At 40.3% G+C, this 143297-nt stretch overlaps 4 protein-coding genes and 1 long non-coding RNA gene across 8 annotated transcripts; 4 read left to right on the top strand and 1 right to left on the bottom strand.

Annotated features, from left to right (window-relative positions):
- Positions 1-9259: 9259 nt before the first annotated feature.
- Positions 9260-33641, top strand: RANBP3L (RAN binding protein 3 like). The gene is made up of 15 exons (XM_062612953.1): positions 9260-9627; positions 18231-18289; positions 18556-18592; positions 19414-19491; positions 20561-20635; positions 21815-21886; positions 22504-22628; positions 23027-23130; positions 27124-27208; positions 28261-28360; positions 28805-28935; positions 29947-30067; positions 30656-30798; positions 31495-31681; positions 32845-33641. Exons 1-15 carry the CDS (start codon positions 9384-9386, stop codon positions 32919-32921), a joined length of 1638 nt encoding a protein of 545 aa, XP_062468937.1. The 5' UTR covers positions 9260-9383; the 3' UTR covers positions 32922-33641.
- A 14455-nt stretch (positions 33642-48096) lies between these two features.
- Positions 48097-73707, top strand: NADK2 (NAD kinase 2, mitochondrial). 3 transcript variants are annotated; one of them, XM_062612937.1, is made up of 12 exons: positions 48097-48497; positions 57104-57192; positions 57288-57376; positions 58786-58867; positions 60184-60267; positions 62688-62824; positions 63610-63688; positions 66045-66140; positions 68237-68292; positions 68372-68425; positions 68877-69000; positions 70927-73707. In XM_062612937.1, exons 1-12 carry the CDS (start codon positions 48192-48194, stop codon positions 71063-71065), a joined length of 1335 nt encoding a protein of 444 aa, XP_062468921.1. In that variant the 5' UTR covers positions 48097-48191; the 3' UTR covers positions 71066-73707. The 3 variants fall into 3 exon arrangements, with proteins under 3 accessions (XP_062468921.1, XP_062468919.1, XP_062468922.1); XM_062612935.1 differs by having other exon boundaries at positions 65997-66140; XM_062612938.1 differs by lacking the exon at positions 68372-68425 and having other exon boundaries at positions 65997-66140.
- Positions 48511-49518, top strand: LOC134160690 (uncharacterized). Its single transcript, XR_009963658.1, has 2 exons — positions 48511-48789; positions 48870-49518. It is a non-coding gene; the product is annotated as an uncharacterized LOC134160690 (long non-coding RNA).
- Positions 73708-75936: 2229 nt separating the features above from the next.
- SKP2 (S-phase kinase associated protein 2) lies at positions 75937-86549 on the bottom strand. The gene is made up of 10 exons (XM_062612853.1): positions 86039-86549; positions 85636-85902; positions 83863-83974; positions 83443-83586; positions 82717-82851; positions 81096-81194; positions 79435-79562; positions 78333-78384; positions 77535-77642; positions 75937-76505 (listed from the first exon to the last, which is right to left on the bottom strand). The coding sequence occupies exons 1-10, from the start codon at positions 86547-86549 to the stop codon at positions 76292-76294; spliced, it is 1770 nt and encodes a 589-aa protein (XP_062468837.1). The 3' UTR covers positions 75937-76291.
- Positions 86550-86869: 320 nt separating this feature from the next.
- LMBRD2 (LMBR1 domain containing 2) lies at positions 86870-126130 on the top strand. Of its 2 annotated transcripts, none has more exons than XM_062612951.1 (18): positions 86870-87070; positions 94969-95198; positions 95626-95705; positions 97596-97691; positions 98445-98612; positions 99519-99729; positions 102565-102639; positions 102967-103080; positions 104234-104417; positions 108395-108576; positions 109335-109468; positions 109647-109752; positions 110483-110580; positions 112287-112390; positions 113502-113548; positions 115411-115513; positions 117156-117285; positions 125637-126130. In XM_062612951.1, the coding sequence occupies exons 2-18, from the start codon at positions 95025-95027 to the stop codon at positions 125920-125922; spliced, it is 2292 nt and encodes a 763-aa protein (XP_062468935.1). In that variant the 5' UTR covers positions 86870-87070; positions 94969-95024; the 3' UTR covers positions 125923-126130. The 2 variants fall into 2 exon arrangements, with proteins under 2 accessions (XP_062468935.1, XP_062468936.1); XM_062612952.1 differs by lacking the exon at positions 125637-126130 and adding an exon at positions 119368-125466.
- The last annotated feature ends 17167 nt before the right edge of the window (positions 126131-143297 follow it).

Raw genomic sequence — 143297 nt, 5'->3', positions numbered from 1 at the left:
AAACCTTAGAGGAGCTTATTAAGAAGATGGAAACAGACTCTTTCCTGAGGTGCAAGAGAACAAAACAGAGTGGTCATAAATTGAAAGAGGGAGGATCTTAGTGCACATAAAGAAAAAAGAACAAGTTGTCCAAAGAAGTTTTGGAATCTCTATTCACAGAGGTTTTCAAGACTCCACTGAACAAACGCCTGAGCAATCTGGTCTGATCCTAGTGATTCCAGTGTCCACTCTGATTTGAGCAGGACACTGGACTAAATGATTCCCTGAGGTCCTATCTAATCTGAATTATTCTGTTATTCCATGATTTTGATGTGTCATTTTTGACACAGAAAAACAAATTAAGAAATCCAAGCCAATGATCTAAAACCTGAGAAAAACCCAAACTTGTATTGACACATATATATATATATAGTTCCAGTTCTTTAGTGCAAAATACATTCTATAAATAGATTCAGTACTGCCTCTATTGCTTTCACAAATAAGTACACAGGAAGCACTGCACATGCATATTCACACAGATGTACATCTGTTGAAGAGGTACTCTTTTAATAAAGTGCTTTCCCCAAATCTTATCTAGTACTAGTAATAATAATGCATTTTATTTTTACAGTGTCTTCCATTTGTGGACTTCAAGGTATTTGGGGGATACTATAACAAATAGAGTTAATTCTGAACTGGCTGGTGTCTTTCAGTCTTTAATGAGTTTGATTTGGCAGCTCTGGGCATAAAAAATGAATGCATAAGTCCTGAATGAGCAGTATGCCTGGGAAGTCAGTTCATTTTCCTGAGCTGCTGGTTGGTAGAACACCACATGGCCCCAGACTGTTAAAAATACCCTTGTTTTGCACTGCATGTTTGTTCTGGAATACTATAGAGAAATTTAAGTAGCAATTTACTCCCAAATACATCCATCTCTATTTTCAACAGTCTTCACCAAGCTTTGTACCTCCTCCTAATCCCTTGTCAGACAGCTGTGCTGAATGCAGCAGGGCTCAGTGCCTTTTCCTTTTTTGCTTTTCCTTCTGTGTGGTTCTGCCCAAGTTAGGAGCTAGATCTCACTTACCAGCCCTGAGGCTGCTGTAAACATCCAGCCAGTACCTCTCTTCATGTGAGTAAGCAGTAACTGGAGGTGGCAGGCACATGAGCTCCATCACCATTTTCATGTCTCCTTCCCATTCCCATTCCCTAGCTCTAGCTGTCTTTGCCTTTGGGGCAGGTGAAAGGAGAACATGCTGTGAGTACTCTCAGCATAACAGGCATGTACTCAGTTACCTCACTGAGCTCCCCTTTTTTCAGCTGCTTTACTGAACAGACAGGCCAGAAATTCTGGCACACAGGCCCCTCTCAACTACAGCATTGGAACTGGTCTGAGAAAAGAAGGGGTTAAAAATCAATAAAATGCACTGCTGCACTAGGCCAAACTGAGGCTGTAAATTCTCTGTTAGGGGAAATTAGTAAAGGACAATGAGTAAAGTACTAAGAAAACTGCTTTTTAATCATTTATTCCTTGAAACTAGATGTCAGCTGTTATGAAAATCTCATGTCCATTCTTTTGTTGTTAGCTGTGGAGAACAGAAATGTCACAGCTGCAGGTGCGTTATAGACAGTATCCGTTCAGGGTGGGGGCAAGGTGACCGATAGTGCGATAAGAATGATACCCCCTCCTAAAATTGTAGTAAGTGGAGACTGCTCAGAGCAGGGGTTAGGTGCCTTTTGGTCAAGTGATTAATATATCTGAAAATTAAAATGAATGCATTATGCTTGCTTTAGTCATGTTAAATAAGGAACTCTCAGAGGTTATCTTTGGAGAAATAGGAGTCATGTGAGGGTACCATGCCGAAATTCACAAAATCTGTGCTATCCTTGGCCATTCTGTTTAATGAGAGAAACAGCTCTGCAGGGGAGAGTGCCAGACTTGCCAATGACAGCAGGACGCATGCAGGCATTTTCAGGACTTTGACTGAACGATAATTGCAAACACTTGGTTTTGTTTGTTACAACTGAGTGTTCAAAAAATTTCAGTTGTATAATTAGATTATAAAGTCTTTGGTCTACAATACATAGTTACTTTGTCTATTAAAGGACTTTGCACCATTTGGAGGCTTGAAGAAATGAGGAATTTATCTTGTGACCTAGCTAAGACAGTAACACGGCTCACTTCTCTGCTTTTCACTTTTACCTGTCTTAGTCCAAACTGAATTTCATCACGATGTGATAAAAAACTACTTATGGAGAAGCTAACGGTTGGTTAATTTAAATTTTCATAGATGAATTGTCAAAAGAGCAGGATATGTGCACTTTACGATTTACAAACATATTTTGCCTTTTATTTACTTTTAGTTCACAGTTTCAGATATGTTCTGCACTCATGGTGTATTAAAGATTTTATTATCCGAAGGAGTTCTACAAGAAAAATTAATACAGTATTAACACAATGATATGAGAAGGGAGATGCTGCGCTAGATGACAGCATCCTGTCTTCAGCACTGGCCAGGAATGGATGCTGAAGCTGAGAACAGGACAAGCCGATATGATGCTTCCTCATAATACTCTCTGCTTCATCAGCAGTTGTATTTAGGGACATGTAATGATCCCAAAGATTTCTATTAAATTTGTCATAGGGGGTCATAGGGATTAATTTCAAACATCTATATCTGTTGACTGTCAGCCAGTGCAGATGGTTTCACTACAGACTTCCTGTTGCTGTCAAGGCTGGTGCTTTCTGCAGGCTGACCTTAGTGTGCTCAACAGTTACACGGCTGAGGCATAAAACATGTACGTTTTATTTCAAAGACATCCCTAGAGAGTAATAATTCATAACACAGATTAAGAATCATGTGTTCTTTGTGACCATCCAAACCCACTGATTTTGGAACGACTTCCACCACTGACACAAAATTGGCTGCAGGTTCCATGTCAGTCCAATGGGCAATGCCAGGGAAGGTGTAGCAGTGATGCTCTGCCTCCTTTCTCTACCCCTGCTATTACATTTGGCAGGAAGAAGGACCTTGGCCCTTAGCAATTTTTTTTATGACAAAAATCAGTAGAAGAAATAAAGCATTCTTCTGCTATGGTGAAATGAGACATTCAGAGTCAGTGTGAAACTGATGAGCAGGCAGTGTGCGCTTGCAGCCCAGAAAGCCAACCGTATCTGGGCTGCATCAAAAGGAGCGTGACCAGCAGGTCGAAGGAGGTGATCCTGCCCCTTTACTTTGCTCTTGTGAGACCTCACCTGGAGTATTGTGTGCAGTTCTGGTGTCCTCAACATAAAAAGGACATGGAACTGTTGGAACAAGTCCAGAGGAGGACCATGAGGATGATCAGGGGACTGGAGCACCTCCGATATGAAGACAGGCTGAGGAAGTTGGGGCCGTTCAGCCTGGAGAAGAGAAGGCTGCGTGGAGACCTCATAGCAGCCTTCCAGTATCTGAAGGGGGCCTATAGGGATGCTGAGGAGGGACTCTTCACTAGGGACTGTAGTGACAGGACAAGGGGTGACGGGTTAAAACTTAAACAGGGGAAGTTTAGATTGGATATAAGGAGGAAATTCTTTCCTGTTAGGGTGGTGAGGCACTGGAATGGGTTGCCCAGGAGGGTGTGAATGCTCCATCCCTGGCAGTGTTCAAGACCAGGTTGGACGAGGCCTTGGGTGATATGGTTTAGTGTGAGGTGTCCCTGCCCATGGCAGGGGGGTTGGAACTAGATGATCTTAAGGTCCTTTCCAACTCTAACTATTCTATGATTCTATTCTATGATTCTATGAAACATGGAGATAGACAACACCTGCACTTTCAAACAAAAATTAGGTGTTTGAAAGACTTGGCCAAATCGAGTATTACTGAGTAAAGAAGAAAAGATACGGCATGATGAAGAATTAGTTACAACTCTTCACATTGTGAAAAGCATCAAAGCATAATTCACATCAAACCAATGGAAACAATTCACAAATAAAACCAACATGAAATTGAAATACTCAGAGCTTGTTTAGCTTGGTTTGGGAGGAACTGGAATATTTCTCATCACATTTGTTTTTATAATTTTATGGTTGCATGTTTGTCATTTTTGTGATTCTAAGGAAGAAACTTAAAACATTAAATTTGTTGGGCAATTTTCTAAACTACTACAGAGTTTGTGATACTTTACATTTTGAAATATGCTGGGCTTTTGGGGATCACTGCCTGTGGATATATAAACCAAAATGCTGACGATGAAATGTAATGCTGTGTAAATCTTGCCTCTTGTGCAGTTTTACAACATTTCAAACTCACCTAAGTTCAACTAATGCATTCTAATATTTGTAATTGTTTTGAAGAAGTGAGGGCCAAAAGTTCAACCAAGCTGCAGCAATGCATAATTTCTAAATTAAGCTGGTGAAATGGAAGTTAGAAAAATGTCCGTAAATTCAGCCACTAAATTGTTCAGCTTTTCCAGAACTAAATATAAAAATTTAATGTGATCCAACATATATCATATATGAAGAAAACATTCTCTCAACTTGGAACAGAAATCTGAGACCACGATCCACCTCATCCAAGTTTTTCAAATGTTCTCGTATACTAGGTCTTTAGATGACAGATCAAGCTCATGTTTGGTATAAACACATTTAATGTCACACATGTTTAAACTCAGACCTCTATTTTACTTGGCATAGTCAGTGTTTAAATACACTTTTACAGTATTTTACATGGGGCTTACAATAATAAGTTGCAGTAGGGAAGGTTGATTACATGCTGGTCACAAGAGAACCCAAAACAAGCCTAAGAGGAACAGAATGTTCAGAACTATTCGGTTAGTCTCAGTACCACTCCTGCAAGTTGTTGCTGTCCTTTCATGACCTTGATAGATCTTTGAATGTGAAGGGGCATCAGTCCCCTATTTTAAGAGTACAAATAGTTTTCTACACCAGTTTTTTAAAAGACAAAAATTTTAATGTCAAATTGCAAGGTCCTAATTGTAACAACTGCAACTCAAGCTGAATTCAGAAGCTTGATAAAAACTAGGAAAGATGCCCTTAAAATAACTGCACTGAAGGTAAATTAGTTCACCAGTCTTTACCAGAATTGACCTTCTAAAACTGGCCCGTAGGATTAAGATTTTCAATTCCACCAAGTTAGCAATTCAGCTTATAGCACCTTTCTTTTTAAGCTGTGCTAGCCACATCAGACACGAACAGAAAAGCGCTCAGCACCTTCTGACTTGTCTTTATTCACCATATTATTCAGATTTTTCACCAAAAGCATAAGAATCTTGATCTTGTAGTAGACACAGTACACAGTAAGTTTATATAGTACAGTATGCATATATGCAAAACACAACTAAAACCTCTAAGTACCTAGAAATCTGTAGATCACTATGTATGAATACACAAAAGAAAATGTATTCTGAGACTTATAGAATGGTTTAGGTTGGAAAAGTCCTTAAAGCTCATCCAGTTCCAACCCCCTGCTACAGGCAGGGACACCTTCCACCAGACCAGGTTGCTCAAAGACCTGTCCAGCCTGGCCTTGAGCACTGCCAGGGATGGAGCAGCTACAGCTTCTCTGGGCAACCTGTGCATGTCTCATCACCCTCACAGTACAGAATTTCTTCCTAATGTCTAACCTAAATCTTCCCTCTTTCAGCTGAAAACCATTCCCCCTTGTCCTGTCCCTACAGGCCCTTGTAAAATGTCCTTCTCTTGATGTCCTATAGGCCCACTTTAGGTATTGGAAGGCTGTTACACGGTCTCCCTAGAGAGAAGACCTTCTCTTCTCCAGGCTGAACAAGCCCAACTCTCTCATGATGATCAGAGAGCATGAGCTCTCTGATCATCTTTGTGGCATTCCTCTAAGACTCACTTCATGGTCCCCCCTCTTATGCTGGGGCCCCAGAGCTGGATGCAGTACTGCAGGTGGAGTCTCACAAAAGCAGAGCAGTGGGGCAGAATCACCTCCCTAGATCTGCTGGTTACTCTTCTTTTGATGCACCCCAGCCCAGGGTTTCTGGGCTGTGGGTGCACACTGAAGCTCGCTCATGCTGAGCTTCTCATCAATCAACACCCCCAAGTCCTTCTCCTCAGGGCTGCTCTAAATCCAGTCTCCACCCAGCCTGTAACTATGTTTGGGATTGCTCTGACCCAGCTGTAGGACCTTGTACTTAGCCTTGTGAAACGTCATGAGGTTCTCACTGGCCCACCTCTCAAGTGTATCAAGGTCCCTCTGGGTAGCCTCCCTTCTCTCCAGTGTGTCTACCGCACCATGTGAGGATGGAGGCACAGACCCAGAGGTAGAGTGCAGGCTGGATCATTTATTGAAAAGATTACACGATATTTATATGCTGCCAAGCACATCTGCGTTTGCCTTGCGGTTACATCAGGTGAAAGGTCTATCTGATTTTCTTACTGACATCCTCTTTCCAGTTCCAACGTCCTTGTTCCTTGCCAGTTCCAACGTCTTCCAAGTACCAGTCAGGGACAGGTCACTCTTAATTGCCAGCAGTAGTTTCTCCTTCCCATGGTCTCTGACAGCTTTGATACATTCCAGCCCCCACAGCACCACACAGCTTGGTGTCATCGGCGAACTTGCTGAGGGTGCATCAACCCCACTGTCCATGTCTCCGACAAAGTTGTTAAAACCATGCAGATCCCAATACCGACCCCTGAGAAACACCAGCTGTCACTGATCTCGAGTTGGACATCAAGCCTTTGACCACAACTCTTTGAGAGTGACTATCCATCCAGTTCCATATCCACCAAGCGATCTATCTATGCCTTTGCAGTTTAGAAACAAGGATGTCATGTGGGACAGTGTCAAATGCTTTGCACAAGTCCAGGCAGACAGCATCAGTTGGTCTTCCCTTACCCACTGGTGTTGCAACCCTTCCATAGAAGGCCACTAAATTTGTCAGGCATGATTTTCTCTTAGTGAAGCCATGATTGCTGTCACCAAACAGGTGTTTTCAAGCCTAAAGTTAGCCCACAACTAGATATTCTTGGGATCAGACCAAACATTAACATGACTCAAAACTTACCTAAGAAACAGGGAAAGGAAGTAAAAATAAATCATTAGTTTTATTGAGCAGAGATGAAAAACAGACTTCATATTAAGGCCTCCAATGTAGATGAATTGGAAAGGTGCCAACAATCTAGCAGCATTTGCAAGTTAATTATTTAAGTCATTCAGTTGAGAGAAGGCATTAAAGAAGTTGAGAAGTCTTACACTCTATTAAATGAATACTCACTAAAATGGCAAATACTGCAACTAATGACATAATACTAATGACAAATTACAGTCTTGCAGAAAAAAAAAGGAAAAAATCCATTATAAATACATTTTATGGGATTCTAAATTAACTCTCTGGTAATCTCAAAAATGGAATTGGGCATTACCCCAACCAGTGTGATAACAGCTCTGTTCAGTGGGCAATATGACTGAAAATGACTGAGGTTTTAGGAAATACGTGGAAGAGAATGAAAAATAATTCTGAAGAGATCAAGCATAGCTCTGGGCCACTGCGCTTTCCACAAGCTTGACTGTGGGCATCTTCAGTCCAAAGAAGAGTGTTCTGGAATTTGAGGCTCAAGAGCTGCAACAAAGCAGGAGGAATTCTCACGGGAATAATGAATGAAAAGTTTTGAACCGTTTGCCTCAGAAGATTAACAGAATATGTGATAAAACAATGAAATGGTGTTCAGCAGTCTGAATAGGACTGCTGCCCATACCAGTAATAAGACATTATTCAACAGAAAATTTGCAAAAACAGTTCTTCATGCAATAGTGACCGTGGAACTTTCTGACATAATGTACCCATGAAGTCAAGGGTTTAGAAAGGTTTAGACAGAGGCTGTACATTTAATTGGAGTTCACAAAAATACCTGGTACTAACAGTTAAGGCTGAGGGTACCACACCTTGAATACCATGTTCAGTTTTGGGCCATCACTACAAGAAAGACATTGAGACGTTGCAGAATGTCCAGAGAAGGGCAACAAAGCTGGTCTAAAGAACAAGCTTTACGAGGAATGGCTGAAGGAACTGGGGTTGTTTAGCCTGAAGGTAAGGAGGCTCAGGGGAGACCTTATCGCTCTCTACAGCTACCTGAAAGGAGGTTCTTCTTCCCAGTAACAAGTGATAGGATAAGAGTTAATGGCCTCAAGCTGCACTATGGGAGGTTTAGACTGGATATTAGGAAAAAAATATCCATGGAAAAGGTTGTCAAGCACTGGAACAGGCTGCCCAGCGCAGTGGTGGAGTCGCCATCCCTGGAGGTGTTTAAAGATGTGATGTGGCACTTAGGGACATGGTGGACTTGGCAGTGTTGGGTTAACAGTTGGACTCAATGATCTTAAGGGTCTTTTCCAACCAAAATGATTCTATGGTCCTTCTGTAGCAGGAGTAAAACAGCACACTTCAGGGTTTATGCTAACACTAACTGGGGCTCTAATGAGTGAAAACTGCTGCATGCTCTTGGACTTCTTGCATCTTTTTTTTTTATGTGAAACATCTGAGACTGGCTGTGTGAAGAAACCAGATTCGACTAGACATATGGTTCTGATGAAATTTTAATAAAATCCCACCCTTTTGTCATGAACTATTAGGGTTAGAGGCAGTTTAGCGCCAGGCCTGTAATGTAATGGCCTGACATTGCTCCCACTTGAAGTGAGGAATTTGGGACTGTTACCATTTAAGTGAACAGCAGGAGGCACGGGCTGGGCTGTATAAACTCGCCGCTCAGTGCATCTCAAGGAGGGGATGTTAACACCTTTTTTTTTTTTTTTTTGCTGACAGTGCATTTGTTTCATGTCAGCCCTGGAATGAGCTTAGCGGTTGCCTGCCTCCCTTTTGTCTGTTTGGTCTGCTTTGCGCAGCCCGAAAAATCAACACCGAGCACAGTATCAAAGGAGACATCTGCCAAGCGAAATGTACACTTCCTTTAGAGGGGAAAGCACAAGTTCTTCAGGGAGAAATCCCGGTCAGGGAGCAGCACGGTCCGGTTGAGGGGCTGCCCCTCCATGACCGCCCCTCAGAGCCACGGCCCCCGGTGCCGGGGCCTGCGGCGTGGCCCCTCGGCCCCCGCCGGTCGGGAGCGGGCCCCCCCCCCCGCGCTCCCTCAGGCGGTAACACCGCGCCCGCCCCCTGATGTCAGTCCGCGGCCTCTTCATGTCCCCTCCCCGCGGCCGCCCCGTCAAGGGCTCGCCCCGCGCTGTCAGCGCAGCTCGGGCGGTGCGGCCTCAGTCACCTCCGGCGGTGGCTGCGAGGGGCCGTCCGGTGAGGGGCGCGGGCCTGAGCGCGGTGGCCGAGGGAGCAGCAAGACTAAATCCAGTTCTAGCCCCACCTACGGCTTTTATATCTACATACATGATCACATATCTGTATAGGTAAATGTGCTTCTAAGGATCGATCCCACAATGAGAAATCAGCCAGTTCCCGCCTGCGAAGGGAACGCTGTACGCACAGATCTGCGGCACGCCTGTGCCGGCTGTGACTTCTCAGTCGAATCAAGGCACGGTACGAAGGCAGACCGTGACTTCTCCAAAAGAAGAGACCTGCCCGGTAACCCCTGGGCTGTGCACCAAACTGCGCGCCTGCAAGGACAGCCCGGCCCCAGGCTCTGCCCTGGCGAGCTAGAGCCCAAGGACGAGTGCTGTACGGGTAGGTTTTGTGGGCGAGTATCTTCCACATGTGTCCTGCGTCTTTGCAGGGAGGTTTCTGGGGAATGGAATAAACACAAAGAGTGTACCCGGTTGGTAACAGCATTGTGGTGATGCAAAACGAGAGCTTGGCTGGCTGCTGTTTCTCCATTGCAAGTTTTTAGTGGTAATCTATCAGGATTATCCAGTTTGTATTTTAGTTGAGGGAAAGACACTACCACATAGTGTATGTTTGGGGTTTTACTTGTAGAGCACCCCAAGGTAGGCTGCCTGTGTTTCAAAGAGTGTTGACTCCTCTGCCCTTCAAACTTCTGCAGCTTTCCAAAACGCTGACTAGGGGTGGGAACAGCACTCGCTTTCCTGGCCGTACCTGGGATCAGTGCTCGCTTTCCTGGGCATTACTGCTCTCTGCACCTGGGCACTAAGAGCAGTCCAGCTCCTCAGAGAGGTACCTGATGAAGGAGGTGGACAGCAAGATTTATCATCTTGGTAGTGAGGAGGAACAGGAATTAGAGTAGCTTACATGAATTTGTAATAGCAACATTTTTAAAGAGGATGTAAAAAGAAACAGTGCTAATTTTAAAGACATTTTGCAGATGACGCCATTTTTTACCACACAGGTTGATGAATGAACCTGAAACAGCAAAAGGATGTATGTGCTTTCAAGGTCTAAACCTGATGCAGTGGCTGATACAGCTTAATTAGCTTGGGCTAATTTGTCAGTTAACCAGCCTTTCAGTTTGTGCTTGGTGTTGAGCACACATAATCCCATTTATTTACATACCTAAATCTAAGGATGTGGAAGTGTTGTTGGATCACAGTTCAATTTCTGCACAAAAATCCTGAGTGTTACTTCTATGCTACTTTGCAGGGATTTATTAAATTTAGTGTTGGTACAGTGCCCTGAAAAGGGAAAAGCTTTATATACCCATGAGTTGTATTGCCCTTGCATTGGGTATTGGGTATTACAAGCTTTTACAATAGATTAAAAATGCTGAGCACTGCAGTGCTGGAAGTTTCAGTGTTTATAAAATAATTTTTGGTTACATACTTTGGCGCAGTCCCACTGGTCTGGTGACACAGTTACTTCTGGCGTTGCTTCACTGCTAGAATTACATTGTAGTGATGAGACTCCCAAAATATTTCCTTCACTCTCATGTTTGAAATAAAGCCAACTGTTAGAAATGCTGGGATAGTTTTTTTGTTGTTGTTGTTTCAACGCTTGTTTATGTGTTGCCCATATAGAGACAAAAGCTGTGCTCTGCAGAGTTGAACGGGTGTGACATATGCTGTATGTATAAACGCTTTTGCAGGCTGTCAGCTGAGTTTCCATATCTGAAAAAAAGTGTATTAATTTGTAAATCTCATAAGGCATGCTCTAACCCCACAGTGGGAGCTGTGTAGATGGAATTGCTTGGGTAAAAGAATCCTTTCCACAGTGGTAAGAAAACTGTATTTGTAATCTGTTAGCATTGAGAACAATAATTGATGCCTTAAAAATTTAGGGCCTGATTCTGCACAACTGTGCCTGAATGAAGAATCCTTGCTGTCATAACTGGTGTCACTGATGACAGTGAAATTATTTATGTGGGTTATGAACTATATATGAAACAAAGAAAGTGCAAGATAGGAGTCTTAACCCAGGTTCTCAGCTGCTCAGCACTTCTACAGACCTCTTACTGAGGATCAGCAGTGCAAAATATTAAAAGCTTTTTCTGTACATCTTAAAGTTGGTCAATTTTATTAAGTTGGGTGCCTGAAGTACTGTTCTGGGACATCCCCATTTTGTTTGTGTCATCTTACTTAAGTTTTGGCAGAGGAAAGCCTGGGTTATGTCATGAGGTCACTGGAGACCTGAGATGTTGGCTGGCAGCCTCACTGCTCTCTTGCTTGACTGTGGACTGACTCTATTTCATGTTGCAAAGTTCAGTGAGTATTTATAAAACAGAAACCATGGTTCTACTGCAGGTTTAGCAAACCCTGTTCTAAGCCAGGAGGGTTTTACTGTTTTTTCGCTTCCTTATAGATGAAAATGGTCTATCTCTGGAAACACTGACAGCTGTATTTTTGTATCAAAAGCCAGAAATAATATTTAAACATGAGGCCCAGCTTGGATAGCAAAGTATTTTTGTTAATTTACTATGTTTTTTCATTATTTCTGTTTCTCTACTTCCTGTTACTGCAGTTTTATTACCTGAAATGTAAGTAGTTTTCTGTGGTTTTGCAGCATAACAAAAATTGGTTATATTCCTACATAATTTAACTCTGATGCTCTTTGAGGTAACATGTTAATGGACAGATCTTCAGCTAACATATTCAGAATGATTCCTATTTATTTTAATGGAACTATACGAATTTCTGGATCCGTATCTTCCACTTACATGGTAGTTCATTGGTGCATTCTTTTTCTTCATGTACACTGCCATAAAATGCCAGGCACAATATTTTGTCTTAGTGTGGGTTTTTTTGTAAGTAATAGCTGTAAACAACATATATTCATAAATGGCAGAGGCAAAGCTCTCCCTTTTTTTCTCAGTATTTCAGTAATGCAAAACTAGCTGTGGGGATGTAGCAACTAAAGTCACAGTAAATCTACTCAGCATCTTCCCCAGTTATGTTCCCATTGAGCTAATTTGCATGTGAAATAAACAAAATGGCAATGTTTGTTACATGTAAGAGTTTGTTGTTTTTGCTTAACTTTATTTGGTTTGAGTTCTGTGACTGCAACAGCAGTCTTAAGTTGTAATATCAAAATGCAGAGGTGTTTCTGCTTTTATTTTTGCAAATTATAGCAGTAATAGATAAAGCTAGTGAAATTCATGCTATAGCCCATCAAAGGGACCCAGAGTAGGGGCTGTGGTTAGTTCATCACACATTGTGTCCGCTGCTCCTTCTTCAGTGGTGGACACCTCACACTCTTCCCTGGCTGCAGTGTGGGGTCCCTCCCTGAGGAGACAGTATTCCATGGACTTCTCCAGTGTGAATCCTTCCCACAAACTGCTCCAGTGTGGGTCCCTTCCATGGGGTGTGTCCTTCAGGAACAGGCTGCTCTAGCGTGGTCTCCTCTCTCCATGGGGCCACAGGTCCTGCCAGCAGCCTGCTCCAGCACAGGCTGCCCAGAGGGTCACAGCCTCCTTTGGGCATCCCCCAGCTCCACCATGGAGCTCCGCGGGCTGCAGGTGGAGAACTGCTTCACCATGGACCTCTATGGGATGCAGGGGCATGGCCTGCCTCACCGTGGTCTACACTATGGGCTGCAGGGGTATCTCTGCTCTGGTGCCTGGAGTGTCTCTTGCCCTCCTTCTGCTCTGACCTTGGTGACTGCAGAGCTGTTTCTATCACATATTCCCACTCCTGTTTCCAGCTGCAATTGCTGTTTTTAGTTTTTTTTTAGTGTCATCCCCCCACCTTTATAAACATGTTCTCCCAGAGGTGCCACCACTGTCACTCATGGGCTCGGTCTTGGCCAGTGTCATGTCATCTTGGAGCTGGCTGGTGCTGGCTCTGTTGGCCATAGGGGAAGCTTCTGGCACCTTCTCACAGAAGCCACACCTCTAGCCCCGCTCTACCAGAGCCTTGCCCTGAAAAGCCAATACAAATGTGGAAAGTAAAAATTGTCGTTTCTGTGTTAGAATTAAAAGTTTTCTGATGAGGTGCAAATGGGATTGCTACAAAACCCCAAAATGTACAAATTGATATTTTAATTTAAGGAATTTTGAGAAAAATGTATTTTTTACAACAGGTTTTGTTGTCAGGGTTACATCTTTGTTTGTGCTTATGTACTACTGGGTGGAGGTTTTTTTCCAGGTTTTTTGTGGAGGGTCCAGTTTTGTAGGTAAGCCAATTTGAAATAGCTGATTGCAGGATTGGTAGTTACTTGTAAAGAGCTATACAAATAATACATAAAGCTGTTGGAATAGTAGAAGCTCAGGCAAGATCCAGTGGGTTGGCATTAGGCCTTCATAGAAATTCTCAGTATGCGATTGTTGAAAGAAACAACACAGACATGTGAGTGCTGCCACCTCACTGTTCAGTGGAACTCAATTGAAAAATAGAATAAAACACACGTATTGGCGACTCTGGTGAAATATTTGAAAACACATTTTTTCATACGGCTTTCAGTTAAGCCTAATTTTAAAATCTAATACAAAGCCAAAGGGAGAGCACCACGTAACATGTTTATATTTTATAAGGTATTAGGTTAATTTACTGGAAAAGTATTTACATCTTTCCTCAACACTGACTGGCTAGTCCGTGAGGAAGGTATTGTCTAGTCACTGAGCAGGAATTAGAAGATCTGGGTGATGTTGCATACCTCTGACACCACAGAGAGCCTAATTCCATAAATGTCCACTCAGTTTTGTGATTGGCTAAAGAGGATCACTAACCAATGAAAGCGACCTGAACAGGACACAAATTTGAATGAGAAAATCTGTTTCTGTTATTCCTTTCTAGGATGGAACCCATTACTAAGACTGCAGGAGAAAAATATGATTCATGTAAAAGAACTGTAATTGCTGTCAAATTCTGGTGCCTGCATTTTAGCACTTTAATGCATATATAAAGTCAGTTTGATTTTTAGATTTGGTGCACATTCAGAACTTTCACTGGAGGCAGTCACCCTGAGTGATACAAAACCTCCTACTGTTGTTTTTTAAAGATGTAGGTTCCTAACTTTAGGTACAAAATGGGAAAGTGTTTGGCATGAATAGGAATTAAAATGTTTTCAGACCTCTGGCAAGTTTGGTGATAGTGACGATGCAATGGAATTTATTTTCTTTTGAATCTGAAAATGCAAAAATTAACTGTATAAAATTCAGAATTAAAAAAAACTTGTTGAGATCACAGATTCCTATATTAACTTCTTAAACATTTGAGGGGGTTTTGCTTCGCTTTGTGAGGAATAGAGGCACAGCACTGTCAGCCACATTTGGCATAGGACTTCAGGCGTAAGACTGCCTGAAAATTTGGAGAGAGATTTGGGCTCATACCCTCTCTACTGTGTCCTTAGCCCTCAGAGGTTAAAGATACTTACATTTCCTCTGGGCAAGATGGAGCAATAATAGGAACCCTAATATTTTCAAAAACACCAGAGTCCCACTTGTTTTTTAATGTTTGGGAAACTTGTACAACTTTTTAAAAAGCAGTGGCCATGAAGAGTGGAATATCACAGGAAAGGCTGAAGGACCCATGCACCTCATGGACAATGCTGGCTTTTGGGACACAGAGCTGGGAAAAAACATTTTACATTCGCTCTGGCATGTCATTTGGACTAGTGCTTCCTAGGCTTAGGCAGCAGCCAGCAATTACTTTTCCCAAAACCCATCTCTTACTTTCTTTCAAAAAGAGCTTTGTAAACGCAGTTTCCATCTGGCATACGAACAACTGTAACTTGCCAGTAGCCTGCATATACAGTGCTAGGCAGAGCGGTGCGGCAGGGACGCCTGCCCCGGGTGAGCAGAGCAGGCGGCAGGCCTGAGACCTGGGTGCCTTCCATGTTGTGGTTTGGTTGCACTTCTGCACAGGATAGGAGGCTGTGCAGATAAGGTCTCAAACAAGGGAACTGAACTTTTCTCATGTGTCTTCTGGGCAAGGGCTTGTTTTGAACTCCGAATGCAGCAGACTTTAGGCCAAGATTCTAACTCAGCAGCTTCAGGAGAACTGTAGTGCGGAAAAGCCCAATCTGTGGTGATTATTCATGGGCAGGCAGGCAGGTTCTAAGCCTGGAGTCTTGGCTGAGGCTGGTGGATTATTCCAGTCCCTGCAGCCCGATGCAGCCCATTTGGCAGGTTTTTTCTGGTAACTTTTCCAACAGCCTCTTTCATCCACAAGTACCAAGCTGCTGACGGCTGGAGCAGCCCAGTCCTAACCAGGAACTAGCCAGCCTACGTCTGTCTGTGTCCTGTTGGCAGTGAGCAGGACGGGTGGCTTCAGCACCCAGCCTTGGCTGCTGCTGCCCCTTCCCTGGGACAGTCAGGTTCTGCCTGGGTGCCCCCTGCGTTTCCCTGTGCACAAACATCCACCCTGGCAGCCGCAGCCTTAGTGCAGGAACCAAAGGAGAAAAATGCAAAGTTGCTCATCAGTGTTAAAATCGGCACATAAACATGATTGTGGTAACTCCTTGATGGCCTTGTTGCACTCACAGGTAATTATGAATTGCTTTTTCTGCGGGGATCAGCTGCAGATATTTTGTTGAAGAGCTGAGAAGTTTAAAATGTAATTGGAAATGGGTGCACAGGAAACATTAGTTAACACAAATATATTTGTAAAAACTGTGTTGTGAATGGGCTGATCTAGGAGTGAAGATCTTGCTGATGAGCTGTATGGAATACTTTTCAGGAGTTACAAAAAGGGTTTCTTGATTCTTGTGGAAGCAATAGAGAACCATAAAAATTATAAATAACTGTGGCACCATCAGCGACCTCTTGACATATTTTAGAGACAGCTTTGGCTCAAAAGTGGTTGATATGATATACCTTTTATATTTACTGCAGTATCAAAATACTCATCTTTTTAAGGTACTGTTATGCCCTAGCTTTACATCTTTCTGTTGGTAATCAGCCACTTATGCATTTTTTTTTTTTCAGGAACTTTTGGGATTTAAACTATTACTGGAATTTTGTTGTTTAAATCGTAGCAAACTTTCCTAATTCCTTCAAATTCCCTCCAGCCTTTTAGCTCCAGCAAAAGTTAACTTTGTGATAGAAAGTCAGTTCCTTTTTCACAGCAATTCAGTCATTGCTAATTCCTGCTTTGGAGTAGTAAATGTACCTTTAAAAATATTGCTAGCTTCTGAGTTTGGAGAGGTACTGTGGAGACCATGAAGCTTTCTGTAGTCATGCTTTAATTCTTGTATTTTTCTTCATTCAATAAGAATACAAGTCGGTGGTGGTTTTCTTTTTTTCTTTTTCTTTTCATCTTTTTTCTTTTTCTTTTTTTGAGGAGACAGGAAAAAGAAACCCATTATATTGAATAAATCACACTGCAGTGAAATGCTATTTTTTATATGTGCCACTTCCCCCTAGTGAATAGAAGTGGAATTGCTCCATCTCATGCCATGCCATGGACCCCAGCTTCAACCGGTTTATGGAAACTTTCTTCAACTTTCAGTGACAGAGAAGTATCTTTCTTTGCAGTTACACAACGTGAACTTTTTTCTGCTTTTTCTATTGAGGACAAACCAGATCTTCATTGCAAAGCCTGCCATGTTTGCTAAATTCAGTCCTTTGCCACACATAATGCCCAAGTAAATACACAATTACTTCAACAACAGCAAAACTATATTAGTTATTACTGCCATGTCTGTATATCACTGTGATTGAGCAATGCTTCCTGCCCATTTACATAAGTGCAGCGTTTATTTTAACAATATTTGCCTTGATAGTTTCATATATGTATATTTAGTAATTTTAACTCCTCCATGATAGGTTTATGTTTATTTTATCAAGCTTTATGTAATTGATACCAGTGCTAAAGTGGTTTAGTCATAAATAGCTATGCAAAACAAGATAAAAATGTCGATCCATATATTTTCACTTAGATGGTTTGTTACCTGAGCTGGTAACAGGAAGCCAGTGTTATAAAAATGGTGTGCACATGATAAATGCTCTGTCAAATGTCAATTAGCAAGATATCAAATGTGGGATTTCTCTGGCCAAAAGCCAAGCATATAGCTCAGTAGTCACCCTAGTCTGCCCTTATCACCCATGGAGATCAAGCTAGCATGAGGTGAATCCTGTATGTAGTAGTCTAAAAAAATCTATTTGTATCTGCTTCTTTGCTTTTTAATTGTGTCATTTATTGGTATAATGAATGTGTCATTAATTGCTGGTATTGGTAAAAACAACTTCTTTTACACTGACAGCCAAAGTTGTCCATTATAGTTGTACAGGCTTGTGAAGGTCTCATTCTTCGCAAAGTAAGTTTTCCAAAGAAGCAGTGTAAGATGTAGAAATAGTGAACCCTAAATCAGCATAAAATCTGATGTCAGGAAACTGTGTGCTGAAATATGTTTCATAAAAAAAAACCACAAACAAAATATGGATCCAGAGTTGGTTTTAGGCATAGCTAAGAAATGCAAAAGTATCCCTGAAGATAGGATTTGTACTGTAGAACTTGATATGTTAATATATCATACACATTTTAACTGACATGAGGCATTCACCTACCTGAAGCCTAAAGAATGGGAAGTGTGAACACATCTGAGAGGCTGAGTGTAACGCACTTCCTTGCTTTCCTTTTGGGATAATTTTGCATTTCATGTCCTTGCACTTTTCTGAGAACTAAAGCTGCAGGTCACCCCTCTTCTTAAAGGATAGCAGATATTGTTTGTAAAGGTTAAAAGTACTTTTTTTTCTTTTTAACTAAAAGTAATGTAAAAAAACATGAGGCCAGATACTGTGGCATCTAGTTAGGCAAAAATCATACTGGGATTTGAAGACTGCAGCTTTTCTTGTATTTATGTGCTGTACATTACTCCAAGTTTATATTTTCATCCTTTGTAACAAAAGGATAAAGTCCTGTTTGGTTTTGCCTCAGCACTTAGAAGACTGTGGTTGAGAAATGATATTACAGAATTGCTAACAAGAATGATCCCTTTTCCAGAGAGATTGGTGGTTGCCCAGCCAACATTTGTTTTTGAAAGGAAGGACCGTCCTTTGAAGGTAAAAAACTTTTTTTTTTTTCATAATTGATAAAAAATGATGAGAAATGAGTATTCTGTAGACAATGATCCTAGCAGTAATAAAAGATTTTAGCCCAGGTTAAGACTTGTAATAAATGATTTCAGGATGGAGTAAGGAAGAGTCGAAATAAGAAACAAGGCTGCTTTTAATGCATATACACTGGATTGATGTACTTTGTGTCCTAGTCTAGAAAATGGCTGTTCTGTTCTCCTTGACCTTTCCACACTTATTTTTGTTTTTTCCAGCGGCCTGCAGAAGACCCAGTTTGCAAAGCTGAAAATGGTAATAACCACCTTATTGAAACAGTATAGTACACTGGGTTATTCATAGGTCTGACTGTTGCTGGTGAAATAAGTGTTTGGACCCTTACTTTGTATGAGTAAGGACAAATCTCTGTTAGTAGATGAAGACTATGTGGGTTCTAGAGCCATCTACTACGTCCCAATATACATGGTTAGATATAAGGAAGAAGTTCTTTACTATGAGGGTGGTGAGGCACCGGAATGGGTTGCCTAAGGAAATTGTGAATGCTTCATCCCTGGCAATGTTCCAGGCCAGGCTGGACAGAGTCTTGAGTGACATGGTTTAGCTTGTGGTGTCCATGCCCATGGCGGGGGGGTTGGAATTAGATGATCTTTCCAACCCTAACTGTTCTATGATTCTATGTTGTACGTCCTGCCTTACCTCAAGAATTCTTCCATTTTAACCCTTATAGTTACAAGAAAGCCAAACTCCAGAAGCCCTGAAAAGTGGCCAGGTGTATTAATCAGCTCTATGAGCTCCTAGCTGCCCTTTTCTATTTGTTTAGGCTACATTATAATGTAATTTCTCCTTCTTACGTCTTCTGAACCTATGGGCTACAAACTGATTCTCAGTGCTTGATTTAGGTTCCCTGAACTTAGGAAAAAAGAAGAGTCCCTGGGGCTTTGTGCCTGGTGTTGACAGATTCCAAAGCCCTCTTGCTCTTAGGTACTGCCTTAAAGCTGTTCCTATAAGTTATTCCTAGAATTTACTGTATTCAAGTTTTAATTCCATATCATAACATTACGCTGAAATTTCCTGCCAGTCTGTCCCTGCAGAACATTGTATTTACTTTTCTCTAGATTTCATTAGTTGTTCCAGAAAACGCACAAGATCATCATCTTTTACTCACCAGAAGTCTGACTCTCAGTTTAACACAGGTATGATGTTTAGCTTCAGTCATGTTCTAATTACTATAGTTTGTGTTCTCATCTGGTAAAGAAGATAAGTAATTTTCCTGTCTAAGAAACATTTCTGCACTGTAGGAATACTGCAAGTCATGAAAACTTAAAACACTGACACTAATTTTCTGGTAATTTCAAATAAATTCCCTTTTAAATAAAAATATATTAATTTTCTATGCTTACATGGTATTACATAAAGTAGTGAAAAACCTGTATATTTTATATTGTTTCCTTGGATTACTAGCACAGTCAAGGAAGGAGGAGGGCTGGAAAGAAATGAGATTTTCTGGTTTGTGGAAGAGATCAATGTTCCCTAGGCAACCCCTGAAAATCTGAAGCAGTTTCCAGAAGGGCCCCTCCTTCCATCCAGCCAACAGCTGACCTGAAAGACCTTTTAAGGACTGTGTATTACTTCCATATGAAATGCACACAGTTCATTGAGGCTACTGAGCAGGACTCATTTGGTATTTACAGTGTTTATTTAACATATGGATGGAACCAGAAAGTTACTTCTGAATTTAGGCATTAATATGTGTACACTGTGTTTTGTTTTATGTAGTCCTGTGACACATCTGATTGTAGGTACAAAAAATTAAGATAAGCTAAGCCTGGTTTACTCTGAGAATTATACCAAGATCATAAATAAAAAATCACAGATATGGTAGAAATTTTAAGGTGTGCCTCTACCAGAAAATAAAACAGGGTGCAGGAAGAAGCATGAGTGTTTGACCTCTTGGTTGTCCACACTGCTTATCTGATAGCTCACTTCCTGGTTCTGTTTTGAACCTCTGTAACTGGTGGTCTCCAACTGTTAAGAGGGTGGACTAGCTGTGAGCAGATTGCCTGGGCCAGGCTGTGCCGCTTGGCCTCAGAGACCTCTCCAGTTCAGCAGTATGCACATAACCTAACAGTCTACTTCAGAAAGCTGGTAACTAGCAGTAATTATTCTACTGCCAATGGCGGCATAACATTAAATTGGCTAACCTTACAATTAATACTTTTTTTTCTCCAAACAAATGATAATTTCAGTCTCTCACCCTTTCAGATTCACCTTGCACTCAGAAAAGAGGGAGATCATGTTCCTTCACCATACTTCATACCTTCCCTCCTTCCCAGCCAGGTAATTAAAAATAAAAAAAAGTAAGAAAATAAACTAATTAACTAAGTAAATAAATAAAACAGGTAAAATAATGAGCTGTACAGAAATGCTTTTTCTGCATTTCTTTTCTTGCTTTTTTTTTCTGCACAGAACTGAAATGCATTGTACTAGGCTGGTATTTTGACAGGAGAAAGAAATGCAAGTTTCACAAAAGGGACTGGCAGTTCATTAGAAGAAATGTTTTTTCATTTGGTGTTAAGGAATCTTGCAGTGTTAGGGAGGAATCTTTGAATAATTTGCAAATGTGCATTTATACAGTGTACAAATTCAAGTACAAATTATACTTGAAAAAAACAGGATGGAGCTGAAGTAATTATGTGAGTTAGTTTGCTTGCAATTTAATAATTATGGTTCCTATAGGAATATAATTTTCTGTCCTAGGAGCCTGTCTTCCACCCAGCCAGTAACTCTGGGAGTATTCTCCGGCTTAACATTAACAAGAACAATGGAGTGCTCGTGAATCCTTGTCTCTTGCCAGAGACAGGTGCTTTATGGACACTGACATAAAGGATTTCTAAATAATCTTAAGGGGCCGCAACATTGTTATAGGAACAAACCATAATCTGTTTGCAATGAAAAAGAAGTAATTGTGTGTGGAGTATTAGTTCTGTTGTTTTACAGGACATAGTACATGATTACCATCACTTTCTGGCTGGTGTTTGGTATCTTTATTAAAACAGTGAAAGCACCAGTAGTACAATGCCATCATTATGGCAAATTATGAAAGCTTTTTTACCAGAACAGGGGGGTACACTTATTTACTCCCATGTTCTTGAGCCTCATTTACACACCTAAAAATCGGCTAAGATTGGACCAGATAGGATTGCCATTTCAAGTGGATTTTGCAAGGCAGCAACATCTGGTTTTCAAAGCTGAAGAAGGATTTTATGAGTTTAAAACATCTATTAGTATCCAAAAGATTTCTGTCTCTGACATAGCCAGAAAATCCATGGTACTTTTGGTGCTGAAGTCTACCCACGTGTAAAATGAAGACACTAACAGTTATCTCAGTGATTGTGTTTAGATTGATGGAATATTGCTCAGGTACTACCAAAATAGGGAGGGGTTTTACAGAAGCATGAACTATTAATAGAAGTTTATTGTTACTCTTTATTAAAGTTTAAATTCCTTGTTCTGTAGTAAAGAATAACATATTCATGACCTCAGCTCTTCTTCAAAGAAACACTGATCTGATCAGCAGTACAAAACAAGGTAACTGTCATTGCAGTATTTTTTCACTGTAGTTCCAAAGAGACATTCTTAACAGATATAAAAAACCATAAAAATGACACCTTTTTCTCTCTATGGTTACATAAGTTATTTGTTTGACAGTATAGATACTCTGTAAGCTCTGTTATGAGCTTCTGCTCTGACTAGTTAATTCCTGAGTAGAGTGAACATAACTTTGAATAATGAAATTCCACATTTCTACCTGAATAACTGCACTCCAGGAGAAGGCAATAAAGAACCTTCTTGGCGTCTGCAGGTGCAGGGCTAAATTTGAAATACCAGAAGACAGATCTAACATAGAGCAGTAAATATAAATGTAAAGAAATATTTAAAGTACAACTTACAAATATAAGTGTATTTATATATATAACAAAATACCTTTTATTCTCATAGGATAAAGGGGCTGCTGTCACTTCAGAGTTGTGTATTTTAGCAGGGATTACAATTTTACAATTTTTCAGAATATGTAGCAAGTAAACAACAATAAATGTTATTTAAATATGCTTTGATTCTTTAGTTAAAGAGGCAAAACACATAGGTATGAATTAAGTGTGAAAAAAAGTCTTTGTTTAAATATTTTGTCTTTTGTGTTTTGCAAGGATCCTTATCACAAAGTCAGTTGCAAAATGTCATTAGACCTGCCATTTTACAACCCCCACAAGCCCTGACCTGTCCTGGAAGTCCTGTAGTATCTCTTGTGACTGAGAAGGAAGCACTTATTAAGGTAAAAAGGAAAAGTAACTATTCCACTGCATGATTTTCAAGAAAGTTCCTATATCAATTGCAGTGGAATTGCTGGATCACTGACGTGGTGTGAACTGTTAAACTCATTCTCACTGTGTTTGAAAAAACATCTCTGTGGGCTGTCTCAACTTTCAGGTATCAGGGTTCTGTGGGCAAATCAGCTTTGGGGGTCTTTTGGATTTTGTTTATTTAGAGCATAGTATTTTAGCATTTTGATTAAGGGTACTGGCTTAGTGCACAGCTGTAGGCAGCTCTGCCAACTACCACATGACATCACAAACATCACATATACCTCAGTAACTCTGGACTTCTAGCAGATATGTTTATAGCAGAAAATTACCTTAGTCTAATTAATCCATGTAGTTTAATTATTCCTAGGTATCTGAAGACAGCTCCTACTCTTCAGCTGAGAATTCAGTAAGTTCCAAAACAGCAGCAGGATCATCTATTACTGTGAGCCTTTCTAGCTCTACAACAACACCGTAAGCTTTTATTTATTATATTTCTACACCATTTCATCAGTCGGTCTATGGCATGCCTTTCTGTTCAACATATCTAACATGATACTAAGCCCATGCAATCTACACCCACACAGTGCTCACTGGTGCTTGTGTGGTGCCAGGATTTGTAGGTGCTGACATGAGCTCCATATGCCGTAAGAAATGGACTCTGCCAGGAGTTAATCTCTGTGGGCTATTTTGTTTCCCACTAGCAACCCCTAGGCCAGAAACTATTTTGGTTTGCCATCTCATGCAGCTTTGGCAGTTCAAAATCTGTTATGGTTTTGAATGTTTACATTCGTCTTTGTGTCCTTTTGGAGAACTCCCTTCTGACTGCATAGCTGCTGAATCTCATAAACAGATGCAGAGAGACTCAGGAATTAGCACAATATATCGGACATATTAGGATATAGGAGCTTAGGACATAGGAGATATGAAGAAAACCATACAGGACTGATTTGGAAGACAAGGTGAATGCTACACCTGATGCTCTGCTTGTGCCCACACCAGACTGTCTGGCGTGAACAGCTAGCTAGAGTGATTGTGGTAGGGTGCAGTCTTTGGGCAGACATGGGTTCACCAGCATGGACTTCAGAATTTCTGCATGAGGAAGCTGACTTCCTTGGACTTCCTCTATGTATGACTGAAAGAGCTCATACTAGTGCAAAAGTGGGCTATTACCTCTCTCTGAAGACCTGCTTATGAGAATGTTAGGTCTGTGGTTAGCCAGCTTAGCATCAGCAAGTTATTGTGTGGATATTAATACTGCTTGCTGATGGTTGACAAGGGTTATTTACCTGGAAATTGTGAGCATCAGGAATACACCTGATAAGTCAGTTATGATGAGGGAATGACATTTCATAATTGCTAGGGCCACATATAACACATTTGCCGTTCTCCCAAGAGTTAACTGCAGAGGAGTCTGCTTCAGCCTTCTTCATCTATGGCCCATCTTCTGCACCCACCATTTGGGATTCACAGTGCCAGGGTTCTGAGGAGGTAAGGGATTTTTAGATTCATAACTTGGATTCTTCAGAATATCAGAGGGCAGATGCTCACTGTGATTTCAGAAGAGCCAGCCTGTCCTTTTCTGTCACAACTAATGCTGTAATGATGCCTTGTGAGAATAACTTGGAGCCACAAACATGCTGGATTTTTAGCTGATTCAGAATTATGGCAATGCACGTTGAAAAGGTGAGGGAAGATGGTACTGACCTCAAAATCAATTGGTATCAACACTCCAAGTCTATTTACCTTCTCTCACCTGTATAATATCTAGGAAAAGATAGCTGAGAGGCTTTTTCCTGTGGAGTAGATGGACAGAGACATGCAATTCAGTGTTCTGGTGTCAACAAGTTACAAGACTTAAAAGTGCTTATGGTATTTCTTTTCCTTCTTTAAAAAAGAAATTACTAATCTGCAATTGTGGTAAATGTTGGTTTATTTGAGAGGGTAAATCTAATTTAAATACAACTAGGTGCTTATGGCTCTGATGGGATTGCAGGGGGGTCATCTTCTACTGATCAGATTCTTCTGATCTGTACTAAGTGCCTGAGGCTTTAAGATACTTCAGTAAAATCTTTTTTGGCATAGACATTTCTTACAGATAACCTGACAGCAGATATTTGAACACACAACTTTACTAACTCCATGTACATGCTAAATAGTGTTGAACATTGCAGCCAGGCCTGCTTATTGCTAAGAAAAGAACTTTTAGGTGTGTCTTTAATTATTAATCAAGGTGTAACTATTGATGTTTATTTACAAAATAAAATGCAGACAGACTTAATAGCAAGATTGCTGCTGCATGCAAATGTCCCTCTTACTTTTCCTTCCTCTTCCACCTCTTCTCTATGTGATACAGTTCTGTAGAGAGATGAATGGAAGTGGTTTGTTACCCCTCTGCAGTTGCTGCAGCTGTTTGTATCCCAGGAAACCACCAGTAGTTCCATTTCCTGAACAGACTGTAGTAAATTGAAAATGAGAAATTTGCTGTTTCTTGATTCTGATTAAAACCAAGGAGTTTGTGTTGTAAGTGACAGAAATGTAATGCTGTGAAAATGCAGGCTTCTGGCCATGTATTCAGCTTTGCCACAAGGATTTGCTTAGAAAACTGCAAGGGTTCAAGGCCAGCATTGGACTTAGGAGCTACTCAGACCCTTCCAGACACTTTGAAAAGGACAGTACCTGGCTCCCTTTCCTTAGAACCTTTCCAGTATCTTACACACATTTCTCCTACTCCCATTATTCCTTGTTAGTGGTCATTCCCTGAATTCAGTGCCTCTGTTTTTCATCTCCATGGCAATGTCATCACTCACACATTCTGTTCTTACCCTGGAGCAACACAAGGGTGTTGAAGTTTTAATAGCATTCTAAGGCTGGCACTTCCAGTTAGCCCTCTTAAAAGAAAGATCCTGCACTGACTACTTTTTTGTTACATTTTTGAAAATAATAAATCCATTTCCCATGTTATTCGTTTCAAACAAGGCTCTAGTTCCTGGTTTTTATCTCTTCTGGAGTGTTGTCCTTACTGAGTTACTACGGGAGTGGCCTAGAGGTAGCAGATGAAATTTTAGGATGGAAAACAATCACAATTCCGTGAATTTTAGTGGAAAGTTTTCGTAAGGAATAAGAAACTTATTAAACACACATTCCCTGTCCATAGCCCCAGACACGTATGGAAGTCTTCAAGGTTGAAAAGAGATGGATTCTCTGATTTCTCTTTCTTATTTGCTCTTAGCTTTAGCAACACATCAAGCATGAGAATGTTAAGGAATATTTTTTTCCTTACATGTAAAATGGAGATAGCTTATACTTGGAAAATGCTTCATGCTATATGAAGAGGTGTAGTTGTGAACACAGAACCAAAGTTTTAGAAGCAATCATCAAAGTTCTGGCCACAAACCCAGCTTATTAATAGGAGCATCCTCTGCATGACATACGTGCTGGTAAGCCCTCCGAAGGGTGATAAATGATCTGGAAGAGCAGATAAGTGGTGCTGAGTTATGCAGTTTGTGACAAAACATCAGATCATCCTCCTGCCAAGTCATCCTTCTGGAAACAGAAATAGACAAGAACTTGGATGTTTTTGCCTTTGCCAGCAAGATATGCATTAATTAAGCTCTACAGAAAGTATGAACAACCTCTAAGCCTTTTGTTAAAGAAGAAAACCAAACTGGCGTCAGGAACAACTGGATAACCAAGGGAATTATGGACCAGTCTGTCTTGCCGTGAAGGAATCCTGTAAGGTTGGCATCAGCCCACCTTAACAAGCGTGTCAAGGTCCCTTTGGATGGCATTCCTTCCCTCCAGCATATCAACTGAACCACACAGCTTGGTGTCATTGGCAAACTTGCTGAGGGCACACTCAATCCCACTGTCCATGTCAATGACAAAGATGTTGAACAGGACCGGTCCCAACACTGATCCCTGAGGGACACCACTCATTACTGGTCTCCAGCTGGACACTGAGCCATTGACCACAGCTCTTTTTGTTCAGCCATCCAGCCAGTTCTTTATCCACCAAGTGGTCCACCTATCAAACTGATGTCTCTTCAATTTAGAGACAAGGATGTCATGTGGGACAGTGTCAAACGCTTTGCACAAGTCCAGGTAGATGACATCAACTGCTCTACCCCTGTCCATCAGTTCCGTAGCCCCATCATAGAAGGCCACCAAATCAGTCAGGCAGGATTTCCCCTTAGTGAAGCCATGCTGGCTGTCACCAACCACCTTGTTGTTTTTCATGTGCCTTAGCATGCCTTCCAGGAGAATCTGCTCCAAGATTTTGCCAGGCACAAAAGTGAGACTGACTGGTCTGAAGGATTTCTTGAAGAATTAAGTTTCTGATTATTTAAGTGGTGGTTTTTTGTTTAATGCAAGGTGTGCTAAGGCAAATGCATGAACTTACTTAAACATTTTACAAATTTTTAAACACTTCTATATCACATTCTTACATTATTTTTTTTTCCACAGAATTCAGTTGTTTGAAGACAGAAATGTACAAAACATCAGCAATTCTGATTTTGTGTTTGGAGAAAACATGGTTGAGAGAATTTTGGTAAGATCTGTAATTGCTGGCAGATGTTTTATGAAGGTTAATGTATTTATAATTATTTTCAGATAGGAATTCTTTTTAGCTCCTCATGTTCTTTTAGAGATGTGAGTAATTATGATTCAAATGGCTGTTGAGGAGAAAATCTCTAAATATTTGGAGAAGGAGGGTTAGGCATCCGTATCTTCCCCATTCAAGATAAGTATTCTAATTACTAACTCGTACCAGTATGCACTTTTTCTCTTTTGCTCATTTTTTGATCTGAAAAGGTTTTTTTTTTGTATTCCACGTAAAGTGTGACAGCTGCAAGATAAAAGAATGTGGTCCCCATCACTCTAGTGGTTTTCATCATAACCGTTAAGAGGTGGGAGAAATAAGTATGCTGGATAGTGTCCATGCTGAACTAAATTGTGCATGCTGTGAGACAGCTTAACGGATCAAGTCCTGAAGGAAATTCAGACAAAAAGGTGGTTGACAAGCTAAGGAGGACTGCACCACTCAAAATGGAACTGATACTCATTTTCTAGCAGAAGTAGAATGAAAACAATATGCATATCTGCCAGTGAAAAAGCTTGGCCACCATAGGTCTCAGTTATGACTTATGACCAGGATTTAGCTACAAGGTAGGTGTTGAGCCACTGAGCATTGTAGGGAACCAGAAGCATTTATTTAGACATGCCTAAGAAATTTTATGTTCAAAAACTGAAGGTCATGGAAATTTTTAATTCCCCTGCTGTTAAGTTTGTATGTTTAAACTATTCTCCTAGGGTTTAAGAGGTTAAACCAGAAATTAGCTGGTACGTAAACATCTAAGTCCTTCAGTGGATTTAAATCTTAATCCGGGATCCATACAAAGAGGTCATTCTTCTCAGTGGAAAAATTATATACTCATGATAATAAAATTCAGTCTCTTCCAGTAGAGACTGAAAATGTATCATCTGGGTCAGTTTTTACTCTGAAGATACTACAATTGCTGAATGATTCAGTGTTCTGTTTGATATGAAGTAAAATTGCCATTTTATTTAAATGGGAATTCTTATTTCCCCTGGGTTTTTTAGAGTCCTGAGAAGCATCCAAAGGTGTATAACAAAGCCAGTTCATACAAAGGGGAAGTAACATCCACGCACACAGAACCTTGTCACATCAGTCCACAAACAAGTAAGCAAACAAGTACAGTTAGCTTTATTATGTTTCACTGCATTTTAGAGGATATAAAATAAGTGCTGGTAAATAATTTTAATCTACTCTAAGTACTCAGGTCAATAGCATGCTTGCAGTTTGTGCCAAAAGCTGTGTTCAGAAAGCAGCTATAGTTTGGTTTATGACATTTGAACTGGACTAACTTCAGAATGAATCATCTAAGTTACTCAGGAAAGGTTAGGGTTTTACAGATTGTTACTATTTATTACAGATTGTTACTGTTTATTATTTGAAAATGCAGTGAACTTTGTGAATACCTTTTGGACTGATTTTTAACTTGATTTTAAGCTGCTTGTATTTTGTGACTGCTCAGGTAGATAAATTACTTTGACACAACTGAAGGCACAGGCCATCATGTGTGCTAGTTTTATTGTCCTGGGTTTCCTTTTTTTTTCCCTACAGAAACATCTCTGTTGAAGAATGCAACACTAATTGAATCAGCAGCTGCTTGTATTTCCAAGCCAGTGGAGAAAATTCTGTTAGCTAAAATTGAAGTTATAACTGGAGAAGAAGCAGAACACAATGTATTACAGGTGTGTATTTCACAAAGACTAGATGGTGAGCAGTTTTGTTGTTGAAAAGAACATTGAGATCCATTACAGATCGCAGCAAGCTGTAAATAACTTCAATTTATATTTTGAATTTTCACTTTTTAAAGATATGTCTCTGCTAACCAATTATTCTGTAAGTCGGTATTTTCTGTTTCGAATTATATCTGTTCATTTTGTAGTCCTTTTCAGTGACTGCTTCAGGATTTTATTCTGTAGTTGCATTTTATAAGGAATTATACAGCAGTAGCTGAACTGTCAAAATTGATAATAAGTTGGGCAAAGACTTTTTTTATCACCAGCAATGTGCTGTCAGAGTATCCTGGTTAAACCATGACAGAAGGTAATTAGTTTTATCATTCATCTAAAATATTAGTTATTTTTCTGGCTCAGCAAGACACACCTTACTACTCTTCACCTTAAAAATGCAATGTTTTTAGGAAATAACAATTACATATGATTTAAAAAATCTTAACATTGAACATTACATTATTTTATCATAGAATCATAGAATGGTTTGGGTTGGAAAGGACCTTGAGATCATCTAGTTCCAACGCCCCTGCCATGGGCAGGGAAATTTTATCGTTGATTAAATCTTCTGTCTTGTCAGAACATGGAAATTTTACTCTCTTTCTAGTAGTACTCTCTTAGTAGTGGTACTGGCATCCTGCTCTGTATAATGTTTCTAATAGGTAGGGGAATAAGATTGTAGAACAGTTGCAACAAATTCAGCTGTTAGTGGGTATCACAGATGAAATAATTGAAAAAGTAGACTGGGATTCATGCTGAATGTTTTCCATGACTAGCAGAATGTTTAGCACAGATCTGGGAGCCATTTCATTTTAAGTAATTGTGGTGATCTATCTATGTTTCTGTCTTTGTATACATGCATATGGACATGTTAAAAGCTGTATCAAAAGGTTTAAAAATATAAAGTTTTAGAACCAATAAAATTAACATTGGCTGGCAATTTTCATCATGTATTTCTTTTTTCAGATCAACTGCAAGCTCTTTAAATTTAATAAGCTTTCTTTAACTTGGATTGAAAGAGGCAGAGGCTCCCTGAGGCTTAATGACACTTCTAGCAATAAACATGGAATGCTGCAGTCAAGGCTAAGTAAGAATTAAATACCAAAATTACACATACACACAAAACACTAAATAACTTGTACTGTTGCTGGCCAGAATAGGTTTATTTCACAGTATTAACACTGAGTAGCTGGCTTTATTTAAGTCAAGTTGCTGAGAATCTTTTTTAACATTGCGTGATAGAAGTTAGCTGTGTTACAGACTGAGGCATTGGGGATTTTTCACTCAGTTTGTACACTTAGCTTACATATGTTGTTAGCTTCTGTGTATTTTTACTGCAGTGTATCCTTAGCTCAATCACCAGCCTGACAGTTTGCTCTTTGTTGATTCTGCTTTTGCAGGAGCACTGTTTCAAGTCACTTCTGGAATGTTGTTTTTACTGTGCTGTCAATTTTTTTGTACTGTATTGCACAGTTTCAGCAGATTATTTGCTTTGTATGTATTGAAAGAAGCTAATGTCTTTGGTATTTAAAAATAATTAAAAAAAAAAAAAATCACCATGTCAGGTTTTAGACCAAATTAAAAATACTCATTTATGAAAATCTTAGTTGTATACAAGTGCTAGAGAAAACTGCGGCAGTAAAAATGACTTATCATATAAACCTTTTTATTTTAGTTATGCGAAATCAAGGCAGTTTGAAACTTATTCTCAACACCCGACTCTGGGAGCAAATGGTTATAAAAAGAGCAAACAGGAAGAGCCTGTGCTTCACTGCAACAGCCCAAGAGGACCACTCTGTTCAAGTATTTCTAATTCAGGTAAGCAAGCGATAAAAATGCCACACAAATACACATTTCTTTTTGGATTCTGAAGACCTCTCTGAGGCTTTGGTTTTAGCAAATGGCCTTCTGTGCTCTGTTGTGCTGTGCTTAACTTAGCTGTTACATAGCTTTTATTATGAAATGAGCTATCCCTTGGTATTAAAAAAAAAGGTGTGAAGATGGGATATGGCCTTAGGATGGACATTTCCAGACTGTGATTCACATACCACTCATGGAATGGATATCAATACCCAACTTGATGATGCTCATCTGCTCAACAATAGCAGCAGAATTCATGGTATCTTTAAACTTTATAATCACAAATATTTTTCTTTGTAGTTAGGTTTTAAAATTCTTATTTATTCTGCAAAACAAAGTGCAAGTTTATTCTTACTTCTAGAAGCATATTCAGGAAATGGAGCCATTCTTCAGGGGAAATAATTTTCAAGCTTGCTCTTGTAACTATAGAGAAAATAATCAACAGGTACATATTACAAAACACAACCACTTAAAGTTGACATTATTTGTATTTAATTTTATTTTCTTAAGTGTGAATCTTAAATGGATTGTTTTGATTTAAAAGGACAAAATACAGCTCTTTCATTACTTTTGAAAATTTCTCAGTCATCTTCTCTGTGAAAAAATGAGATTTTTTTTTATTGGTTTGGACTGCGCATATTTTATGTTCTGCAGGCAAGCTCAAAAGACATTGGATACCTGTATGCAGCAATTCATCACCGCCTTGTGGCACTGCGAAGCTTTGCTGAGCAAGAGCTAGATGCTTACCAAATAGACACAGAGTCAGAAATTGCCTTTCAGCCATTTAGCAGTGATGACGAAGATGATGAAAAAATAACTCAAGTGAGCAGCACTGGATCTGGTAAGCAGAATTTTTCCCAGGAACACTGTAATCCTTTCAGGATATTTTCTTGTGAGCAATGAAAATTGGTTTGGTTTGGGTTTTTTTCATGCTGAATGTAACTTTCATCTGTTATAGATACCCTTTTTCAGGTAGAAGAGGGTAATTCCTTTTAGTATTTTGACTTACTCCTGTTAAAATACAAGGCTTTGCCAGATCAGTTATCCACACATCTTTACAGCAGTGCAATACTCTTGAGAAAAGGATGAGGGTTAAGAAATTTCAATATTGTCAAGCTTTATAAAGTATACTAGAGGTATTGAGATATTGGTTGTTCCTTGAGTAAGTGAAAGCTGAGACCATTCACAACATCACTAATGGCTTGAAGCATTACTACTAGTGAAGTTTACTAAACTAGTGAAGTTTACTAAAGTATTTATTCTTAAGGTCCTTTCCAATCCTAACTATTCTATGATTCTATTGTTCTATTATGCAATGGTTAACTTCATTTAAAATGCAGATTCTTAATCAGCTGGAACAACTACCTCACTAGGAAATTTGCAGGTCAAGGTTTACATACCAGTTTTGTAAGCTTTCTTCAACATAATAAAAATGTAGGCTCCTCAAGTGGAAACTTGTGACTAAGACAAGATATAAGAGGCAAGCTGCTGATTTCATCCTTCTCTAGAAGCTGTTAATACAGCTCACAACAAGGCTTGGGGCACATTTGCAGAAAGCAAGGCAGAAACAGCTGTCAGACTTAAAAGCTCTTCTGTCTTAACAAAGGACGTTTCTGGGGCAGATTGACTTGCTTGTGCTGAACTGCCACAGTGAATACAGGAGCTGCCTATTATGGTTGATTTTGTAAAAGGACTACAGCAGGCATGTTTGAGTTGTTGCTCATAGCATTAGTTTCCCTCTGCAACTCAGAAACATACTGTCCTAGTATCATAAATCCTTCCTTTTAACAACTATTCAACGAGAATCAAGTCATGTACAAATAACAGCTACAAGTAACTGTTTCCTTAAGTAAACAAGTGATTTCTTTTTCCTCCATAGGCAAGTAGGTCGCAGTTTCTCATTATTAATTGTTGTTTAGCTCCATTTCAGTAGCATCCACTGCTCTAAACAAAGCACAGTGGTCTTATACAACATTTTCTCACAAATACCTTTTTCCTGTTTAGGAAATGAGAAAATTGCTAGTGCTGAGAACTCACTGGATTGCTCACAGAAAATCAAACATTACCTTTGTAATTCCTAAATAGTGTCTGTTGACTTTACAAAGAGTTTCTGGTAACTTGAAAACTGAATAGAGCCCGATACCTTTCCAGAACTAGTGATGATAAAAAATTTTTGGTTTTTTAGAGAGGGAAAAAAAAGGGGGGGGGGAAAGGGGGGAAAGGTGATTTCAAAGCAGTGTAGGAGCACATATTTGCAAGTTAAAATATTTATTTTGATTTCCAGAGACACTGATACAAATATTCAGATGGCAGCAAGCAAACAGATTCTGAGATAGGAGTGTCAGGTGCTGTTTGATCTTGACCTTTTAGTTTGAGCATCTGTCCTTCATTTATGTAAATTACTGACAGCAGTTGTAACAATCTCTTTCAAGTGTGTTTTCAATGACTTCTAACATTTCCTGCTTATCTTAATCTTGTTGGTTATTCTCAGAGCCAGAAGGTTGTAATTTTACATACATTTCAGTTACTCGTATCCAGCTCTCACCCACAGACATTAACATCTTACACATGCTTCTCCCTGGAACTCCAATTTCCAAAACAGGAAGGAAAATAAACTCAAGGTTTATTTACACAGGTTTTGAACAGGTTGAGGTCAATTTTAAATACCAACACAGAAACATCCACTTGGATGCAAGAGATCAAATACTGTTTCATTTTCATGCTTCCATTTTCATTGAAGGATGCGTGTGAGGAAGTCATCCTCTTTTTATCAATGTAACTCAGATTCAGATTACCTCTCCTTAACACTATTAGATGCTAAGAAGTGTAAATTCTCAGTGACTTACACTTGTTTTCATAACAAGAAATACGAGGTAGTATGTCTGCATTTCCTTTCATTCCATTCTGTTTTGTCTTAAAAAAGAAAAAACAAACAAAGTGATCTTTCTTTTGTTAATATCAGCAATTTTTTTCTTGTTAAACTGAACTAACACAATCATAGAATCATAGAATCATAGACTAGTTAGGGTCGGAAAGGTCCTTAGGATCATCTAGTTCCAACCCCCTGCCATAGGCAGGGTCATCTCGCACTAAACAATGTCACCCAAGGCTCTGTCCAGCCCAGCCTTGAACACCGCCAGGGATGGAGCATTCACAGCCTCCCTGAGCAGCCCATTCCAGTGCCTTACCACCATCACAGTAAAAAACTTCCTCCTTATATCCAGTCTAAACTTCCCCTGTTTAAGTTTGAATCCATTACCCCTTGTCCTGTCACTACAGTCCCTAATGAAGAGTCCATCCCCAGCATCCCTATAGGCCCCCCTTCAGATACTGGAAGGCTGCTCTGAGGTCTCCACGCAGCCTTCTCTTCTCCAGGCTGAACAGCCCCAACTTTCTCAGCCTATCTTCATACGGGAGGTGCTCCAGTCCCCTGATCATCCTCGTGGCCTCCTCTGGACTTGTTCCAACAGTTCCATGTCCTTTTTATGTTGAGGATACCAGAACTGTACACAATACTCCAATTGGGGTCTCCTTCTCTGCAGGGCTGCTCTGAATCTCTTCTCTGCCCAACCTGTACCCGTGCCTGCGATTGCTCCTGCCGAGGTGTAGGACTGTGCACTTGCCATGGTTAAACTTCATAAGGTTGGCATCAGGCCACCTCACAAGCGTGTCAAGGTCCCTCTGGATGCTATTCCTTCCCTCCAGCGCGTCAACCGAACCACACAGCTTGGTGTCATCAGCAAACTTGCTGAGGGCGCACTCAATCCCATTGTCCATGTCACCGACAAAGATGTTGAACAACACTGGTCCCAACCCCGATCCCTGAGGGACACCACTCGTTACTGGTCTCCAGCTGGACATTGAGCCATTGACCACAGCTCTTTTTGTTCAGCCAGCCAGCCAGTTCTTTATCCACCAAGTGGTCCACCTATCAAATTGATGTCTTTCCAGTTTAGAGACAAGGATATCGTGTGGGACAGTGTCGAACGCTTTGCACAAGTCCAGGTAGATGACATCAACTGCTCTACTCCTGTCCATCAGTTCTGCAGCCCCACCATAGAAGGCCACCAAATTGGTCAGGCAGGATTTCCCCTTACTGAAGCCATGCTGGCTGTCACCAAGCACCTTGTTGTTTTTCATGTGCCTTAGCATGCCTTCCAGGAGAATCTGCTCCAAGATTTTGCCAGGCACAGAGGTGAGACTGACTGGTCTGTAGTTCCCTGGGTCATCCGTTTTCCCCTTCTTGAAAATGGGGATTATATTTCCCTTTTTCCAGTTGTAAGGAACTTCACCTGGCTGCCATGATTTTTCAAATATGATGGACAGTGGCTTAGCAACTTCATTTGCCAGCTCCTTCGGGATCCACAGATGGATTTTGTCAGGTCCCATGAACTTGTGCACATTCAGGTTCTTAAGATGGTCTCGAAGCAGATCCTCTCCTACAGTGGCCCCAAGGTCTTCACTCTCACATTCCCTGTGTCTGCCTTCCAAGACTTGGATGGTGTGGTCAGAGCATTTGCCAGTCAAGAATGAGGCAAAGAATTCATTGAGAACCTCAGCCTTCCCCAAACCCAGGGTAGCCAGTTCTCCTGCTGGCTGGATAGCTGCTGGAGCGGGCCCACGTTGTCCCTAGTCTGTCTTTTATTTGCAATGTACCTACAGAATCCTTTCCTGTTATGTTTCACATCCCCTGTCAAGTTTAATTCTAACTAGGCCTTAGCTTTCCTAACCTGGTCCCTAGCTTCCCGGACAACATCCCTGTATTCTTCCCAGGCCGCCTGTCCTTGCTTCCATCTTTTATAAGCCTCTTTTTTTCCCTCAAAGTTTCCTCAGCAGCTCCTTATCCACCCAAGAAGGTCTCCTGGCCCTCCTGCTGCACTTTTTCTAGTCAGGATGCAACACTCCTGAGCTTCTAGTAGGTGATCCTTGAATATCAACCAACAGTTTTGAGCCCCCCGTGCCCTCTAGGGCTATATCCCATGGAACCTTACTAAGTAGGTTTCTGAAGAGGCCAAAGTCTGCTCTTTTGAAGTCCAGGGCAGTGAGCTTGCTGCACACTCTTCTCACTGTCCTGAAGATCTCAAATTCGACCATCTCATGATTGCTACAACCAAGGCTGCCCTGGAGCATCACATTTCCAACGAGCTCTTCCCTGTTAGCATGAGGTCAAGCATGGCACCTCTCCTTGTCAGCTCCTCTATTACTTGAAGAAGGAATTTGTCTTCTACACAATCAAGGAACCTTCTGGATTGCTTGTGCTGGGCCGCAGCATCCCTCCAACAGATATTAGGTTGATTGAAGTCCCCAGTGAGGACAAGGGCCTGCAAGCATGAGGCTGCTCCTATCTGTCTATAGAGCGCTTCATCCAGAGAGTCCTCTTGATCAGGTGGTCTGTAACAGATCCCCACAGTAATGTCTCCCATTGCTGTTCTCCCTTTAAGTCTGACCCACAGACTCTCTGTTAACTGATCACCTGTCCTCAGACGGAGTTCATACTCTCCAGCCTATCCCTAACATAAATAGCAACTGGCCCTAGCTGTCTGCCAGGCCTGTCTTTTCTGAAGAGCCTGTAACCTTCCATTATAGAATCATAGAATCGTAGAATAGCTAGGATTGAAAAGGACCTTAAGATCATCTAGTTCCAACGCCCCTGCCAGGGGCAGGGACACCTCACACTAAACCATGCCACCCAAGGCTCTGTCCAGCCTGGCCTTGAACACCGCCAGGGATGGAGCATTCACAGCTTCCCTGGGCAACGCATTCCAGTGCCTCACCACCCTCACAGTAAAGAACTTCGTCCTTATATGCAGTCTAAACTTCCTCTGCTTAAGTTTGAACCCATTACCCTTGTCCTATCACTACAGTCCCTAGTGAAGAGTCCCTCCCCAGCATTCTTGTAGGCCCCCTTCAGATACTGTAATGTTGCTATGGAGTCTCCACTCAGCCTTCTCCAGGCTGAACAGCCCCCACTTCCTCAGCCTGTCTTCATATGGGAGGTGCTCCAGTCCCCTGATCATCCTCGTGGCCTCCTCTGGACTTGTTCCAACAGTTCCATGTCCTTTTTATGTTGAGGACACCAGAACTGCACAAAATACTCCAGGTGAGGTCTCACAAGAGCAGAGTAGAGGGGCAGGATCACCTCCTTTGACCTGCTGGTCACGCTCCTTTTGATGCAGCCCAGGATACGGTTGGCTTTCTGGGCTGCGAGCTCACACTGAAGCTGGCTCATGTTCATTTTCTCATTGGCCAACACTCCCAAGTGCTTCTCCACAGGGCTGCTCTGAACCTGTTCTCTGCCCAGCCTGTAGCTGTGTTTGGGATTGCTCCAACCCAGGTGTAGGACCTTGCACTTGGCATGGTTAAACTTCATAAGTTTGGCATCAGCCCACCTCACAAGAGTGTCAAGGTCCCTCTGGATGGCATTCCTTCCCTCCAGTGTATCAACTGAACCACACAGCTTGGTGTCATCGGCAAATTTGCTGAGGGTGCACTCAATCCCACTGTCCATGTCACTAACAAAGATGTTGAACAATGCCGATCCCAACACCAATCCCTGAGGGACACCACTCATTATTGGTCTCCAGCTGGACGCTCCACTCATAGGAGCCATCCCACTATGTTTCTGTGATACCTGTTGTATCATATCCCCATAGATGTGCACACATCTCTAATTTGTCGTTTGTTCCCCATGCTATGGACGTTTGTATAGAGGCATCTGAGCTGAGCTCCAAATGAAGCCGGCTCATTGTCTGGAGCGGCTGAAATATCTCTGCATCGCTCCGAGCATTTATTACAGGTGCTGGCAACTGACTGGGTGTGTTGGGATGGAATGATGACCCCCTCCCCCAGTACATCTAGTTTAAAGCTTTCTTGACGAGCCTGGCAAGCCTCCTGCCAAAACCGCTTAGCAGCTCCACCAGCCTCTAGTAGACCGGGCCTCCCAAATTGAGTTCCCTAGATTATGGTACGCATTTCATGGCAGTGTAACAGACATGAAAAATTAGGTAAGAATTATCTTTAGTGCTAGAGCCTGAAGAAAAAAGCAAATATGGTATACATAATAAGTGAAGCATTACAAACATTAAAGAGATCCTATATGTTTGCAAGACATTTCTGTAAGATTTTTTACACAGATTTCTTCACTATAGCATCCACAGGATGTTAGTCCCATATACGGACAGTATACAAGGTGGTAGAGATACTTCTGCCATTTTACAAATTCACTATAAATTATTTATTACCTTACATTTTTAATTGAATTACTTTACTTTGAAGTAGATTATTAATTTCACGAAGTTCATAGAGAATAAGTTGCTGTACCTGGTATTTTTATCAGATCATATTTCACCAGTTACAGCTTGGGTATTTTCACCCACAAATGGCTCTGTAAGTCTGAGTGGAGAGAAACAGAACAGTTCATCTTCAAAGAGATTTTGAGAGTGGGTGGGATGCATAACTCTCTGTGAAGTTGTCCTGGGTTCAGATGTAACAGTTATTTTTCTCCTTCTTAGTAGGAGGACATATTTATCTTTTCCCACTGACTACAAAGTGAGCTAAGGAGATTAATCTAGACTTGACAACAAACTTCTAGGCTGAGCAAAGTCAAATCTCTTTTTCATCTTTTCATTGCTAATTCACTTCTCTAAGTATTGTAATATATTTGCCTGCAGTTATCTTTGTAGTATCTAGCTGAAGACAGATCAGCAGAATTCTTTATTATGCATATGAAAATTTTTCTCACTAAATACTTTAACAAAAATAAACAATGAAAAATGCTGATATGATAGCATGTCAATGATGGGACCAAGAGTGCTCCTTTCTGAGGAGAATGCCACTGGTCTCAGCTGCACAACTCTCCCCTTTCATTTTTCTTTCCTTGGACTTGCAGACTTTACATTCTTTGCTGTGTGGTAGATCTGCTTTAACATACACAACAAAGAATTACACTTAGCCAGGCTTATAGAATAGCCAAGTTAAGAAGCATGGTCTTCTGGTAGGCAATGAGCTATACCCGACCCCTGTGGATGAAGAGGACCTAGCATCCTATGGGTCTGGGTCTGGGCATGTTCTGCAATGATTAACATGTCACACTACTGCCACTACCTCCTCCTCCTTTGCTAATAGATCTGAACCATTGATTTGGGCTTTCCTGTATGTTGGCAGACCTGTATCAGGTATCTGTGCAGACGCAAGTTCTGACTCCTGTTTTTTAAGCACCTTGACTACAGCCAGTTACAAATTCAGCACATGGGAGTAGTGAGTTGCACTGCTAATAAACGTAACTTCCACCTAACAGTTATTGGATATGAAGTTAACGCAGACACTGTGTAGGGTGCCCATCTCTTTCCACTGGCAGCACAAATAAAGTACCTATGCCAGCCTCAAAAAATCATCCTGACAGAACATGCATCTAGAGCCCTAATGCCTAAGCTTGCCATTGGTAGCAGCTGATCAGAAGTCACTACTTAGACCCATAATTGACTAAGATGTCTCTGAAAATGTTACTCCTTGCTTCTGATACTTCTGAGAAATCTTCCATGTTTTGTTCATAGCCATAAGGAGATTCTGTCCATGCTCCTAAGGAATGCATTTTATTGACATTTAGAGATAAGTCCACCATGGTGATCAGAAATAGTAGAAAGTAACCCTGTAGCATTTAGAAAGAACTGTTACTCCTTGAGAGACACAAGGCATTTCTTTCACAGGGAAGTCATTGTAGAATAGCATGGGCCTGTAAGTAGTGTGGTTCCCTTTCCTGATTTTGCAGGAATTTGTTCATTTGTATCCCTGAGGGGAAACAGAAGCTGGAAAAGTATGTGTGAGGGGCAAGGGTGACAGTGTCACCAGGCAAAGAAATGTTTTATGCATTATTCCTTATGCTGCATCTCATCAGTGACTCTCTTAAATCCTCTCCTAACTTCATCCTGATTGAGGTCTTCTCTTTTGATTGTGATGTCCTCTGTTTCCTGACATGGAATTTTCTTTCAGAAGCTATTAGGGTGAATTCAAAGACGCTGCGGTCTAGAATTTAAGTCCCAAGAGGTGTCTCCATACATAGCCATAGACCTAGCCAGAAAACCAAACTGTGCCAAAGCATAGTGTGTCCTTGGGGCTACCAAGAATTGCATGAATTTTGGAGACTACAGGTGTTGAGAACCAGACAGCATATCACAGAAGTGCAACTCTTGTTTCATTGTAGAGACCTCTTCTAGTCCACTATAGGTGTACCTCCTGTGTTGTCCTTATTAGGGATCTCATCTGTGGGTGTATACCAAGATTTAAAATGTTACAAGAGCTTTTTTTAAGTAAAAAACTTTTAAAGTTCTTAAAGGAACTACTGTTCAGCAACACCACAGGAATTCCTGAAAAGCTGCTATTTTTGTTTGATGTTTGTTGTTAATTAAATTCTTCTCAACCATTAAGGATTCCACTTCATAATTCTAACACATACCTGACAGGGATTAAAACTGAGGAAAACTTAAGAATTTAATTATTTGTTGGAGTCCAAGTTTCTGTATGCTTTCCAGCAGATACCAGTAACTTCTAAAGCAGAGAAGAAAAGAACTCTCTGACTGGCTTTAAAGGCTGCCATATCAGAAAAGAGGGGGAAATCAAATCTAATATTCTGACAACTGCAAGGTCTTTCATTTCACCTGCTAGAGGTTTAAAACCACTAGTAAGTATTTGGTGGTGGCCAGATGGTAGCAGCAATTTTTAAACAGATACCGTGTTAGTCTGTTTTGAATCAGGCATTAGTCAGCTATATCTACTTTCTGCAGATGAGTCAAATTGTAGAGATTACACACAAAGCCACCCCTGCATAATTTATCATGACCAATGAGTTGTTTGAAGAGAGGTAGTATTTCTCACAGTGTACTGAGCATCTGAACACACTGTGTTCAGACAGTGTTCCCCTTATGAAGTGAGACTGTTTGCATCCCAGACACATTGTCTGACCTAGACATCTGAATCCTTAGTCTTTATGTGCTTGTCTTTATTGACATGGGGGGTCACAGGCTTCATTCATTATTTGCATGCTCAAATATTTGTGAATAATCCCGTGTTATCTAGTTAGATATTTACCTAAACCAGGAACTGATCATATCCAAACTTTAACCTTCTGCTTCAGTATTATGAAATTCCAGATTGTTTCAACATGAGTAGGCTCAAATAAGCAATATTGTTTAAAACTCTTTTTCAGATCATACTAGATGGAACCACAGGCAGTCAGTAGCCTGCTCATGACACCTACCAGAATTCACAACAGCGTAGTTGAGAACTCATCTTCCCAAAATGTCTAAACTGACTCATTGAGGACGGAATCAGATCCTGGAGGAACGAAAACAAATGCATTTTGCTTATGACTTTCAATCAGAGATTAATTTTAGGGACAGCTTAAGTTTAATACACTGAGAAAGAACTTCGGATGCACTTTTAGGGATTCTAATCAGCTGGCTTTGCACTGAGATGAGAATGACAGAATGGTTTCCAGTATTGAAGAAGTGTTACAAAGGCTTCAGATTTTAGAATTAAATATATTTAGATGCATTATTAAACTAAGGAATTACATAGAGAATAAAAGATTTATTCATCATGTTGATGGATAAAACCACATAACCATAAACTAATAATACATGTGAAGAAATTTTCATCTTTAAGAGATACAGTTTAAGACCTTTAAACTGGGCTTCTCTGCAGACATTTATTAAAAACTGAGTGGCAGTGTTCAGCATCCTGCCTGTAGTACATGAAGCAGAACTGCGAGTGGCAGTTTAGCATGGCCAAGGTCTATAGAAACCAGGTCTATAGAAACTAGGGATTTTTGTCACTTTGTTTTGAAAATATCTGGAGTTGTAGGATTTTCTTACAGGGCAGAGAACCACGGTCTGCCTTTACAGCAGTAAACACCAACAGAATTCACCACAAAGAACTGCAAGCCAGGTCTTGGGGGTGTATGAGCTTTAAAAACTATAAAAGTGTATCTGCATGTGCTCATGAACACCTTTTCAGTTGCACTGAAAAGCAGTTGCACTGTTAATTGTCCTTTTGATACTCACAAATAAATGCATGCACAGTATAGCTGGATATCTGCATAAATTTTTTTCTTAAACATGTGAGACTACCTGAGATTACCTCTTCCTTAGCGGTAGCTATCCCTAAACAGCGTCATTCCTTGAAATACATGAATGTTATACATCCTCATGTGTGCAATAATCCAAACAGTGCCAAAGACCTGCTCACTCTGTAAAAGGGATTGCGCAAATTACTGCCTAACCATTCTCATGAGGAATTAGGAAAATTAATTCTCTCTAATGCCACCTGTGAATTAAGACTTTCCAGATCATTCATAAGCCTGTGCACAGTACAGATGCACACACCATTTATGCTGTGTTATCTATTCATTCTGTCAAAGCATAAAGAAAACATGTCTGTAATAATTCTACTGCCATTCTCTGCTGTCTTGTATGCTGTTGGTTACCAAATATTATATGTCATCCTCAGAGCTCAAACAATGTTCTGAAATATCTGAAGGCCTATTAATTAAGGTAATTGTAACAATTTCTCATTCTTAAAAGCTGTATCACACCTGAAGAGTCAAATTACAATGTAGTTCTCCCATCTGAACGTATGTATGAAGTTGGGAGACTAACAGCGTCTTCACAATTTCTCTATGCCCTGTCAAGATGAGTGTCCAGATGAAGCTGAACTAGTGTCTAGATTACACTGAATCCTAAACAGCTTGCTGAAACTAGCACTTGTCTGACACTGATTGAGCGTCTGGATGACAGTAAGGTGAAGTGGGACTGGAATTTTGCCTTTAGGAAAAGAGGAGTGCTTCACAACAGAGCACCTGTGTCAGACAGCAAACCACTGGGATTCCCTTTGACTCTTCAGTTTGCCAGTAACAAAAATGTTCTTTCCATAACTAGCTGTACAATATGTTTCTTCTGACCGCAACAGTATTTGCATTGCTGATCTTCGTATTTCACTGCTGCAAATCAGGAACAAATCTCCACATTATAAAAATTTCAGCAGTTGTAAAAGCACAGCAGCCATATCTATTTAGCAACAGGTCATGGCGATAACTTTGCCCTAGAGTTCAGCTGGCTATGCACAGAATGCAGACTTTGATTTCAAAGTCTGTTCTGATAATCAAAGCCTTCCGTGAAACAGGATTTAAGTACCTCAGTGTCATGATATTCCTCTAAATTCTACTACAGCTGTAAAATCTTTCTTTGGCAAACTGAGTGTTCCAGGGCAGGCACAACAGAACTTTTGCAGACACAGGACTTAAACTTTGTCACTTGCTCTCACAGCATAAGGAGCAAGGCTTATGATTGTTCACAATAAACTATTCCGATCTGCCTCTTCCCCATATTGTTACATATGCACAAGTATACAAACACACACACACTCATGTGGACACACACATTCTCTAACATGAAGCTATGTCTCCTAAAGCTGAGGAGAAAAAGAGATATTGAACTGTTCTAAAGAGTTTGGATCCTGTGATAATAGAGGACATACAAACATATAAACACACGTGTTTCTTGTATGAATTTTTACTCTTGAGAGCCTAATTATTTATTCTATTTACTCTCATTGCACTAAAATTCATTGTTTGTCAAGGCAGAAGGTATGCTAATATGTGATATATTAACTCAGTTTTGAAAATGTAAAGTTTGTCATTTTAGGACAGCTGGAGCAACAATTTCTATGCCTGAACAATAAACAATTTTCTTACAGGTAGTTGTGTTATTTTGCGTCTCTGTTAGAGCTTTCCACAGACAGTTCCTTCCATGCTGCAGAATTTCAAGCCTGCTTTCCTAAGGAAATGAGATTTAAACCATTGTGTACCTCATCCACCAGTGAGTGGGTCAGGCCCACTTCCAGCCCACTGTTCAGTTTCAGAAAACTCAGACTGGGGGGTAGAAAGCTGACATAGAACTGAAGTTCTTCAAGGAAAATGGCAGTTACTGAGTGACAGAACTCAGAGGAAGGTATCCTTTGAGGAAAAAGCTTCAGGCTAAGCTTGGTGTGAGCTTGGTATTTCCTGTGAGGCTTGTGGGGCCGAGTGGCTCATTCCTGTTTCTGAACAAGCTGCAGCATTTTCTGGGAGGGAGGAGAAAGAAACCATAGAGGGACGTACAACTGAGAATACTATTGCTGTGGCCTGTAGAGGGTTGTATGGATATGACCCAAATCCACATGAAACTAGATGTCACACATTTTGCTGCTTGTGGAGCAACATGTTCTTTTATATTCTTTTCAGATGAATGTTATTTATTTATTTATTGTTACTTATTTCTAACAAATCCCAGTGATTAATTTATATCCGTAATGGACTGAAAGCTCTTCTGTATTAGTGCAGTAATAACTTCCAAAAGCAGGGAAAATTAACAATTCCCAATATAAGGATACATTTGCAGATATTTGACACTAAGATTGTGAGTTTCTATCAAAATCTACATGGATGGGATAGCTTAAATGGTTTATTTTCATCATGGAGGTAGTTGTATCTCTTTCTAAATCTTGTCGCTCAGGTATTTATGTCATGATCTTTACTGACCTCTGCATTAGTTTTTGCAAACGGTAAAGCTGAGACTTTGGTAATGTCTCTAGTGAATGAATGAGTACACAAAAAACCTTCAGCACATGTGATACAGCTTTCAGCCCTACTGACAGCTTGTGCAACATGGACAGGGAGGGAAAGAGCGTCCTCTTGTCCCTAGATGAGTTTGAGAGGACCAACTGTTGGGGCATGCTTGCAGGAAAATCCAGAAGAACCACACATAGTCTGTTGCACGGTAGTTGCCTAAAAAGTGGAGTTCAGATTCCTGACCTGTCTTTCACAAACACTTCTTACAAAACAATGTTTCTGCAGGTGTTCGAGCATATTCAAATTGATTCTGAAATGGAGAAGTCAGTCGTGTAAGTTTGCTTCAGGGATGGTGTAATTTGCTTTGCATTAGCGAGGAGTGGAAAGAAAAGAAGAAAAGTAAATTTCTGTAATTAAAATGTGCGTTAATGAAAGTGTGGACAAGAAAGCTTGCCCCTCTCACTGGTTCTGTCTGAAAAAAACCTTCAGTAATTTGCATTCATAAGTGCATTTTTATTTAATTTTCCTTTTTTTTTTTTTCCTGAAGCATTCTCTTCATGCTTAAATTCCTCTATTTCAGAATTTATGAAGCAAATGACCCAAACTGTATAATCACTGATGAGGGACGTAAGCTGCAAGCAAAATGCAAGCATATATGGACAGAATCTGGGATCAGAAAATCAGTCAGAATACAGCAGCTTATGTGTTAACCCACCTGTAAGAGTCTGACGTGTCACACAAGTGACGTGTTCTCTAAGCATTAGTCTGGAGTTCTCTTATGAATAGTCAGAATTAACAGATGTTCAGCTGGACTCAAAATCTGAGGACTCAGTGCTGTGAAAGGTTACAGTAATGGTCTGTTTACCTCCTCTTCTGTGAACGCAGCTAACACTGGCAGCATTATCATTTTCAACACAAAGCCAGAACTATCATTTTCAGGTACCAGAAGTACTTAGGGGCATATAAAGGAAGTTTAGGGAATGCCAATGGCTGGATTAGTTAATTATATTAGCTAGTTATTAATTAAATGATCATAGAAAGGCATTACAGACTTCAATAAGGAGTAGAAATGAACACTTGTCTTAGATTGTAAGTGCACTGGGAGCAATATATACATTCTTTGTGATGAAAGAGGGCTACATTTGGTAGAGTCATGCATTGCCAGTTCTGCAGCTAGTATAATGACTGAGGAATAATTTAGCGTAACGTAGAAATTTTTGCAGTTACACTGTTTTGTAACACAGATTATTTTACATTTACTTAATAGTTTTGGGTTTGTATTTTTTTTTTTAAAGTCCACTATATAACTGGAAGAATGTAGAGCTAAGAATGCCCATTTTTCTATGGATTTGTGTGTTGAAATTTACCTCATGTATTCTAACTCCTTGGTGTCTAAAATGGGCATTTTCCTTACTGTAGGCAATACTGAGGTGTCTGTTTCCGTGAGGAATTTTGAAGTATTCCAGGCCCAAAATAAAGTTGGCTGTTGTCAGCCAAGGGTTTAAAAAGTTATTACAGTGGGAATTCACCCCTGCTCCACACTTATATCCTAGAAGAGTACCAGAGAAAAATGCCTGTGCTTATTAATTTAATTCTATATTAACAAATCTGACCCTTAATGCACTTGTGTATGTTGCTCTGAAGTCACTAAAGATGGGGCATGAAGCATGTCATATGTCACAAACTGTGAACATGGCTCAAAAGAAGTTGAGTGTCATCTGACAAGTAACACGTGTCTTGTTCCTGTGTACGTTCAAAGCAAAAGATACTGTAAGGGAGAAGTTAACTAGTGTCTATCAAACATTTTGTAAGTAGCTTCATTTACAAAGTAAGACTTCTTTCTGAGAACCCCAGATGAATCACTTCACACTCCATGCCTCAGGTCTGCTTCCAGCACATTAAAATGTCATTTACTGTTTTGAATTTACATTTTAGAATATATATTTAATATGTGATGCGTATAATGCTTGCTGTGGTCATTAATTCAGAAGATCTTGCATAGCCTCAGAGTAGAATACTGCTCCACATTCAAGCTTGCCTTAGTGGTTGATGCTTTGTTTTTCAAAGAAAGATCAAACCAGTTCAAAGAGGTAATACATGAAGCACAGAATACTAGAGGAGCAAATATAAGGTCAAATAAGCTATAAAACATTCATAACAGCTGTAAATTTTCAAAACCGCTTATATCCTTCTCGTTTCCAGGAACTTGTATTACCTACAACTTTGTGCAATCCAAAAGTTAATTGTTACACAGAATGAGGCATTTTCTGATTAGCAGGGGAATTAGCTGTGTTTAATTACTCCTCTGGTAATCTGGTTTATGGTGGTTTCCTTCAAGGCTAAGCTAATCAGTAGATAGAAAATCCTCCTACCCATCAGTGAAGACCAGACGGAATTCTTATATTATACAAGAGTAGGGGAGGGCTGGAAGGCTTTAGCTACTCTCATTTCCTAAGACTCTCTTAGCAAAGCACTGTAGAAGGGTGCTGCACTGACAGGTAAAAGCCGCTGCTCCTATCCCTCCCCAGAGACAGGCCGTGACTTCCCAAAGGGAAAGCACAGGCGCGGGGTGAGTAATGAGACAAAACATGTGTAAACAGGCTTTCAGTGCAGCAGTGCTGTCTGTGGAAGCCAGCGCCTGAGAAGGCAGTTATTATTAATGATGTAAAAAACCCACATTAAAAAGTAATCTAGATCGATTATTTATTTGGTGTTTTTTTTACCTGGGCTTGGCAAACACACTCACATGTCCTCACAGTGCTGCTGCACAGGTCTCTCGCAGGAGAACTGCTTTCGTAACACTGCCTTTTACTGTGCTTCCTCAGACATTGCCATCAATACAGTAAGGCCAGAGTAGTCACAAAGAAGACATGGGCTTCTCAAACTACGTTTCTCTTAGTACTTAGTAATTTTAAAACACAAAACCTGTTGTGTTTTTTAACTTTCAAAGGCCTTTTCCTCAGACTATTGCTCACTACAACTACCTGAAAGGAGGTTGTAGCGAGGTGAGGGTCAGTCTCTTCCCCCACGTAACTTGGTAAGACAAGAGGTAATGGCCTCGAGCTCGCCAGGGGAGGCATAGATTGGATATTAGAAACATTTCTTCACAGAGAGGGTGCTCAGGCATTGGAACAGGCTGCCCAAGGCAGTGGTGGAATCAGCATCCCTGAAGTGTTCAAAAACCATGTAGATGAGGTCCTCAGTGACATGGTTTAGTGGTGGAATTGGCAGTGCTCGGGCAAAGGTTGCACTTGACAATCTTAAAGGCCTTTTCCAACCTGTGATTCAAGACAAGTTCTGTGATTCAGACCACTTTAAGCCAGCTTCCCAGCGAGATACCATATCGAGGCCCACCTCAGTATTCCCCCTCAGCTAGAACAGAGGACAGCATCTGCCTCTAACGTGCACGCTGCCAGAGTACCGGAAAGCCGAGTGCACGGCGGAGGGGCGCAGGCGCTACCCCCCTGTGTCGGTGGAGGCGAGGCACGGCCTGAGGAGCCCCGGCCCCTCACTAGGTCCGGTGGCGCCAGACGGGAAAGCCGCGCACCCGCCTACGTGCCCCGCGCCCCGTCCCGCCCGCCGGACGCCGAGGAAAAGGCGGGGCAGCGGCGGGGGGAGGCAGCGGTACCACAGCGCGTCCGGCGCATGCGCATGTGTGCTGAGCGCCGCTCGGGCGCGGGGGCCGCCTGTGAGCGGGGTAGCGGGCGCCGGGCAGCGCTGCGCCCTCCCGGGCGGGCGGTGAGCCGGGACCATGTCCTCCGCGCGGCGCTTCTTCTGCGGCTATTTCTGCCTCGCCAGCCGCGCGGCCGCTCGCCGGTCCCTGCTGCTCTGCCAGCGGGCGGCGGGGCTGTCGCTGCTCGGCGGCACTCGCCGCCGCCTCCTCGCCCTCCGCGGGCTGAGTCCCGCCAGCGGCTCCGCGGCGGCAGGGCAGGGGGTGGCGGCGGGCGGCGGGTTCCGTCCGTCGCGGGTGGCGGTGGTGGTGAAAACGACGCGGTACGAGTTCGAGCAGCAGCGGTACCGCTACGCTGGGCTCTCCGAGGAGGACCTCAAGCAGCTGGTGAGCAGCGGAAGGGGGCGGCTGTCCCGGGCTGCCCTGGCGCTGCCGCCGCGGGGCCCCCGCTACGGAGCGGCCCGCCGCTGGGCCGGGGTGTCCCGAGCGGGCCTGGGGCCTCCCCCGGCCTTGTCTGGGGGCCAGGGCTGGTGAGATGGGGCGCGGCAGGGCGGCGGTGCCGGTCCTGCCTCCTCCCCAGGCCCCAGAGCCCGACCTGAGCTGGCGAGGAGAGCGGTGCAAGCAGCGCCGCTTAACTGCCCTTCGTTCATCTGTTGCAAGCTACCGGGGGATTTGTGTAGTAAGTGTGTTTGGGTTTTATCCTCGGAGTGATTCCAGCAGCCTTCAGAAGGCTCCAGGCTTTTCTTTCTACTATTTTAGAGACGTGCATTCTGAGGAAAGCACCATGTTGTGAAAATCCACTCTGAGATTTGGAAAGGAATCATTTCCTTCAGCTCCTTTGCACCCCATCCTTGCGTCGCTTCCTCTCTTCATCCTTAAGATATTTGTCTAATAACTCCTCTAGTTAAACAGACAGATCTCGCATTCACATCCATGTTGTCTTGCTACAGTTTTTAGACAAGCCTTTTTCGTTAGTCGTTAGGAAGCACTCAGTACAAAACCAAGTGACTGTTCCATTAATGAAGGTATACAAAAGAAAGAGTTAATAAGCACACCCACTTTTCATAGCTTCATCTCCACCAAGCTCAGTGATACCATCCTCCATATACCCTGTGACTCCCTGCTTCAGGTGCTCATCTGCCACTGGTACCTGCTTCACTTTGGTTGCCAGCAGTCTATGCAGGCAGGTCATGAGATCATATTATAGTCTTTATTCTGAGTAAGCCCATTAATTTGGGTCTGTCTAGTCTGCGGTCTCTTACAACTGTAAATGTTTTAGACCTCTTTCATTTGCAATGTTAGGATTAAGCTTTCAAATGTTTGTAATTTATGTAACAGAGACAACAGCTTTTATTGTGTAGCTTCAATTTGTAAAGCACTAGAATAAAAAGTACAGTATCTAAAGCAAGGTAGTTCTCACATTTTTCTGTATACTTAAGTTGATCATCCACATTCTATGGAATTCCTGTCCAAACATTTTTACATGATTTGGAAATCTCTCTAGTCAAATTTCCTGTAGGCACCAAATTTAATGTAGAAACATCAACCTGTATTCTTATTCTTATCTGCATACAGGTTCCTGTTGCTGATATGTCCCTGTGCTTCTGTTCGTACGGCAGCTGTGGAATAGCAATAACCCTCTCACAGTTCATCTCTCTGAGCCTGCCTTTCTGTCCTCATTTAAGCTTGAGGAAGCATTTCTTGCTCTTTAATACCGGGAATCAGTTCTCAGTGCACAGAGAAAACCAAGAAAAATGAAATGGCATTTGGTCACCTTTACCTAACTGGTTGTGTACAGGCAGGTCTGGGACAGTGAGTCAGTGATCTGTGTCGTTAGTGCTGTATGTCCCTAAAGGTGCTCTCAACTGAATGCAGTGATAGCTGCTGTTTCTCTTCTCACAAGAATGCACATTTTGCAGCATTGGCAACATCTAAAAGTCTGAAGATGCCTTTAAAGTAACTGAATGCACAGTGTCTAATTGTAGTAGTTGCAGAAACACTGTATAGAGTTTGTCCTTTAGGAGAGACTTGCAGGTGTAATTCTCCATAATTGGAAGAATTCTAGAATGTTTATTCTAGCACTGGTGCTTCTTTAAATCTAGCTTTCCCCTGAAAATACCTCAATGTGAGGAATTGCAGCAATAAAATTCATAGCAATGCCAGGCAGACAAAGCCTAAGTTGCCTAAGTACGTGTCTAGAAATATTAAGTTAGGCTTCTGCCATATGGGTGGGAATACAAAGATTCGTGCAAGAACACACTGTAAAGCTCTTCCAGAATTGTATTTTTGAAATAGGAAATGAGAGAGCGAAGAAATCCTCCTTACTGCCTGTTTCTTTTTCAGCTGACCTGTAAGAATGTCTGTGTTTACATTCTGCTGGGACTCCATCTCACGTTTTTTCCCCCTCAGGCTTTCTGTGCTGATGGCAGCCTCGGTAATTATTAGGTGAAGGTTCAGGAGACTCTTAACGCTCTCTCTTGTGGGCAGAGATCACTTCGTAGCAGAACGATTGCTGAAAAGTGTCCTTACCCCTCTGTGCCAGTCCTTTGCAGGCAGCCTGGGAACATGGCAAGGAGAGCGATGCATTCTGCCTCCTGAGGTTAGCTGCACTCTGTGCTCCCTGTGTCCCTGCTTCTCCTGGGGAGACTTAAGAAGCTGGTCCCAAGGCTGCTGGCCTCTGAGAAATGAGGTCAGATGCTGCCCTTGGACGTGCAGCAAGTCCCTGTTGCTACTGCCCTGAGCGATGCCCAGTTTATCCTAAACATTTGTGAATTAAAGCGGTTGTGAGTCTTGGCATTTGGGCTCAGTCACCCAAATGGCTGTGCAGAGGGCAGGGTGGAAGTCAAGGCTCATGTGAAAGTCTGCAGTTGGGATAGAGGAAAAGAATGAAAGCCAAGTGCACAGGAAAGGCTTGGCTCACCTTGCTGTTAGCTAACTCAGTTTGGTTAGGTATTTAGGGAAGATGAATAATTTAGCTATCCAAGCATACTTTAGATACAGTTTTAATTACCTTTGGAAGCGTCATGTCAGATTAGAAGTTATGTGGTTTTTGGTCTTAATTGAAGGAAAATGATTCAGTTTGTACCATAGATGATACTCTGTTGTGGCTGGTTTATGTGTCTGTTTGGAGTGGGGAGGGAGAGAAAGGAATTGAAGGCTTGGAACAAACTTTGGTTCTTTTGGACCACTGCAGCAAATTGTCAGGGTTGGTCATCTTAGAAATGTGAATTCATACAGCTTTCTTGAAAACTGGTATCTGTATGGAGAAAAGGTAACCTGTTAGCAGGATATTGCCTCCCCTGAAAAAGGTCCAGTGTGAACTCATTTTCAGTGTTGGGCACCAACAACATACTGAGCGTGGCTGGTCAGGAAGGATTGCCTCTCAGGAAGTTGGAGAGCTTCAGCTGAAGCTGGCATGTCCTTGTATACCAAAATAAGACCAAAGAACTGTGGAGCTTGTTCCTTCTGTGGTGTTTTTCTGTCGTAAGAGGAGTCTGGAAAATGATGGAAACAAATAAATGGGTTGTAGTAATTCCTTTTTCCATGACATTTTCTTTTTTTTCTAGCCCACCGTTCCAATATACTCAGCTATACATAGCAAAGAGATGCAAAAGTAGGGCATTTTAATGTACATGAATTAAACGTCATAGATTATCTCATCAAACATCTGGTACTTTATATAGCTGAAAAAGGCTGCTTTTTGGAAGTGACTTTAGTATTGGTTTTATGTGCTTAAAGAGTTGTGTTTATGACATTATTTGGTGCACTGCTGAATTAATGAGAACTGAGGGTTGCACTGGGTTTTGGAAACCTGCTGCAGCAGTTACTGCTCTGTTTATAGTTAACACAGCAATTTTCTCTTCATTTGCCTTTGAATTACAGCCTTATGGTTAAAATGGCAATAATACTTTAATGTGGTAGATGAAGAATGAGAAAATAGTTTATGGCATTTTTACTTTTGTTCCTATATAGATAAAGCTCTTGCCCCCAAGCAGCATTTCTGTAAAGCTTCAGGAACATAATATTGCCAGTTTTGTTTACCAAGTGAAGAAATTGTTGATGTTGGCTGCTACAGAAGTAGTGGCATACAAAATGCTACAATATGCAAAACACTTCATAATCATTATAGCAGATATTAAGGCAGTATTTGAAAGGCTGCTCTAATGAAAATGAAGGGTTTAAGTTGCTGAAGAAAATGATGAGGAAAGTATAAGGAAAAAGATTTTTCTAGTTAAAGCGTCCCACTGGGTCCCTACAGAACAAGGGGTGACATAGCAAACTGATAGAAGCCTAGCAGATGGCCAGGAGCAGTAATGGGAACAGTTCTGAGCAACTGAGAGCTCCTGCTTAGTACATCAGTCAACAGTAGACAGGCAAAGTGTTAGTCAGGTAACACCAGCCTTATCTTCGTTTTACAGTAGGTAGACCTACTGCGTTGGTTAACCTACCACATTTTTTATAAGCAAGCAATTAATGGCCTGTATGGTACGACTGGATGCGTTTAATGCTTCTAGTGCAAAGGCAGGTAGAACACACTTCCTGTTTTACGAAGTTTGAGAAGTTTAAATCAAGCCACTTCTGTGAAAGCATAGAATGGTTTGGGTTAGAAGGAACCTGAAAGATCATCTAGTTCTAGCTCCCTGTCATGAACAGGAACACCATGCACTAGACCAGGTTGTTCACAGCCCCATCCAGCCTGGCTCTGAACACTGCCAGGGATGGGGCAGCCACAGCTTCTCTGGGCAACCTGTGCCAATGTCTCAGCACTCTCATAGTGAAGAATTTCTTCCTAATATCTAACCTAATAAATCTATTCTCATTTTAAATCCATTACTCCCTGTCCTATCACTACACTCTCTGATAGAGAGTTCCTCCCCATCTTTCTTGTAGGCCCCCTTTAGGTACTGGAGGGCTTTTACAAGGTCTCCCCAGGGCCTTCTCTACTCCAGGTTGAACAAGCCCAGCTCTCGCAGCCTGTCTTCACAGGAGAGGTGCTCCAGCAAAGCTGTTTCTAGTTCAAAATTTAACACTTTTGGAAAAAAACATTTCCCCATATTCCTGTTAAATGTTTGTTTATTTTAAAACTGAGAGCACTGACTTGTGGTTAATACAGAGTGACAGGTTTTGAAAATACAGGATTTTTAATAGTGCTGCGCGCTGCTTAGAAATGGTTAAATGATTATACTTGTAGTTGTCGTAGTATTTTCCCTTGCTAGTTTAAAATTCAAACTTCTGTGTTTAGCTGTGGCTCTCTAAATCCATTTATTTGGTGATTCTTTGTAGATATCGGGTAGGTGGGAAAGCAGTGATGTGTTCTTGTTTTCCTGCATGTGTAGCCAAGTTCATTGTGGAAATTTGTGGAAGTAATCATTTCTAGATCAGTGCTTTTTATTTCACGCTGGACAACATCCACGTTGCTGTTTTGAGAGAGCATACTGTTTATCCTAATGCTTAGGTTAGCAATGCCGGTGAGACTTGGCTACGACTTTTCCCTGTCCTCTAAATCAAGGATCATAATCCACATATGTGGACAACAGTGGGTGTTCGGATATTGCTTGGCTTCAGGTTGCTTCTATATTTGTGGTTAGATGCTATGTCCTCATTGCACAGCATTGTTCCTGGAGGGCCAGCATTGCTTGGGGTCAGTGGACTCAGAATTCAAAGCCGATGGGGTGAGACTTGCCAGAGGTCAGGGCTGAGACTCCAGAGGAGGGCAGTCAAGTCAGTGTGTTTTGCCTAAATGACTGTTAAGGGAGCTCTGTGGGAAACAACTCTTTCACTAAAAAAGGATTCAGGCCAGAAGATACAAGAAAAGATTGTTTGATTGTTTTGGGCATTCAGTCTAGATCTTTCCTCCTTCAGGCTCCTAAGGAAAAATAACTCCCATCACAGAACATGTTCTGCTCACCTGAGTGTGTTTTCCAATGCAAATTCTTCTGGCAGCCTGCTTTGCATTTCATTTCTGATGTGAGGTTTAAGGACGCTACTAAAGTTATGCCTGAATGTATTTTTGGCCAGTTTGTCCCTATTTTTGTATGCTAATGTGCTTTTAGCTAGAATAGCTGTTGTGTATATATTCATGTGTTTGATTTTACAGTCTTGCGTGCTATTGAGGTCAGATTAATAGGCCTAAGTCTCCACGAGTACTTCTGCTTTTGTTCGCTTTTGCTAATGCCACCCATAGCTGACTACCCTTGTGCTGTGATGTGACATTTCCTGTACGTTTTATTCCTAGTTTTTCCTGTTCTAGGAGCCTCAGCAAATGGGACTCCATAGCTAATGCTGTGTTTCCTGTGTGTTTATAGACACATAACCAGTAACTTCGATTCATCATTACTTTCAGTTTCCTTTCTAGTCAAGAAGAAATCACATAATCTGCATTGCAGGGCTCCAGACCTATGTGTGGTCCTTCATGTAGGCTTTTAAAGCTTCAACACTGAGAAATGCCAGGTACTCCAGTTTGAAGATTTAGAGCTCTGTAGGAATATAATTTTTGTTTTCTAGCCCTCGTCTAGAAAGTAAGTCTGCAGTCTGGCAACTTCTGGAAAAGGCTCAAAAGCCTGTGAGAGATTCATTACACTGCCTTTGCTGTGAGATAAAAGATCTCTGACCAAGTTGAAAGATAGCATGCTGACAAATTAGCCAAATAAATGAGCTACATAAAATTGCAAGATGGGGTTTGCAGTTTTCATTGTGTGTGAAATAGCCTGTAGAAGTAGCAACTTGACAAACGTATGCTGCAGCAGCAGTTTGCATATCAGGTGCTTATGTTTCATTCACAACAGATAGTTCCAGCGAAAGCTTGAATGGGAACTCTGATTTTAGTAACATGGTTGATTTTTTTGAGATTATTTGCTGTGGGTTTCTTGTTTTTTTCTGGTGGCAAAGCAAGGTCAATTTGTGCTTTGAATCTGCAACTGAAAATCCTTCTTGTAGCAAATTAAATCTGTGGTGCTCAGCGGCAGATATTGCCTGTGGGATGTGAATACCTTCTTTTCTCCACTCCACTTTTTCCTTTCTGCCCCAGATGGATCATGAGAGGCCGACAGCAGACCCAGCAACAGGTAGTGCTGTAACTGGTCATAGCCTTGTGGTCTCTCTTCCTCCCCCCAGCAGCACAGTTCAAGTTCCCAGTGCAAGACTACGTTCTGTGGCAGAGCAAGAGGTGTATGGGCATGTGCAAACATTGTAGCTGGGGAGTAGAAACAAAGAGTTTAAGTGTGTGAGGCACTTAATGCGACATGACACCCCATACCTTAGTAAACCAGTATTAAAAAGCTAAGTAAAGATGACCTGAAAGCTTTGTCTGGATGTTTTTTCATCACCCACATGTTTATCTGTGTGACCAAGGACAGCTGACAGCTGCTCCCACTGCCTGCCTGTAGCGCTGTTGGTGGCATCCAGGCAAAGTCTGTGAGCCCTTCTGTTGGAGGTAGTTTCTTGGTCCCAGCTGTGATAGCACCTGAAGATTTTGTTCTGCAAGTTAATCTTGCAGATTCTGCTGGGCAGAACAGCAATACCACTCCAGAATGGCCAATTCCATTCTTTATTGCAATTTCTTCAGCACTGAGTCTGTCTTTGTGCTTAGCTCATGGTTGGATTTCTTGACATCAGAGGGCGTCAGATAAAGAAAGATTGCATTTGTTGGGTTGCAGTTAACTGTAATTCTCATATCCTGGCAGTCTTCTACCCTTTGATATGGAGTTCTGTGTTGCATGTCTATGGAAATGGGGTTAGATGAGGCTGTGTGGTACCACTTTCTTTTGGGAAGGGTATGCAACTTGGAGTAAAGGCACTTGAAAAAATTGCTGGAAGTGCCTATTCAAAGTTTCTGGCACAGATGAATTTCTCTACACAAACACTAGGAGGAGTTTAGTTTCTGTGATGGTAAATTGGTTTTAACGGGTTGGAGAAAAGAAGGCGATGATTGTAGAAATTCAGGCTAGAAGGAGCCTTAGGAGATCATCTAATCTAGCCTGCTGCTTAAAGCAGGATCACTTTTGTTATGAATATATGTTAAACTCCTTTTGCTTCACATCCTTTGCATTTCCCTTTCTTCTTGCTTGATCTCCATGCAAACACATATTTGGCAGTCCCAGCCCCAGATGAGCACACTGAGGTGAAGAACAAATGCATATAGATGGTGGCCGAATTACTCGCACAAACACCTGCTGCTGCAAAAAAAAAATCTAATCTTCAGCCATCAGTCTCCTCTGCCTGCTCAGAATTGTCTATGTATGCAAAACCACAAAATATTTCCATAGTCTAACAAGTGTGTCAGGATTAAGTATTTAAATTCTCTGGATTCCAAGAAGAACAAGGCTAGAAAGAAACTGCTAAATGCAGTTTGTCTTGTTACTGATGAGAGTTTGCTTAAAAAGCCTGGTCTGTGATCCAAGGGGCAGTGTCAAATGTAGTCTGATAGATTGTCCTTAAGGTTTTCTGACAGGGGAAATGTCACCTTTGTCAACCCTTGGCAGTCTTCTGTTTTAGCTCAAATACAATTTGAATTCTAATGCTCTACATCAAAGATTCTTGTTTTCATAATTATCATTCCTGTTGCTTTTTCTGTTGTTCTCTTTCTCTGCAGCAAAATATTTGTAGTTCTTAAAATAATTAAGTAACTATCTGCTTGCTTTTAGAACATGACAGGAGTATAGTTAGTATAACTATTGATGTACATTTACCTACTCATAGATTTTACTTAGCAGATTCAGAGAAAGCAAAGTGTCTGAAGTGGTGTAATAGCATACTTGTTTTTAAGGGCTCTACACAGTTATACAAGGTCTGTGATTCTTGGCTGCTGTGGCCATGTAACTCATTTAATGAACTAGTCAATGTAAGCTGGCTGGAATGTATGTAGAGATGTAATGAATAGAATGCTTATAAAATACATGTCTCTGCTGAGATGAAATACATGCTTATTTATTGCTTCTTCTCAAGGGCACTTACTGTAGTGATTAAGGTCTACAAAACCAATTTGTGTCTTACAGCTTGCCTTAAAGGGATCTAACTATGCTGGTCTGCTGGAGCGGCATCGCATTCATACAAAAAATGTGGAGCATCTTGTAGACAGTTTACGGTAAGAATGAGAATTTCAGCCATGGTGCAGCTCTCCATGGATTGTGTAAAATAACAAAAGGAAGGACTCACTCATACTTTTTCTGCACTTTGCAGGAATGAGAGGATAGAAGTTCGCCTTGTTAAACGTCGAGAATATAATGAAGAGACAGTTCGGTGGGCAGATGCGGTTATATCAGCAGGAGGTATGACTCTATAAAAGGAAAGCATTAATTTCAGTATACACAACATATGTAATCTCTTTTCACAGGTACATTTTCCAAAAATATTTTGCAGTGTGTGAAGCATCTGAGATATGCACATTTTGAAATCTAATTGCTTATCTAATTGTCAGGAAATGTGACAAAATGCGATGGTTGTGGCCATCTTCTCTAACTGTAAGGTGTAAAACTGTAGGACTAGGAAGTGAATCCCAGCACATCGCCACTTTGGAAATGCTTGTTTTGTGCATAACAATATAAACTGTGTGATTTACTATAGTTTTCAACCAAAGAGGTTAAAATATTTGCTGTTATCCAATTATAACCCTACTCTTTGGTTTGTGGAGACTAACATACTGCCTTTTCCTTCTCTTGGCTCGAACTGTCTTTCTTGCTTTCACACTTAATTCCAGTGGCTGGAGTATCTAGTTTGGTGGTAGAGGTAATAGTATGCAACTACTGAGCAGCCTGATTAGAGCTTTTTCAATGAACCAACAGAGCAACTAACGTGTTTATTTTTAATGTTGTTTTGCAGTAGTTCATTCAGTGTTATTTTTGTGATTTGCTGCAAAAAATGCCCAGTGTCTGGTCTCTAACATAATGTTCAATCTTTTGTGGCACTGCTCTGCCTTTTTCTCCTCCTCGCTGGGTCCACTTTGCCCTTAGCTACTGCTTACCATGCAGAACAGGTAGAAGAGGGTATGTGTATTCCTGAAGCATCCTGTATATTTCAAAGAACTCCTCTAAGGTGGAGATGAAAGTGCCAATGTGACTGTGGCAACATTTGTCATGGTTGTGAAAAAGCCAGTCTTAAGAGCTTGCATCTTGGTGCAAAAACTAATTCAGGTTAGTTGTCCTTGTGTTTACAGACAGAAAAGAATACCAGTATCTGCAGAAGCTAGTAACACTTAAAGATTTCTACTTCACAGTTTTATCCAAGACTTCTTTTCCAAGGGTGCCTGTTTGGGTTCAACTAAGACCTTTAAATTGTGCCTTCTAGAAGATCAGTTGAGATAGAACTAAGTCCTTGGTTTTGTGTGATTCACAGTAAAATTTGGTATTGTTTCCTGTGTTCTGTATCTTTGATTAGCAATACTTTCTAAATTTATTAGATCTCTTTTCAAACTTACTTCTGCCAAACTCAGCTGCCTGGGCATGTATAGCTGTTAAATAAGTTGTACATTTTCCAGTCACATTTGCCATGTTGGAATTCAGTTGTCACTGTTCTACTTTTAAAAAGTCCCAGTAGTTTTGTGTTCTATTTTTGTGCAGCTTACCTGATCAATTGTGGAGATAAAGGCACACAGTGGTAATACTGCAGTATACCCGAGACTATTTTGTTTGTGATCCTAGAATGTGAAGTGAAACTAACTTTAGTTTTGGTTTATCTGTAGGTGATGGTACAATGTTGTTGGCTGCCAGTAAGGTCTTTGATAAATCCAAACCCGTGATTGGTGTAAATACTGATCCTGAAAGGTAAAACCACATTTGGGAAAACAATGCTTTGTTTAATATCAGGCACAACATGCATCTATTTTATGATGCATGGAGACATGCTTGTAGCACTTGGCAGCGTAAATAGCTGTTCCAGTGGATTGCGGATATCAAATGAACCTGTTGTTTTAATAGTAAAGTTTCCACAATGAGTTACCCGTCTCATCTGAGGGGAAATTACGTAGTATTGAATAAGCATGACTGTGTTAAATTGCCACACTTGTTTCCCCACAGCAGTGTAACACTTGCACCTAGTTAACTTGTATTACTAACCAGGCGTGGCAGTATAGAGCAGAGAGAGGAAAAGGGATGTGACAAACCAAACCAAATGTGGTTCCTGAGCGCACAGAAACCTGGCTTCTTCATGGAGAAGGTGAAGTCTATTGGAAATCCAGCAGGGCCTCAGATTAAAAAGTTTGTTTTGGTTTCTTCTTGTAAACAATGTCATACCTCAGAGAATGCAGTCTCTTCAGCCAGTTAATGGCATTTAGTTGTCCTATTATAAACTCCACAAAAGTTGCATCCACCTAGCTGTAAGATTGATTTGGGCAGGTGGATGCAGTGTATTAGCACTGCCTGGTTGGTATAATCTTCAAATGTACACAAGTAAAACTCAGAATTTACTGAATTTCTGTCTGCTGAAATTTTCAGATTTATGTTTCTGCTTTTGATGTTGCCAATTAATGTAACCTTAGTAGATAAGAGTGGTGGACAAAGGTTTGAATTCTTTCCATACTCTTTTCCTCGTCCAAAACTTTTCAAATGCAGTGGATACATATTTTTACAGTGTCAAGCCTGAATAGCAGGGTTCAAATAACAAGTGCCTGCAAGTTATCAAGTGTCACTCATGACAGGGGAGTAGTGTTTTGTCTCCTGGCTTTGATGTGAGATTTTTTTGATCTTAGGAATGTTGCCTACCTGTCTTATGTCACTAACTTGTGTGTAAATAGAGGAAAGTTTCTTCCTAACTTGCAAGATTTATTGAGCTTGAATTCCTTGCCAGAACTATGATGATAGGAACTATATTAGTACCTACCTATTTCTGCAGGATTACTAGTTGAACAGCTATTTTTCAGTGGAAATGTGGGAGAAATATGCTGTGTCACACGCATAGACCATGGGAGCTGAAAGAGGTTGTATTGTTGCTGCTGTGCTATTTCTGTGAGAATAGCATAGGTTCATAAGGGTCAAAGTGTAACTTTGCTTTATGTTGGAGAAAGAGATGTTTATTTTGTTTTTTAAAGGAGCCAAACCTTAATAGATACCCTACCATTTTCATTGTCCTTTTTTGCTGCCAGATCGGAAGGTCACCTGTGCTTGCCTGTGAGATACACACACTCATTTCCTGAAGCACTACAGAAGCTTTATCGTGGTGAGTTCAGGTAGGATTCACTGATCTTTGGTTTCCCAAAACACATTACGACTGGAAAATACTTAATGATTACGAATTTTTAAGAAACAGATAATGCTTAGTAAAATCTTTATGCCTCAAATTGTAAATTCTGTACAGATGTTTACCGTGCTGAAAAGAGGGTGTGTGTTTGAGTGAGATTGGAATACAAAGGATAAAATTGACTGGCAGTTACAGCAAACACTTTTGTCATGACCTTCAGTAATTGATTTTCTTTTCTGACTTAGCAAATTCATAAATGAGGAACTGCATTTTTGTAAATGGTATATTGGTTTACATCCTTTAAGACTCAAAAGCATATGTAATATAGTGATGGGCCATACTAATAGAAGCTAATGAAGCCTATATATTTAGGAAATGGGCAGTGTTGCATTTGGGTTTTTGGTGATTAAGGTAGAGTGGCTTAAATTCTGTTGACAGATCAAGTGTAAAGCAAAGCTTTTTTTTATGCTGAAGATAGCTTGATGTTTTCAGTACAAGATATTCTTAAAAGAATCTCACTGGAATTAAGAAACAACCTGAATTTTAAAGGACAGACTAAGGAAGAGGTTTTTATTAGCTATTTGAAGAAATATTGTTCTGTGGTATATTAACATTCCAGAATACTTTTATGACTGCAAACCATCAAACAGAAATAAGTAATTCATGTGGAATGTATTGCAGTTGGGTTTTGTTTATACTTCCAGCACATTTAATTTGTATCTTGAAGCGTAACTGTACTTATGCCGTATATAAATTCTGAAATGAGGTGAATACAGTAATCAGGATCAATTTTGAGTAACTGAAGGAGTTTCAGTATGTATTGTTAAATGAAAAGGTACTTTCAACTTGCATATTCAGAGACTTAGAAAACAGAGGCTTTTAACACTATCATGCTAAGCTGCATAGGTAAAGCTGGTCCTGGTAATGCAGGTAACCTCCCTTGATGGGAGGGGATAGGCACTTCCAATGTTTTGTTGGATGCCATTTTATATTTTTGTTACTGACCCTCCTGTTGTTGCTCATAATGAAGCTGAAGCCTCACCAGAATGAAACATAAAGTATCCCCCTGGTTATTTTTCCAGAATAACAGGAACTGATGTTTTTGAGCAGGGACCTGACTGTTTCACTTGGCAGTTCTCAGATTTATATGTCCCTAAGGAAACTTTAACATACATGGGTAACTGGATTAGCCTGTCTGGAAGAGCTTCTGATGGCTCAAGAGTTATGTAAGGGCAGTGAGATAGCAGAGACTGGAAAAGGGAATTGTCTTTTCATCTTATCCTTGAGGTGTCAGTGCAACGATATGTGTAAGCAGTTCCCTTGTAGTCACATGAAACAGCCAACATTACTGAGTTACAGATTTATAAAGGACAAGCTATGTTGGTTTTGTTTCGAGGGTCAGTGGTGTAACAGGATCTCAGAGTATGGGTATTATAGGAGTCCTATTTTCTAATTTTATAAGGGTTTTGTCATGTTCTAGTATGAGTATTGTAAGGAGGCTAGCATAATGATACTCATCACATGCTGTCTGCCTGAATTTCTAAAAGCATACTTTGAATCTAAGGGTAAATAAGCAGTTATACTAAGGATGTGTTGAATAAGGCAATACCAGGATGGCAATGAGGAAAAATGAGTAATCTAGTCATATAAAGCACAAGTGTTTCTTGTTGTAATTTCAGGAAACTTGTATACTGTCATCGAGCTGTCAATGTGTGAACTGGGAAAAGATGTGCTCATAACACTTCCTTGTGATTTGCTTTCTTAATCAAAACTAGTGTTCTATTTTGTTTTATATAATCTCTTAAATTGTCAGAGGAAAAAATTAATTGATCCCTCCCCTAGAAGAAATAGGAAATCTGAATTGTTGTATGTTAAGGAAGAATATTTTTTATATCATTCTCTTTCTTAATTTGAATTCTTCATAAGTTCCAAGGCTAGGAGAGAGTCTTAAAATATGAGGATACTTGTGGCCCTTACGTGTGAAGGGGTGGTTAGAGTTGTTTTTCTGGATATCTACAAAAACAAACAGAAGATGGTAAAAATACACCATTTATTGCTGCGAGAGTTTGTTGTTCTCAAAATCACTGCATCAGTCATGAACTCATAAATTAGGATCACATGTCTAAAAAGGTGAGCTCTTATGTATAATGTTTGAAGACTACTTTTGGCCAGTGTGCTTTTATTTTACACACACAAAAACATGAACTAGCAAATTGGTAAGTGTAGCATATTTACATTTTAGTGTGAGTAATTTCCTGAATCTAGAAACTGTAGTGGAATCTGTAGAACTTGAAATATGACTTTGAGTATATTTAACTTAAAGGTGCTCTGCTCTGAGAGTGAAGACTCTGGTCCTAGTGTTGTAATAAATATTTCATCTACTGACACCAATTTCTTCTCCTCTCTAAGGTGGCAATGGCGGCAAAGAATCCGACTGTATCTTGAAGGAACTGGTATTAACCCAGTCCCTGTAGATTTACATGAACAACAGCTAAGCCAAGAGCAACACAGCAGGGCTCACATAAATGAAAGATTCCAGGATCAAAGTAGGTTAAAATCTGACAAGGATATAATAATTTTGCTATGATAACTTGGAATGTTATGCTTGGGGTTACTATAGACACCACATGAACATTTTACCATGGATTTAGCTGCTCCACACTTAAAGTGTGTTAGTGTACCTGCACGCATGCTCTTAACTTGTGCTACATTTGATAGGCTACTTTGCAATTGAAAAAGCTGGTCACAGACTGTCAGAAAGCAAATGAGAAATTAGAAGTTATAGTTAGAAGTGAGAATTTCTCCCTGGGTAAATCTTCCGTCATCAGACACCTTTGACAGTTTTCTTTGTCATGGATTGAGGACGCATGATTCTATCTTTAACCTGTGTCTAGCACTTTCTCACTGAGAGGTCTTTTGTCAACATGAACAATTTGTTAATTCCCCTTAATTACCCTGTGGTATAAAGTCTGATTCCTTGAACTTTATCAGAAATGTCTGTTAAGTCACTGTCAGCGAATTTAACAAGGCTAAGTTACTGGCAGAAGACTTCAGTCTGTCTGGTTACTCTGAGTTTTCAAGGAAAGTAATGTCAGGACACAAGTATTGTCACCTTATTGACCTTGGTTTGAGTATCTGTAGTCTCCAGTAAAGGGCAAGGACTGGCTGCACACTATATCGGTGAAAAATTGAGTCCTTGAAGAAGATGGAAGACTATGTCTAGAGTGCAAACAAAGGCAGCAGAATGTGTCCTTCAGTGAGTTGTGAATTGGTTTTGAATATTTGGGGTTTAGAGCCATGATTCAAAACTGTTAATATTTTATATCTGCAGGATCCGACATTTCTGGTCCACATCTTTTACCAGTGAGAGCCCTCAACGAAGTCTTCATTGGGGAATCTCTTTCATCCAGGTATGTTTAATTATTTGTTGTTGCAGTAAGGCACAGTTGACTTTATTTTTACGACATAGCAATGAACAATCGATGATGTCTTTGCTGTCAAATTTCAGTTCTAGTCCATAAATGTATTGTTGGTGATTACAAAGTGTATTTTCAGAGATGTAAGTGCAGTCATGTTAATTTGTGGTTTTCTACCTTGCTGTCTGACCATTCTATCATCTTTCCTTATTCCTGGCTGTTTGCTTCATTGGTTTACTCCTTTCCTGCTTTGTTCTTAGGAAACGAAATGCTTTCACTTACTATCTTTACAGTGGATTGGAGATTTAGTTGTCTGTGCTTAAACTGCCTCATGCATCTCCTGTTAAGTATCTTTTCATAAGCTTTTAGCCTGACCAAGCAGAAATAGTTTTTAATATGACCAGGTACTGTTTTCCCTGCCTCTCTGTCATTAGAGCAAAGGCATCAGCCTGCTTTTGTAAGAAGCTCTGTTATTGTGGGAAAATACTTTTTTTGTTGTTTTATGAAATTAGTTTGAATCAAATCCTGGTACTGCATTATCCAGCATACCTTTGGCTGTCCTTTCTGTCCTCAAGATCAGTGTATTTCTGCCAGTAACAGGAAAGCTGTGGACAATATGGCTCTATAGGAAAGGAGTTAAAACATGATCCTTGGTCAGGATTTGACCAAATTTACTTGTATCTTCTATCTCTTTCCCCTTTATTCTGCATCTTTAAAATCCAAAACAACCTAAGTTGTTTAGAGTAACATCTTGTTGTTTGTGCAGTGCCTGGGACACTTTGATTGCTGCTGGAAACAATATAAATGTTCCATGAGTGCTTCATCTTCCAGCTGGACTGCAGCCTCAGATGAGCAGAAGGAATTAGTCTCAGAGATAGAAACTTTGCTCTCTATTAAGTTAAACCTAATTTTATCAAGATTTTTAAAGGTTTCCTTAACACACAGTGAGAGAGGAGCACAAAGCTGCTTCCCAATACTTTGTAATAGCCCTCTTCTGAGTGTCACCGATACGTTGTGTTCTTTGGTTCCAGTATATTTAAGAAGCATTTAGGAGCACAGTGTGTGTAGGAACAAACCTCAGTAAGAGCACCTTGCACTTGAAGACTAAATAATGATGTCACTCAGATGACTTTTCTGTAAAGCATGAGTCTGCTATATATTAAGACAAAATAACTGTAGGTGCTTCTTCCAAGGTCTTACTCTGCATGTTAGTTAAGAAAACAAGGAAACTGAAGGAAATGGAGAGGGAAAAAAACCAAACTGAAGTTTCATACCCAGGTTGCAAAAATTATCTTAAACTGACTTAAGCTGTGCACCTGCATTCTTAATTTGCTTCCAGTTCTTTCATCTTCCCATGTTCTCAAGAGCAAGTATACAAAATCTCCTTGGTTACTAAGAATCTAAACTGTGACACCAAATATTCAAGAAGTGTATTTCCTAGTTGATCCGGACTTAAATATTCATCATATAAAACAGCTCAGTTATGCTCTTCTACTAAGGTGAAACTCAGACATGCTGAACACAGGGAATGTAGTGTTTTTCTAAGATGGTATCTTAATCTGAAGACTACATCATACTGTTTGAATTAGGCACTTATGAACATCAACAGCTTTAGTTTGTAAATATACTCCTGGATGTTCTGAAGTGTTCAGAGACTGGTTTCTCTATGCCTAACATTAGAAATCTGCTGATAATATAAGTAATACCTTGCAGAATTATGGCTACGCCCCAAGACTTACTACATCTGGGTTTTATGAAGAATTTTCCCTGGAGAGAAATATAAGCCTTCCGACTGTTGTAAAACTAAAACTGTTTGTGAAGAATCACAGTGGATTTTTAATTACTAAAGCAATCAAGGATTCAGCTTGAGACCATTTTATTACTTGCTGATGATGGAGTACCTTACTTCTTAGTGTTCCCTCGTATAATTTTATGGGACCAAATCACAGCATAAACACAGGTTTTCAGTAGTTCAACAATTACACAAGGAAGTTAATGTATTTATAGTTTCATTTGTAAGTCCAGCAAACCCTGCTGGACTTGAAGCTGCTGGAATGAAACTATTCCCTAATGAACCACAGAGGTTTTTGTGTATAATTTAATAGGAAGAGTGGCTGTAGAAAAACTGCCACTGTTCATGCTGAAAATCACTTTTGTCCATTATAAAAATGCTGTAAAACAGTGAATCAAAAGCGGCTGCCAAATGGGAAACACTGCAAAGACTATGAAATTGTCCAGATTTGAAATTAGCTGCTCTAAATTTTTATGTCCCTGATAAGGCTGTGTGTTCTGTCTTATTCAGGGAGAACTTTAAATCCTGCAAACCCAGTTTTAAATTCTCGCTTCATAGGGCCTCCTATTATGAGATATCAGTTGATGATGGTCCTTGGGAAAAACAGAAGAGTTCGGGACTTAATGTGTGTACTGGAACAGGATCGAAAGCATGGTAAGTACATGTTGCTGCTTTGATATAAAACATCACTTCAGATAAGCTAGATGGATCTATTTTCTTGAAGCATTTTGTCCATTCTGAGACTCTCCTGAGCTATGACTAAGTTAGTGCTTATATTCTAATATTCTCACTGCTGGTATGGTCCAAAGCTGTTTCTGGGGTATGAAAAGAGCAGAGCACCCCTCATTTATGTGTATGGGAAGAATTGAAAGGGTGAGTAGCTGAGGCATTGAGATAGAAGTTTACCTTAGGTGTAATTTTGGTGGAAGAGGTTGCATGCCTCTGAGATGAATGATTGGGGTGGCAAGGGAAAGAGATTCTGCTCTTCCTTGCAGAGCATATTGGGGGGATCTCTGGACTGCTCTTGTTGGCTAAAATTAAAATGCTTAGATGAAGTAGCCTGGAAAACTTCTAAAAACCTAACCTCTAACAAGAATAGGAAAAAGTGTACTTGGAAACAGATTTAAGTGTTCTCTGGCACATCTGCTGTCCATTCTCCTTCCAAGCCTCTTGCCTGTTTGAAATTTAATTAAAATGGCACAGTCTCTTTGCCAAAGTTTTCCCCTTAAACAAAGACAGCATATCTAAGCAGATCTGTGCTAGCTTAATCAGAGGGCTAAATCAAACAAGCTACGGTACTGCTTATAAGTCTAAATCAATTTAGTTTTGAGATTTCAGAGACCTGTACAGTGAGAGCCTCTTTCATTTGGAAGTCTGACTGTGCTTATAGTTTAAAGTTGTACAACAAATCTTGGATTTATGTGGCAGGCTAAGATGAGCTAAAACTGAAGCTTTTAATGAAATTCAAAAATGAATAGTCATGTTGTAACCATGGTTACTGGGTTTTACTCTTCATTGTAATTCAGAATTTTGTATTCAGTCAGCATAACATAGTCCTGGAGGCTGCCAAGGATGAAATTGGCACACTGCTAGAGTAACTTTCCTAGTGTTCAGTACCTTGGGACTGTATGATCTTAGTTCAATGCTGCTCTGGATTTCATCTGCTCATATACTCCCTACTGAGCAATGCCAGAACCAGGGACCAAACTCCAGGGTTGCCCATCTCCACTGCTGTAATCAGTGTATACTGCTGGATGTCTCTAAACTGCGCCAAGCCTCAGTGGAGCGATCTTCCTTAGCCAGCGTTTTAAGGGGTCTCCTGGGATTTCAGGCTTCAGACTAAAATGCATCTAAATATCCAAGTGCTTCCTTCAGCTGCCAAAACTTGCATAAAAGGATATCTAGTTGAGGGAAAGAACAGTGTCAAACTCAGTTTCTTGCTAGCATCTGCTCAGGCTTGCAGGTAGGCAGTAAGAGAAAGAGTCTCGGACAACCACCCTCAGCAGTTCTGTAGTCAGATATACAGCAGTTGTCTGTTGCAGTCTGAAGTGGTTTAGTGCCATGACAGAAGTATTTTTAACCTGTATTGAGACCTGGGCACCTGAGATGTGCACAGTAATGCTATACAGAAGCTGTGATTACCTAATCCCAGTGGAGCTTGGGCACAGGACTTTTGTTGGAATTCAGCCTTAGTCCAGACTGAGGTTTTATGCTGACTTGCTTTGCATCCAAATGTGGCAAATGCAAAAATGCCTGATCTGACAGTTCCTTTTTTCTGTACACAGATTCTTGTGAGATTAAAGCCCACACCTTAGGATATAGAAAAAGAAGCATAATATTTGTAAAGAAGTGTTGGGTCCCATAAATAAGAACTAACAAAAGGTATTAATCAGCAAGAGGTGAATAGGAGGGATAAGAACACACAAAGTCTGTAAAACTGTCATGCAGTGTGTTTTTTAATGGAGACTTAAATCAGCAATTATTTGGGTTTTAAGGCAGGAGGATTATTGGTAAGGATACTACATCCTGTGTGTCATGCTGCTCTTTTCTGGAGAGTTACCTAAAGGTTTATTAAGGTTTACAAAGCCACAGGTAGATGTAAAACCAAGAGTCAATTTAAAGGTTTTGGTTTATTTTATTTTTTTTCTTTCTTCCTAATGTTGAATATAGTTCTTTATGCAAGATTTTTTGTTTTGGTTTTCTCCCCAGTTTTACTGTTTAGTAAACAAGACGTGTGATTCTCTGTCTAGGTCCTATAATATTAACAAGATAGCACAACAAGCTGTTGAAGAGGTCCTTAATATCGGTGAGTGAACAGTATGGCATTACTCGCCAAGCTTATATAAACACCTATCTAATTGGGTCTCTTTCTTTTGGCTTAACAGCAAAAAAGCAAGGAAGTTTGAATATGCCATTGAACACAGAACTAGTACAGAAAGGTTAGTGAAAAAGGCAAGATTTCTTTAAGGTATTTTAACTTTGACCAGTTAATTTTGTTTGTACTCTTAATACTGCTTTCAGTATTTAGTACTCTTGCAATATTAGTGTTTCTTGCAAACATTATTTAGGCACATTTGGTGAAAAATGTCTGACTCGATATGAAAGCACTTACTTAGACTTTCATATATATTGATCTTCAGGAGAATTTCTGTTCTAAGATTAGAGACACATATTTAATCACCTGAAGAGAGCTGTTGAGTGTCATGCAATAGAATTAAAAAGAATTTTCTGTAAAATTAATTTTTTATTTGCAGGTGAAGGCTATTAAACATATGTTGAGACTCAGTATTCCATCTTATAAGGGAAGCTGCTCTTTCCTGGAGGATTGTGTATCTCTGAGAATAACTGATATTTTCAGGAAAAACTAATGCATGATTTCTCTGTTTACAGTAACAAATGATTACAATGAGTCCTTGGTCTACAGTCCAGAAGAACCAAAGATGTTTTTCAGTGTTCGAGAACCTATTGTAAACAGAGTTTTCTCAAGTAGCCGGCAGCGTGGCTTCTCTTCAAAGTAAGTGTTGGCTGTAGCAGTCACTGAAAAGGCTTCATTCTGTGTATTTGCCAAAGTAGGAGTAACCTGGGAGTTTCCCTTGAAGTGTCTCAACATCCAATTTGGGTTGTGTTTTGATGGCCTTGAGTATTGTTCTTAAAACAACAGGAAGAAAATGTGGGCAGGTTATGTTATGCCTTTTTAATGTTCAATCCATTCATAATCTTACAGAATAGAAGAATCTCACTGTGCCCACTTTTGGGTGAGTGCCATTTCCCTCAGTATGTCACGCAGGCATTGACAAGCTGGAGTGAATTCAGGAAAGGGCCAGTGAAATGATGAGGGGCCAAAACACATGATCTATAAAGGAGAGGCCTGGATGAGAACACACTAAGCAGAATGGATCCAGTTGCTGTCTTCAGCTACCAGTTGATGGTTACAGAGGAGTCAGAGTTAAACTCTTTTCAGAGCAAAATAGGGGGCAACAGCCATGATTTCACAGGATGAAATATTCTGACTTAGAAAAAAAGGAAAAATATGTCAGAGTGAGAATTGTCAAGCAGTGGAACAGGTTGCCCAAAGACTGTGCTATCACCGTCCTTGGAGATACTCAAAACTTGCTTTGGCAAGGCCCTAAGCCATCTAGTCTGCCTTTGAAGTAAGGGCTGCTTTAAGTGGAAAGATGGACTGTATGCCCTTCCAAACTAAATTATTTGTCATTTTAGCTTATGTGTGAATACCTGTGAGGCACATCTTCCCATTTTTTCCTTTTTTAAATAGAATTTGCTGCCTGTTATAGTTGATCGTTAGCTCTTGATACTACACATCTCCCCATTGCTGTTCTGTATCTTTTTTGGCGTAGTAGCTGCCCAGAGTGAAATGGACGAGTGGAACATGCCTCCAAGTTCTTCTGCAGTGTCCAGACTAAGCTGTGTTTTAGTGATGCACATGCCAATTAAGCTTTGACACTGTGGCTGTGCTTCCAAGTTTTTCATATTTGTGAAAGAGGTGTCTTCCTGAAAATTTAAGTTACTGGCTAACTGTTGATTAAATCTGGGAGATGACAACATTGTCTAGACCAAGGCCCAAGTCAAAAACAGTCAAGCACATCCACGTAATAAGATTGCACTCTTGCAGCTGCTCTGGCATAATGACTATTGGTTTCTACCTAGCAAATTTGGAGAAGTTTTTACTTACTTGCTTTCTACATATATGAAAGGACAAATTACAATGGTTAATTTTCCTTTTAAACGTAAGAGGAAGATGCTGAATAGCTTTGTTCTGTCTTGTCCAACTCTGAAAATGCTGTCTTATAATCAATTAGCCTGAAGATATAGTAGTCAAACTCTAATATTGACAGTAAAATGCTGTTTATGGTGTTGCCTATATATGATGTTGCCTGCCAAGCATTCTGACTTTCAACTTTGTGTTTGAAATTACTTTCCCTTGTCTCTGGGAATGATTCATGTAACAAAATTAGACCATATTAATATCCAAAATTATTTGAATCTTAAGCATTGAAACTGCATGTTCTGCTTCAATTTATGGTTCTAATGTTGAAACTTTCCTGTAGAAGATTAAGTAAACAACTATTAAATGGCATCATCAGTAGCTTTATTTAAAACATACACCTAAACTACAGCTTTCACAATATCAAATGTTACGTTACAGGCTGTCCTGAGCCTCTTGGAGCAATAGTCTCCATTTGAACAAGTCCTGCAGTCCTCTCTGGACTCTTTGCTAAGTCTGTACAAAGTATTGATAGGCTGGGGGATTGTGGTGCTAGTACCATGATAAATTCTTCTCTTAAGTATCCTCCTATATGGTTAAGCGTTTACTGACCTACGCTTATCCAAAAATCAGTTTTACTGTTCAGGTAAGTGCTTCTGTGAAATACTTTATTTTTTTAAGCTATTTTGTGAGTACTTATTTTTTGTGGTTTTGCAGGGTCTGTGTCCGTTCCCGCTGTTGGGATGCATGTATGGTAATAGATGGAGGAACATCTTTTGAGTTCAATGATGGGGCTATAGCTTCAATAGTGATTGATACAGAGGATGCACTGTGCACTGTTCTGCTGGAAGAATGAAGGACACTAGTGTCTTCTGCTGAAACAACTTTGCATCCAGAGAGGGAACTCCTGGGGATAGACAGCACATCATAATGCTGCATTATGTTGGAAGTTGACCTTTCTGGATGCAAGAGTATTTGGAGGAAGTTTGAGATGCTTTTCATTCCTTTGGGTTAGGGAAACATTAGCCTGATTTTTAGCTCTTTTTGCATCTGGTGTGAAAGAAATGTATCTGAAGTCACACCACTAACCTCAGTGAAAACTGACATTGTCACTTGTAAGGCAAACATGAAAGAATATACTTTTAAACACAGGTAGATGGGTTCAGGTATTAAGTCAGTAGCATTAAGTATCCAGATGTACATTTTTCTAGTAACAGTCAGGGACTGATGAAACTAAACCCCTTCATATATATACTTTTATAGAAAAGTTGACTGTCAATCTAGCAATTTGATGCAAGGACATATAGATTTTGGTAAATCCTGATGTTGATGTAATAGAAATGGAAATACAGACTTTTTGTATGCTTTTCAAAAATTTTACAACTTTGTAGTTTCTTACAATTTGTGACTTTTTTTTTTTCTCTTCCAATATTTTTTCTACTTTGTAGATTCACATCAGAAGTAAAAATCAGGTTTAATCACATCTTGAATAAGGTAGCTCTTTTCTTTTTGGCTAGAGTTGGAACTGAAACCTAAGGGCATTATTAAGCCCTTTCATAAAAATACATAAAATATAAGAAACATCTGAAGTAAGATATACTCCTTCACTGAATGGATTAGTTGGCTAGTGGGTGTTCACAGTGTGTTCAGTAGTGTATGTAGGTGGCTATAATTAAAAAAGATATTTGGCCTTAGTAAGTTGAATGGTTTGGAATTGAAGAAGAATGAGATGTGCTGGGTGCTAGTAGTTGGAGCACAAGCTCATAACTATATGTACCTGGTTTTCCAGATATGGGTTTTTAAATTCCACAAAAAGTTTAAATTTCCAGTCCTATGTGGAATTTTACTGATACTTAATTGGCAACAAGTTAATTTCAATTTTATATGCCTCTGATCATGAGATAGGTAAGCAGGTTGGCAATAGTAAAAAAGCTCAGACGAGGAAGTCACTTTAGATAATGTTTTAGACAAACTGTGAACTGTGACTGCCTTTGAAAGTCTGTGCTGATAATTGCATAGATAAGAGGGCAGAATTTGATGAAATGAAGATTCTTACACAGGAACTCTTCTGCTACATGACTTGAAACAAGTTTACTTGTCCTGTCTACTACCAATCTAGTCCCAAAAGTGAGTTTTCTAACTACTTTTGAATGAAGAGACTTCTGTAACAGATGTTCTCAGGGCTAATGGAAATGTTCTCCAGTGTGGCCAGTATTTATTGCCGAACAAAATGTAAACTGATCTCTATAGGTAAAGAAATCGGATAAACTGTTTTTTTCCTTCTACTGTTTTAAGCATTTGTATTCACTCTAAACCAGAATTTAAAGAAAATTGATTTGACCAGACCATTCAATTTTAGGAAAATGTGATATTGATGGAGCTTTTTGAGTAAGCTGTCACTGTTTATGTATGTTTCACCTTTTAAGTGTGCTACAGATTGAGTTATTTACACTCTCTGCTTGAGTTATCACAATTGCAGACCAGAAGGGGAAAATCAAAGTAGCCAAATAACTCTTTCATAACTTTGTAAGTTCAGGAACTATCAGAATAAAGCTGTTAATGCCTGAAATTATTTGCAAAACTGGTCTAAATGTAAAGATGCAAAAGACTAATCTTTTAGAAAGTTGTCTACACAGAGACTGGGGTGTGTCAGTTATTCCTAATCCATCTGTAACCATTTAAGGATGGTTTATGTGCCTCTGTCTCATACACTAGTCAATATACTGTTAAGATTCAACACCCCCCTCCAATGCCATTGTGTTGAAAGTCATAAATAAATGATTTTTATGACCAACTTATGACTTTCTAGGACTTTACCAGTGTGTTAGATCAGAGGTTTAGGTATTGAAAGTGTACTAAAATACCTGCATAGACAAATTCTTGGCAGAGACCTTGTTTAGAGACATTTGTGTGCTTTAATGTATTAATAGAGACTGATTAGTCTGATCAAGGTGTGTATGTTCAGACTTAATGATGCCTGTCATTCCTTGTTACGAATGCTGAGACTAAAAGACAATGTTTTCAGACCCTGAAGACTCAAAGTATGATCTGTTTAGGGCTTAGGAAGAGATTTCAGAGTCAGATTCCTAATTTACATAGCAAAATGCAAAGCTGACCTACTCATGAGTGGCCTCTACTGGTTTTGGCTATGTTTAATTGCACTTCTGTTGAAGCATTTACTGGTGAATGCTTGATTTAAGTAACCACGATGATTCAGAGATCTATAATAGATAAACAGTAAGCAGCTACCTTTTTTATTAAAGAATTGTAGAATCCTTTTTAAGGTTCCTTTATTACAAAGGATTTGCAGTACAGACACCTTACCTGGTAGACAGTATTCTGTGACAGGACTGAGTATTGGTTTAACACTGATTTAATCTGGCTGACTGGCAGTGAATTCTACACCTTTTCTACCTGCAGAATCAGATACATGGTCTTTTCATTTAATGCCAGTCCACAATGTGTTCTGCTAAACTAGACCTGTCATTCTTTGCTTTTTTTTTAAAAAGTGGTGTATGCATTATATAATAAAAGAATAAAAACATCATAGATGCAAGAAGTTGTCCTGTGCTTTATTTCAACTTTCAAAAGCGTTTCAGGTGTTAAGCTTCTTTTCATTTATTGTGCAGTTGTAAATAACAGCTTTAGTAAAACACAAACTTATCACTGTAGCAGCTTTTGGTAGGCATTGCTTAGAGCTACTGCATAACTTTTTTCACTTTGGAAAAGGCCAGTGGTGTACCTCACCCAGAGAGCTTCCATTGTGTGTTTGTTACAACTGGCATCATAACCCATAGCCTTGCAATAGAAATGTTTTGTTCTCTTTCACCACTGAACCTCATACTCAAAATAACCAGCAAGTTCAGGACTGACTGTTCCTTCTAAAGGCCATACTACTGCCTCAACTCTGTACAGGGTTTTAAAGCACAACCTATTAAATTCAAAATACACTGGTGATAATGCCCTGTCCTCTAAACCATGATTTTCCCTAAAAATTTCCATTTTTAACCCATGACAAAGTTGGTGGGAAGTTATGGATGGAAAAACATTTTCCTTCACTTTGTACAAGTTATCAATTCTTCAGCTCTTTATTAAATGCAAAACAAGTTGTATGGAGTTACATGATACATAGGAAGAAGAATTTACACTAGTGCTGAGCTGCAGAGATTTACTTTTGAAGTAATCAATTTAAGGCACAAACTGAAGGCTGCAAACTGAAGCAACACAGTATCCAATATCCAACCTCCCATTAATTCTCCACTCCAGTTTTCACAAGGCATATTGTTCATTAACTCCTTTGTGAGGGACACAAGCCCAGTAGTGAGTTAAAGTTTGACAACATGGTCTAGTGTAAAGCTCATGGCAGGAGTGTTGGATATATGTAATTTTAAGGTGCCTTCCAGATCTAACCCTTCTGTGATTCTAAGTGTCACCAACACAGTTAGAACTTTGTAAAAACCAAACCACAAGAGATTAACAAGATAATGATGTATTTGCTGTACTATAGAAAGTAAAGTTAATTTCTAGTACTCATACAATCTTTCCACAGTAATGAATCTGTTCTGTACTACCAGGTATTTATTCCCAAGCACTTCTCTTCAGATTGAGATGGGAAACACTATAAACTATGCAGCAACCCCACAGTAATGCTGTAGGCTCATTTTAAATATCCATGAATAAATACCATCTGCTTGATTGCTGCATTCATGGAAACAACAGCAGCATCTTCATGTCCTACACAGGGTGCAAGTTTTACCCCAGGACTTCTCAACTAACACTTATATTTGCTGGAACATTCCATGCTTATACAAAAGGACCATCATAATAGACATAGACAGAAGTTCATGATCATATTCTTAGTTTGGTTTTGGACAATTACTCATCTTTTCACAGGACTTCAAAAAAAAAAAAACACAACAAACCAACAAAACCCAGCACTAGCCCATACTGATTAGTGTTACAGATACAAGAGAAGTGATACTACAGACATAAGCTATTACCAGAAGAAAAGTAATAAATTGATGTTTCTTAGTATCACCAAAGCATCTACCCCTTTCAGCATTCGCTGCAGTCTGAGGTTTTGGTTCAAGATCTATAATCATTTGAGTCTTCCTCCTGCAAAATTCTTGACAGTTTACGAGTTGCAGTTGAAAGATCTTACACTTTAAAAGAAGTAAGAGAATATTTTTTTCGAGTTTTTATCAAGCTCACAGAAGTTTGATCAAGGTAACAGAAGCTTGATCAAGGTCACAGAAGCTTCAATATTGCAGAACCTTACTGTATCAGAAAACAGCAACACACCATGAAAGAATTGATAATCAGCATCTACATTTACAGATGCTTCTTCTGAATAGGTTTTTCAAAGTGTATTTTGTTAATACCTGTTTTAATATTCTTATTATCTTTATGCTCTGCTCAAGAAAAACTTCACTGGCCCCTTTATATTACTTTTCACTTCTGCATTATTTAGCTGCTTTCCTGTCAACATCCTTTCTCCTATTTTCTGTTTTCAGGCTTGGTAAATTCAAATTCAGCACTCTGTCTCTCACAAACAGTGGGCAGCTTCTCATCTTACTACATATCTTGTTCAACTGAGCATTTAAATGGGTTTAACCCCATAATTCACTTTGAGGTCCACAAACTCAGACAAAGACAGTTCCTTAGTAAGCCTTATTAAAACATCTAGCACCCCTACAAGCCATTTCAAGAGCTGTAGAACTGGTAGAGTTAACCAGAAGCACCTTTAGAACACCACAAAGCACCAAAAGCTGCATCAGAACATACAACAGTCGCTATAGGCTGGCACTGTTTGATTACAACAGCTGTTTCACAGTACTTTTGAAAAAATATCCCCAGTTACAGAAAAAAAGAAGTCCACAATCGCTCCCACATTATCAGGTTTCTAAAGGCTGTAAGTAAAAAAATACTGTGAGAATATTTATGAAACTACATTAAGGCACAAGACCAAGTCAGAATGCGTTTTACAATAACAATACTATCACTGAAAGTGCTCCAGCATTCTGGTTCTTAAGGAGCTTCACTACACACAGTATGTTCATTGCATCCAGGGCATTGTACATGATCATAAGCCACTAAAATTTCTCAGTGCCAATTTGCATTTGATGCCCCAAATCTCATGGCTCCTTTTCCTACCAACAGTTGGCCTTGCGATACTTGTAAAGTATGAACAATTGATCTCTACGTCAGGAAGAGATTCCTTGAGGACCTCTAGGGAGCCATCAGTCACGATTCCAAATACCTGAAGAGTCTTTAATGTTGGAATTCCACCAAGTTCCCTAGAAAAGAGGGAAAAAAAAAAAAACAACACAACCATAAAATTAATAATGAACCTGATTTTTTTTTCCAGTTTCTCTCTCTCACATAGAGTGAAAATGAACTGTTTCCTCCCTTTTGACTTCCCTGAACTTTAGAACAAGTGTAAGGAATTGCCCCAGATGAAATTTCACAATGCGGCTCAGAGGACACAAGCCCCTATGTACTATCAGTCCCCAATCTGTTGTCATGTTTTGGTGAATAGCCAGCCCTGGCTTCTTGATTGCCCAGTCATCATGTGAACTGTGTATCTATAAGCAAGTACTGGACAAAACTGAAAAGCAGAGACACACAAGCTATCACCATGACAGCACACACTCTACAGAAAAGGTTCTTCAGCTTCCCATTTTGATAGCCCTGTTCCTCTCACAATCTTTTTCTTGTTGATCATTTCCTTAGGATTGACATCCCTCCTGAAAGGATTAAGATAGATAGCTGCTATACTAATAAAAGGCAAAAAAAAAACCCACAAAACAAACCACCTCACAAGCAAGTAAATTTAAGCTGTGTTTCAGTTGCAGCCAATAACTGATACAGGCACAGAATAGGCAAAGGAATGTAAACAGGTTGTCTAGTCAGCAAGTACTGCCAACAACTTTTCCAAAGAACTATACTCTCCTTGCTGTGCACCTGAAAGCCTAATACTGACACCAATACTGGTCACTGGCAGGACTGGTACCTGTAGCTGTACCTCATGGTAATGAGTACCACTAGTACAATGCCATGAAGGGAAGACATGATGCATGCACTGAACTGCAAGTTTTGTGAGTACACATCACAGAAAGATTATTGCAGATGCTTTTGGTTCTAGCCTGGACTCTCAAAGGTATGTGCTGTAGCAGTCAGGTTATTTTATCTCAGCTCCTTATTCCCAGTTCCTCACACCAGTAAGTTTTTCAAAACAGTGCTTGCAATTCTAAGCCTAAAATAAAGCAAGTTTAAATTAATTTATACTCTGAGAAGTAAATCAAAGCCATTTAGAGATTACTTACGCTAAGTCAGCAGGGGATATCTGATAACATCGGCTAAGACACAGATGCTGTAGATAGCTGAGTTTATGGAAATACTTGAAACACTCAGGGTTTAACATCACGCTGTCACTGTACACAAGAGCACATGAAAGTTTAAGTTTAAAGGAGCAGTAAATCTGCCATTTCAAAAATTCAGGCTAAGAAACTTAATGAATATAAAATTCTTTTTCTACCACTGAAGTATTTTTTTTGTTCAAGATGAATAACCCGTATCTGGTGTGTGTGTTGTGGGGGAGTGATTCAATCTTCACTGAAGCAGAAGTTTCTCTGCAGGCAGATATTCTGCAGCAGAACTCATGCCATAAAAAGGCATAAAAATCACATACCAAGATTTCAAGATACTTTAACTGACTAGGTCAAAACCAAAATACACCTTCCTCCCCAACCCCCCCGTTCTATGGCCAAGAAACAAATTTATATTAGAGTTGAACTAAACCCTCTCTACGATGCTAGACTCATAAACTGCATGCACCTAAATGCTTTCTTCCACTCTACCTACTGGCTACAATGACTTATTAGTTTACAAATCCTGTATATAACATTTATGTTGAGGTAAGAAAGAAATGTTCAAGTGAGTTACCTGCTCCAGATTAGGCCATGCCAGAAAACAAATCTTTTGTAGGTTTAGCATAGAAAGTATTTACTGGTTGTGCAATCCTACACAATCATGCATTATTGCTACACAATTACTGCACTACAATAGAATCGGCAATTCCCTGAACCATACAATTTAAGGACAAGCTGCAAAGGCCTTCTTACCTTAGATCTAAATGGACAAGTAAAGGACATCTTTCCACCAGTGTCTGAACATCTGAAAACAGGACACTCAGAGTCAGTCCATTTTTCACTAACACGATGAACGTGCTTTATACACCCTGCTCACTTCCACAAATGTTTATTTATACTTTCTCTTACTGGAGCTCCACGGCTGAAACACAACTTTTTGTTAAAAAGATACGCACTTAAGACTTACAGCATCCAGTCTGCCTATCAAGATACTTTACAGGCTTTTTTAAATCCTCGGAAAAACTGACCCATCAAGTCAGAAGAAAACTTCTAAAAGCCGCTTGTGCCAGCAACTTAGCAAGAGAATAATTCAAATGATACTGCTTTCGAAATTTACCAAGACATAGTAATGGTGAGATGCCCGAAATTCTTGCATATAGAAAAAAATTCCTGCCTGTGTTTACCTACCTGTGCATCAGCCAATGTCCTATTGCCACATTTGCGCATTGGGAAAGTTAATTTCTTTTTATCACCTAACCCATTTCACCTTTTACCTATACTTTTGTTGCACTCACTCCCAAGATCTAGATTTCTCTGTATTTTACACAACGCTGCACTTACCCAACTTTTCCTCTTAGAACTATTATCAAGTAAATAATTAATATTGATTACTGAGATTATTTGCCTTCTAAATTAGCTGGTAGGCCATCATATCAGTAGTAACTATGACTGCTCCCTTTTGGAAGATGTCTTCAGCAGCCACAATAGCAGAATTCTTAAGAAGACTCCAAGTACCTTATCTGGAAAGCTAATTTGCAGTGGAGCATGGCATCCAGTGTATCCCAATTCCATGCCTTACTTCTGAAGTAAGGGCTACACCTTTCACTTGAAGATAAAATGAGCTTTCATCTGACTGTTTTTAAACTCAAAAGACACATCATCCCACCCCTCATGGCTAAGCCAGAGACATGAGTAAGATTGTCTGACAGGAAGCACATCAAGCTACACAGAGCACAAAGTCAGTGTTAGTGCATGATTTTTCCTGTATTCACAGAGGATGCCATGCAGAAGAAAACATAAAGCCTCTTGCTTTATATTATAAAATGGTACAAGAGTTTGCCATGCTGCTATTTACCTTGCATTTGTAGATTCTGTCTGTATCCACTTAAGTTTAATTGGGTTACTTTTGAAGTAATATGATTGACTGCTGCTTTGACATGGGCATCTGTGAACTTACACCAGGACAAGTTCAGCTCATCCAACCTACACACAAATGAACAGAGTCATTTAGAAGAAAGACTGACACGATGTCTGAGTTCTGATATTATCCATTACAGTTGAAACTTTTAAGGCAAAAAATTGTAACACACCTACTACCAGCTGAACTGTACCTGTGACTACAAACTTTACTATAATAATTAAGCACTGCAGCAGGTTGCCCAGCAAGGCTGTGGAGTCTGTCTTTGGAGGTTTTCAAGATCTAGCCAGAGAAAGTCCTGGCCAGTGCTGGATTTAGACCCTGCTGTGGGCAAGGGGTTAAAATAACTTCCCAAGGCTACTTCCAGCTGGAATGACTCAATAATATCTTAGGAAGAAAATGGTTCTTTCCAGGGACTGCCATGGGGAGACACTGTTTTTTCAACTTGCTTCTCAGTTTGCCACCTGAATCTGTTACTACTGAACAGATGTTCATATTGAGAAAAAGGCTATCCATTATTAGCATTGGTCAGATGACCAGTTAATCCTCATTAGCATAAAATACTTCACATTTTTATATAAGCATTAGCCACACTGTGAACTTAACTCTCTTTACATGCTCAACTACCTATAGCCTATCACCATTTGGAGCTCAGACAAAATGCTTGTTTTGCGTACAGGTGTTGTAGATTTAACCAGAGGACAAATACACCATGGACAGGAGAAGCAGAGCACAGAGTCGTTACGTAAATGAAAAAAAAAAATAAAAAAACCAACACCCACCCCCCCAACCAGTTAAATTGCCACTAGCATTCCTCAGATCAGGTTTGCCATCTGCTATCCACTGTGCACTGTATGGACTGCCATTCTCTGAAGAGCTCATGATCCAAGCAATAGAAAGCATTATCTACCCATGAGAGGCAGTGAATGATGAAGGCTTTGTCTGCCCACTCACTTGGACTTTGATTAAAACTGTGCTTTTGCAGAAGCAAAAATTAAGTAGATTGTCCAGCATCTCACAGGAAGTCAGCAGAAAGATCAGGGTACAAATCCCAGACAGACTGGGGCTCAGCTCGGTGATTTCCTGCCAGCGGATGGTTTAATCACTGGCACCGTCAATCTGAGCACAGTGCTTCATAAATTGAAAGGTTACTGAAGGATCACGAATGAAAAAGCATGATGTTTTCTGCCATTCACACTGCACTCTGACTGCAAAGGGAGCTCTGCAACTCCACTTTTCAGCTCCAAAACACACTCTCACTTTGTGAGGATCATGTACTGCTTTTGTCAAGAAAATTGACTTTACATGATACCAAGCAGACTTCCTTTGAGGACGATTAAAGAAATTAATGAAAAACTGCTGAAGTACGTCTTTGTTATTAAAGAACAAATTGCTTGATGGAAAGAAACTGATTATTCAGCTAATAATAACTGCTAGGCATTTAGGAAGAGAAGCCAGCTCATAGAAAAAATACGAAAAAGAAAAGAAAAAGATATTAAAGATAAGTACAATTGGGATGCATATGGAAAGAATTAAAAAGAATAGTTTTTCTCAGGAAGAGCAGGAAACAGGAATAGCAAAAACTATTTTTGTCTTACATAGAACAGCTGCTCAACATCAGCTTCAAGGGTTCTACAGCAAACCCTGAGCACCCAGAGAGATTTAGTCGCACCAAACTGGGATTCTGAGCAATATATCTGTAGGGAAGAAAAAGGGAGACAATTTTAATATTGGAACACTGCTTGCATTGTTAGGTAGTGTGATTATTTTTAAGGGCTAAAACCCCAGGCACAGAATTATTCATTAAATACGTGGCACTGCATCTTTAGTAACCTGACCAACCTGAGAGTCACTAAAGATCTCAACTCCAGCTGCTGCATCACAGCACAACTTTGAGAGGGATACTTGCCTATTTACCTTACATTCCTGACAGGTCTGCATATTTATAACTGCTAAGTTTAAAAGGAAACAGTTTATTTTCACCTTCTCCTATTGTATACCAGTAAACACACACCATGGCTTATCACAGATGATTATACCTCTACAAAACACAAAGTAATCATCCCATTTCTGAAGCCACCCCTCTGCAAGATGAAGGTTATTTGAGAACAAAACACATGTCCAAACAGCATCCCCCCTGCATGCACTTGTCTGCAAGGTTACAACAGACATGCAAGTGGAAAAACCTGGAAAATCCCTTACATCCAGTATCTAGATTTCACAGAATCATAGAATGGTTTGGGTTAGAAAGGACCTTTAGATCATCTAACTCCAACCCCCTGCCATGGTCAGGGTAACCTCACCCTACACCACTATCACCCAAGGCTCTGTCCAGTCTGGCCTTTAACACTGCCAGGGATAAGGCAATAAAATTCCAACCCTAATTAGTACTCATTTTCAGGCACTTTTCATCTGGTATCAAAAGCCAACTAACATTGGTTTATTTGTGCTCTGGGAATTTGTTAGTTCTGTTTGGGTTTTTTTGCATGTTTGGTTGGTTTGTTTTGTGGGGTTGCTTTTTGTTTTCTTCTCTGGAGCAAGAAAGGCATCAGAAAGCTCAAGAATAGGAAACTGGACACCCAGAGTCTCTGCCATCCGAGCTACGGTCCCTGGCACCTCCAGAATGACCTGCTGTGATTGAACAGGAGGTTTACTGCATGCCCATTAGTGTCATTACAGTTTAACCAAGCAACAGTTCATCTCCTTGACAGACTGTCAATTTTAAGACACTCACAAGTGAAGTTCAATGAAAAAGTGAGAACCAGTGCAGAAGTACAACAAGCACCTGGTGGGAGAGCTGCTGAGACCCCTTCAAACAGAGAAGAACCTGCATGCTAAACACAAAGTTCTCCTGGGAGCACAGATATGGGGAAATGATAGTAGCTCCGCTGTACAGCTTGGCTGTAGGAACAGCCAACAGACACGTAAAACCTAGAGAGACAAGCAGGCTTCTCCTGCTTTGGGGAATAAAAAAAGAAGCCCGGCACCAAGAAACACTCTTCCAGAGGGGTATCTGCTCCTCACCTCATCTCTTGGATGATAGAGAGAAATGAGGCAGCTCATCTAGCCTGCCAGCTAGCCCTGTCAGATATCTAAATATGGCAATTTAAAAAGGCTCCCACAACAAACAACTCTCAAATGCATTCTTTTGCTAGCCTGCACAAAATGATAGCACTGAAAGGGAGGTATTTACTGAATATTCCCAAACTTATCACTCACTCGATGATGTCATCAGAAAGCACTAGCCCCTCCAAGCTGAGGTTCTGCAGCTTTTCACACAGACTAAGAATACTCTGGAGACTTGCAACAGACATTGTACAGTTCGACAAATCCATACATTGAAGTTTGAGAGGTCTACAAAAAAAAAAAAAAAGAGAAAGAAAAAGGAGAAAGGCAGGTTACAAAAATTTCATTAAAACCCGCTTCACAAATCCCCCAGACCATAAATATATCCCCTACAATAAAGCTGTGCAAAGCCTGCAGAAAATAATACTTTTGTATTCAGCTGTACATGAACATACTAATAAGCTCACTGGGACTACTGTTAAGCTACCACCCAAAACTGGAGACCTCTTAACTTCAAGACATTTACAGGATTCATCATAGCAGCTGACAGTCTATCCTGCTGGAGTTAAATATTTTTTTGAGTGTTCCATATAAAAACGCTGGAGATGCTAACAATTCTTGGTTCTACAAGATACAAACTACATTGAACGATGGTTGCTTGATATTTTCAAACAAATCACAGTAACTCAGTTTTAAACAACTGACAGGTGAATGCAGATCCTCTTACTTCAACACATGTCTAACTACTGATCAGCTCTTTCACACTCCAGAGACAGCACAAATGCTATTACTGGTGGAGACCTTAAAACCAAAATACAGAGAAATTGTGAATATTAGAGACAATGTTTAAGGACACAGAACATGCAGAAAAATCCTTACTTGCTTGTTTTGAACAATGGGCTCCCAATAGAAGATCGTGGGCAGCGGAATACAGTAACACCTGCAGGCAGCAACTGTCCAACCACTCCTGGCACCAAAATTTTACCAGCCAGATCAAGAGTCTGCCAGAGAGATTCATCAAACCTAAGGCACAGAATATTACTTGTTAGTGAGGTAGAAAGGGTCAGAGGTATGAGTACAACTACTGAAAGTTTTCAGTGTCACAAAAGACTGAGAAAACTATTTAACAGAACTTACTAATGTTGAAATATGCAAGCCATCTTTTGATTATACATACATATAACCCATATATAACATAAACTGAATTATATATGAATAAACAAGGTAGGAACCAGATCATTTAACAGTCTTTGGAAGCAAAGTTTTTCTTAGTACTACAAGATGAGAAGTAATACTTACGAAAGACGATGCCACCTCTTGCAAACAACAGAAACTCTTATCAAGTCACTTAGGGGCAAATATGCAAAGATGGCCAAAAGCAATTCATCTGGAAGTGTATCCCAAGAAGCACCTTTAGGGAAAGGGCAAATGTTCTAGTTAAAACTCGTTCATTTTTGCCTGCTGATGAGACAGACTGTTAGAAAGCACCCCTGCATCTCTAGGCATTAGACATCAGCCTGCCACTCATCCCCCTTTCATGTCTTTGTTGTAGGAAGATATTTGTGCAGGCGCAACTGGCAAATGTAAAGCTTTCCATAACGTCAACCTAGTATACATACTAAAGGTATAGAAAGACAAATTCCATGGAAAAAAAAAAAAAAAATCACAATAATCTTTGCTCATATACTCATTTTTGAAACAAGAGCATCTCAGTTACTTCCTACGTATTCTAAGGCTTGTATGGTCCTTCTTTCCCCCATTCTCTTCTGAAATGCCCATCCTTCCTATGCATGCCAGGCTCCCAGAAGGGAGCCCAAAGTGAGCTATGCTTTTGCATGGTACCTGGGGAAAAGCAGGTACTGCAAACTGCTCCTTAAATTATGCACACTAACAACCAAGAATTATCTGAAAAGATGTGGTGCAATCTCAGCTTCTCATGAGCAGATACAGCGCTCCAGAAGGTGTTGCCATTCACATTCTGATTGACAGGTTTAAGAACAGCTGCCTATAAACCAGAATCTGTCTTGTTTAAAATCAGGGTCATCTGACAGCATTCTGTCATGGTTTAAGCCCAGCCAGTAACTCAGAACCATGCAGATGCTTGCTCAAACATCCCCCTCTTTTCTCCCCCTCCAGGTGGGATGGGGAGGAGAACTGAAAGAATGTAAACCCCACAGGTTGAGGTAAGAACAGTCCAGTAACTAAAATATAAATCTACTAATAGTAATAATGATAGGGAAATAACAAGGGGAGAGAATATAAAACTAAAAATGGGAAAAAAAACAACAATAAACACAAGTGATGCACAACACAATTGCTCAGCATCTGCAGAACGATGCCCAGCCTGACCCAAGCACCAATCTGGGCCTTCCAGGTAACTCCCCTCAGTTTATACACTGGGCATGATGAGCTGTAGTATGGAATACCCCTTTGACCAGTTTGGGTCAGGTGTCCTGTCTTGGCTTCTTGTGCCCTTCCTCACTGGCAGAGCGCAAGAGCATTTCAGCTTCTTGTGCCCTTCCTCACTGGCAGAGCACAAGAGCATTTCAGCTTCTTGTGCCCTTCCTCACTGGCAGAGCACAAGAGCATTTCAGCTTCTTGTGCCCTTTCTCACTGGCAGAGCACAAGAGATTAAAAAGTCCTTGATCAGGGTAAGTGCTACTGAGCAAGGACTACACTCTCAGTGTGTTATCAGCATTGTTCTCAGACAAAAGCCAAAACACAGCACTGCACCAGATACTAAGAAGGAGAAAAATAACTGTTACAGCTAAACCAAGGTCATGGTTCACATCATGGTCTAGCCAGGTCTGGAGAGAGCTGTAATTTTGTTTTGCATTCTGCAGTTTCTGCAGATGGAAAACCTTTCAACACCAGGGAAAGGAGCCCAGCATCCTACAACCTTTTTTAGTGCCCCAGGTTTTCAGGTTACAGCCCTGCTCTTTCTCTGCCAGTCCCTTTCCTACACCCTTCGCTGTATGTTCCCTGTAGCTCTCTGGCAGGGTCTTTGCATTGCTTACAGCTCAGCTCCAAAAGGAGGCTGAGGTATGCCCCGGCATACCAGCGTCATGGTACCTGAATCGCGGGGCAGCCGAGGCCGGCGCACAATGACAAAGTCCCTCTCCTTTATCTTCTGCCGTTTGTGAGAACAGGATGATGCTCCCTGCGCATCTTGTACAGTGTTTTCATCGTCCAGCTTGTCCTTCTTAAGGACAGACACTCCCATGCCAGAGAGAAGCTCCGAGGTCCTGCTGGCGTCGCCGTTCAAGCCCCACAAAAAGCTGCCGGACACATTGCTCCTGGAAGATGAGATACCTTTGAGGTGTTTTCTACAGAGACAGGCTCTGAAGGCACCGCGTATGCACAGAACCACTTCACGGTCACACTGAACCCACGTACCTAATATTACGAGCGCTGGGTCCGCTGAGCCGTCAGCTCACCAGGCACACTCAGCCAACCCGCCAGGGATCAAGCAAACCCGGTTCCCGGGTCGGCTCCGCGGGCGAGCAGGGGGCTGCTGAAAGACGGCAGAGATGCGCTACGGCTCGCCCCCCCCGCCCACTTCTCCCACAGACCGTGCTGCGGAAATTCAGCGTAGCCGGGGGCACTCGAGGAAGGGCCGAGGACGAAGGGACCGTGGAGGGGGAGCGCGGGATACTCCGCTCTACTCCATCCCGCCAGCGCTCCACGGTCAACGAGAGCGCCGCCACCCCCGCGTGCTGCACGGAGGCGGGAGCAGCGGGAGGGGGGCATTCCGGGAGACCCGCAACCACGGCCCCATGAACGGCTCGCACCCAGGCACCGCAGGACCCACACATCAGTTCCCGCCGCGAACGCCCGGGAGGAACGCGATGCTCCGCGCCCCGCGAACGCTCTTGAACCTGAGCTCCCCCGCTCCCTCGCATCCCGTGCGCCAGCGGGCAGAGCGCGGCCCGCTCCCCCACAGCCCCCCGCTTCCGAGGCCACACGCACTCGGGGTACCTGAACATGTCGCCGACAGCTGACGACCAGTCGCACGCTCCGCTCCCCTCAGTGCACAACCCCGCTGCGCCGCGCCGCGCCGTTATAACCCCGCGCGCGCGCGCGCGCGGGTGGGCGGGCCTCCCGGAAGCAGGTGGCCGTCCGCCGCAAAGGCTGCCGGGAGTTGTAGTTCACAGTCAGTCAGCCTGACGCACACGCTCCCCGCCACCGCGGACGGGCCGTTCCCACAGTGCCTTGCGCCCATCTCCGGGGCGGGGGGGGGATGTCGACGTCAGCGCCGCTGAGGAACGGCGGTCGGGTGTTGTGGGGCAAACGTGGAGGCGGCGGCGGCGGCGGCCATGGTTATTGTGACGCGCAAAAAGCCGGGAGTGGCCGCCGCTTTCTGCATCTGAACCTGCGCGTCGAGGCCGGCGGCAACCGGGATGGAGGGTGGCGGCGTCCCGCGAGGCACCGGCTGCTGATCAGGGCTCTCTGCCTGTGGTGAGGGAGCGGCGCGGCCCGGGGTGCCGCAGCGCCGAGTCACGGCGGGGTGTGGGCCTGCGTGGGGCCGGGCGCGGTGTTGTTGGGAGGATGAGGGGCGGCCGCGTCTCCCCCCCCGGCTGGGAGCATGACCCGGGTCCGGGGCGGGGAGACCCTGTGCTCACCCACGGTGTCTTTGACGAGGAAGCAGCAGGGAGGGGACACTGCGGGGGCTGCGATGAGGACGGGAGGAACCGACGTGTTGGTCTCTCTGCTCTTAGTCCCTGATTATTTTTTTTTCCTTCCTTTAGGGACCTCGAGCAGGGAGGTTTACAGCATGAATGTTGATGTTTGTTAAGTGTCTGTCGACTTTAGTTCTGTGCTCCTGACAGGCCAGTGGGCACACAGTGATCGGCTTTAATGGCTGTAATGTGCGGTGGCTGTTTCTGGTTTGTAAGACCGGAATCTCGCTGACATTGACATTTTATCGTGAAAGGTTTTCCTGTGCTTCTGGAAGGTCTTCACTGTGAAGGCCTGATACCGAGGGCCTATCAGTTTATTCTGGTCTTTTCACACCACGTTTCAGATTCACATCAGGGTTTCTTAAGGAGCTCTTCATTCCTTCTCCAAACTGCTTGTTTTGAAATTGATGGGGTTGGAAAACTAATTCTGAACACACCTACAACTCCACGCTTAGTCAGCCACTTGCTGGTGGATGCTGCCCTTTGTTTACTGCGTAACGATGGAGAGACCTGCCTGTAAAACTGGAGATGGTAATGGAAAACATGGCACATCGTATGCAACTATCAAATCAGATATTGATAGTAGTGTGGCTCAAATTAGAATTCATATAATCTTAAGAAAGAGCTTGTGGTAAGTGTTTCTAGTGTTAACTGAAGTAATGGAACAATTGTTTAAGGGTTATAACGTGGATAGTCAAATAAAAGAGCAGTGGGTTTTTTTCAGTAAAAAAAAAAAAGATTATTGTGTTACCCTGTTCACCAGCCCGTTTTTTTCTTTGTTAATCTTTTTACTTTTTTCTGTTAATGCATCCAAAGTTGAAAGAAGAATTTGCTGAAAAGAATAAAATCCTATTAATTTTTAAAAAGCTCTGAATTACCAAATAGTCTGAGTTTGCCTCAGTACAATGTTAGGATTGCAGTCATGTGGTTGACCACATTACTGACACCTGTTCTGTGTTACTCTGGCAGCCCAGGTTGCAATTTCTGTTATATTTTTTTTAGATTCTTACTGCACCTGTACAGCTTTTGTATCTGATTCTATTTGAGTTCCTCCAGTTGGGAACCAACCAAGTTGGTTTCTTCAGTATGTTATTTCCAGAGTACTCCCCTGACCTGTAGGAAAACATCAGCCTCTGTGGTAGTTAATATCCCTTATTAGAGGACATGGCAACGCCATGTAACACAAATAATCTTTGCATGGTTTTGTACCAATGGTCCCTGCTTGCTTTTGAACACAAAAATCTCCATGATTCTTGTTTAAGCATTTGTTTTTTATTTACTGCTTCTGTGGAGAACCTAGTGTCCCTCTGAACTGGAGATTACTGCTATTTTAAATGGAGTCAGTGCAGCATTTTATGATTTTTTTTTCTTGTTTTGCTAGCTATTGATACGCAATCAATTAAAAGTTAAGTCAGTTTAAAACCTTATCTTCGTTGCAATGTAGTTGAAATTACAGGTACTAATAAAATGTCAGTCAGTACATAGACTGACTGTTGCTTCATAGACGAGCAAAGCTATGCAAATTATGCTTTCTTGAGTAATTTCTCCCAAATAGTCCAATCAGAGAACTTGTCAGTTTTCTCAGGCAGCTTATGGCTGTTTTCTTTCTTTAGATAGTTTCCTTAATGTGTGAGGTTAAGCAGCTCTTTGTCTGTTATCTGCTTATAAATGCTTACTATTTCCCCAATCTGCAAGAGTCAGTGTATAATAAGTAAAAAAAAAAACGAACAAAACCCAAACCACCAAACCAACCCCACCCCTCTCAAAACCTGAAACCAGGCAAAAAAGGAAACCCCAACAACACACAAAGCAGACTTGGATATGAAAATTGCTGAAGGGATTATTATTATTGTCACTTGACCTCTTGTTCTTCTCTTTAAGATTTTTAAAATGTGTCTTTAGCCCATTTTGTTGTTTAAAGATGCAAGTGTCAAGAACTCTTTAGTCTGGAGCAGTTCTATCAGTCCAAAAGGTTTAATCAGGTCTGTAAAGTGAAGTGTTACTTTCGAATTCTTAACAGCATAGTTTTCCAAAGTAGGGCAGGCTTCAGTACCCTGTCCAGGTCCTGAAGCTTCAGAATCTGTCACAGGTTGGGGCATCTCATTTTTCTTTTGCCAAGTGAATGTGCTAGAAAAAGCTCAGTAGTCACTAGCAGGTTATTGCCTGACGGAGAAGTAAAGGTCATTGTTGAACTAGGCATTGATATTTTATTGGACATGGCAGCTTTCACTTTGTGCTTGCTGCTGAGGTGTGAACTCAGCTTGAGGTGGGAGATGCTATCACACAGATGTTTTTTTTGGTATGCTGTGGCTCTCACTTTATTTTATCCATTACTGTCTTTGATATGTCATAGTTTGGTAACTTTCTTGGTGACAGTTTGAGGTGGTTTTTTTTCAGATGTAACTATGGTGTTTAAAATACAAAGCAAGGCAAGGAGATCTCTAGCTGCTTTGTTCTTCACGTGTTTCAACTAAAGCATCCAGGTTTTCTGAAAATCTAAATTTTCTGAATCTGATGTTTACCTGAGAATGCTTCAAGAACAATGAAAAAAGGCTGTATTATTCTAGAAATGGCTGAGGTACCAAAGATAAGAGAACCAAAAGCATTGTGGCTGTCTTTATTACTAATTTTAAAGGACAGGGAGAATTAGCGATGACAGGCTAGTCTGCTTCCTTTTGAATTCCTGAAGAAAAATCTGGAACAAAATCTATTTGTTAGCATCCAGAATATAGTAGTTGAGTAAAGGACAGCATCAGTTTGTTAAGGACAAATTCTTGAAGTAATCTAACTTACTTCACTGATAGGCCTACTGTAGATAAGAGGGTCAGTTGATGTCTTACATTTGGTCTGTAGTAGCGCATTTTATTCTGTTTCTCAGGATGTTTTTGTTGGGGAAGAATGGTGGAAACAGCTACTGTTGTAAGGTCAGCCTCTTGTCAACTGCTCTTCATGATATTTACAAAGAGTTTCCATAATGAAATAATGTGATTGTGATAACTTAAAAAGGCATAAAGCTTGAAGGAATTCCAGACCTTTTTGAGTGTGGTAGTGGAAACCAAAATGCCTTGAAGATTCAGAAGCCTGCAGGAGAGGAAGGGGTACAAATCAGTACAGTTTTGTGCCTGCTCTTAAGTTAGTCTTTCTGATTAACTACAGAAATACCAGATAGAGAACAGTGTGGTGTTTCTTAGAGGAAAATAATTGGGAGGGCATAATAAGCTGAGTACATGAAGGGAGTATCACTCAGGTTATACTTCTGTTGATACATTTCAGTAAGGCATGTGAAGCAGTGTTTACCCTCAGTTCAGGCCTTCTCAGGCACTAGCTGGGATGCTGCCTGTGTTCCAGCTCATTGTAGGAGTGGGTGAACTGAGGAGAGTATCCAGAGCAGCAATGAGAAATCTGCAGAAAGTATGACATTAGACTGACTGGGAAGGATTGAAGCACCAATTACATTAGTCTGCAAAATGAACAATCTGGTGGTAAAATGCTTTCCTGCAAAGTTTGAAAAGAATAAAACTGGGGTACAGTCTGATCTCAAATTTCTGCTAGCAAGGTATTGGAGACCACTTTAGTGAGACCAGGGTCCCTTGTTCACAGATATGCTCTACTCTTTTTAGCTGTTCTTTAAGAATATAATATAGTGTCCTGGGTTTAGCAGTAGCAGTCATTTTTCTCCTTCTTAGTAGCTGGTGCAGTGCTGTGTTTTGACTTTTGGCCTGGGAACAGAGCTGATAACACAGATGTTTTAGTCTGACCAAGGATTTTGTGAGCCTCATGCTCTGCCAGGGAGGAGGGGAAGCCAGGAGGAAGCAGAGACAGGACACCTGACCCAAACTGACCAAGGAAGTATTCCATACCACAGCACGTCATGCCCAGGATGTAAGTGAGAGTTACCCAGAAGTGCTAGGACTGTGGGGTTGGAGGAGGTATTGGTCGGTGCTTGGTTGGGCGGGGTGGGGTGAGTTATCGGTCGGCGGGTGCTGAGGTGATGTATTCTCTCCCCTTGTTATTTCCTTTATCATTTTTATTATTGGTGGTAGCAGTAGTGATTTGTGTTATACCTTAGTTACTAAACTGTTCTTATCTCAGCCCGTGGGAGTCGCATTCTTTTCGATTCTCCTCTCTGGGAGTAGGGAGAGGGAAAGCAGCGGGGGAAGTGAGTGAACGAGCTGCCTGACTGGTTTTAAACCACAACAATAGGAATGTCTTTGTTGTTAAATTTCATGCTCTATATGAATGCTCTAAGAAAGTGTGGCTTTTTTATTTTCTGCTGCTTCATTTATTAACTTGAGTATTTCTGTGCCAGGCAGATTAGTTAGCTCATTTGTAATGTAGATGGTTGTGAGAGCGGTTAGTCTTGACGTTGGCATGGTAATTCAATATTGTTGATAGTTTGGAGTCTCCCAAGGCAATTAAGTGCGAACTGAGCTTGCAAAGAGTTATTGACAGGGTTTGGACTCTAGGGGATTTAATGTCAGAATCTTGAAATGTATGTCCTATATTGGGGTAATCAAACTTCCATTAGTGCAATTAAAAAATTTCTGATTTTGTATGTGTCTGAAACCAAGAAAGTCCTAAGCCTGCAGAAGAGTTTTGCCTGTTATTGGTTAAGTTGCACTTCAATGCTAGTGTTTCAGATTTTGATCTTATATTAATCTGTAGCTGCCTTATTCTCCAGAAGCAGAGTGTGCTGATACTCTTCCCCTCAGAATGAGGAATTTTGTAACCTTTTGCCATTGCTTGACAGGAACATGTTCTAAGCAGCGGAAGGTTGTGCAGTATGAGAGAACTCTTCTCAAGTACTTTGTTGCTCTCAGGAGAACGTTCTTTAGGGGATCAGGAATTTTAGCCAGCTGATACTAGGATGCCATGCACTAATAGCGAGAAGCCTGCCTAAATAAAAAAAAGGAAGAGAGCTATGGGAGAGAAACTTGCCTTTCTTTGCGGTACCAACCAAGTTCAGAGGCAAATACTGCTTGCTGCAGGAAGGTATGGCCTTATAGCCTGCAGTAATGTATATTAAGGTCTAATTCTAGTAGCATGGATCCCAGATACATCTGTCCCATTAGGCAGGATTGAGTTCACAATAAGAGCTCCTCTCAAGCATTCCATATATCACCTTGTGGATTTTTTTCTGTTTAAGCTATGTGTGTGGAGAACTAGTTTTAAGTGGTTTCTATCTGAAAATTTTGAAATGTAATTTTGAAAATGTCTGTTTATTATTTCAAAACAACTCTTATTTGTCATCAGTTGCAGTCTGGAAAAAAAATTAGGCCTTTCATTTTGTATGTTGTGATTGCAATAGGAACCAGGTCAAGAAGAGAAAGTAATTTACATGTGCAAAGTTGCTTTTGCCTTTGAAAGTGAGCTAAGTTTTGGTGGAACTCAATTCCCATCTCTATTTTTTAGCATATTCATTATCTTTTTATGATCCTTTTGTAAGTTCCCTCATGGTAGTAACAGTATAGCATATTGCGCAAAAACTTTTCACCTTCTGTTTTGATAGCAGCTTTTTAGGAGTGACTATAGTAAAAAATTGTATACTGCTACCGCCAATAATAATAATGATAAAGGAAATAACAAGGGAAGAGAATACAACCGCTCACCACCCGCCGACCTATACCCAGCCCAACCCGAGCAGTGATCTCGCCCTTTGGGTTACTGCCCCTCGGTTCTATACTGGGCATGACATGCTGTGGTATGGAATACCCCTTTTGCTAGTTTTGGTCGGGGGTCCTGTCTCTGCTTCCTCCCAGCTTCCCTTCCTCCCTGGCAGAGCATGAGACTCAGAAAGTCCTTGGTGGGATTAAACATTACTTAGCAACAACTAAAACCAGTGGTGTTATCAGTGTTGTTCGCAGGCTGAAACTCAAAAACACAGCACTGCACCAGCTACTAGGAAGGAGAAAAATGACTGCTACTGCTGCACACAGGACAATGCTGTATAATTTTTTTGTTTACATAGTATAAGGTGTGGCTGTAATGGGCACCTACATATGTCAGATAGCCCTGGCTTCATAAAGTCGATATATAATATTTATTTTCCATTCATTTTTGTTGGAATTTGCTATGACAGTATAAATACAAGAGACCACTTTTTGAGGAAGCAACAATGGTACAACAGAATAGACAAGGACTTGCTTAGAATATGTGATTAAGAAATAGGCTAGCTATCCCGGATTTACAAACGATTTAGCCAAAATTTGGAACAGGCAGATAGCATGGGGGTACTTTGACCTAACAGAAATTCTGTTTATTTGGTAAACATGTTAGATAAAAGACAGAAGATGAAAAGGACATGCATCTTTCATAAGAAACAGCAAGGTAACTCAAGCTATTTTTCAGAATATGGGGTGCTTTGTGTATAGCAGCCAATATGGAGTAAACAGACTGCTCTTACTATTCTGAAATGAAATGTGAAAGTAGCAAAATTGGAGAGAAAAAAATAATAAAATAATTGTCCTATGTGTCCTAAAAGAAGTACTAGCATCACAAACTTTGGAATTTTGTAGTGGAAGTAAGACACATCTCACTGCTGGGTGCCCTCATCCATAGAAGATCTGCTTAAGCAGTATACTGAGAGATTGGTAGAAGAGTAAGTTTATACAAATTCTGAAGGGATTTAAAAGTCAACTGAGGAAATCTTTTAGCAGTAGCATTTAAAAAAAAAAAAAATCTATCAAGTTCCAATGAATAGTGAAAGCACTGAAAATACAGCAGTGGGGAAGCCATAGCAAAACATATGCTATTTCCATTAAATCAAACCAGCTATGATGGTAATCCTGATGGAGAACCAAGTCAGTCTGACCAGAGTAATAAACTTTTGTTTATTTATAATGTGTGAAGTGCTATGGTAAAAAGATGCTTATTAAAAAGAGTCAGAAGCAGTTTAATTGACAATGTGACACGTCAGTGAAGTTTTCCCTAATAGGTTTGTGCAGCTTACTGGCCCTTTGCATAATGGCGCTGGTGCCAAGTTTGTAGATGCTTCTAGCCATCCTGAATGTAACACAGAGTAACTAAACCCAGAAGTGTAAGCAAACCGACAATGTATCATGGGCAGATTAGTAACAAATTAATTGAAACCTTTGTTTCTATGATAGAACACCAGTAGGCAGGTGAATTAGCTAGCTTGTTACCTTTTTACCCTATGAAATTTGAAACCTAAAAGAGGTACCTCGCAAGTACATGCAACATGTACTGCGCTGTACTTTTATGCTCTCTTGAGTGCAGGATTTAAATGCATAGTTAAGGAACGGTCCATTAATAAAGTTGCTCATTAGCTTTGCAGAAACATTTAATTTAAACATGTAACCCTTTGTCCAAATTTGCTGATTTCTTCTAAAACAAACAAAAAAAAATCAGAATATACATATGTGTGTATGTATTTATTTATTTATTACTGGACTTAAGCATTATGCTTATAATCTTATTTAAGGACAGAGATTTGACTTCTGGATCTATTGTATGTCAGGTAGGTGAATAAGAGATGAGATGAGTATGTTGCTAGAAGTGACAAAATTGAAATGACATGATATTTTGATTTCTGCAGAGAACTTTAGAACACCTTGCTAAAAATCTTGTTCTTCATCTGATCAGAACTCTTGTCATGTGAAGTAAGAAAAGTCTAGTTATGGGTTAACAAATATCTGTTAAACAACTCTTTTCTGCATAGATATCTTTCAGAGATTTTAATGCAATTAAATGTCTTTCTGTCTTACAGTTCTGATCTGCCTTTTTAAGTGAGCTGCGCTGTGCAGCTGTGGTGAACACTCAATAATGAGTGGGGTAGCGTTGGGCCTTGAGATAGTATTTGTCTTCTTTCTGGCCTTATTCCTGCTTCATCGGTACGGAGACTTCAAGAAGCAGCATAAGCTGGTGATCATAGCAACGTTATTGGCTTGGTATCTCTGCTTTCTTATTGTATTTATACTGCCTCTGGATGTCAGTACGGTAAGAGAGTTGTGAGATTTCCTGCTTAGATGTGTAAAATGTGTATTTTTTTTTAACTAATAATTTCTTAAACATCAAATAAATTTTCCAAAAAGTATCTTACTAAAATAAACACTTGTTACCTTTTTGCATGACAGCATCTGTGCTTACAACTAACATTACTTTTTGTTGATCTCACCAGATAAAAAACATATTTCAGATGCTTTAAAATTTCATTTTTTTTTTAAATATAAATTATCTCTTTAGGTAACAAAAACACTTCCAATGTTTTTACTTACTTGTCCTGCAGATTGCATGTTGTTTTGAAGGTTTATTACTATATTTGCTCCAAATGCAGTACAGAAAATGTCTTTTAAAGTGGGTCTTATTATTTTCAAATAGATGTTATACATTTTTGATAACTGATGTAAAATTAATTGTCTTGCAGACTATTTATAATCGGTGCAAACTTGCTGTTAATTCCAGCCCTGCAGAAAGTAATGGCTCTTATGTTTCTCTTGCTCCAAGGTATGAGCTATATGTTTTCCTCATTAGATAATTTTTCAAGAAGTGTTTTACGATTTTCTTCTTTTAAATGATAGGAGTGTACTGTGATATAAAATCTAATAAACAAGGGTTATCTGTGTGATATGACACCTGAAGATTGTAATCATACAGGAAGGTGAGCGAAGAAGTGAAGAAAAATGCATCTGCATCTACTGGTAGAATTATGCAGTTGTTCTAACTGATTACCTAAATATTCCTTTCTTTTTTTCTTTTTTTTTAAATCATGCTAGATTTCTTCTATCTTGTTGTTAAAGCAGTAGAACTAAGCTTTTCAAACTGTCTTGGTTATCTGTGAGGACAGACCTTGGTGAATGCTTCTCTTTCCTCCAGAGTCTTGAAGACTTTAGACCTGAAAATCTAATTTTGCACCTTATGAATGAAATTGGTAGACTTGTCTTATATGTAAACAGTATATCCAATTGCCTGTTATAATTGTGTGTACACACACACATAGTAATTAGAATTATCTGAAATTTACTGCATTCTACCAGAGTAATGATAGTCTGCTTGCTGTCTTCTGGCAGGAAGAAAGTAATCCCTAAAACATGGTGAATGTGGGCTCTTTCCATGGCTGCTCATTCTTTAGCTGCTATTGGCTCTTTCTGTATGTTGTAGATGTAAATGTATGCAATGTAGTTATCTGTAAGACAATTAGAGCATTTGAGATGTCAGTTGATCCATCCATGCAAAGTATTGCCAGTTCTGTTGCACCACAGCAGAGGCTATCTGGTTGTTGTATATTCATGGAAGAACAGTAAAATGCCAGACTTAGTGACACAACTTTGTACCTTTTATTTAAGACTATGGAATTTACAATAATTAAGCATACTTAGGTAAACACACAATTTGAAAACTATTCAATAGCGTTTCTATTTACTTACAGTTTCAGAACATGCTGCTGGTGGATGTTGTATTACAGTATATGACTTGAGTATTTCAGATAGCAATATCAGTGTAAGTTTGAGCAGATATTGTGTTGATACATGTCAGATCTTAAAACTTCAGGTGACACCTGTAGTCACACTATCATTCTGTGGTAATTTGGTAGTTTTGAAACTATTTAGGCTGTGTACATAAAAACCCACAGCTCAAGCTTAACTAGTTCAACCCTGGAAAACACCAGTTATTTCTCAATAGGTAATCTTATTAAATTGACTGTGTTGCCCCTTGACTCACCATTGCTTTATTACCCAGGCAGGTGTGGGAATAAAAATGAAGTGCCTTAGAGAGTAGATGTGCACTTTGGGTTTTGCTCTTTCATTTTTTTTCACTGAAAAGTTTCTTGTGGCTTTTTTGGTCTTCTGAAGCAAGCGCTACCTGTCAGAGAAGTGTTGGCTCAACAAATCACGGTTGATATAAGCCTGATTAAGAAATAACTAATACACTTTATTTTTCTTTTTTAATTGCTAATGCTCTTGGTAGTAGAGCTAGGTAATGGGGCCCCTAGATACTTCATAAGAACCTACTCCACTAACTAAAGTTGAGTAGTCTTCTGTCTAAGGAGTTGATTTTTCTTTGCCTGAAGCAAGCATTTACTGCCCAAAAAGAAAAAATTATAAGCTTGTATTGCTTAATTGTTTATCTCTGTAGACTGTGAGCTACTGGCTTTTTTCTCTAAGAAAGCTGCCTTGTACACATATGTTATGTGTGGTGAGGAGAGCAGTAAGCACTTTAAAGTAGCGATTCAGTTTATTTTCTTCTGAGATGGTTGTTGGTTGACTATGTACTCAAATAGTTGTGTATTACTTCTATGCTTTTTTCAAAGACCTTTCTAGATAGAGGAATTTATAGAAAATGTATTTTATACTTTTGGCCCTAAAACTAATAAGAAGTTTCTATACACTGTTACAGCAAGCAAAAATGCTTCAAACCCTGGAGTTACATTCCTAATGGAATTATGCCAGTTTTCTGGCGTGTTGTGTATTGGACATCACAGTTTTTAACATGGTAAGTAAAGCAAAGCAACATGACAAAGACTACAGTATATGTGTAGTTTCAAAGTGTGGCTTCTTAACAGTGATAATACACTTTTAAAGAATATATGTCACTATTCCACAGACCTATCTAGTCATGTATTATTTGCTGGCAATGAAATTTCTCTAATAATTAATGTATTAAATTGAGCATACTTTTTCAGGTGGCAGCGTTTAACTCTTGCTTCACTTCTTATAGTTGAAACTGAGCAACTTATACAAAGGTGTTTATGGATAGATTGTCAGAAAAAAATGGGGTTTAGGCAAACAGACAGCAAAATAACTCATTCATAAGTTGGTTGATTTTTGAGTAATATTGTAAATAATTTTGTTTTACTGGACATACTCTATAAAGCTATAGATGTAGCTGCATCAAACAGGTTGTCTGTGCTTTTGGGTTAGACTGATGTGTGCTTTCAGATCAACCTACCATCAAATTATTATTTTTGTAGCTGAGTCAAGAATATCAGAGTTGGTAGTGAGTTTTCAATTAACTCAGATTTTTCGAAGTAAAGCTAACTGTATTGTTTCTATCTGCAGCATGTTTAAGGTTTGCTGTCAGACTAGTATATCTAGAACAAAACATTGAACTAGTCTTTAGCTTAAACACCCCTATCTCAGTATCCAGCCACTGCTGGATAAACCTACTCTTTGGGTTTTTTCTTCTTTTTGTCTTTTTCCTTTTTGGTTGACTGATGTAATTTGGTTTTGTTTGCTTTCCTCTTAGGATTCTGCTACCTTTCATGCAGTCATATGCTAGATCAGGAGGGTTCTCCATTACTGGAAAGATTAAAACTGCATTGATTGAGAATGCAATCTATTATGGCACTTACTTACTGATTTTTGGAGCATTTTTAATATATGTGGCTGTAAACCCAAACTTCAATTTACAATGGTAAGAATAATGTTGTAAGGACTGACATGGGTTCTTATGAAATTGTCATAGGTAATCTCTTCCATATATGAAATGAGTGTTTTTATAATAAACAGGTTTAGTTGATCTGACTTTTGCTAGGCAGTTGGGAAGCTTTGTTGGCTTTTTTTGTGAAAAGGGATTTTTTGCCTATTTATAGAAACCTATGTTTTGGTTTTCTAATTTTGGCATGTGTGGCAGAGGAGCCCCTTGCATTAGCAGTGGGATATTTTTTCTCCCTACAAATCCATTTACAAAGTTAGTGCAGAAACTTTGTCAGTGGTGTCAGAATAACATCTTTCAAAAATCCTGTGTCAGTATTTCCTGTGTAGCGCTTCTGTCTACTGTGGATTCTATTTAAAGGAGATAAAATACTTGGTATTTATAACAGTGCTAATGGCCTTCCATACTAGACACAATTACCATTATGTAATGCCTCATTGCTTTCAACTCCCTCTTTGTATGCAAATCTTATGTTCTGAGACTGTTGACTATAGTGACTGCCATTATAATGTTTCAACCTTGCTTTCAGTAAGTTTGTTAATTTCCTGTTGCTTCCTAAAGAAACATACTCCTTGAGAACAAATATTTTTGTTTTCGCTCCAGAGGAGGCAGAAGTGTGGGAGATACAGAAAAATTGTGGCAGCTTTAAATATGATCAAGTAGCAGACTTGCCCTAGGCAAGAATTACTGATGATACTAAGCCTGTTAAACTTGAAAGCGCTGTTGGTGCATAGATACTTCAGGGTTGCTTTCTTGAGGATGGGGTAGGAGGATGTTTTTTGTTTGGGTGGTTTTAGTTTGTTTTTTTTGGGGGGGGGGGGGGGGTGTTTGAGTTTTGTTGTTCTTTTTTTGTTGTTTTGTTTTTGCAATTTTTCTTTTCCTTAGGAGCCAACTTCAGACTATTGGGATAGCAGCTGCAAACACATGGGGTCTCTTTCTTCTTGTGTTGCTTTTGGGTTACGGTTTGGTGGAAATTCCCCGTTCTCACTGGAATGGGGCCAAGAGAGGTTATCTGCTCATGAAGACCTATTTCAAAGCTGCTAAACTGATGACTGAAAAAGCAGATGCAGAGGAGAATTTAGAAGATATTATGGAGGTAAGCAACTAGCTTTCACTATCAAGTAAGTGAAGGCTGCAGTTAATCATCTCTGGATTTCCTGGTATTGGGCACTTGTGGCACAATATTCCAGTGTGGACTTGAAAACGTGGTGTACATATGTTTCAGTAATGTTCATGCAAATTGTGTATGTCTGCACATATGTTCTTCTCCTTGTATATTTCTGGAATCTTGAGAAGAGTTTCCAAATTCAGTTTGCAGGACCATGCTATGTGCCTTTGAGAAGAGAATATATAGAATATTGGGGTTTTTCCAATCAGTTTATTTTGAGACTGTTTATTGTTATTTGTGAGTGAGCTATAGGATCTAATGCAATTCAAGAACAGAATGGAAATACAACCCGTATGAGTAGCTTTTCCCTGTTCTACTGCTGTGGTACCGTGGCTTGGAAATAATACTACTGAAGAGTTTTGGGTAGGGTGGTAACTGTGATATATCAACATAAAATAATAGCAGAATCTTCATTCGTTAGTAATAGAAGAAATTTCTATAAACATCTGGGTGGGACATAACTCCAAAGCTTACTAGAAAATGAACAAGAAAAACTTGGTTTACAAGGATAGCACTTTGAATTGAATGGAACAGAATAGAGTATTTCATTTGGAAAAGACCTATAGTGATCATCTAGTCCAACTGCCTGACTGCTTCTGCCCTGAACAAAAGTTAAAGCAAATTATTAAGATTGTCATCCAAAACCTGCAGAGGGAGGTACTGATCTCTGCTCCTGGCTATCCAGTAATAGGACACATTGGAATGGTTCAGAGCTGTGTCTGGGGAGTTTCAAACTGGACAGTAGGAAGCATTTCTTTACTGAGAGGGTGGTCAAACCCTAGAACAGGCTTCCTAGAGAGGTGGTTTATGTTCCACCCCTGTCAGTGTTTAAAAAACATTTGGAGAGTGCTTTTAATAACAGTTTAGCTTTTGGTCAGCCCTGAAGTGGTCAGGCAGTTGGACTAGATGATTGTAGGACCCTTCCAACTGAAAATGTTCTGATCTGTTCTGTTTCATTAAACACAACATACTCTGTGCCGTGAGGGCTCTTCTGTGGCTTAAAACCCCAGCATTTTGATGGAGGCACCAGTTCAGGAGTCAGGTATTGACATTATTGGCTCACCTGTTTTTTCCCAAGTCTCCCCCCATTAGTGGGAGAATTGTGGGAGAGGCTACCTGTGCTCCTCAGGTTTTTTAGCATTCTTGCTGGGGCTGTGAAATCTCTTTTAATCAGCGTCAGACTTTTTGTTGTGACATCCTTAGTGCCCCTATGAAAGAGCAGGAATGGATTGCAGTCTGAAGGGTGTACCTGTCAGTCTTGTAGTGATGACCCTGATTTGGGCTCAGGGAGGCAGCAAACTTCCCTGAAAAGAGGGTCTTGTACTAGACTGCTGTCTTGTGCTAGATTGTCCTTTAAGTCAGGTATGGTAACTGACAGATTCTGAGGTTATGTCATATACAACATTAAATATATTTTATTGTTAATATATGATAAAAACCTTCCTTCAATGTTTGGCACTTTTTTTTCCCAACTTCTTTTTCTTTCTGTCTAGAAACAATTGCACTATGATTGCACTGTACCTTAGAAATTCTGGCCAATATTTCATTTTCAACCTTCACAGGAAGACTGAACTATGTGAAAATATGTAAAATTTTTTAAGAATGTTGGTGATGATTCTGAGAGCTTGATTGTTAATAGTATGAGCTGCTGCTGCATCAAATAAATCACAAGATTTTAGCTCTCACCCAGTTTAATTCAGGCTTTTGTTGTTTTTTTTTTCTTTATCAGGGATTATGAAAATGCAAGAAACTGTAGTGGTGGATGATACTTCAAATTTATTTTTTTTATGCTTTTTCCAGTCCAGTGCTCTACTTGATAGGGCTGAATATGTTAGGATTGACTCTTACAGACATTCTTGAGGGATTTTGCTTGTTTTTTATAATCCCACTACATAATAAAAAATCCTTCTCCATAGACTGATCAGATCTCTTGTGAGATGCAGAAGGAATTCAGATTTACTGAGAGGCATCTCTTAGAACAGCTTTTTATATGTGGAAGGACTGTCTATATCCGTTTAGCCTCCTTTGACACACTAAACAAATACAGTTCTTTTGTCTGCTTAATCATCCTATTTGACAGTATCTCTAAGCCTTTCCAATTATTTTTGTCCTCTAAAGTCTATAACTTTTTGTTGTTGTTTTGGTTTGGTTTGGTTTTTAAAGTGTCGTTTGTAACAACAAGAAACCATCAAAACATTATCTCTAGATTGCCAATAGGATGAAGAATAAAATTTGTTTCTCACTAAGCCTGATAAACTGCCAGAGCCAGTTCTGACACAACTTTTCTAGCTGTTAGGTAGCATCTTTTTATTACTAATAAATGCCAAATGGTTGCAGAAGTAAGCTATGTGGAGATAATGTGAGGAAGATATAAAATGAAGAAGTGTAAAATTATATTCATCAAGCTCCTTAATGTAGTAAAATGAAACTAAGCCAGGCAAGACAAACTCCTCCTCTTTACCTACAACTAAAACAAGAAAGTATTTTCCATTTCAGCATTCATGTGTAGAAACTAGTCCTCCACACATTCACAGAGTATTGTTTGCGTACTGGCATAGGTACGCAATAGAAATACTTTAGAAATACTTCAGTTATCTTTTATTAGATATCTAGTAGAGCTATGGCTTTTAGGAAGCTCTGTTGTTTTTAAGCTCTGATGGTTATCTTTTCCATTGGAAGCACCAGAACTCTTACCTGATCCTGTAAAATGTTTTAATCTATTTAGCAGAATGAAACAAATCTGTATTTTTTTTAATTCAACAGGAAGTTCGTAAAGTAAGTGAGAGTATCAAGTATAACCACCCTTTGAGAAAATGTGTTGATACAATACTGAAAAAGGTAACAAATTTCTCATCCTTCAGTCATAATTGTTCAACTGGGAGGGGGTGTTCCTGCACCTGGTGAATACTTGTTCATTATTTTCTTTTCCCCTAACATAAAATCTGTAATTGGCATCTTGTGAGTTTCTGACTGGAATTTGAATTTAAATTCTTTGTAAAATGCTTTCTTTTGATGTATTTTGACATATGCAGTATTGAAACAGACAAATCTACACTTTAAGTGGGCCTTTCCATTGCATGAAATGCACCAAACATTTACTCATAATTAACAAAGAGCACTTGCTATTCCTTTATCTTCCAGTCAATTTTCACTTGTCTTTCCCAGTGTCCTACTGAGTACCAGGAAAGAATGGGTAGGAATATGGATGATTATGAAGATTTTGATGAAAGACAGAACAGTTATCCAACTGAAAAAAGTTTGGTCAAACTTCACAAGCAGGTATATTAATAAATGAGAGAATGCCTCACTTATGCTACCATAATGAGAATAAATGCTAGTCAAACAAAAATTTTCAATGCACTTTACCTGAATTGCTGAGTACAGTGGGTTTTGAGCTTAACAAAAGCTTTTATCAGTGAAAGTATATAAGTTTAATATCCCTAGTAATGTCCAGATCAAATTTCTGCATGTATAAAAAAATGTTCTCACTCCATTATATCTTGACATTGTTTTAACTGTGGGTAAGCTTTGTAATGATTGATTGACACACATTCTAAAAAAGAAATTGTAGTATAAGATTGATATTTGCTAAGATGCAGAAAATAAAATGGTATGTTGGAAAAAGTAGGCTGTCATTGCTACAGATGGATTGTGATGAAAGTGTTACCATAAAAGTCAGTTATAGGAACTCTCTAAGACTCAATTTGGAGTTTTAGAAAGCAGGCATTGTTTATTGCAGTGCAGGGCTCACATGCAAATCATTTTGCAAATGTGAGTGCACCCGTTACTTGCCAGTAGCAGTTATATATTTAGCATATTCATGCATATTTACAGAGTTTCCAGGAAATAATTATAATATTTGCATCCTAATTAAGCATGCTCTTTGTTGCTTGGTGGGGGTCTGGTGGTCACTGATAGTCTTCCTTACTGTGTTTATTGAATGACTTCAGTGCTTGTGCACACTCACAAAGCTCTACTGCTGAGTTAGCAGTTGGTATGTCCTTGCTTCTGTTTTGTTTCAGTCTCGCTTCACTGTGGGCGCCACTCTGCTATCTTCAAGGCTAGCATCCTTGGTCTTATTTACTGTCTCCTTAGTTGTTATCAGTCCTGTGATGTTCCTTCGTGCATCAGCCGAACATTCCTTTCTGTCTACATGTTAGTAAGTTAGAACAGTTTGGTCTGTTCTACTATGTTAAAGGCACACACAATATTATTAGTGTAAGCCTACAAAAGAACTTCAAAACACAGGAATCATGTAGATAGTCCTTTTATGATTTATGTATTTAGGTAATTAATTACTGGCTTTTGTTAATATACAGAAGTAATCTTTGCAATCCTGCAAAATACACATCTGTAAGGGATTTTGCAAGGCTTTTCTCACATTTCTTGAAACAAGTATGTTGTAACCATAATTTCTTGGAATTTGTTGTAGGTAATCTATTCAGTACAGAGACATCGTCGTACACAAGTCCAGTGGCAAATTCTTTTAGAACAAGCGTTTTACCTAGAAGATGTGGCAAAAAATGAAACCAGTGCAACTCGACAGTTTGTTCATACCTTTCATTCCCAGGAACCAGAGAACAAAATCATTCAGTATTTCTACACACCAACTGTTGGTAGGTGCTGTAATGCAGATTTTGAATATGCAGAGGAGTAACTGGTACTGTTCGTAAGAAGAATTTATTTTTTTAATGTAAAAGGTTCAGTTACAGTAGAGGGAAACAAATATGCATCTTAATGCATTTCTGTAATGGAATAGACTTCAGTTACTGATCATAGGATCATAGAATAGTTAGGGTTGGAAAGGACCTTAAGATCATCAAGTTCCAACGCCCCTGCCATGGGCAGGGTCACCTCACACTAAACCATGTCACCCAAGGCTTTGTTCAGCCTGGCCTTGAGCAAAGTCAGGGATGGAGCATTCACAATTTCCTTGGGAAACCCATTCCAGTGCCTCACCACCCTCACAGTAAAGAACTTCCTGCTTATATCCAATATAAATTTCCCCTGTTCAAGTTTTAAGCCATTCCCCCTTGTCCTATCACTACAGTCCCTAATGAAGGGTCCCTCCCCAGCATCCGTATAGCTGCACTTCAGATACTGGAATGCTGCTATGAGATCTCCATGCAGCCTTCTCTTCACCAGGCTGAACAGCCCCAACTTGCTCAGCCTGTCTTCATACAGGAGGTGCTCCAGTCCCCTGATCATCCTCGTGGCCCTTCTCTGGACTTGTTCCAACAGTTCCATGTCCTTTTTATGTTGAGGACACCAGAACTGCACACAATACTCCAGGTGAGGTCTCACGAGAGCAGAGTAGAGGGGCAGGATCACCTCCTTCAACCTGATGGCTCCTTTTGATGCAGTGCAGGACACGGTTGGCTTTCTGGTCTGCAAGCGCACACTGAAGCCAGCTCATGTTAATTTTCTCATTGACCAACACTCCCAAGTTCTTCTCCACAGGGCTGCTCTGAATCTCTTCTCTGCCCAATCTGTAGCTGTTCCTGGGATTGCTCCGACCCAGGTGTAGGACCTTGCACTTGCCATGGTTAAACTTCATAAGGTTGGCATCAGCCCACCTCACAAGCATGTCAAGGTCCCTCTGGATGGCATTCCTTCCCTCCAGCGTATCAACTGAACCACACAGCTTGGTGTCATCAGCAAACTTGCCGAGGGCGCACTCAATCCCACTGTCCATATCAGTGACAAAGATGTTGAACGAGACCGGTCCCAACACCGATCCCTGAGGGACACCACTCGTTACTGGTCTCCAGCTGGACATTGAGACATTGATCACAACTCTTTGCATGCAGCCATCCAGCCAGTTCTTTATCCACCGAGTGGTCCATCCACCAAATTGATGTCTCTCCAATTTAGAGACAAGGATGTCGTGTGGGACAGTGTCGAATGCTTTGCATGAGACCATGTAGATAGCGTCAACTGCTCTGCCCCTGTCCATCAGTTCCGTAGCCCCACCATAGAAGGCCACCAAATTGGTCAGGCAGAATTTCCCCTCAGTGAAGCCATGCTGGCTGTCACCAAGCACCTTGTTGTATTTCTTGTGCCTTAGCATGCCTTCCAGGAGAATCTGCTCCAGGATTTTGCCAGGCACAGAGGTGAGACTGACTGGTCTGTAGTTCCCTGGGTCATCCATTTTCTCCTTCCTGAAAATGGGGGTTATATTTCCCTTTTTCCAGTTGTCAGGAACTTCACCTGGCTGCCATGATTTTTCAAATATGATGGACAGTGGCTTAGCAACTTCATTTGCCAGCTCCTTCAGGGTCCGCAGATGGGTTTCATCAGGTCCCAAGGACTTGTGCACATTCAGGTTCTTAAGATGGTCTCAAACCAGATCCTCTCCTACAGTGGGCCTAAGGTCTTCATTCTCACATTCCCTGTGTCTGCTTTCCAAGACTTGGGTGGTGTGGTCAGAGCATTTGCCAGTGCAGACCGAGACAGAGAAGTTATTGAGAACCTCAGCCTTCTCCAAATCCAGGGTCACCAGTTCTCCTGATAGCTGCTGGAGCAGGCCCACGTTGTCCCTAGTCTGTCTTTTATTCACAATGTACCTATAGAATCCCTTCCTGTTATCTTTCACATCCCTAGCCAAGTTTAATTCTAACTGGGCCTTAGCTTTCGTAACCTGGTTCCTAGCTTCCCAGACAACATCCCTGTATTCTTCCCAGGCCGCCTGTCCTTGCTTCCATCTTTTATAAACCTCTTTTTTCCTTCTAAGTTTCCTCAGCAACTCCTTATCCATCCATGGAGGTCTCCTGGCCCTCCTGCTGCTCTTCCTTCTAGTCAGGATGCAACACTCCTGAGCTTGTAGCAGGTGATCCTGGAATATCAGACAACAGTCTTGGCCCCCCTGCCCTCTACAGCTATATCCCATGGAACCTGGCTAAGCAGGTTCCTGAAGAGGCCAAAGTCTGCTCTCTTGAAGTCCAGAGTTTGCTGCATGCTCTTTTCACTGTCCTGAGAATCTCGAATTTGACCATCTCAGGATCGCTGCATCCAAGGCTGCCCTGGAGTGTCACATTTCCAATGAGCCCTTCCCTGTTGGTGAGCACAAGGTCAAGCATGGCACCTCTCCTTGTTGGCTCCTCTGTTACTTGCAGAAGGAAGTTGTCTTCTGCACAATCAAAGAACCTCCTGGATTGCTTGTGCCAGGCAGTACTGTCCCTCCAACAGATATCAGGGTGGTTGAAGTCCCCCAGGAGAACAAGGGCCTGCAAGTGTGAGGCTGCTCCTATCTGTCTGTAGAGCGCTTCATCCACAGAGTCCTCTTGATCAGGCGGTCTGTAACAGATCCCCACAGTAATGTCCCCCATAGCTGTTCTCCCTTTGACCCTGACCCACAAACTTTGTTAGCTGCTCATTGGCTGGAGCAGCTGAAATATCTCTACATCGCTCCAAGCATTTATTATAGGTGCTGGCAACTGACTGGGTGTGTTGGGATGGAATGATGCCCCCATCCCCCAACACATCTAGTTTAAAGCTTTCTTGACCAGCCTGGCAAGCCTCTTACCAAAACAGTCCACAGGCCAGCTTCACCAGCGTCTGGTAGACCTGGCCTCTCAAATCGAGTCCCATGTTCTAAATACCCAAACCCCTGACTATGGCACCACTGTTCTAACCAGTTATTAACCTGCCAAATCCACCTAGCCTTTTTAAGGTCCTCCCCTCTATCCTGGGGAAATGATGAAAAGACTGTCTGAGCTCCAGAGCCCCTAACCATCTCTCTCAGGGCTCTGTAGTCCTTAATGTTCTCCAGACTACTGCTATCTGTATCTCTAGCACCCACACGAACTACTATAAGTGAATAATAGTCAGTGGGACTTACTAGACCAGGCAACCTCTCTGAAACATAAATATTGTTTATATATATATATTATATGTATACATATATATATATATATATAGAATCTAAACTTAAAAGCAGGTGCATGTTGTAATAGAAAACTTTGAAGCCTTAGAAGAAAGAAAACAAATTATTAAGTTAGCAGATGAAATTACTGCATCACAGATACCTTCTGCATTTGTGGAACATTACTGAGATGGCACCACTCTTCTGGTAAAGCAAAGAGAAAAAGATTCTGTCTGTCATGTACTGAACATAAGGAGATGTAGCTGCTTGTTCATCTTTTCAGAAGGTGCCTTTTCCCATGTTTTAACTTCTAATTTGTTGTGCAGTAGCAATGGGTTATTTCCCGGGTAGGACAACATCATTTTAGAGCCTAAGCTTTGTTTCCAAGAGAGTAACAGACGAACAAACAAAAAGTGGATCACTTGTAGTATCTGTGCCAAACGTGAAGAGTTCTGTTCTGCACACCCCACTCTCCCCAGTCCATTTGCAAAATTTGCCTCCCAGATTCCACCCTGTTTTCTCCTGTTTTCCGTATGATTATTTAGAGCTGAGCCAGATCTCTAGGCTTTGGAAGACGCCTAAAATTAAGTCTGTGACCCCGTAGATTCTGGTCTTCATTTTAAAGGCGTGTGTCCAAGAAGTTTGTGACTTTTTGTGAGGGAGTTCAGTTTCTGGTTGTGTAATTTTCATTAACCCTTTCCAGTTGTATGTGTGTTTTTTTTTTTCCAGAGTGGTACTGGGAATGCCTTCTACGACCATGGTTTTATAGGGTGCTTGCTGTTGTTCTGGCCACATTCTCTGTCGTTGTTGTGTGGTCAGAGTGCACCTTTTTCAGCACAAAACCAGTTTTATCACTGTTTGCAGTTTTCATACAGCTGGCAGAAAAGACATATAATTATATATACATAGAGGTAAGTTTGAAATAATCAGTCAATAAAAATCTTTCAGGTAATTTGTTACCACAACATTAGACCAGATTTATTTAAAAGTAAGCCTCTAAATAATCTGTCAACTCTCAGAAGGTCTCTAAAACATGTAACACCATTGTTTCTGTGGAGTGAGTCAGCCTTTTGCCACTTTCTTAAAACTCTCAATGCAGGATGAGCGTGTGACCCAGTTGAGCTGAATGTCATGTGTGGAATAATCTGTGAAACCTTAACTTGAAGTTTTGTGTTTAATCAGCCATGTGTGACCTGTCTTTCCTAACCAGGAATTTGCTGCTGACCAGAAATACAGCCTCAGGTGTAGCTAGCATACACATGTACAAATTTATCAGTAAAGGAACTGAGCTGAAAAATTCCAGTATACTAACAAAATAGGTTGCATCGAAAACACTCATTTTTATCCCTTTTTGTGGGAAGAAATGCCAAGTTATCATAGTAATTATCAAGGTAATTACAGCAATTTCATTTACGTAACAAGAAGTAGAATTAATACTCAAAGGGTCAGTTATCATTATATGAAATGCAGGATGTTAAAGTATAATTCTTAATTGGTGAAAAAAACTCCTGAAGTTTCTTAGAGCAGGTGAGAGCTGGTGTTGCTGTCCCATCTCAAAATAAAAAATTAGACTGCAGTCAACTTATTGCCTGCACAGACTGTGTGCTGAATGCAGTAAAACCTTTAGTAGAGTTCTACATTCAAGTGACTTTTATATTTTTTTTCACAGATGGCCTGTTTTCTTACCATCTTTTTCTTAAGTATCTGTGTTTACTCTACTGTCTTCAGGATCCGTGTATTTAACTATTACTACTTATCTTCACATCATCAGACAGATGCGTACAGTCTCCTTTTCAGTGGCATGTGAGTATTTTGCAGATTTTCTGTCAGATACTCAATTGAAGGTGTCCATGAAAGTTTCATTTATATTCTTTCATTTAGAAACATACAGGTATATTCTGTGAAATACCAAGTTACAATTTGTGAATATCATTAGTCCAGTAAATTGTTTTAAATGCTGTTGCTTCTTGTATTTGTGCAGGTTATTTTGCCGTCTTACTCCACCATTATGCTTGAACTTTTTGGGCTTGACCCACATGGATGCAATAATCTCTCACAAAAATACTCAGCCAACTGCTTATACATCTGTAAGTACAGAAAATGTGGGTTTGAGCCATCTATGTGATTTGGAAAATAGGCACAATATTTTAAAATATTTCTTATATTAAGATTCGGATATTAAAATATTTTCATTACTATTACACAGGTAGACATACTTACTTATAGTTCAGTAATGATTGCTAGGAGTCATCAATAGTGCAGTTTTTCTGTTTAGGTCTCTTTATCCTAAGAAAGTAAAGTGTTACTGTGAAGAGTTCAGACTGTGCTTCACTTCTTCAGAGCTTTAGCTTCCTCTGTTTTTAGCGTATGGGGCATTTTTATAGACTAGGAGTGAACCTAACTTGCCACTAAAAAACAGTGAGTTTGGGATAACTGAACCACAGTTTCCGCAGGACAGCAGGTTACATCTCACATCTTTGTTGTTAGCAAGTGGATTCTTAAGCGTTGCCCAGAGATGCCTTTCGCAGCAGATGAAAAAAGATCCACCAGATTTGAACTGGTTCTGGATTAGGTGAGACAAGATCAAGCATCTTGGAAACCTCGAAGTGGATACACTGCTAGAGGCAGCCTTTATATCTGCTTATTCTGGGTCAAGTGTCTGAAGCAGATCTGTGATAATGATATTGACTGATTTTCAGTAAATGTAAAGGATTCTGTGTTTGTGTGTTGTGGACTGAAAACAGTAAGGTGGGACAATCTTTATGGATATATGTAGAAAATACTTGATTATAGCTTGGTTTTGGAATTTTTTTCCAGATAATGGGATCCATGAGAGTACTATCCTTCATTGCAGATGGATTTTATATATATTACCCAATGCTTGTTGTCATTCTCTGTATTGCCACATACTTCAGGTAAGTGATATGCAAGACAGATCCTCTGTGTTTCTTTACATGAATAATATTAGTTTCAGTGATCAGTGAGATATTCTCTTCTCCTTTTCCAGCAGATGAGTTATGAAATAATAACAAAAATGCAAAACCTAAACCAATACCTAGCTGTTTATATATGTGAAATGTACACATTTCAAGAATATTCATTATATTAACTCATAACTGAGTTGTGGAGGCTTTTTCCCCATTAAACTTCATTCCTAGATTTTGAGGTCAGATCTGTTCAAACTTTGGAGCCTGCTTAGATTCTGCTTTTGAGATTAAAATTACCATGAGGAAACTGTTTTCAGCAAGGTTTTCTAATATATTAAGAAGCATTAGCTGAAACTGTAGTTAATAAACTTTCTAATTGGTACAATGATTTTCTGATCCATACCAGACTTCAGTTTGAAAATATAGTGGTTTAAATCGTTTGATATTGTTTCCCTAAGGCACAATTTCTTGGCAGCTGTAAGGGTAGTTACAGAAAATACTGCTATATATATTATATGCTTGCTTTATCCTTACATTTCAAAATGTTTGCTTTTGAGCTCTGTAATGGTTGAGATACTGTAGGTTTGCCCAGCTACGTTTATGTTCTCTTCCTTTATTTTGCATGACTCATGTACATTGTAGTAAAACACCTTGATCTGTCCATAAAAACCTACGTGCATCCATATATAATAAGACAACAAGGATCCTGTCCTTATTTTTGCATGCTTACTTTTAGGTTAGGGTACAAAAATGGTGGTGGAGGGGAAAAAAAACCCAACAAGCAAAAAAGCCCCTCAAAAAACAGTGAAGCCAACAAGAAGAAAATAATTTGTGTGACTTGTTGTCTGTGACCCTGGGTCTTGAATGCCATAGTGAAAAGGAAGAGAAGAAACTGAGGAGAGGAGCTTGCTTTGCGAGGACTTTGCTGCCCTCTAATAATTCAGATGCATGTAAAACACTAGATAAAATCTATCAAGGAAAGCTGTTTAATGCAGCAGTCTTAAAGTTCAGATAGTATAGGCAAAAAAAGCTTTTCAGCGTAAATATACAATGAAGCCAACTTTGAACATGATATTGATACACCAGTTTGGAGAAAAACAGCAACAAAACCAGCAGTTGTGTTCTCAAGTGTGAAGCTGAAAAGGTGAAAGTGGTTTAGTGCTGTCTAATTCAAGGACTAGGTTAAAAAAAGTGGAGCAAGCTTTTTATCTGACTGCTGCCGAATGTGTATTCAGCCAGCATCCCTGCAGTGTAAGAATATGCCATGTTTCTCCCGAGTGAAACCTGAGATGAAGGTGGCTTTCCTGTTGCTACTATTTCAAAACCACAGATATCTTAATAGGCGGAGTTTTTTGTAGTAATTGTCTTCTGACAAAGAAGAGTCAATGAGATATCATGGGTATAAATTTTGTTATATGTGAGAACATTTCAAGCAATTGTCTTAAATCACTACTCTCAAGACTATAGACAGTGTTATTCTCAATTTGAATAGGAGTATTCCATCACTTTCAGTTGGATATGCGAAAATGTCACTATTGTGAATTTTCTGATTTCTCAGTATAATAATGTGTCTTCTATATTGCTTTATTCTTGAATTGTCCATAAATTTCTGAGTAATTTGTTTCACATTTTGCATTGTAATACCTCTATTCATTGTAAGTTAACAAACAAAATTGCTTCTCCGGCTTTACCAGTTTAGGAACTCGTTGTTTGAATCTTTTGGGATTTCAGCAGTTCATGGGGGATAATGAAATGACCTCTGATTTGATTGATGAAGGGAAAGAGCTAATCAGAAGAGGTAAGTTGGGTCGTCTATCCTAGTTGTCGTGGTTTAAACCCAGTCAGGTAGCTTGTTACTCCCAGTTACCCCTCACCCCGGGCATGACGTGCTGTGGTATGGAATACCTCCCCGGCTAGCCCGGGTCAGGCGCCCCGTCTCTGCTTCCTCACAGCCTCCCCTCCTCCCTGGCAGAGCATGAGCCTCACAAAGTCCTTGGCCAAACCAAAATATCCTTGTTATCAGCTCTGTTCCCGAGCTGAAAGTCAAAACACTGCACTGCACCAGTTAACACAAAGGAAAAACATGACTGCTACTGCGGAACCCAGGACACTAGTATTCCTATGAAGTACACTATGTCATGAGCTGCCCAAACTCTGTTGTCTCCTTTACAGTTTTTTGCTGCTTCACCTAACTGTGTTTTATCACAGAAAACATGTTGTTCTGTAGAGCTGTAATTATCTGCTGGCTTTGAAAGATTTTTATTTTTTAATGTAATTCTTATTGAAAGTATTTTGTGAAAGTTGTTAAAAGCGATGTTTAGAAATTAAAATCTTTGGATACAATTTTATATTGTGAAATAATTTTAGACCTCTTTCACAGTTATTAAAAAAGCCTAGATTTTCTTAGAGTAGGTTTCTTTGTGGATTTGGGTTTGGTTTTCTTTTATTTTTTTCTTTTTGAGAGAGATGCATGTCTCTCCTTCCCTTAAACAAGAGATTACTATCCTTTGATGCTGAGATGTTACATTTACAGCTGTATAGTAGATACAGACACAAACTATTTGGGTAATACTTTGGGCCTCCCAGAACTTCAGCAAGATTTTAATTTGATAATGCTCAAGTTTGTTCTTAACATCATACTTTTTCCAACTACTTTTTTTTTTGTTAGCTAGTATCCACGTCATGCCTTGACCCAAGATACCATCACGATTAATTAATTCCAACAAGAAACTCCATAATGATAGACAAGCAGCTTTGTCTTTTGTTTTCATTTAATTGTATGAGCTATTTATTTCTATGTAAGTAGGAATCTTAGCAAGTTAACTTTGGGTTTTCACTGTTGGTTAAAAAATATTGGTAATGTTTTTTCTTGTATGGAGCTCAGCTGGTTCTTTTTTTTTCTTATATAGAGAAAAGAAAACGTCAAAGGCAGGAAGAAGGTGAAAACAGAAGAAGGGTATGAGATTGTTTTAGCTAATTACAATATTAATATACTGCAATATCTGATAGGATTCGCCATTGCTATTTAATTCAGCATGTTCTATTTCACAAAAATGTAAGTCCCCAGTAATTGATGGAATCAGTTTAATCTTGGAGAGTAGTCTTGGCTAGGAATTGGGGGGGAATAATTTACATTTTAGTTTTAAAGGGTAAGAGAGAGACTCTGGTCACACTACTTGGTCACTTTTGTTACTGTGCTGTGAGAGCAGCGTATGCCAATAGGTATAATAAGCATTAAAAACAATCCTGATTGCTAGGATGCAGAATAATCTGAAATGGCTTATTGTCAGTCTCTTATGTTGATACTGCTCTGCTTGAAATAACTGCAGTTGCACTGTCATCATGTTCACTGAATTAGGGACTGTATACTCCTCCCAAATGTACCTGTTGCTTTGTATGCCCTTTGGAAAGTAATTGACACAGATTTTTGTTTGTTTGCTTGTTTTCAGAGGATGGAATTACATTTAAGACAAAATTAATACTTTCATCACTGGGTAACAAACAGAATGTTTGATTCAGATCAGACTTTCGGTGCATAATGACTTGAAAAATCTATGAAAGCGGTCAATCTGGATAAAAATAATTCGGGCAGCTTCATTTTAAGGGGCATCAGTTAACTATGGCTTTAGTTTTCCATTTGTTTGTAACATTTGGAATTTAGTATAGAAAGTCATGAAGAGATAAATCAAAAGATGCATGTAAAAAATGGACTAAAGGAAGGGAAAAAATGTTATCTGCAGAAAGGTAGGATAATATTGGGACTAAAACCTCTTGGCTTTTCAAGCTCAGGAATACTTTAATTCTGGATGACAGCCAGTACAACCAGGACAGACAGGCCTTTCTTCTGATCCTCTTCCCATCTCATAACTTTAGAACTTGAGCATACTGTTAAATAAAATAGTAGCAAAGGCATGCTGCATTTAGTATACACTGAAATGATCTGACATTAATAAACAATTCTGGTTCAACAGCAGACTCAGTTTCAGATGTTACCTGTTTTTTGAGTTTACATTAAATACTGTAGTGCTTTAATTCTTGAAACTCTTTGGGCTTTAATTCTTGAAACTCTTTGGGCTTTTGAGAGTATTCTCTTTTACTGGATCATGATTAAATGTTTGATCCTTCTGCAGGTTAGAACTAACATGGCATAAATTAGCGCAAGAAACTTCAAGTATAGAGTTCTTACCAGCCCATAATCTGGGATCTAGATATGAAACTGGAAGTTATTGGAGCAATTTTCTGGAAAAGTTGCTTTGGAGGAAAAGTTTTTGTTGAGACATGAAGTTGTTTCCTAATAAAAGTATGAGATGTCTTGTTCTTTAATATTTCATTACACTTGATACTAAGATGTTTTCATACTAAAACATGATGGAATGGAAACACAACAGAACAAGAAGCTAAGTAAACATGGCTTGTCCAAATATTTTTGTGCTATCTGCTTCTGTTTATTTTTCCATTCTACCACTAGATGGAAGTAGAACTTAAAAAAAGCAACCTTCCCACCATAATTTGGAGCAGTGTCGTGAACTTTGAATGCAGATTTAATATGTAGTTTGTTTTCTGCAAGCCTTTTTTCTAAAGAACTTTACAGTAACTGGTTTAGTGAAGGGATTTATTGAGTTTAAAATACATACCAAAGTTCTTCCTGTATAAAGATACTGAACAGGAACACTTTTAAAGTGTTGCTTTCATAGGATGATGTAATTGACCAGTTAGCTCTACATTGCAGATCTGGAATATGTCTTGATTCTCCATAGGCTTTTGTTGTGTTGCTTTTTCCTCACCACTTACATTTCCTTATTTTATCTTTTTTCCCAGGAGTGGAAAGAGCGATATGGAAATAGAGATGATTCCACTAGAAACAGAGTTGTCCACACAGACCAAAAAGAATCCAGTTTCTCAGAGGCCAATGCCAATAGACGTAAGCTTTATGGAGTTTGTGGGGAGTTTGATTTGTTTTTTTATTCTAATGTCTTGCCTGCACCACACTGGCTGTGTGTGTAGCTTCAAATACATTCTTTTTTGTCTTAGTTGATGTGCTAATATATTCCTTTCTTTGGCACAGTGCCATCTTGCCCGTTAAAGCCACCTGAAAAGAGTACTGTGTTTCTTCCCATCTTCTGTACTCTCTCTAGTTGAGGTTGGAGATTCTGGCTAGTTTCAACACCTTGGTCTTCTTATGGGACATATAATGGCCGCAATGAGAGTAGCAGTTGTCAACAAAGAGGTTATATTTAGGGTATATCTTGAAGTTTGCAATTTTAAATATTAAATCTACCTCTTGTAGTTGCGAAGTAACTCCTCAGATGGGTATAATTAAATTATCAGATAGATGGCCAATGAATGTGAAATCAATAACATATCACATGAGTGTATACGTACTCATCTAATAATGTCTGTTAGCACAAAACATTTGTGGGTGCTCCATACTTCCAAACAGTTTATTTGTCACAGTCTTAATGTTTTTTTTATGTACTTTATGTGCCTTTTGTAAGCTAATGACAAATAAGAAATGAAATTTAAAAAAAAAGAAGGGAAAAGGTGGGGGAGAAAGCAAGCTCTGAACATGCTTTCGCAACAAATCTGGTAGATTTCTCCTCCTCTTTACAGAGTTGCAAACTCATATTTACAGAGGTAGCCTAACTGTGAGATTATATTAAATTATTAGTATATTCTATACTTTAATGTAACTAAAGGAACATGTGGCATTTCAATTCTGAAACAAGCTGTAGGTACTGGCCTAATGAAAGTGGCAGAGTGAACTGCAAAACCACTGTACTTCATTAGTCCCTCTCCAGCATTCCTGTAGCCCCCCTTCAGATACTGGAAGGCTGCTATGAGGTCTCCACGCAGCCTTCTCTTCTCCAGGCCGAACAGCCTCAACTTGCTCAGCCTGTCTTCATACAGGAGGTGCTCCAGTCCCCTGATCATCCTCGTGGCCTTCCTCTGGACTTGTTCCAACAGTTCCATGTCCTTTTTATGTTGAGGACACCAGAACTGCACACGATACTCCAGGTGAGGTCTCACGAGAGCAGAGTAGAGGGGCAGGATCACCTCCTTTGACCTGCTGGTTGCGCTGCATTTGATCCAGCCCAGGATACAGTTGGTTTTCTGGGCTGCAAGCGCACACTGCCAGCTCATGTTCATTTTCTCATCGAGCAACATCCCCAAGTGCTTCTCCACAGGGCTGCTCTGAACCTGTTCTCTGCCCAGCCTGTAGCTGTTCCTGGGATTGCTCTGACCCAGGTGTAGGACCTTGCACTTGGCATGGTTAAACTTCATGAGGTTGGCATGCGTCCATTCTTTGCAAAGTAGATCTCATCTTACTTGAGGGGCAAAATGATAATTGTAGTTTCTATGGACATGCAAAAATTAATTTGAATACAATGAATTTGAGCATGTAGTTGGTTAGTTTAATATCTAATCTACTCTAAATCATCATAGCTAAACTTTGGATGACTTAGTAGCAATTTATTATTCTGGTATTTAAAGTTTGATGATTTCACATTCTCCAAGGTGTTCATAAAGCAAATGAGTGTCTTTCCTTCCTTTTACCTACTCAGCTCTGTCAAAGTATACCCGATCAAATGGCAGGACTGAAAGAGATAGAATAGAACTTCTTCAGGATGCAGAACCTTTGGATTTTAATGCAGATTCAATTAATGATGACCCTCTTGAATCGGACTCTGGAAGGTGAGGGTCTTCTGTCTTTATTTACAATGTATTCTGACTTATGACACCTGTATCAAATGGCTTCCTAGTAGGTTTTGTAAACAAAAATTACCACTTTACCTGGCTCTTTTCATTTCTTCCTTCTCCCCCATGATACGGTAATTGTTTTAAAACCAGTTGAAACCTGAAGCCTTTTCATTTTTTTATAGAAATGTCTTAGTAGAATTTGAGTTAAGTATAATTTTATATGTCGGCATAATCTGAAAAAGACTGCATATATGCATATACTGCATATAAAAACAGAAACCTGGAGAATGACCTGCGTGATGTAAGGTTTTCTCTAATTTCCTAGAAGACTTTAGAAAGTTTATTTGATTTCCATGTATAAAAATCATCATAGAGGGCTGCAAGAAAGAAAACTGCATATTACAAGACCATTAGTTTCAGTAATACACCTGGGGATCAGATCTTGGAATGACTGGACTAATAAATTAAATCTGAAATTACTGAACAAAAAGTTCCCAGCTGAACAGTGTAGCTCTGTCTGTAATAGAGAATTCTGTGATTCTGTAGTGGTGGCTGCAACAACTCTTAGTCATGCTATAGAGTATTTTTCATGACTGCTGAGCTCTGCTTGTATTTAAGAAACAAGTAATACATTTTATGGGTGCTTTTTTATCTAGGTAGTTATGATGTAGAATCATTTAATGATAAATAATTTTAAATTCCTATATAAAAGTTACAGTTTACATTATTTTTTAGCTAAAACTAGCATGCCCAGTCCAATTAAAAAAATCATGAATGGTTACAGTTGACTCATATTTACAATGTCAAAAAATAAATGCCAAAATCACGCTATTGAATGACAATGCCAGTTTTTCAGATCATGTCAGCAATGTTAGTTTACATCAACAACTAACTTGTCTAGTCCAGTGTTGCCACATTTCAAAAGCTGGTTCTTTTTAAGCACAAGAATTCAAAGAAGATCTAGCCTAACATTTTTGTCAATTGTTGATTTCTGGACAGTGTGAAAGGGGTAATAGTCTACAAAAATAGGAATATACATATATAATTCTTTTGGAGCAAATACTTTTCAGGTACAGTATCTGAAGTCTTCTGGCACTTATACAGATTTTGTAGAGTGGAACATTCTGAACTTTTTTTTTTTTAAAGAAAATCTGGAGCCACAGAGCTTAGTTGTGTTCTTTTTTAGTAACCTGCATTGATTTCATAGAAGTAATAAATCAAAAATAATCGTATATGACATTTCATTTCACTTAAAAATAGCTCATTATAGTAACATTGATTTTTTTATTTTATTTTTTTTTTAAACTATAACTTCTGTGGTAGTTACAAGTGTTCTAGGACAGTAAGAGCTTTAGGAACACTAGGTTCTGGCATGAAGTCTATTCAGGTTTTGGGAAATACTGCAGAGAGGAAGTACATTGTGCTTTCACTGAGACTTGTATGTGCTTTTAAAATGCTTTTAAAATAGATTTGACCAACAAGTTGTGAGGCTTTTTCCCACTAAGAGTGCAGCTATTTGTTCTCATTATCTTTGAAACTCTTATTTCTCCTAGGAATACCCACTGAGATGTACTATTAATCATCCAAACTACTTTTGGATGCTGTTGTTTGGTTTGGGGTTTTTGTTTGTTTGGAATTTTACTGTCAGTTGGTTGGGTTTTTCGTTTGTTTGGGTTTTGATGATTTGGGGGGGGGGGGTGTGTTTTGGGGGGTTTGGTAGGTTTTGTTGGGTTTTAGTTTTTTGTTTTGTTTGTTTTGGGGGTTTGTTGGTTTGGTTTGGTTTATTTTTTTAGGAAAAAGTTCTATTCAATAAAAACATTCAACTTCTTTTCTTTATATGAGGAAACGAAGTTCTTTAAGACTCCCAGTATTCATATCACTGCTTTTTTTGGTCACATGAGATCTAATTTAATGACTGCCTATGAAATTCTCATGGAAACAGTAATTCAGTAGAGCTCCAGATCATGTAATTCATTGAGAGTGAAGGAGTAAGAGTTCAGTGAGTTACATGATTTCTTGGGTCTTTATTTTTCTATTTCCCTTGATACTTTTTCATGTTTAAAATTGATTCTGCAGGTACCAGCCTGGTGGAAGATACCTGTCGATGTCTCGGAGCAAAATATTTGATGATGTCTAAACTCCTCAAAGCTAAAGGAAAATTCAGTGGAAATCTATTCCCGCTCATTGCTTGGAAAATACTGTATTTATGATATATCACTGAACCAGAGAAGATAATATTTCTTTAGAATATGAATATGAAGGAACAACTATTTTGGAAATGCACCTGTATATGACAAGAATATGCTTCTTCTATTGTAGATATTGTTGTCCATCAGTGTGGGTTTTTGTGTCATGACCAAAAGGAGAAAAAATTAATAGAGTGTAAACTTCATAAATATACCTGGGGCTCAACTTGCTGTAACATTTTAAGTTTTAGGAAAAGGATTTTTCAGAAGGAATCTTTTTGTATTTTAACAGGTGCTGTGAGAGCATTTTAATGCATCCAAAGTGCAGTTTTGTCAATTACTATAATAAACACTTTCTGTATTTTTTCTATTATAACTTAATGCCTAGTCCAAAATCTACTGAATGAAATTAAGGCTTCTTTGGGTTTCAGTGGTCTTTGAATAATAGAATCATAGAATCAACTAGGTTGGAAAAGACCTTTTAAGATCATCAAGTCCAACCATTACCCAGGACCGCCAAGACCGCCACTATACTGTGTCACTGAGGCCCTCATCTACATGGTTTTTGAACACTTCAGCTTTCCTGGGCAGCCTGTTCCGATGGCTGATTACCCACACTGTGAAGAATTTTTTCCCAATATCCAATCTAAACCTCCCCTGGTGCAGCTTGAGACCATTTCCTCTTGTCCTACCACTTGTTACTTGGGAGAAGAGACTGACCTCCACCTCACTACAACCTCCTTTCAGGTAGCTGTAGAGAGGGATAAGATTGCCCCTGAGCCTTCTCTTCTCCAGACTAAACCCTCGCAGTTCCCTCAGCTGTTCCTCATCAGACTTGTGCTCCGGACCCTTCACCAGCTCCGTTGCCTTTCTCTGGACCCACTCCACCCCCTCAATGTTGCTCTTGTAGTAAGAGCCCCAGAACTGAACACAGGATTTGAGGTACAGCCCCATCAGTGCTGAGTTCAGGGATATGATTGCTGCCCTGATCCTGCTGGCCACACTGTTGCTGGTACAGACCAGGATGATGTTGGCCTTCTTGGCTGCCTGGGCACAAGCTGGCTCATGTTCAGCCGGCCATCAGTCAGCACCCCCAGGTCATGTATCAGACCGTGTTTAAGCAGAAAGATTGAATGGCAGGCTGTCTTCACAAAGTCATAAACTACATGTTCCAGTATTTAAAGGGTGGCTGCAAAGAAGAAGGGGATTCCCTTTCTACATGGAGTCACATGGAAAAGATGAAGGTTATTGGGCACAGGTTGGGGAGAAAAAAAAAATTTCGCAGTGAGAACAGTCGTTAGAGTACCCTCCCCAGGGAAGTGGTGGATTCCCTGGCATGGGACACCTTTAAGATTTAGCCAGACAGGGTGCTGGGACCTTGTCTAGACTGTGTTTTGCCAGGAAAGGTGGGACCACATGATCCTTGCAGTCCCTTCCAACCTGGTATTTTATGATTCTCTGAAATTTGGTGGTATTAATTTTGAAGCAAGCTGTATTGGTCAAGAAAGGCTGTATTTTTTCTTTTCCAACATTATATGCAGATAAATAATTTTAGCGTGTGTAAATATTTGAAATCGATTGACCATAGTTTCACTGTCATATGAGCATATGTGCAATAGCGGGAATGCGTTATCAAAGATATAAATCTGATTTAAGATTTTTTGCAGTTGTAATGGTTGAAAATCTTCGCACACTAGCATTTTTGTACCTGTAAAAGAAATATAATGTGAAAATTGATTTAAATGCTGAAACTATAATTTGCACACAACTCGGGCACGGCTTCAAATTGTAGCATATTCCTTTAAAAGAAGGGAAATACATAGCATGACTGGATAATGGTAAACACTTTTAATGTCCCAAATACCCTGGTTGCATTATGTATCTGTTTTTAAGGTGCCTGTGTTTTGCAGTAACTTGTTGCAAAAAGAACAATGCTTAGTCATTTGAATGCCATTCAAAAATGCCAATTACTAACAGTGTAAAAAAAACTTCACATGAATTTCATTGGTGTAGATTTATTTTTAAAGTGTAGTTAGTTGAAAGAATTCTGAACTGTAATCATAAGGTAAAAGATGTGATCAAATTCATTATATCTTTGGAAATTTGCTTTATTTAAAATGTTGTATTATTGCAGCTTGTCTTAAGTCTTTACCACTTGGGGATTTTCTTACATTCTTACTGCGAAGTTATGTTGAAAACTGAAAGAGAACATGTTTTCATTATAAGTTCTTTATCATGCTTAAAAAACAGACATCCCTTAAAACAGTTAGGAATGAGTTCTTGCGAAAAGAAATTTTTTATGAATGAGATGTTCTACTGATTTTTAAAAGTAGTCTTTGTTTCTGAAGTAATTGTTAATGGGGATCTAACTACCTCTTGTGATTTAGTAGATCATGTGTTCTAACAGTAGTGGTATGTGTAATATATTGGTTTGCCTGTTTTAAAACATTTAATTGTTATTATGAAGGAGAAAAAATACTCTATTTGTATAGAAATACTTATATTAATAAATTAGCAGACATGAAGTAATCGTCAGTTCCTTTTTTAGGTGAATGCACTGAACGACAGCCATGTCCACATGTATTCAAGGCATAATACAATTTCCAGATTACCTGTAAGAGGCACTTTCTTAGTTTTGGTATTTTTTATACTGTAAAAGCTTGATCAAAATCTTAGGGTGGTATCAGGGACTCGTAGTTAAGAAAACGAGACTCTTTTTATTCAGATTGTTCTTTAGCAATTTTATGTTAGCACCTATTTAATTTAATTTAGATCTATTCTGAATTCAGCCTTACATGAAGGGGATTGTATCTATTCCTGGACTTTAATCCACGTGAATGTTCTTAGATGTGATATTTCTATTTTTAAAACTTGTGTCTCATTTAATTGCCAAAAAATTTATTTGTAAAAAAAAAAATCTTTGGATGAAATAAGGTTCAGGTTCTTTGTTTAACTCTTGAAAATGTCACTACAAAGGGATCTAATTCAGTGCTAATTGAAAAATTATAGAAGGAATGTTTGTTATTCTGAGTTCTTGTGAAGTATCCTTACCTAGCCCCTGCTGACTTCAGAGAATTGGATCAGGCTTTCTTGGGCTTGGTTTGTTTGGGGTTTTTTCCTCTCTCAGAAATCAGTGGAATGGCTAGAACCAGAATTTTCAGTGGAAACTTGATACGGATTTTATACATGAAAGCTAACTAGTCCTCAGTGTAAGCCCTCTGTGCAGTTTTCATTGGGATACGGTAATTTATGGAGTTGACTGTGCAAGTTAATGGCAGTGGGATTTCAGTTGCTAACAGAATGGCTGAGTTTATTGAGGTGGGAATCCAGTGACCTTTTTTTGATGTTGCAGTGGAGTAATGGAGTTAACCAACGGCTGCTTTGAGCTCTGAAAGTCTCTCAAGAGTTCTCTGGATTGTGCTTGGAGATTTCTGTGGTAATGTGCTCCAAGGATATACTGGGTGTTTAAGTAAGGAGTTGATAGTTGCTGACCAACAGTTACTCTTGCCCTAATTATATGCAATTTTTAGGCAAATTAATCTGAAGTATGTTTAGAAAATTAGTTATGAGTTCCTATGAGTAAATTAGGAAGACTTCCAACAAAGAAATAGAGAGTACAGCTGTAAAAGAACACTGTAGAAATAAGGGATATGCCTGCACAGCATTTGCTGTGTGCTTGGGCTACTTTTAAACTAGCTTGGTTACTGCTAGTACAAATAATGCAGAACATGGGGGCTATGTGCAACTTGATGGGGCCCTGAGCAACCTGATCTTGTTGAAAATGTCCCTGCCCATGGTTGGAACTAGATAATCTTTAAAGGTCCCTTCTAACCCAAACCCTTCTATGATTCTGTGATGATTCCCAGCCAGACTGTGGCAACTCTTGACAAATTCTTCGCTACTATAGCTCTAATCCTAACAGCACCACAACTAAAATAATTTAAAACTAGCTTTGGTATGTTTGGCAGTGAATACACTGTAGGCTAATAGTTCTCTTGCATTGTATTTGATGTTCCAGATTAGGTGATTTAAAATGTAACTGCCTTGCAAACTGTACTTTAGGGAGCTAAACATGTTGGCATATATGTTATGTCAGTATATAGCTGTATTTATTTGCAGCTAAGGAATGTCACATCCTCTGTTTATTATTCCTCTTTTTGAATTATTGAGCAGTTAGGGTGTACTTACGTTTCATCAGAATTCATTTGTGAGCACAAAAACCAAAACAAAACACCAAAAAGCCCACCAAAGTTAAGTGCAAGCACTTGAATATTTTCATGTCAAAGATTTAAACCCGTGAAAAGAATCCATGTGAGTTGTAATGAACTTTGAAATGTGGGAATGAAAACAGTAGATACTTCAATACTGGGTCAGTGTTGGATTTCGTAAAAAGTACAGATAACAAAAATCTCTAGTCAAATTTACTGCTCCTACTGAATTTGTAGTTCTTTCAGGCATTTAAAGATACAAATATCTGTAGTGGGAAATGAGTCCTGTGCACTCTTCTTAAGAAAGGTGCATCCCTTAGCTGTGAAGTGAGGGAGTCTTTGAGTGAAGGATATGCAAATTCTAGTCTGTGCTAATAGTGACACTTTGGGCAAAATGTAATATATTTTATTATTTAGGTATGATAGCATGTTAAGAAACAAACTTTATACTGCTGTAACTTACACTACTGGAAAAAGCATGGTATATAATCTGCCTTTATTTTGCAATCAAGCACTTGTAAAATAGTCATTAACAGTATTAATGAAAGTGGCAGAAAGCTGCTATCATTCAGTATTTATTCTTGCTATTTAAAAACATAACCATGACAATAATTTTTATATATGAAGTATTTAAAAAGTGATTATTCTGATTTTCTGTAATTATCATGGGTTATATTTTGTTAAATTCATCTTCAGATACTTTAAATGTTACAGGAAAAATACAATATTTTCTTCAAATTTTCATTATTTCTGTAATTACTTTCACTCTGGGGGGCATTTACAATACAAATAGAGATCCTTTATGAAGGAAAACTTACTATGGGGCTTCTTAAAGAAAACAGACCTATAATTACAGACAAATACGTACATCTTAATTATTAACAAACATACTACTTAAGGTATATATATTGTCTCCAGCAATTTTTCTTTAAAATTCAGAAAACTATTAAATTCTCTTTCAGAGCAATTTATTTGTGAATCTTGTAAACTTTCTGCAACTTTTACATTCCTCTTCCCTCATAGGCTCTGCAGGAGTATGTACTTCTTTATGGCAGTTCTGTAATACTAGCTGTGCCTCAAATTAAGTAGTCTAATCTGAAGCTGAGACACTCCTACACCATTTGATTACATTTACAGAAACTCAGCATTGCTAGCAAAAAAGCACCTTGAACTAGATCCCTTTCTAATACATTAAATGCTGTCATTGACTATGTTGATTATATTTGGCATCTTCCATTTCAGTCATACAGTAAACCCAATCAGGTTTATTCTTTCTTCTATTAAAAGGCACTGGAATGTCTTCCTCAGCTTGCTTTTGTGTGAGTATGTGTTTTTCAGTTGTAATTGACAGGCAATAATAATATGGAACTTCAGTTATTTCTTAAGGATAATGTTATATTTGACATATTCCTGTGAGTTATAAGTTTCAGACTGACAGCTTAGTTACCACTGTAGAAACTTAAGTATTTTTTATAGAAATAGCTTATATTTCTGTAGGGGTGTCTGGAAGACAAGGGAGTTCCTTTGTAAACATAGGTTTAGTGATAAAAGATACTCATTCTCCAGTGTGTGTTAATATAGGCTGTAGGAGTGCAGTTTATGGATAGACTATCTTCATTTGCCTTATGATACACGTATGTATGCATAACACCTTGTTTTGAAATTCAAGTTATAATTTTTTCTCTGTAGTCTTCTAAATTATGGTTGTACTGGATACATTTTTGCAATGTGTGTTAAAATATCTAGTCAAAGAGTTGGCATGAAATAAATAATTTCTGCAATACATTTTCCCTGTTATATTTTAGATATTCATACTTCTCTGAAGTGTTTTTAATAGCAATCTTTTAAAGAGAAACTTGACCCATTTCTTTTTTCGAGGTAGTAGTTAACTTTACTTTAGAAGATAATCCAGCCTTGGTTTAGTTGTCTTTTTGCATCTTCTATACAGCAGATTAAAAAGGGAAATCGAGAGGAACCTTGCATACCTGGACATGTCATTGTTGGAGTCTGGGGAAGCGAACTGGACCTGCTTTTCAGGCTGGTATCTTTACTATGGCTTGACCCAGCTGCAGAAGCTCAAAGAACTTCTGCAAATGCAGGGATACAGAGAAGTGCAGCAAAGGCTAGCTGAAGATGTAAGCTTCCTGCAGTGCCTGGAGGAAGCATGTGAGGACTTTGCTCCTGGGGCTGATTGGGCACTTGGTATTTTCATGAAGCATAACGTGGGATGGAAATAAGGGCTCCTACGCCTCTCCCTCTTTTCCATATGCAGTCAAACCAGGTCATAATTCCTTCTAGATGTTCTTGGCCGTTGGTGAGGATAGAGATGAGATTTTCCACTACAGCTGTGAGGAGACAGGCACAGTGAAGGTGGAGTTAACTCCTTTCACTGCTTGCATATTTAGCAGTTTTGTCTAACCTACCTTAAAAAACAAAAAACAAACCTTAAGGATGAAGAGAGAAGTTTTTTTAATTGAAATAGTTCTCTTTTCAGCTACAGTGACAAGGTATGTTTTTAGGGGTCTTTTTTTTTCTTTTTCATAAAGTGAATGTTTTCTTGAGTGGTAAAGAAGTATCTTCTGGTATCGTAAATCAAAAACAATTCATTTTTTTAACACCTTATGATAAATATTTATAACAACTACTACTAGGTGATTCCTGCATTTAATTATTTATTCTCTCCTGTGGTTGATCTGCAGCTGCTCTTTTAAGTGAGTTGCAGGGTAACATTTTGCACACTCAGTACTAGTCTGTGCCACCACTGCAGTAGGAATATCTTGGCACAGCTAGTAAAGTCCCCTTCTGGGACTGTCATATCTCTCTGTTCTGCTGGAATACTGGGTGTTTTTTCTGCATCTTTTTCTTAGGCATTTCTAATATACATGAGTTCAGAATAATTACTAAATGAATGATGCATGCAGATGCTAAAGATCAGTAGCAGAATGTTCAGTGGACCATACTGAACCATTGGTCATAATCCAGTGGATGGCATTTTCTCTTGATGGGGAAAGAGACAGGAGTAGCAGAATGTGTATGAAGGGACAGAGGGCCCTGAAGAGGAGGGCTTGGAGGTGTTGGTTGGTGAGAAGCTCACCTGGCAGTGTGTGTTCACAGCCCAGAAAGACAACTGTACCTGGGCTGCATCAAAAGTACCGTGACCAGCAGGTCGAGGGTGGTGATTCTGCCCCTCTACTCTGCTCTGATGAGATCCCACCTGCAGTACTGGAGTCCCCAGCATACAAAGGACATGGACCTGTTGGAGTGAGGATATTGGAGAGTTGGAACATGAAGACGATCAGAGGGCTGGAGCACCTTTCCTATAGAGACAGGCTGAGAGAGCTGGGCTTGTTCATCCTGGAGAAAAGAAGGCTCGGGAGAGACCTTATAGCAGCCTTCCAGTACCTAAACAGGGGCTGCAATAAAGGTTAGAGAGACATTTTACTAAGGCCTGCAGCAACAGAACAGGGAAGTGGTTTTAAACTAAAAGAGGATAGATTTAGACTATATATAAGGAAAGAAGTTTTTGCAGTGAAGGAGCAGCTTCCCCAGGGAGGTGGTAGATGCCTCATCCCTGGAAGTGTTCAAAACCAGGTTGGGCGAGGCTCTGATCAACCAGGTCTATTGGAAGATGTCCCTGCCCATGGCAAGGGGGTTGGAACTGTACAACCTTTAATGGTCCCTTCCAAACCAAAACATTCTATAGTTCTATGATTCTATGAATGATCATCTGTGCACATTTTTATTTTTACTCTGGCGATGATTTGGATATTGAAGTGAATCACTCTCAGTGTAGTTAACTGGTATTAAGGTGAATCACTCTCAGTGTAGTTAACTGGTATTGAGGTGAATCATTCTCAGTGTAGATAACCAGCCACACTCCTGCAGACTTACTGTGGTAAGTAGCTACTGTATGCCTATATAGTTCAGAGGATGGTAGTTGTCCTTTATTAAATACTGACTTTCCATTACTCATTGTCAGATTTTTATTTGCTCAGAGAGCTGTATAAATTCTGTTATTTAATTGTCATGTTGCTAATGAATCTACCTTGCCTGCTCAGTAAATTTTAAGTCTTCTGAAATAGCATTTGACAGACTGTGAATTACCAGAGTTGTGAATTAACCTTGCTCTGCCCTTCTGCTTCACCTCTGCCTGCACAGTGGCATGGTGCCTGCCAGTATATTGCTTGTTCATCCTAGTCTCTGCTCTGTATACAGTGATAAGGATCTTAATGCTTTCTCTTCATAAGCATCCAGTCTTTTGCATCATCTTGTTGTGTGTTAAGTCATTGCACACCATTGCCTTCAGGATTTTTTTGGGTTTTGAGAGCTCTTTCCGGAAGCTAAAGCCAAAGTCAGGGCCCAACTTGGACAGAAGACACTGTTTTTTTCTTCCCTCCTCGGGGAATATGATATGAGCTGAGATTAAGCTTATAAATAAGATCAGGTATTGGAGTAGTTTAGGAATGTGAGTTATGCACAAAGACAAGAAAAGGTCTCAGGTTCTTTCTGCAGAAACAGATTATCTGGTTAAAGGTATGTGCTCTGAGTAACTCAGTCAACATCAAAGCAAAGGTGCATCTGTGGCAGTGCCTAGATATGCTCTGTGGAAATCTGCTAAGCCTTTGAAATCCAAGTGAACACTTAGAGCTAAACAATCCACTGTCAAACAAAATAATTTCCAAAGCTTAGGAAAGGTCATGTATTCTAAGTAAACTTTACAAAGGCCGGATGCTTGTGGGAATTTTGTTTGTTCTGTGTTCCTCTTGTTCCCCAGAGACTGTCTCCTGCCATAAGTACTAGTACTCCTGTAAAAACATCATGCTTTTTGGAAGGTGCTGCTGGTTTTAAATCTCTGGGAATTGAGAAGAAGATGCAAAAGCAGTATACTACTCTGATACGTTTCAGTGAGCCAGCAACAGCTTTGAAGCCCAGGTTTCACGGTTCACTAGCAAGTCTGTCAGAAGAGGCTGGCACTTGTGGAGGCCAGTGTGACGCGGTGTATCACCTCCTTTAAGTGGTGGCTTGCGTGTGTCACACAGCGTGTGGAAAGGAATGAGCAAAGTGAACCCAGGGCAGAGAGATGGTGTGGGACAGAGGAAGTGGGTTGAGAGGCAAAGCGTGGGAGAGTGTTTGAGTGGTGGTGACAGGGAAGGTGTGGGCTCTGCCTGCTTCTGGGGTACATTTACATCTATTGCTAATCATAGCCTCACCTCAGATCTTCTGTAGGAAATCTGATAGCAACACGCTGACGCCTGGCCCCTGAAGTCTAAGAATGTCTAACTTTGACTGCAGAGCAGCTATAAAAGCCTGTGTTTGGCTCAGTACTGTGCAAATACCCTGTAGCTTTTGCTTCTCATTTCATGTATCTAACCCAAGCACAACTCATGGCTTGAAATAAGGAGTACCCTGAAGAGGAAACATGAGGGAGTGAGTTGGGGAAGAGATTGAGAGCATGGGTAAGTGTGGTACAATTCAGAGCCCTAAAATAAGTTACTTATCTTGTGTTACTGTCTCTCAGAGATGGGTCAGTGGTGTGTTGGGAAGACACAGATAGTCAGGTTTTCTGGACTAAAGCTCAAAACAGCTTTACAAATCACCAGAAACTTGTCCCCTCTTTGATAAACATTGCAAAGACCGTAGCTGCAGGCTTGAATGCTGATGGGTTGTAAAGTGATAGCCAAGCTGGTGCAGAACAACAGGACTGGGGTGCAAGTGGGTAGGAAGAGCCTGTCCCAAGTACCCACAGAGGCAGGAGTCCCCTGCTAAAGTGGGCAACAGAATGAACTTCAGTGCGTGTCCCCTCTTGTTAGTTCTGAGTGATTTGGAACAAATTTAGGGCTGTAAATAAATAAAACCTTATAAACACTTTCAGAAATCAGATGGATTTGTTTCTTATTAAGTAGACATCTCTTGAAATGCTGCAGCAACATAATCAAATTTCAGTCGCCATTTACTAGGAACAATAATTACTCTCAGGAATTAAAAGCTGATTCTACTCTTGCTGAAATTAAGACCGCTGTTACAAGGAGTTACCAGACCATGTCTTACGTAGTTTCTTCTCTGGGAACTGTTGCAGAGATTGTCTGAATGCACTAGTATATTTGAATAAAGAACAAATATGAAATCAGTCTTTAGGTTAGCTATTTGTTCTAGCCATTTGAGTCCATAGCTAGTTGATCCTCCTGTGAGATCGAAGTTGTAATGTTCACAATGTGGTAATCTCAGCTCATCAACCACAGGGCAAGGTGACAATTCCATTTACTCTGGGGTGGATAGGTCAAATCAGAATTCCTCCGGAAGGGCAAGTTCAGCAACAAGGTTGAGAGTTTTTGATTTTTCACTATGAAGTCTTCTAGCGCTTGCAGAGAACAACAAAACATGATGGTCTGTGGTGAAACGATTCTTTGGTTCTAACAGTACCAGTGTTGGAGTCAAACAGTTGTGTCCTTGGGTGCTTACACTCTTGAGTATTTTGGATCTGAGCTGTGACACCAGAAGAACCAGATGTCAGGAACCTGTGCCGCAACACATTGTCTCTTCCCAGGAAATTTCTCTGCTGGGAAAGTCCCTGGGCTAGAGAGTTTGCAAATGTAAATGCTTTGTAAACAGACTTTGCTGAGGAAACCTTGTACCACCAATGAGTTCCTTCGGTGCCTTTCCTGGTTTCTGAGGTAAGCATTAAGGACTGTTACCTTACCCACACCACCCACAAAGGATTTCTGACACTGATGACCAGGGATGTCCTAACCAAAAATCCAAAACCTGGAGAAAAAACATCACACCACCTAAATAAAAGATGTGTTGTCTTTTTTGCTTTCTTTTGTTTCCACATGCCTCAGTTTGGATAACAGCCTTACACTGCAGTGTTGGTGGTAAATAGACAGCTACACTGTCATGCCTAGAAATGCTTTGTAATTTGTTCAAAGCACAGGATCCACCAGGGAGATCTCTGGACTTGAAAGTGCAGGCCTCAATTCTATAAATGTGTTTATCTACAGCCTGCTTTATCTTGTAGCATTAGCTTTGCCTAGCAATAACGTGGTAAAGAAAGAATTGTATTTGCATGGGGAAGGGAGAGGAAACTTCCACTGAATGGCTTTTGCAGCATTACTTCATTATTTAAAGCCTAGTATTTAAGAAGCCACTGTCTGGGACCTGAGGAATGCTGATGTGCTTTGCAAATAATCCAAGCTGCTTAAGGAACTGTGCACAGAAATTAACCAAGACTGTGTACCTGCTCTCTGCAAACCCATCAGTGTTGCTGGCAAAACCTCTTTTATATTCATCAGTGCAGTCCTGGCCACCACAGTGGTGGTAGGTGTTCATACCTCGGTAGTTGTTGCACTACTCCTCTTTAACCCACATGATCGTTCCAGTGACATTTTTAGCTTACTGCCTTTTGCTCAACCTTCTCTTAAAAAATGAGAAATAAGTTGCTTTTTCACAGCTCTGGGGCAAAAGGGGAGACAAAGAGTTCACAATTTATTCCAATGTGGATACCAGCTGTGACACTAACAGTCACAGCACAGGTAGATGTCAGCAATCAAATGTCTCAGAAGGGTGCCCTAGCCAAGGGTCTCTATGTCTTCATCCTCCACATTTACCCGCTTTGTCCCTAACTAAGAATCGGGCACCAATTTGTGCCATGTAATGACAAATTCTCCAGCATAAGCTTGGAGCCCCGTATTTTCCAGATGTACAGGGCTCTCTGTTTTTATTTGGCTAGAGGAGGTCTGGTACCTTACAGGCAGCCCTGCACTGGGGTGACAGTGCAGTGAGGAGTGTTTGCTTGACCTTTGGGTGAAAACATTGCTGAAAGTGGCGGAAGCAGTCTCAGGATTCCGCTCCCACCTTCCTCCTTCACGCAATATGCCATGCTGGTGGTGGTAGGACAGGGCTGTCCAGGTCAGGCAGAGCAGGCAGGGGAAGACGGCAGGTGATGTCAGAGGAAGAGCTGGCCTAGCATGCTGGAGGTGCCACTTGGCAAAACCTCTTCATGGACAAAGCCGCTACAGTGAGTAACACATCAGGGATTGTGGTGTAGCACTGCAGCCCCTGTCCTTGGCAGAGGGACCTGGCATGAACTAAACACACCATTACTAGAGCTTACATAATATTTACAGTAGTAGTACAATTAGGATTCACATTCTTGTAATATTCTATTTTAATAAATGTTGTGTTAAGTTTCTTTGACACTGTGTGAGCTGGTTTGCTTGGTTTGGTTTTGCTTTGTTTTGTTTTGGGTTTTTTTGCTTGGCATCATCAAAACAGACATCTTCAGTGACATCCAGGTCAGACGGTTTGTATTAAAGATCATGGTTCGTACAAAAACTTGTGAGGGTTCATCAGTCAGAAGATAGCAACTTCCTCCTATAGAAAACATGCCAGATTATGCAATTTCTGGGTAGATAATGCAAACAAATTCTTGTTAGCACTATCTGGCCTCAAAAGCAGGAACAGTGTATCAGAAACACAGCAGTAGTTGCAGTCTGGTTGCTTGTTTGTGTGACCGAACTACATTTTTTGGTAGCATAAATCCATTTGAAACAGTAAGACCAACTTGGCTTTAAAAAGGAAGCTTTCAGGAAGAAGTGATTCACAAACACTTCAATTCTGACTTGTGCCAGTATCCTAGACTTGATGCTGTGAAAATTACAGCTTCCTGGATGCTGCTAGTGGTATGTACTATGCATGGTCCCTGTCAATGTCAATGCCCCTAACAGAGATACAGAGTGAAACACAAGAGGGGAACATTAGCTGGTGTAAATGGTCATGGCTCAGGTGAATAACTTCAGGAGGAATCATGGACAAAGAGCACTTCATCTCTATTGCCTCAGGCCTAACTGCACATTAGGTGCCACGCTTCTAAAATTAGCAGTAACTTTGCTAGGGAGTGAAACTATAACCTGACTAGTGGAGAAGGTCTCAGAACAAAGCAGGGTTTGTAATACACTGTAACTTGGACAGTGGAGCTGGAAAAGTTTTGGGGATCTTGCTACCGTTTCTGCAGCATTTGCTCTACCTACTTCTCTTCATTTCCCTGCCTGTCCTCCCTAGCTGAAGAACGGTGTCACCATGCAATGCTTCTTCGTCCCTTCCCACACAAGCCTCACAGATGTCTGTTGCAGTGTGCAAGCCTGGGAGCTAAGGTCTGCTCGTCCAGGCAACACTCCCACCTAACTTGCAGCTAGAGAAGAGCACCTGGGTCATGGAAGAAAAGCTTGCATGAGTGTAGGGAGAGTTAAGAGAGATTTTTTTGTTTCCCAGGAGCTGTTAAAAGAGAGATCAGGCAGAAGGAGAACAAAGCTTGCTGCTGTGAAGGGAAGAACATGTCACAGCTGGGGCATATTTCCTCACAAGCTGGACAGGAGGATCTTTGCTTCAAGATCTGAATAGCTAATGCCAAATTGCTGGGCATAAGCAACGAATGCTACCACCGCTATTTACATTCAGTCTTCATTATATGCTCAACAGGGATCAAGGGTCGAGTGGGTGATGCACACAGACATCGCTACCCTACAGCAAGCATGGTGAGAGACATCACCTGCCTGACTTCCCAGCTAAGGAAAAAAACACCATCCCATTTTAAGGGAAAATACTTGGAAACAGCAAAGCTATCTGACTACTGGGACAGACCTCCAATCTGTGAAAATAACCCATACAACATAACAGTCAAACTTCCTGTTAATAGTTTGCAGCTGGCAACATCAATGGCATACCTCGGAAAGAGCAGGAGGGATCTTACAGAGTGCCTTTGGGCCCCTTGCTAGGAGCTGAGTTTGAAGAGGCCCTCATGGTTATCTTTCCTCCCTTCTGTTACACTCAAGGTCTTGTTTATGGGCAAAAAGGAAACACCTTACATACAAGTAAAGCCAAGAATTTTCATTTAAATATGAAGAGTCTAGCCAATCCAAATCTAATTGTTGCAGAAAAAAAAAAAAAAAAGGAATAGTAATGTAATTAAAATGCTTCAATGAGGGAAAAGTGTCAGTAATAATATGAATAATGGAATTAAAATTATAACACACTTCTCGTTTTTATCCATTTTCTTGGGATTATGCTCTCCCTTCTGTTGTTCCTTTGGATCTTAAAAGTCAGCATCTTCAGCCTGCTGGATGATTTAACATTATAAATCTTCAGCTTCTGGTGTCCTTTGTTGGAGATACTATCACCCTTATTTTCTAGTACCTACTTATATTCACACCTTTTTTTTACTGCTCTGCAGCTCCATGTAGTAGCAGCTGAATTTAGTGTATGTGGGGTATTTCATGTATGCTGAAAGCTATTTCTTTGTCCTCTTTGATACCCTTAAACCCAGGTTTGTCCAGCTCCTGGTCTGCATTTCTTTAACTGGACATTGATGAGGAGCTTTGGGTTTTCCAGTGCCAAGCCAGCTTTTATAATTTCATGCCTGTACTGCTCTATACTGCATGCTGTGCCTCCAGTTCTCAAGGCCTCCTGCAATTGTACCAGTCTGGTCTTTCTCAACCCTGTATTGCCATAAACATCTCATTATGCATAAAATTACTGCCTATTACTGCCATCTGTATAAAACTGCATTACACAAAGATAAAATTAAAACAAACTACGTAGGCAGCTGGTCAGTTAGGGGAATTGTTGTCAAAGGAAAGAATAAAACCAAGCTACAGGCAGATCAAAAAAGGTTCAGACAAAACAAGCCCAGCAAGCCCTCTTCCTGAAGCTCTGCAAACTCACTGCAGAGCTGCTTGCCTGCTGACAGCAGTGGCAACGCCATGTTACATGGCTACACTGCTGCACATCCCAGCATTTCTTGCCTGTCTTTCAGGGAATAAGGAATGCTATCACATTTTATGATGTATATCCAAAGCAAGACCATACATCCGTAACTGAGTGTTCACTGGTGGAAAAAATCATGCAGATTTTGGCAGTTTTAGAGACCAGTAGCTTTGAGAGGAGCAGGAAAGCAACAGCTCTTGGTTTTGTTTGGTTTTATTCCCCTGTATCATCCTGCACTGAATTAAGGTTTTGGTGCACACATATTTTAGGACCTTTCCCACCGCTATGATGCCACTGAAGTCAAAAGATTTGAATCATTTGTGTCAAAGGCACGAGAAAATCTTGCTTGTAAGATAATCCTCTCAGCACTGTGATATTTTTCATTTTGGTGTCTTGTCATACACAGGGGGTAGTAAGCAGATGGAACTTTTTACAGACACTCCTTCATGTGAATTCTTTTGAAAAGGGACTTTCAAGTACTATCTATTTGGCTCAAGCCTTTAATGTCATTGTAGCAGAAAGAGACAGACCAGTATAGAAAGATATTCTGAATTCCATTTCTAAACCTGCTGTGTGGGAGAAAGGAAACCTGTGAGATTGAGATCATGATTTCAGCTACTGAAGGGAATTACCTCTGTTTCATTCCATGTGAAGAAGCATTAAGAAATCCCCAGAATTTTAAAACTGGAGTAGGTGTTTGGTTTTAATTTTGTGTATCAAAAGCCAGAGGGGAAAGAGAAACATCTTTATGCTTCATTGTTTCAGTGATGGCTGGCTGACAACCTGCAGTAAGATCCATGAAGAGCCAAAGCACTCTGGGCTTATCAGACATTATGATTGACCTGAAACTGTATTGCAGAAAGCTTTTCCATCAGAAATTTTAAATGTGTTTTGTCTTAATTTACAGTAAAATTAATCACCTGGGTCAGAGCAATCCCAGGAACAGCTACAGGCTGGGCAGAGAACAGGTTCAGAGCAGCCCTGTGAAGAAGCACTTGGGCATGTTGCTCGATGAGAAAATGAACATGAGCCAGTTTCAGTGTGTGCTTGCAGCCCAGAAAGCCAACTGTGTCCTGGGCTGCATCGAATGCAGCACAACCAGCAGGTGAAAGGAGGTGATCCTGCTCCTCTACTCTGCTCTTGTGAGACCCCTGGAGTATTGTGTGCAGTTCTGGTGTCCTCAACATAAAAAGGACATGGAACTGTTGGAACAAGTCCAGAGGAGGCCACGAGGATGATCAGGGGACTGGAGCACCTCCTGTATGAAGACAGGCTGAGGAAGTTGGGGCTGTTCAGCCTGGAGAAGAGAAGGCTGCGTGGAGACCTCATAGCAGCCTTCCAGTATCTGAAGGGGACCTATAGGGATGCTGGGGAGGGACTCTTCGTTAGGGATGAAGTGACAGGACAAGGGGTAATGGGTTAAAACTTAAACAGGGGAAGTTTAGATTGGATCTAGGGAAGAAATTCTTTCCTGTTAGGGTGGTGAGGCACTGGAAGGGGTTGCCCAGGGAGGTTGTGAATGCTCCATCCCTGGCAGTGTTCAAGGCCAGGTTGGACAAAGCCTTGGGTGACATGGTTTAGTGTGAGGTGTCCCTGCCCATGGCAGGGGCGTTGGAACTTGATGATCTTAAGGTCCTTTCCAACCTTAATTATTCTATGATTCTATGATTCTAAAAAGGAAACACACAACTGCCTTTGAAAGGAAAAGTCCATGATATTTTTCTCCTCACCTGCAAGTGACTTTCTTCCACCCATCACCTTCAAGAGAAAGAGTCATAAGGATGTAATTTTTGCTGACATCATTAACTCTAAGCTCTAAGGTCTTGCATCATCTGAGCCTTTTATTTAGGTCTCACTGATATCTGCAAAACACCTGTTTTGCTGTCAAACTCCAGAGAAAGAGAGGTTTGGCGGTTTCTCCCATTTTGCATTTGTGAAGCCACAGAAGTTCACAAGCTCTAGCTGGAGTCTCCTGTCTCAGTGCTCTGCTTCCTCCAGTATTGAAAAGCATGTCCAGACTGGATGCTGGAGGATGATACTGGAAAAAAACAATCCAAAAGCCAAGCTCTAGGAAACCAGGAGATAATGGAGAAGGAACCTGTCTTCATCTTTATCCATATGCATACTCTGTTAGAGCTGTGGGCTCATATCAGAACTCCAGGCTGTGATGGCAGATGCCCCATATCTCTCTGTTGAGTGTTATGAATGCCTGTGAGAGCCTCGCTCCCTTGACAGATTGAGGAGAAATGGACACCAAACTCCCTTGGGCTTTCCTTGTGGGTGCCAAAGGTACTTACCCTTTCCATTGTTTAGTGATGGAATACGTTCACTAAGTTTAAGAAAGACACTATCCCAGGTACTTAAAATTTAAGGACTTATGAAGGTAGACTAGCTGCTACACAGATTTAACTGCACCAAGGCTAAAAAGCAGCATCCTCAGAAAGCTGTGGCTGATGACCTAGCCTGGAATTACAATCATAGAATCACAGGGTGGTCTGGGTCGGAAAGGTCCTTAAGATCATCTAGTTCCAACCCCCCTGCCATGGGCAAGGACACCTCACACAAAACCATGTCACCCAAGGCTCTGTCCAACCTGGCCTTGAATGCTGCCAGGGATGGAGCATTCACAACTTCCCCGGGCAACCCATTCCAGTGCCTCACCACCCTCACAATAAATATCTTCTTCCTTATATCCAATATAAACTTCCCCTGTTTAAGTTTTAACCCATTACCCCTTGTCCTGTCACTACAGTCCCTAATGAAGAGTCCCTCCCCAGCATCCTTATAGGCCCCCTTTAGATACTGGAAGGCTTCTGTGAGGTCTCCACGCAGCCTTCTCTTCTCCAGGCTGAACAGCCCCAACTTTCTCAGCCTGTCTTCATACTGGAAGTCTGACTCCTGCACCAGGCATACAGGAAGAAACTAGTAAAGGAGAGTTGTGGTTTAAGCCCAGCTAGCAACTCAGAACCACGTACTCACTCGCTCACTCCATCCCTTCTTTCTTCCCCCACTCCCAAATGGATGGGGAGGAGAATTGAAAGAACGTAACTCCACAAGTTGAGATAGGAACAGTTCAGTAACTAAGGTATAACACAAACCACTGCTGCTATCACCAATAATAATAATGATAAGGGAAGTAACAAAGGGAGAGAATACAACTGCTTACCACCTGCCGACCAATACCCAGCCCAACCTGAGCAGTGATCTAGCCCTTCCAGGTAACTGCCCCTAGTTTATATAGTGGGCATGACGTGCTGTGGTATGGAATACCCCTTTGGCTAGTTTGGGTCAGGTGTCCTGCCTCTGCTTCCTCCTGGCTTCCTGTGCCCCTCCTCACTTTCAGAGCATTAGACTGAGAAAGTCCTTACTTAGCAACAACTGAAAACATCGGTGTTATCAGCGTTGTTTCCAGGTTTAAAGTCAAAAACACAGCACTGCACCAGCTACCAAGGAGGAGAAAAATGACTGCTACTGCTGAACTCAGGACAAGGAGGAATGTGTTTAGACTCTTAATTCCTTCTGTTCTTCTTGTGCATCTGTGTCTGTTCTCTGCAGGCACTCGACTTGTTTCCCAGCAGTGCTGTTTTCAGGTGCAAAGGGTTAGGGCCACCCCACGCCTCTCTTTCTCTTCAGGCTTTGGGTCATGAGTCCCATCAAATCTGGTTAAAGCTCTGCTCACAATGTTGGCAAGCCCACTGGCAGAGACAGTCTTGCTGGACTTTGCCAGCCCCCTCACCTCTTGCCCTGCAGTCATCAGCCAGCAGAGAGGATGCCCCAGAATCTGAACAGCTGCTTGCAGCACCAGATGTGCCCTGCAGAATATGACATCTCAGTGCTTGTTATTGTGAGATGTGAGATTGTCGTGGTTTAAACCCAGTCAGGTAATTCGTTCGCTCACTTCCCCCCCTTTTCTTGCCCTCCCCCTGCTCTCGGAGGGACGGAGAGGAGAATCAAAAAGAATGCAACTCCCACAGGTTGAGATAAGAACAGTTTAGTAACTAAGGTATAACACAAATCACTACTGCTACCACCAATGATAATAATGATAAAGGAAATAACAAGGGAAGAGAATACATCATCTCACCACCAGCCAACCGATAACTCGCCCCCCCAGCCCGACCAAGCTCTGACCGATACCTCCTCCAACCCGGTAGTCTCCCAGCCCTTCCGGCTCACTCCCCGTTACATCCTGGGCATGACGTGTGTGGTATGGAATACTTCTTTGGTCAGTTTGGGTCAGGTGTCCTGTCTCTGCTTCCTCCCGGCTTCCCCTCCTCCCTGGCAGAGCATGAGGCTCACAAAGTCCTTGGCCAAACCAAAACATCGCTTGTTATCAGCTCTGTTCCCGAGCTGAAAGTCAAAATATTGCACTGCACCAGCTACCAAGAAGGGGAAAAATGACTGCTACTGCTGAACCCAGGACAGAGATGCATTAATGGGTTCAAAGAGGGGCTAGGAAAACTCATGGAGAATAACTTTATGCGTGCAACTTCCAGCTCAGGAAGCTGGGAAATGGCTGCTTGCTGAAGGGCTGAGCAGGAAGAATTCTACAGGCAGCCCCAGTGGGGGCTCCTGGCCACTGTGGGTGTTAAAAGACTGGACCAGCAGGCCTTTGAGATGACCTAAACAGTTTTTTTTTTTACTTTGAATGTTCTTACAATGCTATGGGAGGGACAGCTATAGAGTAGTTCATTTGCCTGTCTGGAACCTTTAGGCATTCTGCCATCCCTTCAACTCCTCTCCAAGGAGAGCACACGTAAGTCCTCTGTAGCTCTATGCAGACACCTGGGGTGCCCTTGGTGGCTGATATGGCCCTAAGTACAAATGTTTGGACTCTCACTGTTTCTAGGACCAGGTCAGAATTGACAGGGGTCCCTCTTTGAACAGCAGTACTTTTGAGGGAGTTGAATATTCATGTTCTGGTGGTCAGAGACACAAGGTTTTGCAGTATTAGGAATTATTTTTGCACAAGGCACTGCAGTATTAGAAAAGGGTAAATGCCAGTACTTGGCATTAATCTGTTTTGAGATCTGGCCCTGGGTCTTTAGTCTGCTGACTCATCCCTGTATGAGTCTGCTCTTCACAGCCAGAGAATTGAGATCTTCACTGAGAAAACAGCAGCTCATATGCCAAGGTGGCATCATCTCGGGGCTCAACACGTGCAGAAGAGCCTGACAATAGCTAATCCTCTGCACAGCAATGGACTTCTGAAGTGAGCAGGCCATGGAGGGAAGGGAATGTGGGACATCACTATGCTCTCTAGGCTGATGGTTTATCCATCACCAGCGCATTGAAGAGTAGAGCAGATGAGCAGGTAGCTTTGGGGTAGACAGTCCTGTGCCGAAGCATGCTGCCATGCTGAGTATGCCCTGCTAGGGGAAAGCATCTGACACACATGCCACCAGCAAGTTTCTGGACCAGACAGCCCCTGATAATTTCGAAAGGAAGCTCATGAGAACAGCAACAAAAGATACGTGTTGTTTGTGGCTATTTTAGAATGGTACCACACAGAGTTAAGCAAAAGCTGCACTCAGACAGCTCCACGGGCTGGCAAGCAAAGCATTCTCCTCACTGGCAAGGAGTACAGCTTCTCCCTGCAGCCTCCACCTTCTCCTGCTGCTAATGCTTCGCTCATGTCCTGGAAGAGAGAGCCTCTGCCCTCTCCTGCACAGCTACTGACATTGCTTCCCTCCCTCCCTGCCTAACGGCATGATCCCATATACCTGTAAAAATCTTCATTTCAGAGGACTGGAAGAGATGTAAAAAATGATACAGACATGCCCCCCTGCCATGCGCAGGTGCCGAAAGCAGAGACTTCACAGTTGCTCTTCTTTCCCCAGCCTGCTCCAGTGCTTCATGACTACCTTTAGGGAGGCCACTCTCTTTTGAGGAGCAGCTAACTGGAACCTTCTCTTCTCTGGTTTTGGCTCCCTTCTCTTTGTTCTCTTCACTGAGAACAGATTGTTCTGGGTTTTGTCAAAGCAAACTGCAGACTGCTTTCCTGTTCCTCCTTACTCCTCCCCTCCTCAGTGATCAAGCACAGCTTTTCAGCATCAGAAGGTATTTGATCTTACTAAATGCTGGATTCACTTAACTGTTTTCTTATCTGGAGGAAAGAGAGAGGATTTCTCTTGCATAGAAGTTTCTCATGCATACAGGTTTTTCCACTTTGCCTGAAATCTTTAAAAACTTAAAGTTTCATTATTTCAAGGCACAGGATAAAAATAATTGAATTTTAGTAAACATTGTTTGCTAAACTTCTTAAAAAGCTGAAGCATCCAGTGTCTTAATTTTCTGTTCTTCAACTGGAAAGAGGTTTGTGGTAGATTCTCAAGAAGAAAAAAAAATCAAAATAACTACTCATTTTTCTGGAACACTTCTGGTCTAAAATCAGCTTAAAAAACTTGTCAAACCATATATGCCTATAACAGCAGACATAGTGTTAAAAATTAACCTGTTTATGCTTTCTCAGAGTGAGGAGAAAAGCTAAGACAAGGTAAAGGTAAGGAATGTTGAAGATGTGCAGCTGGGCAGAGCAATCCCTCCATTGCAGCCGGCACTGTGCACTCCCCGGGCTGGAAAGGCTCCTCATGCAGAGGGATGAGCTGAGGGTCACTGCTGTGGGATCAGACCCATGAGGAGTGGGGCTCAGGGCTGTCCCCAGCATGTAGGTTGGATGTGATTCTTTGGCAGAAGTTCTGTGGCAAAGGCATGGCCTGCATAGGCCAGCTCCAAGGAACAATCATGAGCACAATTAATTTCAGCTAGATAACAAGAAACCACCTAAGGAGACGGCATTTTGGATGTAAAAGCATCTTATTTGGGCTGGGGGTTCAATTTAATTGCATTGTAGCTTGGTTTAAAATCAGAACACTTTTCTGTTGAAAAATTTACTTACCATGGGGGTTTCATTTTTTGGTGTATGTGAAACTTTAATTTCAATGGCAGGACAAAACCCAAAGGTTTATCCTCTAAAATTAGTCTACTTTGTATAGTGTTTTGATACTTCATGTTTGCTTTTTTAATTTTGTTATTTTTTTTTAACCTGCTAATTTGGTTGTTCTGAAAACTAAACACCATGCTGATTCCCCTGCCAAGTACAAGCGGATGTGTTCATACCCGCACTTCTCTCTGCTGAAGAACTTGGCAGTGAAGGTTACTGGTAGCACATACAGAAACAATGCTAGTGCATGTGACCTAACTTTGGCAAAATACCCAGTGGCTTATCTCTTTTCTTTGAGACACTTCTTATAATACATACAAGGCATTTTTAATACTTTCCCTCCTGCCTAACTCCAACAAGAAATCTGATTTTTTGGAAACCTATATTGTCAAGATCTCAGTCTCTGTCATAAGTGTATAGATTGTGTTAGTGGTCATCAGTCATTTTCCGATTAGATTCAGCTCAGTGCTGAACCACAAACTGAACAGACATTTCAGGCTGTCCACTGAACAAAACCAGAAATTAAACATGTAGGTATTCAGGGCTAGTTAGAAAATAATGAGGAAAATTCCAGAGTTCTGATGAAATCTTCTTTATTATACATTCTGAATTCACTGAGCCCTGCTTACAGCTTTGGGCGCAGAAATAGAGCAGGTACAATCAAGTAAACCTAATCACAGCCCGATGCAATCTAGGACACCTGAAAGCCTGTTAATAATTGTTCAGATTTGTAACTCATTAACCAGCTCAGACATGACACAGTCCAGTTTTCAGACTATGTGAAGATAGACTGAACATCCATGTGTGTGTGCCCAGGCTCATTGGTAGAGGGCAGGTGAGGCAACAGAAGGCAGCCAGGTATCTAGATATTAGATTGACTTATTCTTTTGCTTTTGAGAGCCCATCTTTGCCGTTCCAATTTACACGCACCCCTCTGAAAGTCAATGCAAATTTGACACCTGAAGAATTGTTTTACTCAGGGGAGATGCTGAATTTCAGGGACCGGTTGTTGTTGAATGAGAATTATTTCTGCAGTGTTCAGTCTCCGTTTTGCCTTTGCAGTGTGTGCCTACAGGCAGCAGGGGCTGCTCCTCCTGCACCAGCAGCCCCGGGCATACTCAGAGCCCCTTGTCTCTTCTGTATTCTGGAGATCAACTAACAGAACAACGATACCAGATGGGGAGATGTTGCATTGTCACAAAGTCAATATTTTTAAATCGGTGAATGATTAAATAAAGATTGTTTCCTGGTTGTGCATTAATGTAGAGTCAGTTGCCAGATGAGAGATATAAAGCATATACAAAGTCTTGCACAAGCTATGATTTAGTACCAGGAAGTACCTGTCGATGAGAGATAAGCAGCCTTTAAAGATGCCAGTGTTATTACTCTAGTAATTGCTTAAACCAACTCTTACGTGCACTTACTCATTCTTGCTCTTTTGCCCATGGCCAGAACTGAGATCTCTCTTATTCCCCATATGCTCTAGCACCACTGTGTACAAGCTGCCATTACCATCAGCCCTGATCCTGTGTGTTGAGCTTGCTTCCACCAGAGAGGGACAGGGAGCATAATACAGACTGTTTTTCATCCCGAAGGAGTCTTACCAATACTCTGATTCCTTCTCCGGGTGTTACACTATGTCACTGACAATGTTTGTGACCTTCTGCAGAGTTGCTAATAGCTGTGTCTAGGCAGAGAGCAATTTTTCCTCATCTTATGGGCGTTTAACCTTTTCAGTTTTCTTCTTGCTGCAAATGAACACAATCTCAGCATCTCCCTAGAGATTCTCACTGCCAGCAGAATGGCAATTAATGGCAAATTGGCATTCACTGCCAATTTCCAAATGGCAATTAATCAGCAAGAAAAAAATTGCTGGCAACTTGTTTTTTGTGAAACACATTTGACAGGCTT

Source organism: Pezoporus occidentalis, unplaced genomic scaffold (genome assembly GCF_034315485.1).
Source record: "Pezoporus occidentalis ecotype Australia unplaced genomic scaffold, CSIRO_AGI_Poc_V1 ctg162, whole genome shotgun sequence".
Taxonomy (NCBI): domain Eukaryota; kingdom Metazoa; phylum Chordata; class Aves; order Psittaciformes; family Psittacidae; genus Pezoporus; species Pezoporus occidentalis.
This window is presented reverse-complemented; position numbering and strand designations above follow the sequence as displayed.

What these genes read in the sequence shown, in the direction of transcription:
- SKP2 (XM_062612853.1), bottom strand. Translation starts at nt 86,549, where the DNA reads ATGTTCAGGTACCCCGAGTGCGTGTGGCCTCGGAAGCGGGGGGCTGTG. An exon ending in CTTTCTGATGACATCATCGA is followed by an intron (nt 81,195 to 82,716) that starts GTGAGTGATAAG and finishes TCTTCCCTACAG; the next exon opens with ATATATTGCTCAGAATCCCA. An exon ending in ATATCCCCTGCTGACTTAGC is followed by an intron (nt 76,506 to 77,534) that starts GTAAGTAATCTC and finishes CCTCTTTTCTAG; the next exon opens with GGAACTTGGTGGAATTCCAA.
- NADK2 (XM_062612935.1), top strand. Translation starts at nt 48,192, where the DNA reads ATGTCCTCCGCGCGGCGCTTCTTCTGCGGCTATTTCTGCCTCGCCAGC. An exon ending in TGAAAGATTCCAGGATCAAA is followed by an intron (nt 62,825 to 63,609) that starts GTAGGTTAAAAT and finishes TTATATCTGCAG; the next exon opens with GATCCGACATTTCTGGTCCA. An exon ending in CAGCGTGGCTTCTCTTCAAA is followed by an intron (nt 69,001 to 70,926) that starts GTAAGTGTTGGC and finishes GTGGTTTTGCAG; the next exon opens with GGTCTGTGTCCGTTCCCGCT.
- RANBP3L (XM_062612953.1), top strand. Translation starts at nt 9,384, where the DNA reads ATGAGAAATCAGCCAGTTCCCGCCTGCGAAGGGAACGCTGTACGCACA. An exon ending in AGTTTGCAAAGCTGAAAATG is followed by an intron (nt 18,593 to 19,413) that starts GTAATAACCACC and finishes ACTTTTCTCTAG; the next exon opens with ATTTCATTAGTTGTTCCAGA. An exon ending in TGACTCTCAGTTTAACACAG is followed by an intron (nt 19,492 to 20,560) that starts GTATGATGTTTA and finishes TCACCCTTTCAG; the next exon opens with ATTCACCTTGCACTCAGAAA.
- LMBRD2 (XM_062612951.1), top strand. Translation starts at nt 95,025, where the DNA reads ATGAGTGGGGTAGCGTTGGGCCTTGAGATAGTATTTGTCTTCTTTCTG. An exon ending in ACATCACAGTTTTTAACATG is followed by an intron (nt 97,692 to 98,444) that starts GTAAGTAAAGCA and finishes CTTTCCTCTTAG; the next exon opens with GATTCTGCTACCTTTCATGC. An exon ending in TGTATTGCCACATACTTCAG is followed by an intron (nt 110,581 to 112,286) that starts GTAAGTGATATG and finishes CGGCTTTACCAG; the next exon opens with TTTAGGAACTCGTTGTTTGA.